The sequence below is a fragment of the Dermacentor variabilis genome, chromosome 10 (genome assembly GCF_050947875.1).
Source record: "Dermacentor variabilis isolate Ectoservices chromosome 10, ASM5094787v1, whole genome shotgun sequence".
Classification (NCBI taxonomy): domain Eukaryota; kingdom Metazoa; phylum Arthropoda; class Arachnida; order Ixodida; family Ixodidae; genus Dermacentor; species Dermacentor variabilis.
The window spans coordinates 50,718,165-50,851,765 of NC_134577.1; the positions used below are offsets into that span (position 1 = coordinate 50,718,165).

Below are 133,601 nucleotides of genomic sequence, written 5' to 3' on the forward strand. Positions count from 1 at the left end.
TGGAAGTGAGTGAAACATTTTAATTTAAAAGCATGCTTGTCTGCACACGCATCTACTGCCAAGGTAAGTCATTTTCATTCCTAGGTTTGTGCACTGGCTTATAACCGAGAATTTTTCATTAATATTTCAAAACAGCGAATGATTTTCGACGGTCCTGCGTGATCCAGATTTTACTGTATACGATTGTGGGGGTTGAAAGCAGCCAACAATGCAGCATGTATGGGAGCAGGGTGCAGCCAGAATGCACTGGTGGCATTGGCAATAGTTTCAACAGCCAGGAAATAAATACCTTGTGTGTTTCGAAAGCATGCGAGAACATGCATATATACAGCTTCACTGTCTTAGGTGAATCAGTTGCCCAGATCGGTATATTACGTCAGTGATGTTTTTCTTTCCAGCTTTATCACCTTTTTCTTTTGACACAACATACAAGAAGCTCCAGACAAGAGAGTGCAAACAAAGTATAACATGCTATCATGGATCAAAACTGCACATGAGAATGTAGATGACAAATCGTCTGACTAACTTTTGTAGTCTTGTCCTGCACAAAAAACCAAAAACTGCCAAAAATATAAAGAGATGTACAAGGCTCCACAACCTTAAGCCATTGGCACTGCAATTTCAGCAGGAAATACTACACCACTTCAAGGTGAAAAAAATAGTTTATGGCCAGCACTCCAGAAAAAGAAATACAAGAGAACAAATTGGTACATAGAAAGACAAGATAATTTTATTTTGATCACATGATTTAGGGTCCTTCCAATGGTAAGATCAGAACTTGATGAAGATGTGCGTCAGAATTTTGGCCGGCCACGGTTTTGATTACCTTCGTCGTGTGCCTCCGAAACCTGTGAATACAGAAATGCCGGTCATCAAGGCATAGTTACTGCAGCTAAAATAATGAAAAGGAATGTTGAAAGAGGTGAGCAGAAATTTAATAACTTGGCATCATGGGCCTCACTCATTATGTTCTTGCACAACAGCTCTGAATGAAGACCGAGTATTACCTCATATAAACGCATTGCCTATGGTAAAGACAGGACTAGGATATAGAATAGATGCGACATTGTTTGAAACCAAAAGAAGGGATTTCGTATTCTCTATTTAGAGTTCAAAACAAAGCATTCGCTTACCACTGGACGAATGTGTACCACTTGATGTCGAGGGCCCACCAAATGACGAAGGTGAGCCAAATGACGAAGATGAGCCAAATGTGCCTTCACTGGGGTAGCCATAAGCAGTCCTGTAGCCTGCGTTACTGCAAGAATTAAGGATTGTAGTTGGTTTAGTTGACAGAAGGAAATAAGAAAGTGCAAGAAGTGAAATACTGTGCAAGTGCACTTGTGGACACAAGCTTAGGCTATATTCTTTAGCAAGTGCATGTTTGGGCTAGCTGTTCCACAAGGGCCACTTGTTCCATGAGGGCCAGGCTGCTACCCTAGAATAAATGTGCTAGATGTGTGATGAGTGGGTGCTAAAGACAAGTTAACTGCCAAGACACAAAACATGAGAATGATCACGTCTGTGACAGCTAGGAGCTATATCCTCGAGTACCTTGCGCACCCAATAAAAGTAATGCTAATGGTACGTCCATCTACGTGTGATCCCGTTCTGTCGTGTCCACTTCTGTTGATCTAAACAACCAATGTGTGGTTACCGCAATGTTCTTTAAACTTGGTGATACATACATGCACAATACAGTCGAGCATTCGCTGCTGCATTCAATATTGGCAACTTTCAGTACAAGACTCTCACCACAAAGTGTGCATGTAGCATGTGACTTGCGGCACCACCATGTTTGACGGGATCTTTGACGTGCCGTGTTCTGTGAGCAATGGCGAAATAGCCATTTTAGAGCGCAGCTCGTAGGCGCCTCTTTTTCGGTTGAGCGTTGGCGTCCCTCGGTGTAACCGTGCGACCACGCTTGTGCCACTGCTCGTGCATTCATTGTCGCTTTCTTCCACGGCTGGCTCCGATGCCATTCTTCACGCCAGCATTCTCATACTGCCCCTCGCACTCATGCCACTGCTCATGCGTTCATTGTAGTCTTCTTCCACAGCTGGCTCTGATGCCACCCATCATGCCAGTGTTCCCATACTGCCCCCCCCTCTCCAAAGGTGCTGACGGCACTGGCCTATAGGCCCACTGCCAGTTGTGGTGATTTTGGTCTCAAATTCATTACCTCAATATATCATGAAATGAAAACATACATATAGCTGTGCTTGAATTTTGCATTAGGGAGTATCGTAATCGTTGGGACACTTTTTCCTGTCTAGTATGCTTGCAGCCAATAAATTACTTGAGCATCGATCTTGAGCTGGGGATAGAAACTCAGCATGACTGACAGCAGAATAAATGGATATTAATTACTCTTCAATAACAATGACCCACTAGAAAATGCACACCATTCCACCACATTGCTTCACTTTCAGAGTAGTCTCCAGAATAGAGTTTCATACAATTAGTAGAAGGAACTGTGCTGCTAGTGTCTATGCAAGCTGCAAGCACGGCAATTCAGCCACCACGGGAATGAATGTTAGTGCACGAATTTGCCTAAACTTCGTCTTTCTGGCTTTAATTGGCTTTGTGACTTTACGAACTGACCATTTTGAAGAAAGTACTGTTTATAAATAATTAACTAAACATTATTATAATTGCTCGATGGCAGGAGTTGAACAAAGGACCTTGAGCACAGAAGCCGAATATTGAAACCATTACGTCACGGATGCACAGACAAGTGGAACCGCTGCAATTGGCAGCGATTATGCATGTTTGCAGAGTCCTATTGACTTCGGCATTTAGAAAACTACACATTGCTCTGAAATTTTTGCTAATAAAGGCAGATAAAGTATAATAAAGAAAGCCACTAAAACGTCTGAAGCCATAAGCACGGTCATACAAATCCATGTGCTACTCATCATTCCCACGGTGGTTGTGCAACAGCAGCGCTAGAGTTCCCTACAGTAATTAGTGTAGGAAAATCTATGGTGTTCAGCAACTTGGCATAAAATTACGTAAATTTCACATTTATCAAGTCTATCATAATTCGTGACTGAAGGGGATACAGGCTCATTAAGTAAAAAGAAGCGCAAGCTTGTTTCTCAACTTACTTGCGGTTTCCCATGAGATAACCCAGCAGGCCACCTGCAGCAGCCCCAGTCCAGAAACCACCTCCCCCCAAGCCACCAGCAGGACCAAAGCCACGAGCCGAGCCACAGCCTGAAAAGTTTACATGTGTCACGCACAGCCAGCCTTCATTTGATACACTTTCATGAAGTGCAGAGCATTACAGTCTAAGCATAGGGCTACAACCATTGTTAAAAAGAATCCAAGCTTAAATTACAAGTTTTATGCCCTGAAGTGACAATCCACATATGAAAGGTGCTATAGTTAACTTTGACCAGCCTGCATTCTTTAACATGCACCCAGAGTTCAGCGTCAAAACCATTCTTGCATTCTGATTTTATTTATTTAGAAGATAGCGTGGACCTTTCAATTTTAACATGAATCGGAAGCAAGAGTGGCGTTAGTTATACACAAAAAAAGAAATACACAGTTTGCAGAGTACCTATTGAGCCAGTTAAATTATCGTGAAGGGGCCATTAAAAAGGGCGCTTAGTGCTTGTTTGAAGTTCTCACAAATAACAGCTTCTTACAAGTCACTCCCTCATTTATTGTTCCACTCCTTAATTTCTAGCCTTCCAGCGGAATGCAGATGTTAATGCCAGGCATCAAGCCTGCAACCTTTATGCCCTACCCCAGAATGCCATTGCTAATAAGCTGCCATAACAGGCAAAGGAGCCAAGTATCAGTTGCACTAGAGAAACAGGGAACGGAAGAAAGAGTGGGGAGTTCCAAGCATACACACGTCCCATTTGCCACTTTCACAGAAGAAAAAAGGAGAAAAAGAAAGACAGAAAAAAGCAGAGTGCTAAGACTAACTGCATGCATATCCAAAGCTTCACATCACGCCTATGGACGGGCACTGAATTCAGTCAACTCCAGGAATTGAGCAACACCTGTGCTGCCTTCTGAGCTAGTGATACATGCGGCCACCATTTGAGCACCACCTTAATCACTGAGAATGTTTTTGAGTCCAGGTGGTCTAACACAATCCGAAGTAGATCGTCTCCTGTAGCGACAGATGAGGGAGAAAGTCGGCATTATCCTCAAGTCAATGAATGTTGCATGCACCAGCATTAATGGTACACTATTATGTGTAGGACAGGCCTAGCGTGGAAGCTTGGGCTTATTGGCGATTCACTAGAAAAAGGACACAGTGCAAAGACTGACATGAGAGAGTGAACCGCGTACAGCGCTGACTTGCAACAGTTTATTCATGAAGCCATGAAGGAATAGATATATAGGGTGCTATCATGCGCAATATGTGAATGATCGGCAAAAATCCTGGAACATCATTTTCAATGCAGATTTTCTTCTAGAAAGCAAGCGCGATTGTTGCAGCTAAGACAGTGGAGTGGTATCCCGTCGACCTTGAGTCATCTGACATCGCAAAAATCTCAGAACGAACACATTAGAATCACACTAGTTCGCAATTAAACCACTACCTTTCACACTGTCGGTGGGAGAAAACGGAATCCGGACATACCAGTGCGAGGAGAAGAGTGGCGCGGCGCACTGGTTCGAGGCTACGTTCCTGCTTGCTGATGAAACGGTCTATACTTCGACACGCCATGCTCCCTCACGGGTTGCAGAATCAAGCATCATTCCTTTCTTTAGATCACTATCATCGCGCCATCGGCTGTTCTCTTCGGAGTGTGCGCAGAACGATCCCCAACCCGCACGCCGCTTTGGATGGCTGCTTGCAACCATCGGTGAAGCGGCGGGGGCACTTTTTTCCATGCCATGCATTGTGGGTCGGCGCATTCTGCACGCGTTCGGATGATGATGGATATTGTTTCTTGGCGCAAGGGCCAGAAATGGCCAAAGAGTGCCATGACACTTGGTGATGAATGGCAATGAGTATAGTTGAATATGGTGGAAACCGAGTGGCTGTATATTGGCCTAAAATATTCGCTGTAAATGGTGTAAAATATGTATCTATCAAAATAATGTCAATGAAAAGCGAGTCCTATGGTTTTAAAGTATGTTGTGAAGGATTCGTTCAGATGGAGTAAGAGCCATCTCAATGTCGGGCACGTCGGGCCGCGATGCCCACGTCTGGTTATGTTGGCATAGTCACTGAAAGCAGGCTTCACCCCAAGGCACCTATGGCTTCATTAGGAACTTTTACAGACAGCTCTCTTCATATGTAAAACATAGGTGTGTATTTCATTTGCTTTACATTATGTGTGTGATACCACTGCAGGCACAGATTGTGCATCGGTCTGTTTCATCTGACTGCGCTTCCAAAAGAAAGAGTTGCTTGCCAAATTTCTTCTTTGTCCTGTGTTTCTATTCTAATCCAGTAGAAGACTCTTGCTGCCTGACATTCGGAGTTGGCTGAAGACATTTAGCCAGGAACTCTGTACTAGATACCAAAACTCGGAAGACAAAAAGTTTTTACAGTGTGCTGCCTGTAGGCAGCACTCGTGCAACACACATCCATAAAGGCTTAACTCACCTGCACCTGTCTGATACTGGGGTCTGAAGCCTGGAGGTGGAGGTGTGCCACCACCCCCGCCACCACCGCCAAAAAAGCCTCCTCTAGGTGAGCCTGGATAGTCGGGTGGCGGATCGTCATCATATCCTGGAGGGCCATCATTCAGCTGCCCTGGAGCGAGGCAGTTCCGGTAGATGACAAAGATGATAAAGGCAGCAACGCCGAGGAAGAGGATTGTTTGGAAGGTTGAACCAGACTTGGAGTGGCTGGTGTAGGCTGAACTGGAAAGCAGAACAGCAATAATAAAGGCCAACTGCAAAAAAAATAATATATATAACTTAGCCCAAATTTGTTATAAATTTGTAGTATCCGAGTCCTTTGATACTTTTACTGGTCATGAAAGTTCTCCGCTATGCTATGGGTGAGCTTGATATGCTGCCAACAGTGACTGCATGGCACCACCACTGATTCAGAAGGGACACTCGGCAGGCCATGCAGCAGCTGGCTGGTGTGTGTGTTGTAGCAGATTTACGTGGTCTTTTTGCCTTTTAGCATGTGCAGAGAGGCTCAAAGGGTTCTCAGGAGCTTGAACAACGTCAAAGACCTGTTGTGTGCAGCAGTGTTGTTACAGCTACAGAGGGGTGGACGAAAAGAGCTTCCAACCTTCGTGGAATCAACCACTGAGAGAAAACATCGCACAGACAATGCGATTGCCACAGCATCTGTCCTGATACATATACCGAGTGTCCCAGCTAACGTTAGCCAAGCTGTTAAAAAAGTAACGAAGAAAAAAATTCAAGGCCGTTTCGCCCTGCTAAGGTGGATGACCAGTGGAGCTGTGAACTTTATGGTAAAAAAAAAACTTGTGGTAAAGACTTTATTGACAGCCACAGTGGCTTTGTGGTAGCATATATACTAATCGTCATACTCGCAACTGCAAGCACATTCTTTGATAATGTCAAATGCCACTGGGTGATCGGCTGGGCCGGAATGGTGTGGCATCACAAATGATATGTCTGCAACACTAAATGCATAAACCACTCCCTCTTCCATCCCGACACATCCACATTGAAATCACCGACAACAACCACAGGGGTGGTGTCATCGCAACCAAGCCACGCAAAGTGAATAGCCATGAACCTTATGGGGCTATGGGCCATGCATATTTTGCTTGGTTATGGAGGTATAAGCCATTGATGATGACAGTTTTCAATATGCTGTTTTCTATGTTGTATGTGTGATTAGAAATAATGTAAGCAATGTTCACTTCACTTTGCTGAGTGCTTGTAGCCTATGTCTTATGGAGCTATGAGTCATTGCATTCTTTGCTTGCTCAAGGGGGGGTATGCGCCATTGATGATGATAGTTTTTGTGTGTGGACACGGAACATTCTGTGGTACCCTAGCAATATACAGCTCCACCGTAAAAAGGAACAAGAAAACACTGTGCAAAATATTATGAGACCTATGATGTTTGATTGCAAGACAGTTGTTTTTTCTTTTGACAGCTTGGCTAACATTAGCTGCGACACCCTATATTTATTTGCACTTAAAGTGTGTTGAAAGGTGCTTCTAAGTTGAAATGCATGATTGTCAGGTCTTGCCAGCCATTCAAATAGAGTTTAAGGCTCTGTTGATCTCGTTCAGCAGACTAGTCGTGCACCCACTACAGACGGACCTGAACTAAAGGATAAGCAATTAGGATGAAGGAACTGCTTTTGTAGTTCAGTTCTGGTCGTAGCCATTTGAAGAGTTGTATGGTGCGCACATAAGAAGCAGGAAGTGGCGACATTGCATCAATATGTCATTTTTGCTGATCGAAGGCTATCGGTCACACTTTCCGGAGTTTCTATGATGGAAATGCGACTGCATATATTAGTAGCCATGGAACGAGATTGTGCAATTATGGTATTTGAACGAATCTAACGCTCCCCTTTATTTAATAGAAGGTGCATTAAATTTGCGTGCACTTTACAATCGTAACGAAGACTATGGTAGCGTAAGCCTTCAAGAAGTGTAGCATTTCTAATGCATTAAATAGAACTGAAGATGACTTTCTGTGGTCGGTAGACAGCATAAATTAGGCGCCGTCAGACTCAGATAGCGCTTAGCCACTGAGATGCAGCTGTGTGCTTGTCTGTGCACCTTTGTATGTTCCATAATATAGTTTCAACACGGTACTCGTCGACCCAGGTTCCGTAACTTGATGTGCTCGGTAGAATTGGCACCAGGTTATATTTTTTTACATTTGGGCGATAAGTGCGCATTACAGTTGGTGGCACGGTACAATCATGCAAATACGGTATCTCACATTCCAAACATTTGTTTACGCTCTCCTAATTCGTCAGCACTGCACATTCATTAGAGGTCATCAGCATGGTGAGGCACGAGCACCAATTGAACTATGCCTACTCTGTGACGTAGGAGGCAGAATGAATGTTCAGAAAGCGAGATACATGCATGATCTCGCTCCTGTATGTATTGTTCACAACCTATAATGTTCATATGCTGACACATTTGTTTGCCTCTTATGCCAAATGGGCAACAAGTGACAGCCCCCAAAATAGTGCAGTGCGTCTCGCTCTCGCTCAGTTATGCGAGTATACAGCAGGCATCAATATTTTCAAAAAAAGCTACATGCTCTCTAACTGAATGCTTATATGCCACATAGTTTCCTTTAACAATACTTCATTAAGCGCACTGCATGCACGATGAGCTCTAAAAAAGAAACACTGTCAACTGTCAATAACAGCCCTCCATCTCCCAGTTGCTGTTTTCAAAGAGATCCTTGAAGCCTCTGGTGACTAATATCATGCAGCTCATCTCGGCTAGTGTGATGTGACGACACTTATACTGGCAAATCAGCAGGTCTTGCAATATTTTGTCAATTTTTTGTGTCAGCGCTACACACTTTACACGGTGCTTCAAGTGAACAAATAACTGTGGCTGTGCGTGCCATTGTAAACAAATGCACCATTTGGATGAATAGGTATTCAAATGCGGAAAGTTGCACACACTAACTGTTCCTTGCCGCGAATATGCTAAATGTCCTGTTGAGACTGAGGTAATAAAAAAATTAGCACGTGTAGACATCAGTGGCAGAAATTTCATGACAGCCATATTGGTGCAGGGGGCTGTAGTGTGAATGCAGTGTGGCATCAAGGTTGTGTAACTTGTGTGCCGATGATTCCACTCTTGCCGACACAGCTGTCGGCACAACACAGCTGCTGCAGGAAGTTGGCAGACCAAAATCAGTGTCATGTCAGCCTAGTGCAATCGGAACTAAATCCATCTGCCTATTCCAAACCGCCAACATAAGCAGAAGACATCGGTGATCACAGCCTCCTCATATGCAATGGCAACCCTAGCAGCAGCTGCTGTTCCTATAGCAAATTTGGCCTGAAATTTCGTGACCAGCAGAAAAGTATTGAAGGACTCTGGTAGTATATATAACGGAAGCAATCTTGGCAAGACTGCAGGGCTAGGAATTGCATAGTTTCCTTAACAGCAACATTGAAACAGTACCCAAGCAGATGACATGTGCCCCTGGTGGTTGTCGCTATGATGCAAGTCACAGCACACATCCTCAGAGATTTTGTAGTGCGCCGGGTGCACCGCCGTATCTCCAAGGTCATGCCAAAGAGCCGTGTGTTCTAGGTCATGCGTCACATTTAGCAAGCGGTAATGGCAGCGTCTTTTTTTCCCCCATTTTTTTTTTCACTTTCAGAAACGGCTATTTTTGCTAGCTTTTCATGGCGCCTCCGCATGTACTTAAAATGTCAAATTTTGCATGTAGACTCCTATATATCTATGCTATCTTAAACTAGAACTTTTACGCAGTCCCAAAATTTAGTTGCAGTTCTAAAAAGTTTTGCAGCCACTTTCAAATACTGAGAAGTATTTCACCAAGATATTTTACTGAGAAGTATACTGAGATATACTTTCTGGTTCTGTTTGCTAGCATATTTTATACTTGCATGATTTATTTGCTGAAGCAAGAGGAGACATTCAATGTTTAGCAACAGGATGCATAGCTGCTGCCCGATCATCCACAAGCTTTGCCACTGTATTTACAGCCATCGGTTTATCCAACTTGACCAATGGCAGATGTCTAGTGGTGTTAACACATTAATGACAATTTTTCCATGCCGATTTGCTGCCTGCCAACATGCTGGCCTATGACAAGGAATCTTCATATTCCAGGCACACTAACAGTAACCGGTGAAAGTAAAAAACGCAGGAGAGGAACCTTAAAAAAAACGGAGGGGGGGGGGGGGGGGGGGGGCATGATGCACATACTTTTGGCAAATGCAAGCTCCAAAATACAGTCAACGACTGATTTTTTGGATGCCCAAATTTTCGGACATGCCTGATATGTCGGACGTCTTCGCAGCACTGCCACGAGCCCCATAGAATCAATGTACAAGGACATCTAAAGTTTCGGACGCTCGAACCCCCCCTGCCGTCCAATTTTCCGGACTTTTTGACGCGACGGAAGGTCCTTTGGCTCCTCGCGCAGCGCCCTTGTGAAGGAAATCGACTTGCAACCGAAGCATATCACCGCTTTGAACCACAACTAGCCAAATCTAGCCGTCATACACCGATTTGGTCTGGCCATGCTGGCTATGTTCATCGCCGCACTTCCGCCTCTGGTGGAGTTTCCGGAGCGGCACCATTTCGTTTGTTTGCACAGGCCACATTTTGGCTAGCATGGTGTGTGGTTGTTGACGCTGACAACGAGCTTGACTTCTGCGCAGAACTGACTGATGAGGAAATAGTCCGTCAGGTCGTGGGGGATTCAGAAGACTCCGATGTTGAAAATGAGGAGCCAATGCCTGCGCCGCCTACAAGCGCCGAGTTGACGCGAGCACTGTTGACTCTCATCGGTGTACAGTGCTGACATGACCCTTGCTTAGATGGAGGCGAATAGGATCGCGTGCAACCGGAACGCCGTCCAAACAACAATCAACACATTCTTGAAGCCACTGCAGCAATAACACTGGCTGCCCGACGATGCACATGTACAGTCGACCAAAAAAGCTTACGGACCAAGAGATCTGACAAAAAGCTGAATATCTCCTCACCCTCAGAATGCAGCCTGTTATTCCCATTTCCAGTCTTTAGTGGTAGGTGCGAACAACATTGTGATGCACGGTTTTACTGGCTGATTTTAAAGGCTGCTCGTATATTTAGCATTTTCTCAGATCCCGTGGTCCATAAGCTTGTTTGGTCGACTGTACGTAATACCAGGCTTATGTACACATGTACATAAGCCTGGTGCTTCGCCCTTTACCTCTAGATCCGAGAAAAAAAGAAAAAAGGCGCATTTTTTTGCATGCATTCATTTTTTCGGACTGCCTGAATTTTTGGACGTTTTTACGTTCCCTAGAGGGTCCGAAAAATCGGTTGTTGACTGTACTGTTTCCCTATGAACACAACAAAGGTACAAATAAGAAGTGCCTCGACAGTTCTTCAACAATAAGCACACTGTTTCATGCGCAATCTACACACATGGGCACCATGAGCAGGCATCAGTGCTAAGACAGATCACCAAATAAATCCTACTCCGAAATGTCAGGTAGTTCTTGTCTGTTGTGCAAGACTGAAGTACATTAAGATCAGGACCATGAGCAAATAGCAACCAGGCCAAAGAAAAGCCATGCAGTGAACAGTGCCAAATGAGATGGTAAATAAATATGGCAACTTACTGTTTCCATGATGAGCCAGGACCATATCCAGTCTTCTCCAAGCGGTACTCTAACTGTGATAAGAAGAAAAAAGAGAAGTACGTGAGTTTCATTTGATCCACTAAATCAACTACCCTACCCTCATATTGAAGGGACTTTGTGAACAACTTTCTCCCAATAACAAATACAAAGTGGTATGTCTGTGTACTTCACAATTCCTTAATACATACAAATTCACACACACAATACAGGCAAGCATGCTTCCCCTTTAAAGTAATCTTTCATTAACAGAACTAAAAAGATAGGACTCGGGCTGGTGGTGCTATTTACAAGCACAGTGTTTTCCCCACAAAGAGAAACCAGGAGACACAGATCTCCATTTTGACACCAGTATTTCGTCTGTGCATTCCTTTTTTTGGCGTTGTGGAAGAATAATTTACTAATACAGCTCGACTAACTTTTATCCTCGGAGCCCCTTTAAAGACCAGTTGGCTCCATCCCCAAACTTTTTTTTTTCCCCAGTTCACAAATGCAGACTTGGAGAAGTCGACATGCTGCACAAAATGGTTCATGACTTGGAGGCTCTAGAATCAAATTATCAAAATGGGGAAGACCTCTTACACCACATGATCCTGCCAGGATGTAGTCATCATCAGCATAATCGTAGCCTTCGCATGTCACTTCAACAGTTCCGAACTTTTGAGACTGGCTCATGTCAGCCTTGCACTCCCACTGAAAAAAGAAAGAAACAGTTGGAAAGAAAGAAACTGGTAAATATCTGGGTCACAGGCGCAGACTATGGAGTGGGGGGGGGGGAAGGGGGGGCTTTGGGGCCCGAGCCCCCTCCAGAGTTTTCTAGAGGGAGCAGAGCACCCCTCGGTGGTGCCGAAGCCCCTCCACACAGACTTAAAATGTCATTACCAGAGTTTTGTCACCCATATCATTTTAGGTTTCTTTTGACTTGCCTCGACCTTCTCACTTGCAATTTTATTGTGGCTAATAGCTTACTGCATCATTGCTGGCACGGATGTGCATGGCTCTTAATTCATACTTTCGCTTTGTTTCCGCAAATTCTGACATTGGGAGGACAAGCGCATTAGAAGCACTAGTGGCGGCTGCCTGATCAGTAATTCTCACTTCAACACTGTTTTAAATTTCCACTGTAAACACCATGCATGTACACAATATATTTAAATATACCCACAAGACAAAGTTTATTATATTTTTGAAAAAGAAAGAGGTGGCCGATTAAAAATTATTTCTAAAGGTATTGATATATGCCTAGAGAATGAATATGTTGCTGTATGTTCACTTTGTTTCAAACTGCTTTGCGTGCTTTTTTTAACCCCAAGGAAAACCTGCAGACTTCAGTGACCCCTTCCTTCAGCAAAGTCTTTTATCAATGGCGTGCAAAATGCAGGTGAATAATGTATGTCTCAGTACTGCTTCTTTTTCCAGTAAGCAATGCTAACGACCCGGGAAAAAAAGAAAATACGCTTCTAATAATTTACAATGTTTATTAGGGATGGAAACATCATCACTGGCACACAGAGGTCATAAATATATACAAGGTGTCCCAATAAACTATAATGCACCCAAATTAAAAAAAAAAGAGTGATTGTGTTACTCAAGGAAAACCTAGTGCATATTGTTTCCGGTACGGTGGAGTAGCTGCCAGTAATTTTTCAATACTGATATTTAATTTGGTAACTGTAATTAATTACTAACTCAAGACATGCTATCCTAATTGTCAAAGTGTCAATGACAACATTTGTAGGCACAGCTAAGGGACATTTGATTGTGGTACTAATTGCATACTAATTTTTCCAACTAACAAATAAACCCCACGAAATATGAAAAATACCATGTGATTGCGCTCCCACTTGCATCCTAAAGCAGCGCCCTCAAAAAAGCTTCCTCTGCGTTTGCCAGGATGAAATAAAGGAAATAAAGAAAAACATTCCGATCGAGCTAGTTCCTTATCTGCTGCACTTCGACTGAAGGTGATGCGCTGTCTCTTTGGGTCTGCGACAGGCAAAGCATTTCAGAATCAGAATTTATTATTAGAAGTTGGGTCACAATACAAGTATTTAGTATACAGTGGTGCAACAGCCATTTCACCTTCAGACGCAGGTCCTGGCGCAGCAGCAAGCACTTTCCGCGCAGGGTCCACCGCATGTATGCTTACCATACACCATGCAAATTTTAACTGATATAGTCTATATGTTGTGGAGATAGGTTTGCGCGAGGCTTACACTGCAAGTACAGTCGGGAAAAGATGGGACGCTCCTCCACATCGCGATGCACAAAGGGCGCTATGGCCAGGTTAGTCAACGGCACGGAGAAGGCACCACAGACAGATCGTCAACAAACGTGCGTTTATTAACCCAGGATGTAATACACTGCGAAAGTCGCGGCTTGTGGGCAAAGGCTCACCGCAACAGCGGTCGAGTATACATGTCAGCAATGAAGATGACACTGTGCAATATACTCATGTCATGTCATTAGGGAGTTTGGGAATAGGGACCACAAATGTATTGAGGACGCTAAAAGAATAGTGTCAGCGCCACTGTTCATGTGCGAGACGCAAAGAGTGTCTTTTGTTTGTGTTGGCGACGCTGTTTCACCGAATTAGCACTGCAACCCAAACTTGACGCAGAAGATTTGCGTTAACAAACATGGCGGCACCCATGTAAGTGGTGGCTCTCACCAGACACCACATTTGACCTGATTTGCTAATGCGCATTCTTACTATGCCCCATGTGCGATTCTGGTCACGGCTCTTTTGTGAAGCCCCGATATCACCCATAAACATCAAAAAATGCTTACATTTATTCATACATTGTGACATCCTCCTGCGGCAAACTTCTTAATACCAGGCGGGTTCCTTGAAAACTTAAAGCGCCAGCAAGACGGTACAGCGGCACTACATTGTACTAGAGTGTACTGGAATGAGGTTATTCTAGTATACTCCAATCGTATGACCATCAGAAAAAAAGTCGCAGTTCCTCCCGAAAGGCGAAGCATCCATTGTGATAACAAATTTGTAGGCAGCCATAATAATTAAGGTAACCGTTCATTTCATGGGCATGCCTCCATCCTCCACAGCTGGTATGTGAGATACGTGCGAGCCTCAAGGTTGGCACCACCAGGCGTTTGGCAGGCACTGTTTGAAGATTTGAGTAGAGGCATGGCCTCCAAGATTGCGTGCTATGGTAGGTTTTGCTCCGGCTGCCCCATTTGCATGGAAAGAGTGCAAGTTCACTGGTAGGCATGGCCGGCTTCTTCATCGCACCGCAGTGCTCGCAACTGAGGGCTCTCCATGCGTCGAGGAGGCTTTCGGGCACTATGGTTGGACAAGAAGTAAGGGGCTTGAAAAAAAATCAAAGCCCTTTTCTTAAAGAACAATGGTTGAATGCAAAGCTTTCCCCCAATGCAAACTGAATCAAAGTGAAAGTCCAAAGCCAACGACCACATAACGAACCCAAGAAGTGCTGAGCGACCCAGTGCTATGCATATGTGATTTGATTGCTTGTTTAGGATTGTATTTTTTGATCGTTGAAGCTGAATGAAGACATTTCGTTAAGTTGCATAGCCTTTATTTTAGAGCATGTAGCCGATTACCCGCACACACTCACATTTGTGGGGTCTCTCACACTCGTGCTCTTGGGACAAAGGAACGACAACACAGTAGCGCAAACAATCACAAGGGCATTTATTGCACCTTTCATAGATCAGTGCCTGCTAGCCGAGTTGCTATCCACAAAACATGCCGATGGGCGCGCGACAAATCTAGAAGTCTGACTCACCGCGACCGGAAGCGAGCGAATATGTTCGCCCCATGCTGGATCTCAACGCCTGGTCGTTCGCGTGTACGGTCACGCGAATCGTGGCGCGTTCGAAGGCGGCCACGCGAGGCAGTCTCGCAGAAGCATGGGTCGGCGCGCGGGACGTCCTCGCCGTTAGCCGACCCGCCGGGAAAGACACAGACCGTCCTCCCCTGCGCCCCCAAGTAACCCTGCCGTGAGGCGGCGTTAGCAACGCAACACTCGCGCCATCTCTCGCACTGCGCCCCAACCACATCGACCGCCGTGGGCATTACGCAGGCTACGCGGCGAAGCCGGATTACAGGAGACGTGCCATGCGGGAAAAACATATCAGGGGACGCGCGAGAGTCGCGCATCCCCACATCCCCCCAACCTTAAATCACTACATATTCCGGCAAGACATGTGACACGGTCTAACATCAAACGGTGCTTCGCGAACAAGGTAGAACATTAAACAGTGGCCGCGCCGAGGAAATGTCCACGCTGTCCATAGCATGCGAGCCGACATTGTCCTTGGCTGCACCGCTGGCGTCCGCCGGTCACAGCGGCAGCTTTGCAGACTCGACGGCACGATGCCAGGCCAGGACCCCGGAGACGACGACGCAGTAGTCGGTACGAACAAGCGTCGCTCGCGCCGACGCGCCCTGCTGGGAAGAGCCGCCGTAGCTGTCGGTGACCGCCGGCTCTTTTGTCCGCTGCCGAGGGTTGTGAGCTGGATGCAGGAGGCCGCCGAAGTCGCTGCGCCGAACTGGCCACAGCATCACCATCGCCCGGGGTGACTCGATCGTAGTCCGGGGCAGCAGCGCAGACGATGTGCAGGTGACAGCAAGCCAGGGGTGACTCTAATCACGCTGCGTACATTCAACACACTCGGCAAACACTAAAGTAGTGCAAGGGAGAGGAATTATGCATGCGCATCGCCCACGTGGCACGATGTTCAACTCGGCCAGCAAAAGATCGGGCAGCTACTCAGATGCTAAGTTCACGTGAACGAAGCTCGCTTTCTTGAGTCGAACGAGTAATTTCAATTCGTGCGAGGCTAACTAGAATGAGGGAAGCAACTTGCAACACCTCAACGCCACGGTCCACCAGGTTGTGTCCCTTCACGTGCGACAGACAGCTTCGTAAAGCCTTAGGCCTAAAGCGTCGCTACCCTGACAACAACCGGCATCCAAAAACAACACCCAAAATGGGCGCAAAACAGGCAGCCGCGAGGAGACGTCAGCTCTGTGAGGTGGCCCTACTCCGCTCGGTGCACCCAGCATCCGAGTTGACGGCGCCCACCGTCCCAGACGGTGTCGGAGCGCCCGGTGCCAGGCCGCAATACCAGTCAGCCCGTAGTGGCACCCGTGGCCCGCGGCCACCCGGCTCCCAGAGCCGCGACTTCATCCGAGTCAAAGAGATAGAAGAAGCTATTTACATAAGAAATTCGGACCACCCACGAGGCTTCCGTACTCACTCGCTTCAGGCTTGCCACTGCTCCGTGGGCGCTCAGCCTCGCTCTCCCAGGATGTAGACCACGTGGCTCTCGTACTGACGAATTTCATTAAAAAAAAAAACTTGCGGAAAGGCTTAGCATGTTGACATGTTCAAACACACTACAGCCACCATCACCTCGCTCAAGAAAGCACGCCGCCGACGCTAGCGATCAAAATTCACGCTAGGCCTACGCTCCGGTTCAAACAAAGGTCTCGAACGAAGCAAACTGTTAAATCTACCGTCCGATGTCCCAAGAGCCCCACGTTGGGCGCCAGATGTGGGGTCTCTCACACTCGTGCTCTTGGGACAAAGGAACGACAACACAGTAGTGCAAACAATCGCAAGGGCATTTATTGCACCTTTCATAGATCAGTGCCTGCTAGCCGAGTTGCTATCCACAAAACATGCCGATGGGCGCGCGACAAATCTAGAAGTCTGACTCACCGCGACCGGAAGCGAGCGAATATGTTTGCCCCATGCTGGATCCCAACGCCTGGTCCTTCGCATGTATGGTCACGCGAATCGTGGCGCGTTCGAAGGCGGCCACGCGAGGCGGTCTCGCAGAAGCATGGGTCGGCGCGCGGGACGTCCTCGCCGTTGGCCGACCCGCTGAGAAAGACACAGACAGTCCTCCCCTGCGCCCCCAAGTAACCCTGCCGTGAGGTGGCGTTAGCAACGCAACACTCGCGCCATCTCTCGCACTGCGCCCCAACCACATTGACTGCTGTGGGCATCACGCAGGCCACGCGGCGAAGCCGGATTACAGGAGACGCGCCATGCAGGAAAAACATATCAGGGGACGCGCGAGAGTCTCGCATCCCCACACATTTTCCCAGACGACTACACTTGCACAGTATTGCCTTGTAATCGCTGTCGTAGATGATCAGACGCTCTGCCATCAGAATGTGACACCTGCTTGCAAACATGAGATCAATGCAGGAACGGTGTTGTGTCGTGGGTCTCTATAGCGTTTTCAACTTCAACAAGTAGCAATCTAGAATGAAACTATCCATTTACCATGCTCTTTTGCCACATCGATGTTAAAGTCATTGCACACAAAATCGATGTACTATGTGGCTTTAAGGTCTTCGACTGTTTCTGCCAGGAAGATTACCGCGTCGCAACGAAACATGCTCAGTCTGATGTACATGCTGACGATCACAAGACTAGTAGGCATCTTGACTGCTCAAGTGTATCCCACATGGCTTCTGCATGCCGTTGCCGATACACGGGAATCGGCCTCACACTTACATTCGCTTACGGCAGCCTCTTCTTCTACCATGCACTGTACCCGCGGCCTATCCATGGTGACGGCCGGAAATGCATAGCGTGACGTGTGTATTGCAATGCAGATATATACAGTTTGTCTAGATAGTGTGGCGTTCAACCATGTTTCTTTCAGAAAAAGCCTTTGATTGTTTTTTTCCAGATCCTAAGACGACCCCATGTTCACGCACACTTGCCGTCTCCGCTAAGGAGGGAAGCTCAGTTAATTGCGACAGGGGTAGTTTCATGCCTAGCAGACACAACTTGCGCTTCCAGTGAACTTTGTGCGCATGCGCTACTCTTGCCGAGCTTGTCACTTCATGCTGTTATCAGACACTGACTGGACGGCCAACGATGCTGGCGTGGTACTGCAAATGTAAACTGTAGTGTTTCACACAGATGTGCAAGTTGGCTTTCCTGCAGTGCGTTTTCGGTACTCACAGAAAAATCAGCGAGAGATAGAAAGCTTTGTTTTAAGAAACAGACATAATTTTAGGAAAAGAACTGTTTTTTTCTTGTGTTTTCTAAGGGAATAAAAAGCGATTAAAAAGACAAAGCGGCCAATTTTATGCAAAAATGCTATCAGCAGTATAAACCTGTAAACACTCACTTACTAGCTAAATTAACAAGCATGGTGTCATTGCACACATGACACTTGACGAATGCTGACACTCGTCAAAATGCTGGCGTGAGGAAGCGCGGCAGAAGCAGTGAGCGAAGTGACCTTGGTGCTGTCTACCGCTGCAACACAAACTGAGCGCCGAGAACACAGCACATGCAACACTATGAGCTGACGGCCCACCTGGACTCTGCCCCCAAAGCAGATCGCTTTGCCTCTTACAGCGCATGTTACCACAAATAACTAATGCCACTCAGTCTTGCACATCTTACGAAAAAGCCTCATTTATTTTGTACATCCACGGCACGTCGCATCAACTGAAAAGGATTGGCCAGCAGGCCAATGTAGAAGTTTTTTTTTTTTTTTTTACGTTCCCGATAAACTGCAACCTTTGTGCAGATTGACCAGTGCGTGTGCCCTCAAAGAGCTTGCATGCAACAACAGACATCAGTCGAAGTTACTCGACTGTGCGGAAGGAATAGTTTACAATTTGCCCTTGAAATGTGGGTCCAACTATGTTGGTCAGAGTGGATGATGTCTTAATGACAGGCTTCGAGAGAATCGCTACAATGTGACAGAATTGGGGGGGGGGGGGGGTAGGTTGGATGCACACTGTATAAATTGCGTGCATAATCAGGCAAATGCTACAAAAACATTCAAGTATAAACTGGTATATAGTGCTTGCTCAATTGTCAGCAAAGGTCGTAATCAGTTAACCCATGAGATCATCGAAGTGGAATTGATTGACAGGTGTGGTGATACCTGTGCATCAAAACACTCTACCGCCCTTTCCAGCAAGGAACTATCTTTCTTGCGCAGAGATAGGAATTTTCTGCGGGCAGCGCACAGGTGATGCGTCACGGAATTTGCCATATATGTGGTCACTTTTTTTGAACTAAAACACTATTGTAAGTCTGCGCTCATGTGTCTTAGCCTCTTCTCTGTCCTCGTCTTGTGCCCAAAGAGCTGCATTCATGTCCTACCAACATACCCAAACAGTCACCTTAGTGAACTTCAAGATAAAGCCCGTATTACCATGCCATACACCGTTGCTGCCGAAGTACAATACCCCCCCTCCTACTTCCTCTCCTCCAGTTCGTTGCGTGCGACAGAAGATGGTGCACTTCCTTCCCGCTTTCCTTACTTGCGCACGCGAGATTGAGCCGCAATCATCTGCTCACCCTCGAATACTTTCAGTCACACATACCAGCACGCAGAGACAGTGTTATCGCCCTTAGACTTTATATAGAACATCACGGCCAACGCCACCAAAGCAACAATTATACTTGTAATCTAGGCATTAGAAATTAAGATGCTAATATGTAACAAGTAGACGTCGCAATGTACATTTAGTCTCAGGGAATGTTTTATGTCAAGATATCCCGGTGAAGATGAGCTCGGGTGGAGGCGTCAGCTGCCTCATTCCCCAGCAGGGACTTTTTTTATGTGGGATGTGCGTGTTGAGCTACTATAGCCTTTTGAAAGAAATTTGTGTGTTCCATTTTAAGCTGATTGAAAATGTGCATGCTGGTGGCTGCACAACAGCAGATACCCCCTCCCCTCCATTTTATTTTAGTTCTCCCCAAAGACATGACTCACACACAAGTATTGCACTGGGCTCATTCTGAAGGCCCTCATCATGAGCTAAAGACCTAAACCCAAATTGTTACAATGCAGCTCTATGATCTATGCAGGACAATATTAAACATCAATACAGGTTCACTGAACACGGCCTGTCAGTGCCCCTAAGAAATAAGGGATAAAACTGTTGTAATGGACTTCATGCATTTAGCTTTCATATTTCAAATTCGGGATGAATGTTACCCTTAAAAATGTGTGCTCTATTTCAAGCTAAAATTTCTCCCATTGAAGAATAATTGTACCATAACTGGGAAAATGCATCTTTGTGACAAAAATGAAACACATGTAACAATATTCAGGCTGAACGTGAAAGCATTTTTATCAGCCCACTTGCAGAACTTGTTCACTGCAAGCTGAGCCGTACTTCTATAGATAGCAAGGGCGTAAGACCTAAACTCTATCTGGATGTGATCAACATAAAGTAAAACATAATGAATGAAATTCTTGTCTGTAGACCACTAACTCTGACAATAATATGGGTGCAGCTAAGCACACCTTCCTTGGGAACACCACTTTTCTGAATAAAGCTTCTTGAAAGCACCTCACCAAATTACACAGAATGTGCAATGAATTTTTAAACTTTCAATTAGTCACAATATACAAATGTGGCTGCTTACATGAATGATGTTAACATTCTGTATAATGTTCCCCGACATTCTGGTTAATTTACAGAAGTGGGGATGATCAGCCGGCAGTAGCTTCCATTTAGAAGATCTTTGGCAAGGAGCTTTAGCGGTGAATTCTCCAAGATGATAGGAAAGTGGTCACTTCCAGATGAGGATTACCAATAAATGTTGCATTAAAGAAATACAAGTGTGATGAGAGCAGCTACATGGGCTTGTTGGTATGGCATCTGCATGTTTGTCTAAAGTGCCTTTCCATGTCCCTGTCATTCTGCCTAGGCCACAAGTAGAAAGAGCGTTGAGGAACACATGGCAAGGTCAACTGATTAAATTGATGCCAACAATGGTGTTTTAATGTCTGTTTCTACCAGGTCGCCTCTATACTTAAGTTATTAACTGGCAAGGGAAGGCTGTCCTACTGATGCCACAACAACACAGCTCCACAATCTACTCCATGAGCTCCATGAGCATAGCATGCCATTGTATGCCATGGTATGGTGCACGGACCTAGTCAAGCCTTTTCAGGCTTTTTGTCCGTGCTCCAAACAACTGGCAGATGTTGAATAAAGCTGAATCGAATTGAATCTAGTACCTTGGTGATTGGTGGGGTTTTATGTACTAGAAAACAGGATGCGAGAGCCACCGTAGTAGAGAGCTGTACATTAATGTCAACCACCAGATGTTCTTTAACATGCAGCCAGACTTCAATACATTATGTAAACCTTCCCACACTACTGCTAACAGTGCATTTGAAAATTTTGATCAGATACATGGAAACATTTCCACCAGGCTTGGATGTGACAAATTATGTCCAATTAACTGAATGTTTGGTAGTTCTATAATTTATCAATTGTTTTTTTTCTACTGGGTAACTCATAATTCAATTATTATTTTCAGTAACCAATTACAGAACTAGTTACTTTTGTTCATGGGACATGCTGTAACAGGCAACACAGTTTTGAGCACTTGAATTTTTGGTGAGAACCACAGTGGAATGGTTGTGGTCATGCCATGCAGCACCGTCATGGATGCACATGTTCAGTGAAGTAAAACCCCAAACTCGAGCACTTAGTATTGGTGTTTTTATCTTAAAACTCCACCATGCGACTATTTCGGATGTTAACGCCAGAATATCACCTATGGACCATTTTTTTATCTTTTCATTGGCCCTACCAGGAGTGCCTTCTCTGAGCCTTAGCACCAATAAAGCGCTGCGCTTTCACAGAGGACCCAGACGCAAGCATAGTGGGATTAAACAACCACAATCTTGTGTGCAAGGTTGCGGTATATTACAACAGCACCGTACCTTTTAGCACGCACATTTGACGAGTTTTCAGTGTCGCTACTAACGTCTTCACAAGAAGACGAGGTAAGATGAGAACACTTGGGCACAGTGCAGAAGACGATCAAAAAGTTTGCAGGGCAGCAGAGGTCACACACTAAAAGAGCCGGGCCAGTTCATTCTGGTTCCTGTATTTTTGTGCAATGTTAATAAAATTTTGAAGGCAAGCGAGATAAATGTAACTGTTTAGTTTACAGTAATTGTTTGATTACTTTCATGGGGTAGTAATTAGTCCCTGTTATCTATTAGGTATATTCTTGAATCAACTATTTGTAAACGGTTGATTTTTTTCCATAATGTTTGTACGAGTCTGATCTGTACCAGCTTAAGTTAGCCTTTCCACTCACTGCTAGAATTTCGAGATGTTCTTGAAATTGCTCACCAAGAAAGGCCATGTAAACGGCATTATAAATGCTATGGTATCGCATGAAGGAATGATAAAGGAGCAAGAGAAGACAAGTCACCTGAGTGCTGTAGCCATCACTCCCTCGGTTGTAGCACTGAACCACAGCAGGTGGGTCTTGGCAACCTGCACTGCCGCCGAGGCACTTCAGCTGAGGCACAGGGCTCGACCTGCGGCCTGTTGTGTACTGGCCATGCCGCAGTGTGAGCACTTCAACGTCCTTAAGTTTCACTTTCTTCCCTGTGAAGCGTGGGCAAAGAAAAGGAAGAGGCAGATGGCACAATGTCCAAATGAAGCAAGGTGTTTTAAGAACGTCTCAAACAGCACAGAAATGGCTGTCACACAAAAACAGTCAAAATATCTTTCTGCCAAAAGTGCAGGGCTCATCTCTCAATTGTGTCCAACGTACACGACAGTGCATTGTCTCAACACATTGGCAAGCTGTTTTTCAATTGTGAGCATGGCGTCCAGAAACCTATATGTGTCGGACAGCTTTGGAAGCATGGAGGAAGGAAAACGTTAGAAGCGAGCTTCGCACGACGCAATTGAAGCCATACCTGGTGGCTCAACATGTGATAGCATGTCGAAGTGCGCAGTTGGCTTTAGCGTTCCCGCTCTGCAGGCAGAGCCACAGCAGGGCAGCCAAACAAGCGGGCACCGAATAAAAACTACTGGCACAGCTACTGGGAACCGAACGCCTCAACAAATTTCAATTACTGCTTCGTGATGTCGACGCAATAGGTCACATGTTGGGCCACTAGTGAGCAAATGTACGGGCTTCACAGGGCATGCGCTTGCAAAGGCTGGCTGCGTGATGTAATGCTTTAACTTTATTTTTCCTCTACGTTTGGAAACCTATGATGAAAACATCGTAGCCTGAGATTGGCATCTGGCCAGCGCCTTTGAACTGAATAAGTCCCATTTGAGCGAAGATAGGTTGTTCTAATTTTTCAAGCAACAGCTGTAGCAGGAAACTGAAAAATGTGTGTCACACATCAGGTACACACGGGACGTGGATTGACTGTAGTTGCTCTAAATGGATGTAAAGCAGCATAGGTTAATACTGACTCAAAGAAACACAGAGCCGGATAACGCAATAGAACATAGTCCTTACGCAATGCAACAAATGTACCACAATGCACGCGTGATTAGGCAAAACAAATGGTGCATTCAACAAACGTAATAATTGTGGCATGGCTATGCTATTACTAAGGTACGCGCCTTGTGTGAAACTAATCCAGTGAACCAACATGTTACATTTTTTTTTATTGCTCATATGTCAGAGAACTATTTCAACAACTGAGGTGCGGTCCGTGCCCCGCGACTTGTAGTACGTGGTACAATTAACCAGCGACATATTAACTGTCTCCCTCTATTTTTCATTGACAACTGTGCGACTTCCAACGCTAGTACTTGCGTGCGTTATGTTACGAGGGACTTCTAGAAAGTTCTACTTCCCAAAGGCGCGTCAAGTGCCGTGCGTAACCAATATTCGCGTCTTTGTAGAGTAAACACACCATCCTAAACACTACGTTACAACTAAATCCTTGTTAAAAAAAAATAAAGCAAAAAAAAAAACGAAATCAGCCAGCAGGGCCGGTGACGGAATCTCAGAATAGGAACGCGGCGTTTTGCTTCTGCAAGGCCACGACTTTATCTTCCGTCGCAGCGGTGATGACGCATATTAGAAGCACACATTAGAGAATAATGTACTCGCGCTTGAACGTAATTTAACAGACTTCTAATGAGTGAAGCAAGCATCGGCGCGGTAACACTGAACTTAGTGTCACACATTACTTCCCCCCTCTCCTTTGGCTTCTGGATTGGATTGGCGCGGCTCGCTACGTGCTTGCGCGCGCTTTTCCGAGCGCAGATTGATGCGCGCCTGGTTTCTGCACTAGGTATTTACACCATCACTTTTCCGAGCGCAGATTGGTGTGAGTCTGGTTTTTACACTAGGCTTCTATACGATCGCTTGTCGCTGCTTTCCTTTTCTCTGGTTTGATTCGGCGCGGCTAGGTGCAGGCGCGCGTATTTGGTGTGCGCCTGCTTTCTTGCGCTTGTCTTTGAACACATCGCTCGCTGCTCGCGCTTATATATAAGAAAACGCTGCGCCGCTGGCGTACCGTGTACGTAAGCGCGCAGCAATGCCGGGAAACATTCATACAAAAGCAAAGGGTCAGAACACTGCGCTTTGCTTTTCATTACTTTGTCATGTACCTTCACACTGGGTAGCGCCGAGCGATCGCTTCTAGCAAACGCAGAAATGAGTCTTTGCAGCGCGTGTGGCCATTAATTGACTACCCAACACAGCCATGTGAGGTACGACTCCAGGCGGAGAGGAGGTGGCGCTTCACTTTCTGCATGCCAATAACTTTCCATTTTTTGCGTGTGAACGCCCGTGATCGGGTCCACAAATTTCATGCTGTCTGGTTTGGTTTCCCATTGCAGATTGAGGCTCACTCCGTTAATATCCACTAAGTTCGGGATGCAGTTGTATGCGGCCCATTCATCACTGTGGATGGTGGTCCGGGCCCGGTTCAACGTTGGCTGCAATAATGGGGCCTAGCGTCGCCGCTTCCCGTCTGTCGACCTTGAATAGTCGGAACTGCCCGGTGGTCACGCAGGTCATGCCGAATACCCATGGTCCAAGGTCTGCAATGCCGCCGTGATTTTGCCGGCTCGGCGGAACCTGGTCGCCCGTCATCAGGCGGCCTCGATTGTGTTTTCGCTTGCCGCGAAGGAGGCACATCAATTTGCACAATACTTCGGGGCCACCGAGTGGGTGTCGCGCCAGCAGCTCGTCCCGCACGACCTCACGAGCTATCACGGGCGTTCACACGCGAAAACTAGCAAGTTAATTAAACTAAAGCGCCACCTCCTCTCCGCCGGCTGCAGGGTAACTGCACCGCTGCTGGAGTCGCACCTCACATGGCTGTGGTGGGAGTCAATTAATTGCCACACGCGCTGCAAAGACTCATTTCTGCGTTTGTTAGAAGCGATCGCTCGGTGCTACCCAGTGGTAAGGTATGTACATGACAAAGTAATGGAAAACAAGGCGCAGTTTTCTGGCGCGCTTACATACACGGTACGCCCGCGGCGCAGCACTTCCTTATATATAAGCGCGAGCAGCGAGCGATGTGTTCGAAGACGAGCGCAAAAAAAAAGCAGGCGCACACCAAGTATGCGCGCCTGCACCAAGCCGCACCGAATCAAGCCAGAGAAAAGGAAAGCAGCGACAAGAGATCGTATAAAAGCGCAGTGCACAAACCAGACGCACACCAATCTGCGCTCGAAAAAGCCACTGTATAAAAGCCTAGTGCAGAAACCAGGCGCACATCAATCTGCGCTCAGAAAAGCGCGCGTAAGCACGTAGCGAGCCGCGCCAATCCAATCCAGAAGCCAAAGGAAGGGGGGAAGTAATGTGTGACACTAAGTTCAGTGTTACCCATCGGCGCTTTAAAAGCCGGCCGCTACTGCGGCTTTCCGTGAATAAGAATATTTAAAAACTCACCTCCCCAAGAGTTTGCAGGGTTGATAAGTAGTAAAATGACTATGAGGGATAAAGCTAGCGGCGTACACATGCTGGAAATCCGTGGTGACATAACTCCGACGATAGAACAGACGTTGCGAGACGAATTTCAGAGTAGACCGCGGCACATAACAAAGCACCGAAGCTCTTGGCTTCCAACGAGATTTACGAAAAATAAAGAGCCTGCATCGCAGATATGCAATCGCTACATTTAAAACCGCTAAACAACACAACGGCGCTGCCCGAGCGCTACCGACATGATCTGCATCAAACACCACCGGTCGACACTCCGAAACTGCCCGGAATGATAACGTGTCCTTTGTTTTGATTCGCCTGTATTACGTCAGAATGACGTAAATGAACACGCAATAATCAAGAGAAAAATTCCTGTTTCTACTGTATTTAAAGAAAAAGAGACTACAAAATTAGACTTAACATAGTTAAAGCATTTAAAACGATAATTTAAAAGCTCCCGTATTTAAAAAGTTCTCATTTTAAAGAATGAACTCGCTTTCGGGTTCAGAAATGTAAATGTAAAGAAAAATAATCTATTTATGGATTTATTTTGTGATAATAAGCTGTGTGGTCTTAATTAACACGTTTAGTAATAACTCCTTAAAAAAAAGGAAACTATAACCAGGTGACGCCACAGCCGTCATGTTACGGACATCGGCGAGAGAGATCCAACCATGCAACCATGCATCCAACAAAGGCAACTTTTTGTTTTATTTTTTTAACAAAAAAGGTTAGCGCTAAGTGTTGTTTTGAAAGATCTGGACCATACAATGCGATATTTCTGCGAAATTTGCGATACTAGGCGCAGCAGTAGCAGCAGAACCGAAACCGACTGAAACTGCGATGTTAATTTCGAATCCTGTGCGTTGTAAATCCAATCGAAGCCAAGGATAATAATAATAATAAAGACAAGTTTGCGCATGCGCACGGTGGTCTTCGATTGTTTCCGTCTTATTGCTGATAGTTCTATGCTGCTGTAGCCGTGTTAATTTTTGCATTTCTTGAGGGGCGCGGCGTAAAAGAATGACCTCTCAAGACGCCGAAAACAAAGGTAAGTACTTACGACCTGCTATAGTGGTCGTGACGCTGCATTCGGTGCTGTTTTTCCGGCTTCACGGCTTAAGGTGCAGTCGGCGCTCGCGAGTTCGGTCATAGGTTAGTCGTCAAATAATATTTATTAAACTATTACTTTCTTTACCCGTTATTTTTTTTAGCCTTCTTAACATGAATTGTTCCGGCTTGAACCTCCTCTTTCTACGTTTCATGGTGACTTGTTCTTAGCGCAGACTGGATTTAGGGTAAGGCTAATCGATTCTTTTGCTTGTTATGTGATCAGCTCGTTTCCCTTGCTTGTGTAGTTTAGCATAATGCAGTACTTTCGCTTGTCAAAGTGCAGCGAACTGTTACTTTTCGTAGCGCCGAACATTATTTGGACCGTGGTTTATAGGCCTTCGAATGCCATTCGTTTTGTCGGCATGCCTCAACGCTAGAACAACCGGAATGCCAGCCACTGGTGCGACGCCATTGGCACGAATCATTACTTCTATGTGTAGCTCCTGAATGCTTATGCAATGAAACATTCCGCAGACATGGAGGTCAACGTCTTGGACGAACTCCTGGAGAATGCCGATGACGACGATTTGGCAGCGGAGTTAAACAACGAAGAAAAAAAAGTTGGTAAGGGCAACTTCCTGAATGCTTTGAAGTCAGATGAACTCTTCGTTCCTTTGTTTTGTTCTCTTGGCGTTTCATACTTGCGAAGCACTTTTGAAAAGTAGTCCATGTCCAGAGCAGTGTTAATATTGCGCCAGTAAATGCGAAGAGGCGGTAATGCGATGCCGTGGTAGAACTCGTGTTGCATTGGGCTTTGCTACTGCTCGTGTTCAATTGCCATGAAGTTAGGATTTTTCTCTTGACTGTCACTTGCATATCATCAAGTTAGTGCGCAATAGCTATATTTTCGGTAAGTATTGGTTGGCACTACCTTTATTATGATACCACATTTGTTAAGTTGCTAAATCCACACGTCTTCTGCTGAAACATGCCCCATGTAATGATGTGACAGTATAGAGTAGCTTTCGATCAACCAATAAAATAACTTTTGTATCAGTAATGGATGCAAGCATATTGTAAAGGTGTTATGCAAGAACTGTACTATGTTCTTCCCTGTGCTGTAAACATCTCTATTCTCACGAGCATGAAGTAATGAGAGGAATACACGACATAAGCAAAGGTACATAATGGATCAAGAGCTGAGGGAAGTCTACATAACGTTACTTAGAAAAATTAACTCTAGTTTACAAAAAAAAAAAGAAACGAAGACTGGAGCTCAACATTACACTGTGAAGATAAGCTAAGATACTATAAAAGAAGCTTATTGGGGCAGATATTGTACCCAAATAATAGAGAACTTAATTTTGCACACCCAAGACTTCGGGATGCAAACCAGCTGGCTTACAAAAGGATCCGAAAAAAAAAAATGCTACAAAAGAATGCAATCGGGACGTGCCGCTTTGGGTGCGCAAAATCTAAAATGCTGTAGTAATTGTCATCTATCTCGTATCTCCTTTCTTGAAAACTCTTCAGTGCTCCTTTCGTGTCAAGAATGCTATGACGTGCTGGTAACATGCATGTCGATAGATCATGACAAGTATTCTGTCCAGCATGTGTTAAATAAAGGAAAGGCATGCAAGATAGATGAAGATATTGCTTCAGGCAAGGTATACTGCAAAAGGTGCAAACATTTCTTAAGAGGGCAGTGTAGCAGTTACAGCTCTCAATTTGCAGTGATTCCAGAATGACTACGTTTTGAATTACCTGGAAATGAATGGTGGCACTGGGTGAGGCAGTGAACTGGGAATGGAATGATGCAGTTGTGCTATCACCTCAACAGTTAGAGCAGAAAAAGGCTTGAACAAAACTAAATACAGACGGGTCTTTGGGACCTGCTGCTGACGCCTGCCCCCCACACTTTGGGAATGCTAACATGGCTCGTTTACCCCTCCTGGCACACGTTACGGAATACTTCTTTTCTGTTAGTCGCACATTGGCTGAAATATGGAGTGTACATTCAGATGCCCCCCTTTGCAAGAACGTGAAGACATATCTTCTCAGGTGCTCCTTTGAGCAACTGATGTAAAGTGAAACATAGCCGAAGCTCAAGTATATGATCATGGTTTATCTAAACTTCAGGATGAAATTTCTGAAAGTATTCCGACCAAAATAGATAAAGTACATTGCATTCTGTGCAGATGTCCTGCACACACCATTAGGCTGCTATAGATAACGTGAATACTAAGTTGCCGCAGACATATCTGTGGCAGCGGCGCTGGCATATTGAATTTTAATCTTCGTGATTATAGCAGACCTTTGCACTTGATTAGGCTTTCATTGTGGCATGCAGTGAGCACTAGCAATGTAGCTGAAGGAACACACTTGAGGTTTTGCACATTGTGCAGTGTTTGTGTAATTGCTACCCTAATAAGGAGAACTGAGTGCTATTACTGTAATTTTGCTGTAGTGCTTTTACTGCAATACTACTGTATTAAAGGGCTCTTCACCAGGTCTGGCCATTTTAAGCTGACAAGCGCAGTGCATACAATGCACACACACGATCGTGTCTGCCAAGTATTACATCCCTACGCACCACAGAAAGTGCTTAACTTTCAAACCAAATGCCGTTTGCCCTTCTCCTTGTGGGCGCTGCACTCGCACCCGGAGAGTCGACATCAATCGCGCAAGTGTGCCTGTGTACAGGCCCCGACAAAAGTGGTATACTCCACGCAGTGGGAGCTGGAGCAACAGCAAACTGCATCGCAACGCCATCTACAGACAGCATCTGGGATCGACACAGCCAATGGGTGCCCTTTATTATCTGCAGGCATGTCGCTTGACTCGTGTCAATGTAGACGGTGTCGCGATGCAGTGTGCCGCTGCTCCGGCTCCCGCTGCATGGAGTATACCACTTTTGTTGGCGCCTGTACATGGTAGTGCTGTGATCTCACTCATAGTGCCGTGCAACTTCGAGAATTATTCAAGGCAACATCAGTTATTTGTTTAATCTGTTGCTTCAGTTGATGAATTAAAATTTAGAGAAATAATGAAACATGTAAACTGAATGTCTGCATGTTTTTGCTTTACTTCATAGCAAGAGAGATGTAATTCTGTTTCGTCTGCTTGTTCCCACATTGTGCAGTCATGCGTACTGAGTAAAGCTAAGTCATTTTCTACCGTGTTCCAGCACCTGATCATGCTCTGTCTGTGTGTGCCACAGTGTATGTGTAGCACTGACTTATACCGCTAGTCAGGTCTTCTCATGCATATTGCGCAAAATTGTGCGCTGTGTGAAACAAGGTGACCTCGACAGCTCACGCGCGGAACTGTCGGAGGAAGTGTGCCGTGCAGCAAAGCAACACGAGGAGAAAAAAAAGGTGGGGCCAGTGGGCACAATCGTCGCGCGAACCTCTAGCTCTCGTATAGGAGAACTTAGGGATATTGTTTGTGGAGGCTAGACGGGGGCAAGTGTAGAGTGTGTCTATGTTGGCGGTGATGCTCGCATCCTGAAATCATGGGTTCGCAGCACTGGAATATTTCTGCTATTAATTAACCAATTTGAAAAATTATTGCGGTAGAACACTCCCTAAAGGGCATGTAACAGTTTCCAGCATATAACGAAAATTTGCTATGGGGCCTGTTGAGGGGCCCTTTAACATGCGCTGTAACTGTCGATGGCACATGTGGTGGAAGTTGAGCAGTTCTCTGCTTTGAGATAATGGAAGCAGTCTCCAAAAAATGGATGCCAAGCGGCAGTGGTGCTCGGGCTCAATGCTAGCTGTTCCATGAAAAGCAGGTAAGAGTGTTTCCTAGCATCAGTAAGGTCATGTTGGCAGAAACCATAGGTGAGTCAAGCAGCAATGAGAGGGGCATGTATCATTCCACTGTGAGGACAGTGTGTTCAAATGTGACATGCAGCACACCTCATAAGAAATGTACTTGAAAAATATAAGGATGAGCTTATGGTAGTTTTATGGTGTCCTATGATTCTATCATTATTCATTGTCGTCTACATGAACTTCCTACATGGGTTGCAGTGTCTGTGTGGTTGTGTTGTTCTCTTGCTCAGAATGTTGCTTAGGTGGAGGCGAAATACAAAGGCATTCCTTTACTTAAATTTAAGTGCACGCAATCTGTAGCACCCCGCTACATTATCTCTTGTAGCCAGTGTGTTGCTTTGGGGTGCTGAACCCTATAATTCGTTTTTATGAACCTTTTTTACATCCTGTAGCCTTTCGTGGACTGCTGCGACTTTAAAGCGTTGGTGCCCACCAACGCATTACAACCTTGACTGAATCTGTCTGCCTATGATGCATCATCTATATATTCCATCATCTATAGGTCCATGTGTCTACACCAGTAGCTATTAATGTGTCCATAGTCATCTAGTAACACAACAGTACAATGGCTGCAGTTTGCAGCCATTGCAGAGTGCTTCATTAACTCTCCCTACCATGGGGAAAATGGCTGTTTTTGTTTTGTAGGTTACACTAATTTCTTTTCTTCTGGAGAAATGGTTACACTCATCAAAATTTTATGCAAACATGAAAGCAAAACAGAATGAATCTGCTTTTCAAGCATGCAACCTTTATGAACAAGTTTAATGTCATAAAAAAATATGGATTGCCAAAAACAAGATTGTCGAATAAATTTGAACAAAAGTTTTTTCAAGATATGCTTGTAACAAAAAAGAAAAGAAATTCGAAATGTATCTGAAATATGCGGAATGTTTCACTATCTAATAGCCAATATCTTCAAAAAGATTAACTTTTCTTTGAGAGCTATTTGCTTTACAAAAAATTATGGCAGAAACTCCACTGGAGTTGTCTAAGTATACGTAAGCATTGTGCCACTTGCCCATCTCCATGCAGCTGGGTGTCATTATCAATCTTATCAGACTTGATCCGACCAGTATAAACTCTTTTCAACACTGGAAGATCTTGTCAATCCGTGGAGTGATCAGGAATCAATTGCTAATGCTTTCAATGAATATTTTACAGCAGTTTTCATTAGCAATGATAATCCGCTAGTAGTGCGTGAATTCCGACCGAAGATTCTAGAGGCAGAAAACATATTGCTCATTGAAGGGATTACAGCCTTGTTGCTTGAACTGGACACAACCAAATTGGTGGATCCGGATAACGTACCCAACTCATTTTTGAAAAGATATGCCAAATGGTTGGCAAAGTACCTACATTTGATGTTTGAAAAATCACTTTCATCTATGGTGGTGCCTGATGACTGGAGACTCGGTGAAAGAATACCAATATTTAAGAGTGGCAACGCAAAACGAGCCTGCAATTACCGACCCTTTGCCTGAACATCTACATGTTGCAAGATTTTAGAACACATCGTCCTTAGGCACATCCGTGAGTTTTTATGTACCAACTGTATTATTAGTGCAAACCAGCATGGCTTTCGCCAAGGCTTGTCTACCATATGCAGCTGGTAGAAACAGTGCATGATTCTTGTGATATGACTGATAATAAAGGACAGACTACTATATAATCTTCTTAGATTTCAAACATCCAAGAGAATAAGTCAAACTCTTGTAATGTAGGGGGTGCTACCAGGCTTTGTGCTGGGCCCCTTATTGTTCTTGATTTACATAAATGACCTTGTAATTGTCCCGTCAATCAGTCAAATTATTTGCTAACGATTGTGTAATTTACACCGACTTTAGATCGGTGGAAGATCAAATAAAGCTTAATGAATATTTGTCTAAAATTAACAAATAGTGCGATACATGGCAAATGTCGATAAAGCCGAGGAAATCTGTGTGTATCACTACATATCCCATAAACATCAGCCGTTAGTACTTATATACACATAACAACACAACATACTTACCCCCGTATTGAGAAATGCATCTTGACTTCATTTAAATGATGCCTGTCGGGAACACACCAAAAGAAACGCAGTGAGCGTCTTGGGTGCGTTTGCACCAAGTGTCAGTTATATTACGTCAAACAAGGGCTTCAAATTAAGATGCATTTCTGAATATGGGGGTTAGTCAAATAACCGAATGCAAGTACCTGGGTGTTATTATTTCTTCAGCATTGAGCTGGAAGTCACATTTCATAAATGTAATTGGTAACGCCATTAAAAGATTTGGCTTTATCAGACCCATTCTTAAGCTTGCTTCTGCTGAGACTAAGCTTATTGCTTACAAGGCGCTGGTGTGTCCGAAGTTAGCATGTGAACTGTGGGATCAGACCTGGAACAAGTGCAAAGACATGCGCTTCGATTCATATTTTTTCAGTCATGTCACTGTGTAACAAAACTAATCTGCCCATTCTAGAAGTGAGGTGGAAGCAGAAACGATTAAACCTTTTCTATTCCGTCATTAATAGTCTAGTTGCAGTTTTGCTACGTCTCCATCTTAGCTGGCTAGTGCTGAATTGCTTGTGTATGAGTATGAACTAGCAGTGCATCCTTAAGGTTAATTTCCACTGCAGAATAGACAAGTACAGTATGGTGGAGACATGGACTAGTGCTTTCTTTTATGGACTTTCTCCTAAGCATTATGAATCCACTAGACCAGCAACAAGTATCATGGAGGGTGTCTAGATGTCCTACTAGATTTACAGAACTGATGCTGCCGCATAAGCTTCCTTCACTGTCAAATGCATTTGCATGAGTTATTGATATTCCTGCTGTTTCTCTAATTGCCTTGCTGCATCCCTTTCTTTCTTGATATTGAAAATTTGTGCTCTTTTTCTCTAATGGTTACCATTTGCTTTTATTACTTTTTTTTTTGCTGTACACATTTTTATTGCAAGCAGTTAGACATCTGCATCTTTACAACTGTGTATTTTTACATTTATGTGTAGCATGTTTTGCTCAAACTCGTTTTTTTTTATTTTCAACCAGTGCTTGCTGCTAAGGTCTACTATACTGGTAACCAGAGATGTAAAGCTGGCCTCTAGCTTTTCACCTAATTTCTTTTGTACAACGCATGAGTATTGTGCAGTAACGCATTCAACATCAAACTACAGGAACTTCATGCTTAATGAAGAGCAATCTTGTATAGCCATGAAACGTGCCATATACCACGTGACAATATATTTATTAAAATTTTTTTTTTTTGTATTGGGGACCTTACTCAGAACCTTCTGTGCTTGGTTCATTGTATTTGAAATAGCCCTTCTGCAGGTGAAAACTAAATTAATCCCCCTTCTAATTAGCACCCTGAAATATGCTATTGCAGGTAAACGGATGCCTTTGACACCTACCGCACCACCGTCCACAAAGGCCTCTCTAGCTGCTGCTGCCAAAAAGAACTCTGCCACTGCTAAGCCTGTCAAGAGGGTGGCTTCAGCTGATAAGACTTCGTCTCAGAAGAAAATGTTGCCACCTTCTAAGGCCCCTCCTTCCAAGCCCACTTCGACGCCTAAGAAGAAACCTCCTGCCAACGTGCCCATCAGTTCGGCCTCAGTTGGGCCTTCCACTTCTGCGACTGTTTCTTCGACGAGTTCTACGTTGGCTCAATCCAAGAGTAGCTCCCAGCCGAAGCTGGTTAAAAAGATACCTGTGAGTGTTTTCCTTGGGCTAGTGCATCTTCAGACCGTTGGCTGTACGTGTGGCCACAGTCGAACCATTGAGGATGTATAGAATGGGAATTTAACCACCTCAATCAGGCATGGTGGCACTTCAGGTGTGGGTTTAGTTCTGGCATTTTTGCATCATTGAAAACAGGCGAAAGGGAGCTTCAGAGCATCCACAGTGCTGGCTCCACACATGAACTTGAGAAATTAACTTGGGTGTTTAACCTCAAAGAAACATCTTTGCAACAGTTACTGCATTGGTTAGCAATTATAGATAATGAAGAGAAAAACAAAATAGAACATTGATATGGCTGCGTTGCCATTTAATGTGCTGCTTCTTGAGCAGAACTTTTCACAACATTGCCTCTTCCAGTTCTGTTTATTCCGTGTTGTAAGTGATCCACAATTCATCTTGATGTGCTGCAGCAAACAAAGATTGCCGCCAAGTCTCCCACAACTGCCGAGAAACCTGTGGTGATGAAAGCCAAGCCAGTGGTGTCTGCAACGGGAGAGCCAAAGATGTCTGCTGAAGACCTCCTCACAGCTGAGCAAGCTGCTCAGAAAGGTATTGGCAGTAGTCCGAGTTTTTAGCCTTTAATTTTAGCCTTTTTGCATATTTCGTGCAAAAAACAATTGAGATTGTACCAGTATAGACAGTAATTGCGAGCAATCCGCCTTTTTCGTGTTCTTGTGCTCCCCTTGCCGCATGCCGCTGGAAACATTTTGGAAGGGTATCGGGGGGGCTTTTGCTGGTTGATTTGTGTACCTGCGCCCATGTTGAGCATGCATGGGTTGTGTGTTTTGCGGTTCGAGATGAATTAATAGTCGCATTTCCGGGGCAGCTTGTTTGTCATTCCTGGGTGAGCAGTCCTGAGTGCACCGTTGGGCTAACAGTATGGCCGATAAAGGGACGCTGAGTTCTGTCTGCCGCTGTGGCTGCCTTGGAGTTGGTTGTCGCTGATGTCTGCTCTTGCACCTCGATTTTTGTATTCATTTTGCACACTCATTAATCATTTTGCATATTCAAAAAGTCTTCGAGCGCAGCCTTCCATGTGCACCTTGGCTTTGCCAAAGCGGTGCATTTCTTTACGTCAACATCCGCAGCCACAGGTCGTTGTTAGCTTCGGTTATTTTGGAAACGGCTCATTGCTGATATGAAGTAATGTCAAAACGTAGCTAAACATATCTGCACGCATGAGCCGCGCTGTTCCATCCTGAAATGAGTCAATATGAGCGGCCGAGTTACTTAAGCAATGGAACCTGTGACCCAGACACTTATATAATGAGCTGTTATAAGTGATTCTCGATTTTTTTTTTTAACCTCGTCACACTTACAGTTTGCACGTGCCATAATGTATTAGCAGAGAAAACTATGCTTAACATAAGTGTTCATTTATAAGCCGTGTAGTTCTATTGCGAGGACGCAGATACCATCATGGTCAAAGCTTGTTACATTAATCCTTTCAACACAAGTCCACAGTGTGGCGTCTATCTCTTACCTGATGTGGAGAGCTGCCAACACACTCTCTCACGAGCAAACATAAAGGCAATGCTTTGTTTGACCCTTAGAAATTGTGTGATTGCCATAGAGATAAGGATGAAAGGAAGTGCGCTACTTGCCACTCGCCGTGAGAAAACAGCCACATTAGCTATTTAGTGCACTGTAGCACAGCAGAGAAATGAGACGCCGGGAACTCAATCGCGATATGAGGGATAGCCTCCAAGTTTGGCACGTCATAGGCATCCAAACTGGAAGTAGTGGCATCTACGCGAACATCCAAAATCAAAAGTGCACTGTGCGCCACAGTGACGTTCAGTAAGCGGAGTGTTGTGGGCATGCCCTGTTTCTGTAGCCTTCGCAGTGCAAGGCATTGAAGATGGAGTGGGAGCACCGTGAAGGGGATCAAAGGCAATCTTTGGTTGCCAAGAACTCTGCTTCTGCTGGACACATTGAAGTACTCTTTGCTGCAAAATATTTCTGGAGTAGTCTATATTAGAATTAAATGTATTTCTCAATTTGAATAAAATGTGTTAGGGCCCCTTCAAAGGGGATTCTTTAACATGACATATATATAAAAAATAGTGAGTGACCTTGTGTGTTACATACTTATTAAAAAAACTTGTTAAAAAAATAGATGTTAAAGGGACACTAAAGGTTACCAGAAAGTCAAGTTAAAGTGGTAGAGCAATGTTCTAGAACGTCTAAGGCGTCAATATAATCGCGAACAGAGCTTTAGTAACCGAGAAATTGAGGTAAATGCATGACACGATTTGAGACCCCCCAGCGACATTCCGGTACTAGCCTGATGACGAAAGCACTCCTCATAATTTGTGTTACTACTACTCAACTACTCGTATTAAAAATATCATTTCATTCGATTATAAGACGGAAGAAAATGCTACTTGTCTACGTCTATTCGATTCTAAGAAAAAATAACATTTTGACGTTACCCTTCAGTTTCGTTTCGTTTCGAAAGGTTTCGTTTTCGCTCGACTCTCCGCGATCGACTCTGCGCCGCACACGCTTTGGAGTTTCAGTAGTTTCGTTATCGCGTCGTGCTGTGCGGGTTCTGCTGACTCGCGAAACTTTCATTTCGAACAAGCAGTGAGAATGCCACGTTCTTGTGATGTCGTGGGAAGCCCTCGTTGCTTTCCCGCTCCGGAGAGCCGGTGTCGAGGCCGCCGTCGTAGTACGCAACGACGCCGGCAGCGTGAGCCCTCAGCAGCAGGTCGCGCTCGTCAATGCTCAAATCGCTGAAGTTGAGCCCAGCATCGCGAGCCAATCTGTCGTTGTCAGGGTCCATTGCGACAAGAGTCGAAGTTTGCGTCATAGAATAAAGTACCAGCTTATGGTCGCGCGTTTCTCCTTCCGCTAGCCACCATACTCCCGCTTTCCCTCTGCTGTCGGCTCTGCCTTGGCTCCGTTTCTGGCCGCGCGTTTGCGTTTTGCGCAGAAAAGCCGTAGCGCCGTCTGCGGACGCCGTTCTACTCGCCGATGGCGCAACGTCACTATGAGACCATGATGTCAGTACTCCTCGATCGGATGGCGGGCGATTTGAACTGCGCTAGAGGTACGCGGACGCTTCAGAACGCATATTCTCTTAAAGTAAGTCTCTCCTTGGCACGAAACAAGCGTTTAGAGGTTTCTGGGATGGTATTTCGACAGTCTACGTTCACTTAATAGTAACCTTTAGTGTCCCTTTAAAATGCAGAATAAGTGTTCCCTGTCATATTGGTACAGGACACACACTCATAATGTGAGTTGATGCTCTTGTGTTCTGGCACATCATCGTAGCGACTGTAAAATTAAAATTCTAGTTTACTACTGGTGGTTTGGTTTTAATGCAGTACTGCTTAAAGGGGCCCTGAACCACTTTTTATTGAAGTTGAGAAAGACATTTGAAGTGAAGATAGGCTATTTCAGAACCACTTTGCCGCAAAAAGTACTTCAATACGTTCAGCAGAAGCGGAGTTATCGGCAATCAAACACGGCCTCAGCTGTGCTCCCCTTCCTCCTCCAATGCCTTGCACTGCGAAGGCTACAGCGGAGATGTCACCGGGGCGCGCAGTTGAAATTTCCGATTTGGTGCCTATGCCGCGCTACACGTAAGTCAAACGCGGCTGTCCTCAGAGAGCCGCAGTGCGCTTAGCCACTGGACCTGTGGCGGCACCTCGCGGTGGCCGTGGTGTAGCCGAGCGCAGCGACCAATAGCAGCCGCGTATTGGAGTGTGCTTTATGACGAAATAGAGCACACAGAAAAGAGTTAGGATCATGGGGTTTTTGAAACGAGAGTGTTTGAGAAAAAGGTGACTTGGCGCTCCACTTGCGAGCTCCATGAACCGCATACGACAGCAGAAGTTGGCCGAGATGTTCACAACAGCGTATGCTACCTGCGGATTATGTTATTTCACCAAGCCCAAGGGGTGGTTCAGTGCCCCTTTAAAGTGCAGATTTTTGAAGCTCCTACAGTTTACATTGTAAGGAGTGTATGCGATACTTGCCCTAATGAGGTTAAAACAAGTTCTTCCTAAATGAGCAGTATGCATTTATTGTATCACAGTTGCTGTTAATCTCATACTGCGAACCGCAGTGTTATACTCGCTTGCAGATGAGATAGTACATAGGCAAGCTTTAATAAAAGTGTTATGTGAATAAATATGCACTAATAGCAGTTTAGTGAGTGCTGTTTCCTACTATAGGGGTTTAGGTTAGGATCACTTATGCCATCTTGTTATGCCTATGCTGTGTGTGCTTGCTGAAGAAAATGAGGGTGAAGTGCTGAAGTCTACAAATGCTTGCTAGCATTTGACTGTGCAGTGTGTTGGTGTAGAATAAAACTATGTACTCTATCGTCTGGCGCATGAAATCTTCGAGGCCAGCACTTTCAGGGCCCAGATATTGGGGTGTATCCATTCGTATGCTGTATTATAAGGTTGGATGAATATTGGTTCATTGTTCAGTGCAAATCTGTAATAATTCCAGGTGTATGTCCGGGCCATTTTCCACCTGTTATGTTGAGTGGCCAGTCCCACTAATAAGTGGCATGGGGTCACGCAAGCAATCGTAGTGCCAAAAGAATAAGGAAGTAGGTGGCTTTAGAATAATGTATATCTTATGTATGGTGAATGTAAGTGCTTAGGATGGTAGAGGGCATGCCTCTTAAAGACATTTAGTTTAGCCTACGGGAATGCAAACCTAAAGAAAACAGTGGACAGTTGCACCATCTCGGGCCTTGCGTAAAGCTTGTCCAAGCCAATACGGTTATTCCATTAGCATGCATCTTGCTGTTTTTATGCCAATGCTTTCCGATCACATCTGTGGACACCAAAATTACTGGATAATCTCACAAACTGGGCATGTCAGGCCTGCCTTTCTGAGGCACCTTATCGCTGTTTGTAACTTTTATATCACACCACTCATTATTTCCAATTCAAATGAGCTTACAAAAAGCAGAAGCATAGAACCATTTATTGGCACGGAACGATAGCAATAGCGCAGCCACCAAGACAATTCACACTGAAGCTGGAACCATCATTGCTGTCATATTTGACAGCACTTTTTCTTAGTGTATGCAAACATTGTGCATGTTCAACTTGCCAAGTAATGTATGGTAACATAGCATACATGAGTCATGGAAAGGCAATAGAGCACGCAGAGTGTGGATGAGCTATTTCTTTTTATATGTAAGGCATTGACATTTGCTTAAAGGAGTCTAATAATCATTACAAGAACTGGCTCATTATGTGTCAGTCCCAAGCATGCCAAACATGCGGGCGTTTTATAGACTTCCTTCCCCTCCCCTTTCCATAACTTTTTGCACCCTTTTTGCCTTGCCAAGCTTTCACTTGTGATAGGACTGGCCTATTGCGCTTCCAGAATGGTAATCTAGTGCAACTTCGCACTTCTCTTTAACGGTTCTGTTGAGGTAAACAGTAAATACTACTTTTTCTTCATTATTGTGTTTACCTGCACAAAATCTGACAGTCATGTTGGCCTTGACAGGAATGGTGATTAAGAAGACAGTGGCGAAAAAGATACCAACCACACATCAGACACAGAACAAGCCAATCAAAAAGGTTGTGGCCCCACCAAGAGCAGCTGCCGTGAAAGTCTCTGAGACTACGTCTGCAACAAAGGTGAAGCCCGAGAAGGTGGCTGTTACAGGTGGGTGTAGTGAATGTGACGAGGGCCATTTGTCACATGCTCTTTTTAAGAAACTAACACCTGTTGGTGTGCTGCCACATTGAGAATCAAGTTGGCAAATATTTTTTAAGAGTTCCTTACTGGTGACCCTGTAAAGTTGCTTGTAGAATGTGTTTTGTATGTGAGTCCGCAAAGTCTTAGGTTAGATTGAAACTGGATTACCTTGCTGAAGAAAGATAGTATGTGGTCTTCTCCATAGTAATCTTGGGGGAAGGAAAAACAATCTTGTTAAGGTAAATGCTCCGCTATATTAAGGCATCATTTGCAATGAAGCCTTACTGTTTATGCTCATTGCATCAATTTGCCTTCTTGACAGCCCCCAAGCCATCTGCGGTCTCCCCAAGTGTCGTCGTAGCCTCAAGCAAGATGCATGTGCCAGATGAAGACCCAGATCGACTTCATGTGACTCCCACCGCGGAAGAATTACAAGTTGCGGAAGAGCCTCTTCCCCCACCACCTATGGTCAGTGGAGGCTCATCGTCTAGTATGCACACGCGCACTTTGGACCCTGTTACGAGCTTTGTCATGGGAGGTGGCTCAAGTCACATGAGCTGTGTCTCCGAGGGCCGAGGTGGTGGAAATACTAAAGCCAATCCGGACTACGACACCAGAAGTGAGGCATCGTCTTCTGGCCATGAGAGCTGTTCATGCAGCCTCGGCTCTAGCACTTCGAGGTCACGGTCAGTGTCCAGGTCCAGGTCACGCTCCAGGTCACAGTCTTACAGTGGCTCATCTTCAGCGGCTTCAGAACCAGGTGAGCAGTCTGTGAGCAGGGTGTTGGGGGGGGGGGGGTGTTATTGAGCTGGGCTGTATCGGGTGGATACACTGAATACTTCTTGTGTAGCAGATGTCACTTCTACCAACAGTGCTTTGTGACTATAGTATAGATTATATATGATATGTGAGATGAGCAGACTTTTTCATCCATCCAATTTATCCTGAGAAACGTCATGGAGTTCCCCCTGTAGCGTACCATTAGAGCTTAGAGGCTCAAATTGAAAAATTGGGTGATGTGAGGAATGGAGGAGGGCTGCATAGTTAGAGGTACCATCCATGTGACGCATGTGAATGGTATTCTGGCCTGATATTTGCCATCTTGATTAGGTCAAATTATTCGGTGTAACATAATACAGTTGAATCTCATTAATTCGAACACTCTTAATTCTAACTCCCGGTTTATTCTGACGCCTTGGTCCCATTAAAAGCTATGTGTATTCCAATGGGCGAAAACGCCCGGTAATTCGAACGCGCAAGCATTTGCAGCGGTTAATTCAAACAGCGCTCTGACCGTGTCTCGGCAGTGCGCCAAATCGCGTGGCGGTGGTGCTTCTGACCAGCATTGCTCTGACTCCGCCATGGAGAAAAGGCTTACCTTGGAGGAAACGCCATGCTTGGGGTAGGGGGAGAAAAAGAACCGTGGTGAAAATTTTACTCTCTCCCACTGCGCTGCCGTTTCTGCGTCGTGCCGCAATTCTCCAGCCACACTAGCAGCAAAACGCGCACCGTGGTGGAAGGGATCGGTCCTGGGCTGATTTTTTGTGGCTCGCCATGGCAGCAAGCGAGCCGCGAGTGGAGACCAATAAGAGTGGCCGCTACAGTCGCATATGCTCTATTCGTACTTGTGTCTGTTTCAGCCCGACTGCTCGTTTTGCACTGTCGTCTGCTTGCGTCAGCTCTCGCTCGCGCTTTTGGTTATCTTGGTCTTGTTTGCGCTTGTTTTTTTACAATGACGTGTCTAAACTGAGCTGTCCTGATGGAAAGGTTGTTGGAGACGGCGCTCCATATCCGAATTCTGTACGACAAGACAGACCCTGAATACAAAGACGCGAAGGTGACACCCAGTACCTCATTCTCCTTGTCTTTTGATTGCGGCGAAACCGCAACAGAAAGGAGCACATCGACATGATTATGATCAGCGGCAGCAACTTCATCATCTTGATAAGACATGACTCGCGTTAAGAACGCAGGATGAAGAAGGTAAACACAGCGCCGATCTGTTAGCAGACGAAGGAAATCATGCGAGCACGCAGGGGCAAGCAGCAGCGGAGGCCCAGTCCTGGCCTCGGCAACTCCATTGCTTCAGTGGCTGTAGGTGGCAGAGATAATCAGTGCTATTCAGCAGGCTGGTGGGGAAAGCAAATCTGCTTCCCTCCTACCCTTCCTTGAAACTACGCGCTCGTAACTCCCTCATTTTTGACGGCCTCCGCGCTCGCGCCTCCGTGTAGGCGCTGGCGCCGCTAGCCCCGCCAGCCCAGTGCTTGCTTGGCCCGCTCCTTGAAGTTTCATTTTCTACCATTATCAGAAAGCGAGCATTGGCCGCCGTGGGCAGTTTCATGGTCCTCGCTCGCTGTGTGCTTGCATGCCGCAATATTTCACGACTCACACCGTTTGTGCATTGTGCCATGGTACATGAGGGCTTCAAAAAGCAAGTCCTTCTTTTAATTTGAACTTATCCTCGTGTCACTGCCACAGCTTAGTTGGGGTTAATTAAAAAGTTAAGCCAGCAATAAGTTCTTATCAGCTAATAAATTTGTTTGCTGAACAAACACCCATATGTTTTAAAGTGGTAATTTGAATGTGCCACTTTAATTAACCTGGTTTAGCTTGTGCCTTTACTGTTGTGCCGTTTACTTAATGTACATTGATGGATTTGCAGTTTTGTTAGGGACTGTAACAAATCCTTATCTTAAAGCAATTAGAGTAGCGGTGTTTCCAGGTTAGCAAAATGAGCATTGTATTCTTTTTCACTTGGTTGTTTTTGCCCAGTGAGTTGTCAGCGACTATCTGGATTCTGTTGTGGCTAAACTTAGAGTGGTGACAGGAACAAGCTGGTGCAGATGAATAAGGTTAAGGCTGTTCTACATCTCATCATGACCTTGCTGTCTGTGTGTCTGACTACATTGCGTTGACTGTGTACGGAACATTTATTCTTTTTTAGGCAATCGTTCACCAAGACACCATGTCTCTCGCAAGAGGCGTCATTCTCCAATCATCTATGACAGAAAGAACAGAAGTGTGGAGAGTGAGTGTTTCTGGCTTTCTAGACCAGTGGTCTCAAAGATGTCCTGTGTAGTTGTGTGGCCTACCAGGAAGTTTCTTTATGCACTATGAAGTGATGCTCAGGTGGTACTTTAAGATGATCCAGGAAGCATACTATTTTTTTCAGTAAGGAAATATATTAGGTTGAAGAGAAAATGGAGGGCTGGGGGGGGGGGGGGCTGATATATTTATCACATCAAAACACATGTTCAAATGTGCATCTAGAAGTAACCATGTTAACATTCAGCTTGAAAGAAGCTCTTTTGCAGCCAGTAATGGTGTTTTATTTAAGGAGGGCCTTCACATGGCTTAAAGGGATACTAAACAAGAACAGTGAGTTGAGCTGCATTCGTAAATTACAGTTCCTCTTTAGCAAATAGGCCACTTTTACCTCTAGAGTATTTTTGGTAAGCCAGGAAGAGTTGTAAAAATGGAAGACAGTTGGTGGCGCTGCCCTGAATTTCCCTGCATCAGATTGCCATGATGTCATTGAATCTGAATGTTCGATTGGTTCTTTCTTATTTCTTAAAAGAATTTACTACAAAAACTTTGTCATTTTCTTTTGCAAGATAGTGCGATCATTATGCGAGTAAATACGGTACAACTTATATCAAGGTTTGACTGCTCTTCAATGCCCTTACTACGCTTTCATGTGCTTTCATGACAGATTGTGAAAGACGAGCATCAACTTTGAAAATTGCAGTGCACTGAGTTCACGTGCAAACTATAAGAATACTTTGCATTTGTGGTGTCTGAGAAACGAGCATTAATCTGGTGATCTGCAGCACAAATTGATTTGGTTTGTTGGTAGCTGACAAGTGGCTTCTTGTTTTCAGGAACGCCAAAGCGGCCACGAGTTTCTTCATCTGTTGGAAGACGAGGTGAGTCATTGTCACCCGAGTCTGTTGATGATGGGTGGTAACCTTTATACTGACGAGATTAATTCGGTTAAAAGTTACGCACATGATTATTACAATTATTTGAAGTGGTTGCATTTGCCAAAGAGATTACACCGAGAATCCTTTGACTCCCCTTGCTGGCTCAGTCGTGGTGGCATTCTAATGTTCAGTAGAAGGGTTTGATTTCCGTTAAGGTAGCTGAATCCAAGGAAAAATGAAATGCAATATGCTTTTGTACTTAAATATGGGTGCACGGTAAAGTACCCGATGTGGTAAAACACTCTGTATTCATGCACTGCAATGTCGCCTATAGCCCACTGTGCCATCAGTGATTGAAATGTGCTTGCTTCAGAGTGTGTGGCATCTATCTGTGGCCTGTTGTTGGCTACATGGGCAGGCATAAAGTTTAGTTCATTGTGTGTTCAAAGAAACGAACATGCAATAGAATTTGTGCTCCGCTGGCAGTTGTTGGGCAGATGTAGCATTTTAACCATTTGCTTGAATGCCCACAGGAAATATGCTACATGCATGTCCTGGGAGAGGCATTTAGTAGATTGTTCCTCAGCGCTAGTTAATAGGCAGTGCTAAATGCTGTGGTGTTATGCACAAGACTGAGATCGAAGCATTCTACTTTCTTGCAACAACTGTGCCGCCTTTTGTTAAGCCTAACTGGGCTGAATTGGACTTTACGAAAATGCCGCGTAATGAAATACGTTGGTAGAGGTGAGGTGAGACAAGTGAAAGACAATTTTGCCATTCACCAAAGGCGGCAATACCTATTATAGAGATCAAAAATGTGCTCCTCACTTGATATGTCTGTCAGCTTGTCATCAAAAATGCCTCTGAGCAAAAGAATTATTCTTGTCTCTGAGTGAGATCGCTACTTTCTGTTTGCCTCCACTGCGCTGCAGTAGTTCCATTGAAGTGATGGAATAGTGGGAGCATGCTTTGCAGAGCAACTGAGCTGTTCATTTCCAAGTTAGCTTTTGACTTGAAAATGTACATCCATGGCATGGATGGATGGATGTCATCAGAATCCATTTTGAAATGGGTGGTGGTAAATGTCACAAAACTACATTTACTTTCCTTCTGCACTTATTGGCCCTTAGTACCTCAGTTTGTGTTAAAATACCATTGAACCTGATCAAAGTTTATTTCTATTTAAGGCTATTCTTTATCTTCCCTGGCTTCGTGCTACCAGTAGCTCAAATTTCTCTTACTGTTCTCCCTTGCAGATTCGTTTTGCTTACCTCTATTATCCTTAAAGCACGATACAGGGTTGCTAAGTCCTCGACCGCTGGCTGGATTCTGCGGCATGCTGAGGAAATGGGCCTTATAGGGTCTCTGTTATTTCTACACACTAGACACCATACAGCCTGCAGTATGTTCCTCAGACATCCTGAACCGACTTCGACCATCATTGCAGTACCCTTTGAATTATTTTAAATCGTTCCCATGACGAGTTGACTAATATGCCTGAACTTCAGTAACTCTTGGCGGACACTGGGAGCAGTGCCTGGTTACAAAATTTTAACTTGGTGCTTTCCTCTGTTTTGACTGGCAGAGTGCTGAGTAGAGAAATGCTTAACACGTTCACTACTGTGTGGGTGGCAGTTGGGTCACGGCAGTTATTCCCACTGTGCAGCTGTGCTGGGCTTCCCTGCAGTGCGCAAGCGACATCTTTGCTAGAAATCAACAGAGAGAAGAAATTCTTGTTGCTTCTGATCTGACGTGTCGTGGCACCATTTCGCTGCACCTTGAGGAAGTATCAAGGGTGCACAAACCCTTAGTAACTCACCGGTGGGTCATTACGCGCAGGAAAAGAAATTAAAAAAGAGCCGCTGCAGTGAACGTGACATACAGGAGCAAGTTTGACTTGATGTAGTGATCCGTGCAGTGATGGACCAGTGGTGACTGCAGTTATGGAAGCCACTTGGCACAGTGTGCTCACACACTGTAGTGTTATTTTTGATTTTCTTTTTTTTTTTCTTGTCTGCAGATATTTCTGAGCATGCTGATCAGCACCTCATGAAGTACTTCTTCCGGAACGCCAGATTCTTTTTAGTGAAAAGCAACAACCACGAGAATGTTGTGCTCTCTAAGGCCAAGGTGAGTTGGTCACTGCACCCGCTATTGTGGCATAGTGGCTTTGGTGTTGCACTGCTAAGCCTGAGGTTGAGGGATCAAATCTCGGCCGCGGTGGCCACATTTCGATGGGGACGAAGTGCACAAACACCCATGTACCATGCATTGAGTGCGCGTTAAAGAACTTCAGGTGGTCCCAATAACCCGGAGTCCCCTCACTACAGCGTGCCTCATAATCATATTGTGGTTTTGGCCCGTAAAACCCCAGAATTTAATTTGGTTGCTGACTATGATAGTCCTGGATTGTATGGCCATTTCTTTTATGTGCTCACAAACTTAAAAGTGTAAAAGGGAATATGTTGGAACCATGCGCTCTGATGAATGACAAAACATACTGACTATTGGTTTTAACAAGTTTCCAGCAGGTACAGGTTTCAACAGTGGGAGCATTTATTTTTTCTGAAAGGTTGTCCTCAATGGACTTTATGGCTTTGTGTTTCCCACTTAGGCGTGATGGAAGGTTTTTTTCGGCCTGTGTTCAGTGACAGAAATTGTCTTGTTCAGCTTTCTTTTTCACTGAAAATGAGAATTCACCGCATTTGCGACAGGACGCTCCGCGGTTATCCTGTCTGCTCTGTCCAGTTTTTGTCATGCATTGTTATGATGTTGGCCCTTTCAGCCACACCTGGCCCTTAGCACCGTGACAGACCGTGTGTTGTCATCATTCTATGTTGTACAGGTTTTCTGTCACCACTTGCACTCTGTGGCAAACCTATTTAGCTTGAACAACTAACAAAAATTAGCCCTCGAACCGTAGGTTGGCAAAATAAAGAAATTTCTCTAGTGTCCACTTCCAAAATATATTTGGACTCACCAAAATTTTGCTCAGCCAGGCTAAGACTAAGGCTCAACAAAATTCTGCTCAACCGGGCTTACTTTGACTCGCTACGTTCTAATGCAACGTCTCCTAATTAAAATTGCTGATCAAAATGAGGATGGCAGAAATTGTGCTCTGAAAGAGGGTACATAAATGTCTGGGTGTTTGTGTCCCTGCTATGTAGTGATTACTGGATTCTTTTTCTTTCTGCTTTTTGACAGTAATGATTTGCCTCATGCAAATTTCTTGAACAGCCTGATGTTTTCTAATTGCACTGCATGTGAAATGCTCTATTGTATTTCTATAGCTGAAATATTTTGTTAAAGCAGTGGTGTGCTATTTAAAAAAAAAGAAAGTATCTGCTCTGTGCTGTCCAGAACAAAACGTTAAACCTTGTGGCATGCACTTTTCTCTTTTTTAGGGGGTGTGGTCAACACCGCCTCAAAACGAAGCTAAACTGAACCAAGCCTTCAGGGTAAGTTGTGCTTAATGTTACCAGTGTTAAAAGAACCAGAAGAAAGGAGTTAACCAAGGGGCCCGATTTTTGTTAATCATATCATAAGAAGCCAACAAGCAAAGACACCAAGGACAACACAGGAGAAATTGCTTGTACTTGCAAATTGAATTAAGGAAATTAATTAATTAGTTAAGTTAAACAGAATGATACCACGTCTTCGCATTACATGTTTGTGTGTGCATTACGACGCACGCATAATGCGAAGACGAGTCATTCCCCACCTGTGGTAAGTTGTTCTTTCATCCATTTTCATTTGCATTAATTTATAATTTCTGTAGTTGAAGTAGTAAGTACAAGTAATTTCTCCTACGTTGTCCTTGGTGTCTTTGTTTGTTGGCTTCTTATAACACAGTGTTAAAAGGAACACTTAACCAGTAATAAAGCCCATATAACTTGGAACATTTCCTTGCCTTTATCGGGAAAATATGGCTATTGTAATCAGCTTTACTTGCGCTTATACTTAAAGTTGAAAAAATTAGTCTGTGGGTCTTTATGCCATTTGTCAGCAATAATCAGTGACAGAATACTAACTGAGCATTAGTTTTAATAGTTGGCTACTATGCTGTCCATCCTAGATGCCCGGTTAATCAGTGGTAAAAAATTAAATTTTCTCCTGTCGCATTGCAGGAGTGCAAAAATGTCATTCTGATCTACTCGGTTAAGGAAAGTGGCAAGTTCCAAGGTGAGTGCTTTTGTCGACTCTGTTTTGCTGGTGGTTGCTGTTTTTACAACAATATTCGGAGCTAAATTTCTAGAAAACTTGTGGCTTTGTACAGGGGTCATTCGAGGTCTGAGTAGTTGACTCGAGGTACTTACACTAACAAGGCATTCGAGGTGCAGAGGTTGTTTAGGCTGAAGTAGTAGTCTACGCAGCACTGAAGCATTTGGTGCATATTGATCTTCAAGTGCATTAGTCTGATGTTTGCGTGTTGCTATTTGAGGAATACTGAAACCTCGACATAACGAACTTCAGTGTAATCTTTGATGTAACAAGCCATTTTACTTTTCATCAAAGGCCATGCAATGTTAGCCTCAATATAAGCTAGTTTGTCTACCCAAGATTTTAATGTCACTAACTGTTACTACGACTGTGAAGGAATATGATATAGCGTCTGTTGAACTGAAAATACCATGTGTGCCAGTGTTAAAATGGTTTGTTTCATGGTTAGTGGATGCACCACACTTAGCAGAAAAATATGTCAGCAGAAATGTTGCAGTTAGCAACTTGGATCATACTCATAGGTGAGTAGCTTGAGTGTCACGTTACTATGAAGCCCGAGGTTGCGGGTTTATCGTATTTATTCGATTTTAACGCACCCGCGATTGTAACGCGCATTTGTTTGCCATGACCTAAATAAAGAAAAGTCCTTTACAGTACTGTGCACCTCATTCTTTCATACAGGAATACAACTTCATTCGGAAAAACAAAGGTTTACTCCCAATACACTAAAGTTGCGATAAATAAAAAAAGTTGTAGTTTCGCCCGAAAGTCAAAGCATAGATTGCGATAGCAAATTAGTAGACATCTATATGAAAAGTAAGGATAGTTGTTTTATAGGCAGTATAAACTTTTAAACATTCGCTTACTGACTAAATTAAGAAGCGTGGTGTCACACGCACACAAGTAAACATGAACACACCTCGCGCAATGACCGCAGAAACTCTTTATCTGTGGTAGCAGGAGCGAGCGAATTGTGAAGCAAATTGACCTTTGTGTGGCCTTGCGCTTCAATGCGAACTAAGCGACGAAAGCACAGCGCGGTGCGCCTAGATGCATAGACACTTCATTGCAGATCGCTTTCAATATAGGTGCCGCGTGGCCGTGCCGTACGTAGCAGCCGCCATAGTAGAATGTATCTCCTATTTGCGCAAGTCCCGCACACAAGCTTTGGGAACTCCGAACAGTCATGATGCGGCCCGATTTCCGTCCGTCTCCGCACACAATTCCTTTCCTTTCCAGGAAGTTGGCATGTCCTTGCAGTTAGCACTTCCATGCTGATAGCACAAATGCAGAAAACAAGAAGACTGATTGTGCAGCACACTACAGCACAAGGAGGAAGCTACGGCCGAAGTGTGTACGACGTGGCCATTGTGAAATGCTGATGGCGATAGGGTAATGCAGATTTAGGGTAGTACTCGATTCGAATGCACACGCAATTTTTTTACTTGTTTTATCGGGGGGGGGGAAAAAAAAACTGCACATTAGATTCGAGTAAGTAAGTACGGTAATGCTGGTCACAGCGGTTGCTTTTCAGTGCGGATGAAATGCAGAAACGCTTGTGTGCTTAGATTTAAGTGCACGGTTAAGGGGGTGAACACGGGTTTAAGAGACCAAAATATCGCGGAAAAAACTATGTTTTGACAACGCTATTTTCGGAATTTCCAACTATTATTCTACCACTTTGCCAAATTTTGCGCATTATAAATCAATATTTTAGCCATAATATAGATTTTTGGCACCAGTGTGGGCTAAATATGAGCCAAATTTTCTGTAAAAAAGCGCTTTTTCCACCACGCGTGATGGCCCCCACAGTCGTTCGGTCGCACCTACCCGTATATCGTTTGAAAGAGCAGTCTCTCGTCTTCATTTTCCCGCCGCCACCGGCTTCGTCCGCACATTGGCAGTGAAGAAATTCCTTCTCAAAAGGAAGACCCAATGCATGCTGCAATTGGTTGACAAAGGCACGTGACCCTCAGCTAGCCACGCTTTTTGCTAGACTGGCGTCGTCTGCATCACTCCGCGGCTGCTCCGCACACGCCGTGTCTACCAACGAGGTTTCCCATGCTGACAGCAATTCCGACCTCGACTCCAAAGTTCACTACGTAGTTCAAATTTAAAAAGAAAAGGCAGATAAAGCCGGCGTACAACGTTGAGAAACGACATCGCGCCGCGCCGCTTCCCGATGACATCGATAAGGCGCGGTTATAGTCCAGCATTAATTGGCGCATGGAAGTGCGTTGGAGTCTGTTGGCCACGACCAGTTACGCTGGCTGCAGCAGTGTGTCGAACCGATGGTCAAACGATAGACGCTGTTCTCGCCAACGTGACGTAATGTGTGTACACGCTCACGCTACGTCAGACTATATTTAGCCCGCCCGCTCCCATAGTTGAGCAACGCCTGTGATCCTGATGACGTGTTAGTCCTAATCCCCCGAAGTGCTCCTGAAATTGGCCGCGTTTCAGCTACGTTTCAGCTACGTTTCAGCACGACGCTACTATTCTGTAGCCGGAATTTTTGTGGCGTATTGACAGTGAAGCTCAAGGAAAACTTTAAGCCTTAGCACCAACTCCTGCTACTGACCGAAAATCGGAACTACTAGATCGCATTGACGGCACTGCTGCTGGGACAAACGAGATGCTGGCAACGTCTGCTGAGCATGTATCTGCTGAAAACTTGCAGCGGCTGCTCAGAAGCCATCACCGTAGTGACACTAGCCAGACAGACTACATTCCTGGAGGCTACTAATGCAATACCACTTGTACACCTTCAAATATTTTGTGGTGTTCTGTTATAAAAGTAAGCTCACTTTGTTTTTTCAAGTTTTCTCAGAGTCTCATTTTTGGTGTTCTTTAAACTTGCAGAAGCGGTACCTCTGTCTTCAGGGCACATAGAACCATAATTTTAACAGCAGCATGTAGCTACATGTGTGTACTACGCAATGCTAGGAGCAGATATATTAATTTTGCTTTTGTAAATTTTAATGTCTGGCTACTAATTGGACCACATGATTGCCATGTCTAGAGATCAAACTTCAAATTGCTGTAAAATTGGTAATGCCTGCAATATAAAAAAAGTTGTTCTACAGTTGTGTTGCTTACGCGTTGCAGTATCCAGCCGTATCTCTTTATAAACATTCTGGCTCATACTCTTCTTACAGTTCAGATAAATGATAGGTGATTAATTTTAATTATATCTGGAACCACTCAGTCAATTTGAAAAGTAATTATATTTTTGAAAACATCATGAAAAACTGTCTGTGTGACAAATTTCATTAAGTTTAGAAAAAAAAAAGTTTCTAAACCCCACTTTCTCTCCTTAAAGAGAGCCCCAGCTGGTCAAAATTATTCCCAAGTCTCCCACTATGGTGTGATCATCTCTAGACCATGCAACTTTGCTCCCTGTCTTCACTATTATCCAGGCTTTGCGCGTTTAGCGTCGGAGTCGAACCACGACTGCCCTACAATCCAGTGGGTGCTGCCGCCCGGTCTGAGTGCCAGGGCTCTGGGCGGCGTCTTCCAAGTGGACTGGATCTGCAGGTGAGGAACTGTAGTGATATGTTATCAAATATGATTATGGACTTGGCTTCGTCACATTTTCAACAAATTGTCCCACCTTAAGATCCAATTGGAAAATTGTTTCATTAGAAAAAAATGCAGAGAGGAAGAATAATAAAGCTTTAAGAACACACACAAAAAAAAATGTTTACATGTTTAAAGCATCATACAGTCGAAACCGACAGTAACGAATTCTCAGAACAATGAAATATTTTCGTATCCCCGGTGAACACCCATAGGATTCAATGCATTTCGTATTTCTCAAAAACGGAAAGTCACTGTACGACATTTACCGACTCGCGCAAAGTTAGCAGGCTCGAAAATGTGCTCAAATGCGATTGCTTTGCACTAAAATTGCGCAAAATACCACCACATTACCGCCACCACACATTCCGCTATTTTTCTTTACAAAAACAACCAAGCGCCAGAAATGATAGTGCTGTAAACACGTCATGGCCGCCATATTCTTTGTTTTTTGCCCATTTGAAGCAGCAGTATGTTGCTACCTACGTGTGGCAACGGTTTGTAAACTCCTAGTACAGTGCGTAATGTGCACCTCGGCAAAAAAAAGTAGCAAAAACAAGGAAATTCACATCTCACCAACGTGGAATTGTCTGTGGTGCCTGAGATGGTCGCAGCATGGAGTGCCACGCATCGGGCCATGATTGAGCGACCGTCCGGGATTCAAGAATACTGGATTTGGTGCCCCCTGACAGGCATTGCATGCCGATTCGGCGCCGGACTTAGATTTGCATGAAAGGGCCATAATCTCGATTGACTGCTTTCGGGTATACGAGATACAAGCATGTTTGCGCTCAGCACCGGAGGTGTTGGCGCCTACGGGCGACAGCGCGCGCTGAAGAAATGCTGCTGCATGCATGGAGTGCTGTTGCTCGAGTTACGCAAGAGTGATTGTATCTCCGAGCGCAATTGACCGAGGATCCTCACAAGCTTGCCTAAGTAGGCTAACGGAATTTTCACAGTAACGTTTCGTTCTGTAACGAATTGCCCATCTGTACTGTCCCATTTTGCAACAACGAAATTCTCGCGAAAGTGATTTTTTTTTTCGGGTTTCCCTCCGATTTCGTTATTGCGTGGCTCAACTGCAATGGCAGTACTATATGTATAAGGAGCATTCATTAAGGCTGGCATAGAACCAAGAACTCTACAAGAACAGTTTTATTTCGACCCAGCCTTCTCTTTGTTGACAGTCATCGACGGTCACTGTCAGTAGTCGTCCGATAAGTTCTACCGCAAGTTTTTTGTAATCGCAGAGAGGTTTCTGTGGCAATAAAGGGAAAGCTACAGGGGTGCAGCTTTTGCCCACGTGTTACTGCGCCAAGTAGTCTGTTAGTGTTTTGCAGCACTTGTGGTTTCTTGGAACAGATGCCTAATTGACGCTCCTTCCATGTATGACTGTTTTGCGCTTACTCAAATGCAGAAGAGAAAAAGAAAGCTGAAAGATAAGTCAAATATAGGGGTGGATGAATATTTGAAAAAATTCTCGATACACACCTTTGCGAGATAGAAACAACATTTTAATAACTTACAACAAACTTGCAAGACAACTGAACAACTCAATCTTGGTCGGCTATCCTCCTGAACTAACTATTAACTAGTTCAGGAAGTGCAGCCACATTGAATGAACCCATAGATATCTGCTGAGGCAACAAAAATTGCTCCAGTGAGGCATGACTGTGAGGCGTGTAGCAATGAGGCATGGTTCACCGCTGCACTTACAGTCGAACCCGGCTATATCTAACTCGCAAAAAAAACGCCTATCAGTTTGATATAGAGCATAATTCCATATAAGCCTGCTAAATAATTGGATGTCATAAAAGCACATACCATTTATAAAATCACTTTATTGGTGAAACTAGCTTAGTTTCGCACGAAGTAGTCCTGCATTTTCTTCTGCTTGGGCAATTTCGCTGCCTGCGACGCATGCACTTTTCCACATTGTCTAAAGCGTCGGAGTAGTTGAGGCCGCAACCTTCCGTATTCGCGCAGAAGCGCAGACTAGTGCGAGCGCACCAATCACTTCAGAGGATGTGGGCCAAGGACTGTCGTTGCTTTCCTCATTGTGCCCACTTTCACTTGTGCTCGGTACAATGTCGGCAATGTAGTCTTCGTTTTCGGGTTCTCCTGTCGTCGCGACACCATCATTTGCGCTAAAACTCGTCCACCGTTGATTCGTCAACAGCTTCCAGAAATTCTGACAGCTCGCTCCGAACTTCGGCGACATCGGCAACAGCTTCATCGCATTCATCGAAATTTAGTCATCCCCGAGCACGGGAAAGTGGGCACGGCTGAAGCAATTTCGGATGAACCACTCGCACACGGCCGTGCATACGCGTCGGGCGCTACGGGCACCGGGTCGTGAGTTTGGCCACTTTAGCCCTAATCTCCCCCTTCAAGATCGTTCTGAGAGTGCTCCCCAGAATCTTGTACGCTGCGGGGACATCCGATTTCTCACCGCGTTCGATCCCATTTATGATTTCGAGCTTCACGACGAAAGGCGAATTCTGCCGCTTCATCACGGCAACACTGCGGGAGAAGGTCTACAAGGCGCACACACAATGAACCAGAAAAGCAGCGAGACAACTCGCACTACCGCCATCTTGCATGACGAGAGCACAGGAGCCTCTGATTGGCTGTCTGAGCAAGCGCTGCGGGCGGGCCAGGATCAATTTTGGCAGGGGGGTGTCGACGGCTCGTCCGAGGCAGGGCGGTCACGGTAGGGAGAGCGGTTGGATGGAGCCGCGCCGCTGGGTTTTCCCGCCACCACGAGGGAAAGCCAACTTCCGGGGGCACTTTCTGCCGCTTGACGTTCAATATATCGGGAGTCGCTGCTTCTTTTTTTGTTCAATGTAAGCATAATTTTTGCTATATATACTCATTGTAACTATACCGTGTCCAGAAATTGTTTGATATATAGAATAATTCGATGTAAACGAATTCGATATAGTCGGGTTCGACTGTATTGCTTAGAGGGGCACATGAGCTGTTGACTGAACATCCGCAGTGCGCAATGCCCAGTAGGAGCACGAGGTCACTGCACTCTGGCAAGTGCAAAGGTTTGTTTGTGATGCCCAATAAGTCTGGCAGACAACACTTCTAGGTGAATTTTCCTGTGTGCCAGTTGGCAAACTGGCATTTGATGTGCTCATGTAGCTGTGGCTATAAAGGCAGCACAAGAATGTGCAGAGGCAGTTGCCAGAAATACATGGCAAGCACAAAAAGTTGGACCAGTTCCACCATGCTTGCCGTCTTTGTTGCTTGATGCGTGTGTACTCATTGTTGCCTCTGTTCCTTACAGACGTGAGCTCCCTTTCACCAAGACTGCCCACCTGTACAACCCTTGGAATGATGGAAAACAAGTCAAGATAGGTCGTGATGGACAGGTAATACAGGCAGAGAGGACTTTTTGTGGTTGCTGTGTGCAACAATATGTAATTGCAGAAAGGGTGTAGTGGAATGGGGCAGTGATGATCAGAAAACAAATATAAATAATATGTAATAAACCAACTAATAGAATATGTAATAAATAAATTATATAATAAACCAATGAGACAAAAAAGGGGAAAGATGCACACGTGCACAGATGTGTATTTATTTTATCAGGCAAAATAAATCTACAGTTGTAAGTTTGCGCACTCTTTCTAGACCTATTAGTGCTGTTTTCGTTCTAAATATACATGCCCAACTGCCAACTCTTTTAATTAGCTCGATTACACTGAATTCTTTCCTTGATGCCTCGCTGTTTTGTATTGCCCTCCATGGTAATCATCATTCAATTGCCTTAAAAAAATTGGTGCTTCTGTTGGTGGAAATACAAATTAGTCTGGCCATGTCTTCTACTTGCTGCTGGCAGTTTGCAGTTCACGAAGAACTAAACAGAACATAAAATTTTGTGTGTGACTGGATAAAACAGCTTTCTCGCTACTTGGCTATTCCTCATGCAAATTATTGCCTGTGCCATCTGGCTTTGTTATGTGTTCGAGCCACAGGGGTCTGAAGTTCTAAGCTTAGTGGTATGACATTCGTGATAGACAGTCTTTTTAAAAATATAAAAAGCTTCATTACACTCAAAGCACTACATTTAAAATGTCCATCGGATCGTTTCCATTGATTCATCTGCTAACTAGAACCTCCAGTGGAAGCAGCAACTAAGTGGCAGAGAATGAAAGGCACTAAGGAAGGTCGCAGTATGCATGCAAAATCTTCCCAAGTCTTGCAACTTCAATTAGGCACTTCCAGAACATTGTTGCAAGCTTGTGAAAAATTCTAAAATTTTAGTGTCAGGGGTCCCGTAAGCAATCGAGTGATAATTGTCCCATAAACCATAACACTTAACACATTCGTGCATTTTAAAAGGAAAAGAAAGGGTTAGTGGGGGAAGGGACAAAATTGCGGAAAAAGTTATGAGTGCTCATAACTCTTGTCCCAGTCTTTTCTGGCACTTTTTCTTTGTTTTGAAACGATTGCGATCCCACTTGCTTCGTTTGTGGTACCTGTGCGCATGCCTGCATGGCTTTTTATGGCATTAGACTGCTGTATACACACTGTACCAGTGTGAAAAGGATCACATTATTGATATTCTATCAGTGATCCTTGCAGAGGTGTACTTCAGAATGTCACTTGTTGTTGGTTGCGTGCAATTCCACTCGTGGAGCCTATTTTAGTTCAGTGTAAGAACTATAAAAATCATTCGCTTTGTAAGTAAATCTGGCGTTCCCTTAAACATTGGTGCATCATGTGATATGCTGTTGCCTTACGCACAGAGCCAACTCTTGTTCCTTCGTTGTCTGCTCATACTCGTAACAGGAAATCGAACCTCGCGTTGCTGAAGAGCTCTGCCAGCTGTTTCCCGTGGACGAAAACATCGACCTCCGCAGCATCCTGCGCCGCCGGGGCCGCTCGTCGCGTAGAAGCCCCACTCACCGCCGCCGCACCCCATCACGTCGTTCTGCGTCCCCCTGTGGCCGTGGCCACCGCCACCGCCACGCTCGCACCAGCGGAAGGGATGAAGCTCGTTTGCATCTGGCGAGGTTAGACCTGACGCCGGGACGCTTGTTGCTGTGGCAGTGCTGGACTGTGCACCACCCGTGCCGCTGCGGGACTCTGGAGGGCGGCTGAGCATATTTCAAGGCTGTTGTTTTGGATGAGGCAGCGTGTGCTGACAGAAGAGTTTGTGCGTTGATTGGCTGATGAATAGGCCATCTAAAGAAATTAAGAGTTCGCAAGCGACAACAGCCCTTTGACAGCAAGAGGCTGTTTGCAAAACCTGTCAAGTCTGGTCTGAACACCGATTTGATCTGCGCACCTAGCTATCAATGTATCGGGCGGGAGCCTTTGTGTTACGCCAGGATGATAAGGGTAGATTTAAAACATTCTTTGTAATGTTTGCAGGAATGAAGGCCCAAGAGAGGAAATTCAATTGGCAACCTGTAATTCAGGGACTTGGTTATCGTGCTGTAAAAGCTTGCGGAAAGGATGGAATTTGGTATGAAGAGTGAAAGGAGGTGTCTGTGACCTTGGTTGAGAACTAAAACTCTGGTATAATGTCATTTTAGCCATCGGAAACTGTGCGCCAGGCAAAGCGCATAGGAATTAGCAGAAGCTAAGCTTAGCGGTGGCCTTCTTTTGGCTTAGGATTCTGCCTTAAACATCTTAAATGCACATTATAGAATGAATGCAGCGCATAAGATAGAAGCTGCTTGCGCATATCTCACCATTTGCCCTGTTTTTCTTTTCCACCTGTTACCTGGAGAGTTGCCACCGCGGCTCCAATCCTGGACTGTGTGCGCGGTGTGAGGGAAGTGCTTCCATCGTGACACCGATTGTCACAAGGCCCTTGCCCAGCTGCTGGGACTTTTACCACGGCTTGTGCTGTCTTCTCTGGAGATGATGAAGTTTGTCGTTGTCGAGGAAAGTGGTGTGAGGCGGGAAGGAAGAGCGCACTAGGTCAAGGATGGGTGGTGGGCCGTTGCATGGACTACTTCTGCGTGTTCGCCCAGAGAGAGGTGGAAGGAGCTCAGTTCTCTGGACTTGCGGCATGGTGTGTTTCGCCGGCACCAGTGTGCAAGGATTCTGCCGGGGAGCTGCTTAGTGTGCACCCCTACCCCCCGTACCAGTGAACGCGTTTTGTAAGGAGGATGTTTGTGATGAGGAGGACTGTCGGGCGTGACGCGAGAGGTCATGGGACGGGGGTCGCTAGGAGAAGTCGACTATAGCTTGAGGAGTTGCCGCTAGCAAGCTTGAAGAAATTGTGTTGTGTGTACTGCGTGCGAAAGGGAAGGGAGGTGTGCGTGCTTGGACTTTTTCTATGAGAAGGTTGGGGTCTCACCGAGCCAACAGACCCCATTTGAAACCAGCAGCAGGCTGGGAAAAAAAAAGTATGTTGTGTTTCCCCGTGCTGGAACTGTTTATGCCTACACTGCCCATTATGGGACACTCAATCGAGATCTGTGCGCGAGTGAGACCTCAAACGTGTGGGACGTTGTACAGGTCGCTTTTGCGGTAGGTGCGTGCTTTCTACCTTGATCCATTATTGGCACATCTTTCCTTGTTTTTTATTTTTTGCTTCATCGTCTACATCCTGTCAGGTCTTATAGCTGTGAAAAGGGGGCACCTAATGGTTCTTGCATTTTTCCTACTTAGGTGTCTTATAACTTCTTACACACTTTTTCTTTTGCTTTCTTGGTGTACAGAAGTGACATGCAATTTTCTGAAGAATAGTTTAATCATTGCAGAATTTGTAATTATGCATAGTTTGTTATAAAGGATATCTGTAAAAGCTGGCTAGCTAAAATGTCACTTTCAGGTTGTACTGTAGGCATGAATAATCATTTGTTTGGAGCTTAAAGTTAGCATGTTTGTTATGGCACAGCAGAACATTGCCATAATATACAGATGGTATTGAGGCGTATGTAACTGTTGGTACAAGTGCACTTGGACATTCCTCTTTTTTTTCTCTAGTTTAGACTGCGTGGCTATGCACGTGGGTAGTAGATCAGATGCCCAGACTGTATTAATGCTAACTTTAGCATTAGAAAGACCCGCCGTGGTTGCTCAGTGGCTATGGTGTTAGGCTGCTGAGCACGAGGTCGCGGGATCGAATCCCGGCCACGGCGGCCGCATTTCGATGGGGGCGAAATGCGAAAACACCCGTGTACTTAGATTTAGGTGCACGTTAAAGAACCCCAGGTGGTCGAAATTTCCAGAGTCCTCCACTACGGCGTGCCTCATAATCAGAAAGTGCTTTTGGCACGTAAAGCCCCATAATTTAATTTTTTTTAGCGTTAGAAAGACGTGCCTAGGGCATCGAATGCACTTGTCACATTTTAGTTTGTTGTGCCCGCCTGGAAGGTAGTCAACTACAAAAACTGATGTAGCAGGCTTGCTTATTTCAACATCTTCTTTCCTTTTTCTGCCTCTTGGCTGTTGTGATCTTTGCCCTCTTTCGCAGGTGCAACGTCACGTGCGGCTGGTTCTAGCAGTGCGACGCATGTAGGACGCTTTTGTTGGTAGTGTTGGCAGCAGTTTTCAGCTCTGCTGTCACGCAATCTTGGCATACGTGTGACAGTCTTGGTGTTTGGTGCCTATGCTTGTGTGCATGTTTAACCTGCCTTCGCTTCTTGCGCCACTTGTTACTTTCCAGGGTGCATAGTCGCCGGTCCAGAAATAGCCATGGTTCACATTCTCCACGACCGAGGCACCGTAGGGAAAGTTCAGATGATGGTAATGTCTGTCTGTACATTGTCATAGCGTGAGCACGCTTGCTCGTGTAAGGTAGCGTCAGAGCTGCCCAGATTTGGCCAACCTGCTTGTAACTCGGTGCATTTCTTTGACAGCGGAAATTTTTGGCAAGACTTGAATTGGGTGTATATGAGGGTCATCAAATAAAGGACTGGAACAACAGAAAGAGACAGTGCTATATATATAGTCAGAGTGATCAATAAGTAATTTTTCCAGGTGTGAATGATCCTTTTGTAGAAGTTTGTCATGCTACTGCACTGTGATTTGTATGCTGTTGTCATGCTAATCTGCCATTAGTGACTGAAATCAGGATATTGCCTCTGCCTGAGCTGCAGCTCATTTGAGGTCTGCAGCAGGCTCCAGCTAATGTGCAAAAATTTGGAGGAAATTTGTGAAATTGTAAGTAAATTAAACAGAAAATTGGTTGCCATACACTTTTCATCATTGCCACTGTAACCAGTGATGACCAGTGGAAGAATGTTTATAAAAATAAAAATAGTGATTCATTGCTTTCTTTAGATTGTTTGCAGTACACTTCCTATCATGACCACTGTAACGAAGGATGGCTGGTCAAAGTAGTCTTCTTCATGCATATTGCATTGGCCTGCCCTCAACTGCCTGCACCATTGTGTGACTATACCATCGCTTATGACGTTTGTTCCATAGACATTGAACAACTGCCAGTGGATCTTTGCTGGTGTCAACTTCTTGGGATTCAGTAACGTGGTTTGCCACAAGCTTTTCACCAGACAGGAGAGTGTTGTGTTAAGGCAGCCGTTTCCCCTCTCCCATCGTGCATCAAGGGTGGCTGGTGAAAAAAATTTTCTGGTGGTAGTTTAGCATGACATCTGCATACAAAACTGCTGTGCTACAACAAATTCCTACGAAAGGCTTATGCATATCTTGAAAAAGTGCCTATGCATTACTTTTTCTGACAACGTAAGCACTTCTCTTTCTAATGTCCATGCCTCATTTGAAAATTATTGGAACTTAATTTTGGGATGCCCCTTGTATGTTGTACTTGTTGCTTGCGTTCACTAGTGAAGCTCTTTTTGCACCTGTTGTGAGGGCCTGTGCAAATCTTTGGCCGCGTTCATGCCAATGATTGACAGAGATCGTGTGGTCGACCATGACTGGCGACCAAGGAGTTATTGACGCCAACTGGTATTCACACTGGCTTGCGTGATCTGCATTTTGCCACACCAAAACGTGTCGCCTTTCACATCTGCTCACACCAGCATTGCCGCATTAAGCGTCATTTTGCTGCTGCACCGTTGTTTGCCTTGGCAGGTTTGCGAATGCAGTCGCGCAGCTGAAAAATTTAGCAATAAGCGACTGGCCGGAAACAATCGCTTTTCAACCACTGCGACCATTTGCAATCAGCTTGGTCACTTTAACTCTGCCAGTTGCCGTTGGGAATGAGCCCTTAGCATTAAGCAGAAGCGGCATACTGAGAGCATTTAGCCTGAGGCATGCTCTCAATTTAGCAACATGCTGAATGGGATTGCATCACTTTTCATCAATTCCTAACGTGTTTGTTAGTTTGCTGAAGTTTGTGCATTTTTTCTTGCATGTTTTTGTCATCAGAAATATGAAATTAAATGTATAATAATGCTTTTCGGAAACAAATATGGAGACTGCATGGTATCAGTTGGCCATTGCGGGAAAGAGGTGGGACAGAGGGGCTGTAAGCTAAAGTTATGTGTACTTACCTGCACGAGAGACCATCGCCTTGTGCTTCACTGAGAATAACCGCTTGAACCTACTGCTGTTGTCTTGCGTTCTTCTCCACTTGTTTAGGTTACCGCCTGGCTCGTCGTGGGAGGTACGGTCCTGATCATGAGTTAGTATCTGGCCTTACTATTGCATTAATCAGTTTGTGTGTGTGCGTGTGCGCAGGCTTTTAGTCTTCAAGCTCATGCGAGCAGGGCTAAGAGTAAGATATACGTCTTCAGGTGTGGACACTGCACAACATATGTATCTCGGGGGGGTGTTTCTGGTGCATCACCAAGAGGTCTGAAACTGCAAATACGATTAAGATACATGCATATCTTAGTTATATTGTCACATTGTTGTGACAGTGAAGAATAAGATTGCCAATTGCGATTAACTCTTTATTGGGGGAACTTGTGTCAAGCAAGGAAAACGACACAAAAAACAATGATAGCAGCGAGCAGAGTTGTCACTCGTCAAAAATGATTCACAGTTCAGCAGCGCCGGTTATTTATACATGACTCGTGTGTTCCAGCGTAATTGCTAGTGCTCACATAAGTTTAAGGATGTACACCACTATTTGTTTCATCCATGCAGTCTAATTATACGATTCTTTTGCTATAAAATTGGTGACAATATTAGAGAAACATGCAGTACAGGAAGGCATTATGCGACAAGTGATAACCTTGTGACGGCGGTTAGCCTGGAGAAAGCGGTCATCGAAAATGCAAACAATGTAAATGTGTCAATATGCTAGTATGAAATTGGGTATATCCATAAGGACGTGCCTGTTATCATTCTAGAGATTGTCTAGACAACCATGTGGCTCAGATATAACATTTGAGGCATCACATACCAGCTGTTCACTCAAATATCTTTTTTTTTGACAAAAACTTACTGTTGCACAATTATGTTGATTATTTTCCTGAAAAACCCTTTTCTCTTTCATTATGCAGAAACGGCAGTAAACGTATCCCTGATGTATTTTTGGCGTTGCTTTGCCTAAGCATCGATGTGGCCATTTCGCATTCACAGTGAACTGTACTTCCTATTGTTGCCAATTAAAAGATGTACCGTGTGGTTTGCAATTGCACCATGAAAAAGTCTAGCTATCATGTGGTGTGAAGTGATGCAAGTCAACGCTAACCTCAAAATATGCTGGAGATAGTCTCCACCCTTTTCTAGTTACCCTTTATTAATTAGGAGGAAGCTTTCCCTTCGGAGCAAAAGTACATACGAATAGAGAAATTAGAGAAATAGTTTTGCTTGGCATCTGCTGCACTGCTCTTGGTGAGGTTGTACTTAAAAGGAAAGTTAAAATCTACCGACTGATATGGGCAGATTTTTTTCTTTGCCATCAGTTACTTAACAACAATGGTAGAAAATTGCAAAACTTAAGAAAATGAAAGCATCAAGCTTGCAGCTCTGGCAGCAATATAAAAAGCAAAATGTAACACTTCTGTAAATCTTATTACAGGGCATATGCGAAATTCTGCAAGCGTGCTCCATGAGTTGTATGGCCCACACAAGATGTCTTCCATCGCACTAGATGCAGTTTATAATAAAGCAGAAGTGAATGAGCTGGTGCTGCTGTCCTCCCCACCGTCTTTTCTGTAGAAGTGTAACAGCACATACAAGCCTAGGAAGAATCAAGGGACAGGACAGAGGGCTGACGCAGAGAAAAGACAGGCGATAATTGAAGCCTGTGAACTAGAGAAGGCTGCTACCTGGTGTGTTGGTGCATCACTCATTGTATCTCCGAGGAAGGAGTGCGTGCACTTATCGCTAAACAGAGGATGGCCTTTGTGATTGCTAGCAGACAATGGCAAAGCAGTGGCATGCTAGTACCTACCTTCAGTAATCTTGATTTTATTGTTCTTATTTTAATCGGTCATCTCGTATTGATATCTTGGTACTGCCCTCAATAAAAGTTTTAGTTGAAAGTCGGCACTCCTTCCTGTCCTTTCATGGCTTTTATCTACATTTATATGGGCTGTAAAATGACTGAGAAATGTGTCACCAACTAGTCTGCCAGCAAAGACCCACCTTCTCCCCTATTACGTTCTTGCTGCGTGTTGGCTTACCCTCGGCTCAATGGTGCGGGAAGCGGGAGGTTTTCCATTTCGTGTAGGGCACCCAGATTGTATGGGAAAGCCTACTTCTGTATTTTGTACATACCATATTGAGACATCTAAAGCGGGCAGAATCGGTGTATTCTACAATATTCTTAACTATAGCATAATTTGTGAGTAGCACTTTTGCAAAACCCTTGTTTGCAACCTTTGCAACCTTTTTACATAAGTTGTAAACTTGTATATCACATTTGTCTGCTTGTTTGTCCCTTGTTTGCAACATTGCAACGTTTTTACATAAGTTGTAAACTTGTATATCACATTTGTCTGCTTGAGATACCTTAAAGGAACACTAAAGGCAAAGAATGAGTCAAATAAGTCAAGTGATAAATTAATACTTAAAAACATGTAAAGCTTAAAGCCTTGCATGTTATCCACAACAGAGATTTAGTAATCAAGAAATCGAGGTAAATGCAGGACAAGATTTGAGACACCAGCGGGAGATCCTAGTACTAGCTTGAGGATGTAGCAACTCCTCATTATAATTCTGTCATTTGTACTTAACCACTGATAATAAAAAAGGTAACTGCATTGCATTATAACACGAATGAAAATGCTTCTTGTTCAGTTCTTTTCGATTCTTGGAACATATCATTGAAGTTACCCTTGGCAAGGACGTGGCAGCTGGGCAAAAGGCTGCCCATGCTCTCTTGTATTGGTAGTTTCTGCATTCTGTAGTGCTGCGCTTGGTTTCCTGGCTCGCTAAGCTCGTAATAAAGAGGCAACCACATGCATGTGATATTTAAGCGATGCGATAGACGGACCCTGCTGTACCGTCGCATCTGGCGTTAGGACAACTATATATGTAGGCACGGCGTTAAGAAAACAGTGACAAACTTTCATTGCCTGAATCGGTACGATCATACAAAAGAATGTCAAACTTGATAAGAGGCCAACGTTTCAACCGCAGTTTTAATGTGCCAGCGTGGCTAGTCAAAATGCACTCTATGCCACCAGCGGTAAATAATGGGCCATCTGACAGCTAGGAATATAATACTTTTGTGACGCCATTGTCTACGAGATGGAGGCTAAAGCAATACGGACCCTTCAGGTGCAATTTTTTCTTAAGCTAAGTGTTTTTTGGCAGAAGACATGCAATGTGTGGTTTCTGGAATGATAGTTTGACAGTGCATGTTGGCATAATCTTTGAATATAGTATCCCTTTAATAGATGCATTTTATAAAACTGCAATATGAGCTTTTGGTGCTATGTTAGACTTGTGAACTTTATCGTTCGAGTTCTTTTGACTTGTGGATTTTTTCTAAATTTTGTAAAATCTAGGAGGCCCTAAATGAACATTCTAGTACCAGCCCATAGAATTAAGCTTTTTGACGTAGACAAATTTAATTCAAATTGGTTCAGTAGTTGTCTAATGGGAGCATTTATGTTTTGTGTGTATTTGAATAGGGAAACTAGGATTGGCCTCAAGCTAAATCCTTCACTTTACATTGAAATACATTTATTTTTTATCTTTCTTGTATCTTGGTACTTGCCTTGATAATGGCTGTAGCATTGCCTTTCTCAAGTGGCTTCCAAAGTGTGTACAGGGTGTTCCAACCACTATTAGCCATGCCTTAAAAAGAAAAAGAAAACTGGTACAATATACTATTTTAAGACCTACACGCTGTTCGGTCATCTGTCGTCTTTGATGACCAGCTTATGTGTAGTAATTATCTTTGTAGTTAGAAAAAATAATTTGAAAATTAGACAACTGCTTGGCTAACTTTAGCTGGGACCCCCTAAACTTGTGAATGCTGTCCCAAGCTGTCCATTTCGGTGGCAGCTGTATGTTGTCTCTTCAGTGACCCCGCTGCATTCAGTTACTGATTTGAGTTCTGCAAAAAATGTTTACAGGATGCCCATGGACAGATATCCCGTCAGGAGAGATCAACCTTCTATGAACGGGGTACGTGCACTGAAACAACTGCCTTTGAACAAATTTCATTGAGTGGGGTGCTCTAAGAATTTAAGTGAAGCCTAAGAGACCCTCCAGTGTCAGCACACATGCATTTCCCATTTGAGAAGATGCAAAGAAGATATGGTTCATGCACATTGAAATTATTGACGAACCCTTGAATTTGGAAAAAGATTCGAGGGCCCTTAAGACTCCTTGAAACTAAGTGTGCACCTTGAATACCTTGAAAACTGGTGTTTGGAGTGACCTTCAAATATCCAGCGTAATGAACTGCACATACTATGCCACGGAGTTTGTCTGTTGAGAAAGAGTCCTAGATAATTTCTTTTGAGAGAGTTGCTAAACGTTTTCAATGTGGCCTGTGCACAATGGTGGGTTTGTTTCAATTGTCATTGCCATCGTGAAGCTAGATGATGCCAAATCAAGTGAAAATGCATTGCCACCATTTTGTTGTTTTGCTAGTTTGTTCACATTGTAGTCATCATTGCTCCATTTTTGAGTCCTAGGCTCTAAATGTGCATGACAGAAACTAAGTTTCAGCCATTTGGGTTTAGCACAAGTATCTTTGACTGAAGCCGGACACTACTAACCATTGTGCCATCAGGCAGTTGACATCATTACAAAGGGCAAGTCAACTTCTAAAAGCCACCTGAAGAGCCTGAAGTGTTTGTCCAACTCAGCAGCTACTTAGCTGCAAGAAATTGCAGCTAGGAAGGAGATTTCGCTATTCTTCAGTGTATGGGTGTGAATGAGGTTTGTTTCCCCATCCTTGAATGCTAGCCTTTGGCATCCTTGAATTCTTGAATTGGTGTAGAATTTTGTGTTAAATTTTCTGTACAAACCCTGAGAAAGTACGCATCGTAAACCTGCAAAAGGAGAAGCAAGGTATTGCGGTCAAAATCCATGCCACCCTGGTGGGCGTTCTGCTGTAGCAGTGTTGTTGCTGGTATCAGGCTCCTGCAGAAAGTACACAAGACAGCTAGGAGCAGGTCTCCCTCAGCAGTGACATTAGAAAAACTATCATTTCCTGCAAAAATTACCAGCGGGAATTCTTGATGCTGCGATAGTTCAGCTATCGTGGGAAAGATATGCATTACACTAATTTGCCTAATGTCGCTGCACTCGAACGAAGGCCCCCAAAAGTTCAACTTAAAGGGAGTCAGCCCTATTACTGACCCAAGTGGGGGATGTATGGTGGGATTTTTTTTAGAGAAGCTATGCTATTTAATTTGAATGGTTACCTTGGAAATTCTGCATGGTGCAACATAAATGTCACTGCTATTTGAAAGAAGAGTCAGACTAACTTGAGTCCATGTGCTTGGTGCAAAATGTGTAATATTTATGACTGTTATACTTGTTTTATGTTTCTTGTAATTCTTTTCGTCTTTCTTTCTTCTTTTTCAATGTTTTTTCTTGCCTGATATCTCTGTGCGGGTAGAAGTCTTTCTGGGAGATGCACTTGCAAGTATGCTTGGCATGCTTTCTTATACATTTTTGTGTGACCATTGCCGAGTTTTTGCGCTTCATAAAGGCTTTGCTTGCAATATGAAGCAAACTTTTTGGTTCAACGGAAAGTGTGAATTAAAGGCTGCAGACTTGCCGAGTTTGGGTTTTCGACAGCATGCTCTTTGTTGACTAGTGGTAACACAACGCATGTAGATATACAAATGAAGTTTAAATTGTGCTGATGTAAAATAGGACACTTCAAATTTTCTAACAAGAAAAGAGTGTTTACTGAAAAGAACTGCATGGTGATGGATAAAGATTACAAGAAAAGATGTGGTTTCAGATTGGAAAAGGAGGAAAGAAGCACTGACTTCAAACAAAGGTTTATTCCTAAACAGTTAATGAATTTATGTCTTATCCCATTGATCTCACATAAGCAGATTGAAACAAAACAAAAGAAACTGCTAACATGAAGAACATGGACTGCCTTGCACTGGTATATAAGTGTTGGTTGTGCAAGATAGCATGCAAGAAGCAATTTCTCGCAACAGCTCAGTGGCCATGGTTCAGCATACTGTGACATTACACATGTTTACCCCAGTACTATTCGGTTTGGGACAATTGGTGGTGGGTGTAGAACTCCGGAATCAAACAACAATGCTCAATGATAGAAGCACAAATTATTTGTGGAATGGAGGTTGTAGTAATTGTAGGCTATTCATGAAAATTAAGTTGGTTATGGTAACATATGTTGAAGGATATGCTTGGTACCATATCTGCATCTGTAGTGCACACTTCTGTATGGACACCTGCTGACCCGAACGTTCGTGCCTGGCCTTGCTCTGGTGCTATGCCCAGAACAGCAGGCTCCACTGTGCCTTAGGCCTGAGGTTGCACTTGGGCCTAAGCAGACCAATGAGACTGGCAGGCCAGACATCAAATGATGCACAAAATTACCATGACTTGTGTTAAGTTGAACCTCAGTATGTGGTAAATCTAGAATGCTTTTTACCAATGTCAGTGTGTAATGAATATATTGTCGTAACAGGTGTCATATATAATGAAGGTGTTATCTTTTCATTATGAGGTTTGGTAAAACATTCTTCAAGGCTGCTGGCTTGTTCATGCTAAAACTTTACACACAGGTAGCATTTTGCCATGTATTTAATTTGCAACGTGTTTGGATGCAGTATTTAAACGTGTGTGCCAAGGTGCAGCAGTGCTATATTTAGATTGTCAATGCAATGGTAGTGCCATCTGTGGCTGCTGTGAGATGTGGCTTGTGCCATGTCTTACCCTAACAATGGCAGGCACTACTGTTTCCTGTACTCAGAAATTTTAGTTTTACCTTTTTGTTTAAGTCATTTGCTTGTCCACACCAAAACATGGCTTAAAAATTGACCTCAAAGTGCTATCCATGTGTGAAATTTGGGCTTGGAAAATACAGCAGTATAGCCACATAACCCTTTTGCGCCTGTTTTTTATTATTTGCACAACATTCTGCCTTAACCCATACTTCAGACAGGTAGCAGCAGTGATGCTCCAGTTCTCACTCTGCTGGGGATGTCGACTGCAGTTTTGATACTTTGTAAAGTGTCGTGTGTAATACGGACCTGTCGCTGTTCTTTCTTTGCACTTTAGGCGAAACTGATAGTTTTTGGTTGTAGCAATATCCCCCCTTCTTTCATTTTAAATCAATAGGCTTACCAAGACTACCTCAGGGAGTACCACCATCATCAAAGGCCACCCTTGCCGCCAATGCCATATGGGCCACCGGTAGGACTTCCTTTTTCTTTTTTACAGTATCACGTAAGGGCGTTTGCAATAATGATACTTCCATGCTACATTCTGGCACTGTTACAGACAAGTCACATGGCATAGTGAAGAAGTGAAGTAACTGCCATGCTGTTGTGTTCATGATCTTGTAGTTGCAATTGGAGAATTGCGACAAATTATGCTGGGCATACATTTTCCAAGATCAAGGCCCATACTCGCAAAACATATCTCTTTTGTAAATGCCATTGTCCATTACAATCATGCCAAAAGCATTGTTGTATCAACGACCAAAGCCATTTCGTAATAGCTGAGGTTCTGGTGCTGCATTACATGTCAGAAATGCAGTAACTTGGAGCAACTGCTGCTTTGATAATCTAATGGTGTTTCTTACTGATCGACCTGGAGTGAGTGCTCGGATTTCACTAATCTGAACCTGCCAGCAGAGAGCAAAAATGCTTTGTTTGGGTTCTTGCTACAATCTTGCTGAAAGTCTGTATGCACACGTCACAGAAACAGACTTCAGCTCTATATGTTCCCATAACGACCAAGGTTTCTGGCACACAGTGTGTGGAAGCGACATGCTTCTCGTCCTGTTTGTGCTTGAATCCGTTCTTGGCAGCGGAGCTAGTGAGTGATCCGATGTGGAGCGAGTTGATCCGAAGGGATCGGTGGAAAGTGCCAACCCGCTTTGGATTGACCAGTAAAAACGCCATAAATCCGTCTGTTAGCTACACATGTAGTAGATTATCTTGTGCTCTCAAAGTCTGATGTGCTCAGTTATTCAGAACTCTTGTCACCATCACCTACACAGTAAGTGCATTGTATGTATAATAACAAGTTCAGGTACCGTAAAAACCGGACTATAGGTCGGACCGGAATATAGGTCGATCCTCCCAACTAACGAATTCTAAAAATGAAAAAAATCTTTTTCAGTGGCAAAAGTATCGAAAGACACCCTTACCTTGAAACAAATGCGACTCATGCACAATAGTGGCAGTATTTATTTAAATGCTGTTCGCGTGTGCACCCGGCCAATTTTTAACAGTATCGCGCTACCATCGACCCACGTGCTTGTCAGCACTTTATAAACGGTGCTGAGCGGCGAAACAAACGAGGTACGTGCATGTGTACATGTGCGCTTACTTTCGCTATTTCGCCGCTCTGTGCCGTGATAAGGTTGCTGACAAACACGCGGGCTGACGGTCGCGCGATACTGTTAAAAATTGGCCGGGTGTACAGTACACAGAAGGGCACAAAGTGCTCAAGCGCTACTACGAATCAGAGCAACACCTTTGATCAGAGTCGTCCGAACTAGAGTCGGATGACGAGTGCTTCTCACTGCCCATTCCAGAGGCGTGTGCAATCTCTACCGCTTTCAAACATATGCATTCGGCAGTCACAGGCACCGATCCTACACGCAGCTCTCGGACGAACTCCGCAACCTTGTCTTCCAGTTCTGCAGACCGCCCACGGAATGACGTTTTCTGTTGGTTTGCTGCTTCTGCCTCCGCCAGTACCGAATGCTCTTTTCGGATACTCCAAATTCGTGCTGTGCCGCGAGGTTGCCATGGGCTTCCGCGCACTCAATCGCCTTTTTCTTGAAGGCAACGGTGAATTGCCGCCGGCTTCCGCTCATTTTGAAACAAAATGTGAAAAAGCAGCCTTTAATAACCAATATAACTTTGTGACAATGTAAACGCAAATTGGCGGTGCCACAATGTCGCCACGCCGCGCTACTGCTGATGGCGATTGCAAAGGCGGCTCTTTACTTCATCTGCCCATTGTTGCAAGACTTCCATAGTTTTTCCACCAATGTCCAGTATATAAGACGAGGGTTGACTTTTTGCAATGGTTTTTTTAAAAAAAGTTCGACTTATATTCCGGTTTTTACGGTACTTAGCATCATGCCATGAAAATTTTTTCGACATTATTCGCACAGTTTCAAGTGCACAGCCAGCATTAGCTTGGCCATCACAGTATTATCAGTAAGGTTTTTCATGGTGCAAATGCTTCCTCAACACATGGTATATTCTAGTACACTGCATCGAAAGGACACAATGCCTACTGTTGTATTGTTTATTCTGGTCTCGTCAGTCCAGTGGACATTGTCTGCAAGCCACAGTCAAACCATGAGAAAATCACTGTATTTACTCAAATCTAACATTAACTTTTTTCCCCCCAATAAAACGGGTAAAAAAATTGCGTGCGCGTTAGGATTGAGTATGACCCTAAATCTGTGTTACCATATCGCCATCGGCATTTCAAGATTGCCGCCTTGTATGCACTTCGAGCCTAGCTGCTGTAGCTTCCTCCATATGCTGTACCACGCGTGCTTACCCAATGCCTCCTTTATTGCCTAACTGTCGTGTGGTTCAGTAAACCTGGTTTCGTGCCCTCTCCCTTTTCATGTCTCCCCAAGAAGGCATCAAGCGTCGCATATAGCGAAACCTAGATCTGTGGCAACCTAGATCATGTGTTACGGCGTCCGAGGCTAGCATAGCATCTGTTACTGTCTCGGAGGCCTGCAAGAACGCTCGCTAGCAGACACCCATGCATATTGGCGCTATCAATGCACGATCAGAAGCATTCGGCCGCTGCTTCCACCGCCGCCAGAAATTGAAAATGCAACGGGTGCCGCCTCACGGAATTGATGCAGAACTAGGGGAACCGCAGCTACAATGGGAAAGCGAGCGCCGTGGCAAGCATCTAGTAAAGGAAGCATTGGCTTAGGTTAGTCCACCGTCCCTCTTCCCGTTTTCTGCGTTTGCTCTGTCAGCATGGAAGTGCCGACTGCGAAGGCACGCCAAATTCATCATGGCAATTAAAGGGAGAGTGATCACGTGTGCAGACATGGATGGGAATCAGGCCATATCACAGGTGTTCGGAGATCCTGAAACTTGCGTGCGGGACTAGTGCAAACAGGAGAGGTGTTCTACTTCGGCGGCAGCACAGCTGCTATCTTGAAAGTGATTTGCGATGGAGACAGTCTATGCATATATGCGCGCCATGCTGTGTTCTCGTTGCTTAGTTCGCGTTGAAGCAAGAGGTTGCACAAAGGTCAATTTGCTCGCTCCTGCTGCGGCACTTCATCACTACAGCATTTTGATAAAACGTTTCCGCAGTCATTGAGTGAGACGTGTTCATGTTTTGCCAGTGCGTGCATGATACATGCTTTTAACGCGATAGCGTTAAGGAGCTCGTGTCGCAGAAAAGCCGGTGTCGTCGGCGTCGGTGTCGGTGTCGGCGTCGGCGTCCGCGGCGTTGGCCGTGAGCGATAAATCACGGCAGGCACTTAATAAATAAAAAGCAACTTCCAAGATGGGCTGGGTGGGAATCGAACCAGGGTCCCCGGAGTGTGAGACGGAGACGTTACCACTGAGCCACGAGTTCGATGCTTCAAAGCGGTACAAAAGCGCCTCTAATGAACGCGGTGTTGCCTTAGAAACGAGCTGTTTCTAAGGCTCAGGCGTGCGTCGCTTGCTCAGGCGCACATTTCGTTGCCGCGCCGAACGCTGCGTTACTCGACGCTCACCGCGTCCGATGCGGGGCGCGTAGTCGCTGCGCCGTAGCCCATTGTCTTACACCCCTTGGCGGGTCGACGGGAACGCTGTCGCGTTCCACCCTTGAAGGCGAAGCTTAAGCGTCCTCCAATTTTTTTAATTTAGTTAGTAAGCAAATGTTTTAAAGTTTATGCGGCCAATAAAACTACTAACCTTACTTTTTGTATATAGCTGTCTGCTAATTTGCTATCCAAATTGATGCTTTGCCTTTCGGGCAAAACTGCTATTTTATTTATTGCAACTTTAGTATATTTAGTGTAAATCTTGGTTTTTTCAAATGAGAGAATGTTGTATTGACCAGAATACAGGTTGTATGCATGCAACCATAGGTGCATACAGAAAAGTGTTGATATACTTTTATGGCCGCTTTTGACCACTTCTTTTTTAGAGAGTCCATTTTTTGTACTCCTGATTGTATTCAGACTTAAAGGTGATCCATAGTAAGGCCGTGAAATAGCTTGAAAACTATGTACTTGTACCATTACTAATCTTAAGTTTGGTCAGTTGTGGGTAGCCGAGAGGATTTATTTTTCAAAACATGTCCTTTGCCTTGCCTACGCATTTGGTGACATGGGTTTCCAAACTTCTGCCATGGCAGTTAATTCGTCCCTGTTTTCACCATCATAACATTTTTGGTTAAGTGGTTGAGTGAAAAGACACTAAATCAGTTCACAGTGAGGAAGTAGTTTTTGATAAGTCTATTTTTGTTAGTATTGCAGCGGTAGGTAGATTATTAGAAGTGAAAATGAAGGCCCAAGTATCATTTTTTGAATTTCGCGTCAAATTCCCTAAGTATGTCAGTGTGATATCGTGAATTGCAAAGTTTCAAAATGTTCATATTTAGACTTTCTTGGATAAGTTAGTATTCTCAAAACTTGCTACTTTGAGTCTTTGGCTCTTTTAAAATACAATGTCGTCCATCTTCACAGGCAAAAAATTAATTACAGTATAATCTCATTAAGCAGAAATTACTTAAGTTGAATTATCACTTAAATGAAACATTCTTATGTTTAGTTGGTTTTGTATAAAAGAAAATGAGAAAAAAAAACTAAACGAAACATCTTGTATAACTCCGGTTAATCTGAACTAAAAATATTACCGAAAGCGAAACTGAGCGCCTAATTTCGGTGGCATTGCGACAGGAATCACTATTTTGCCTCTTCGTCTTGCCACTTCTCTGTGTTATCGCTAAGGTGGCTTTTGCTTTTTTTTGTTGGTGTCGTAGTTAGGGTGGCTCTGTCGTGATTGTGAATTGCTGTGGTTTTTTTGTGTTAACAGTGTCTGTGAGCTAAATGTTTGCTGAGTGTTTTCAATGATGGCACAGAATTCCAGCACAATTCATTCACAATTGATAATTAAGATTGAAGTCAACAATGACTTTGAGAGGGATTATATCACTAAAACGGCTATTTTCATTGCTTAAATAACTTTTTCTCTTTATGTAATTATGTTCTATGCTCCTAGTTCTAGTCAGCAAGTGTGTGCAAGTAGAGAATTTATAAGCAGCAGATTTGTAATCAAACTGCTACACCTATTATCTGCTGTTGGCGATAAAGTATCTGCCCCTTTTAAAAGAGCATCTTGTGTAGACATGAGCTCTATCTCTCAGTAAATAGAACTCCTTATAAACGGAACTTTTTCCCCTGGTCCCTTGAAGTTCCGATTAACGAGAGTCCACTGTAGAGCTGAGCAGACACCATCAAAATCCATGAAGTCTTGCCAAGCTGGTGTGAAAATTTCAAAACAGCATTGCCACTTGTCTTTCATTTTGCCTTTTGTGGATTATCGAGTCTCCTCTTACAGTAAGAATGACTCTTTTGGTATTGTAGAAATGTAGTTTACTAATGGAGCGAAACCTAGTTTGTCTTCAGTATCCCTTTAACCTTTCATTCAGTATTTTTTAATGGCTACATACTGACAACGTTCCCGTGTAGTCACTAAAGGGTGCACACTGCTTTACGATATGCACATATTCATGTTATCGCCTATTTCATTGTGAGAGGAATAATTCAAGCTTTCCTTCTTGTCCTTGCTGTAAATGTGATGTGGACTGTCGTGGCTTCCTGTTTACTAGCTGTTGATTTGACATAATGTTCCATGTTTCTGCAGCCACCTTTTCCCATGGATGCCATGCCGTACCACTATGACAGAAACATGCATCACATTGACTACAACCATGGTGCAGCATCACGAGCTTCAAGGCAACCAGAGAAGCGATCGGTATGCGAAGCAGATTAGTGTGGCTCTGGTTTGTCGCTGCTTCTAGTAATTGTTGCATTGTTATTTGATACGATCATTATAGAGCCATCAGTAAAGATAACTTGGTTGCACTTGTAGGCATACTTTGTTCGAATATTCTCAATGTCTAGTCACCAAAATGTTATTCATTAGCTGAGAAAATTATGGCCAAAATATTGTTTTTTTCGTGCCTCATCATGTGTTTTGTGATGTTACAGGTTGTTGTGGTCTGTTCAGTAATTTGTAACTGTATTGAGTGATACTAAAGCAGCTATGATAGCTTTGCGAAAATGCCTGTCACAAGTGCATGTTCATCAGCCATTTAAAACAACCATTGATACCTGCAAATGAGACTTGTGTCTGCTTGTGCACTAGAGCCAGTTATGCTCGCATATTTCAACAGTTGTTAGTTTTGAGCAGTTCGGCATGCATGTACGAGAAAGGTATTGCGAGTGAAAGGCTTTACAACCACAGCACCTATTCACTTTTCTTTTTTTCCTTCTCATTCACTTGCAGTATGAAATGACGGTCGATGACTTCATCAGGAGAACAGCGCGACCCCCACCAAGCCGTGTCGAGCGCCGATATCGCGAGCGACGGTGAATGGGCACCACCCCAGTTGATCTCACTGAAGAAGACCATTGTACATTCATCGTATCATAGTTTCCAACTCATCTTTATTTTACAGCCTCAGTGGCCTGTCTATGGTCCAGAGGTTATTGTTGTTGCTGTATGCAGCCTGAGAATTCTTACAGGGCTGCGTTCGGCGTGACCCCATCCTCCGTAATGCTTTGTACATAACGTCCGGTGTGCATCTGCTGCTGCATGTCAAAATGAGCAACATGCAGACTACATGGTGTGTCTGAGTGTAATATCTTTGTTATGTGTTGAAGACAACTAACATTGAAAACACTGACTTCCTTTTATTTTTGTATGTTCCTCAAAAAACCCTGTCCAGAACTTGTGCACACTTATGAACCCCAGAAGGAATGTGTGTTATGGAACAATAAATGGGCTGACGTGTATAATCTCTACTCCTCCTTGCAGTGGCTCCTCTTGTCCAGCTACATCTAGTTAAGCTTCACCTAGTGCAGCATCATGTCGGCAATCTGCTAAGCAAGCAGTGTGTGAATTTAGCATTGTTAGATAATAACATTGCTGCAAAGTTTTGCTTTAGCATGACGAGTTTCATAACAAACTACTCTTGGGGCAGGCACCCTCTGTTATAGAGATGCTCTGCAGCTTGGTGGTGGTGAACGATGACTGACCGCGAGTAGCTGTGCTCATCGGTGTTTATTTGGTGTAGTGACCAATGTTGCCCACAGAGCCTGGTGGGCTAATGAGGATTACACCTGAGGGGGCATCACATGCTCGTCACACCCCTTACCACCAGTTTGCGCAGCTTCTGCAGCATTGCTTGCAAAGTATGGATTGGAGTATAGTATTTCTACATTCTCTTTTTACTCCCCATATCCTTGCAGTGTTCTCTTTTTGTGGACATCCACTCGTTTGGGTGAACTGGACCTCTCTGCCTGTAATTCTCTCTTGGGTGTTGTGTGTTGACAAGAGAGAGGTGCAAGTCAAGTGCACATAATTGAATTCTTGTTGTTTTACTATGTGCCAAAACTACGATTTCATTATTATGAGGCATGTCATAGTGGGGGACGCCTGAGTAATTTTTACTTCCAAGGGATATTTAACATGCCTCCAATACACGGGACACTGGCGTTCTTCCATCTCGGCCCTCGTTGCAGTTCGGCTGCTGTCGCCGGGATTTGATCCCACGACCTTGCGCTTCGCAGCTTAACACCATAGTCGCTAAGCCACCACAGCAGGCCATGCCTAATAGCCACGTGAACAGAAAATCCGAGGACACCTAAGCGCCTCTTGCGAGTTGTGAATGTGAAAGCATTAATGAGCAATTGAACGCCCCTGAGCGGTCAAGGGTTTTGCGATTAAATTGGTGCAGCTTACTCTTTTAGATACAGTTTGCACGTTAGCATGTTGACTGTAGTCTGGAATCAACTGGACTATATTCCTGAGAATTCAAGGCAGTGTCTTAAGCAGGAGCAGGAGCCCACATTCCGGCAAGTTGAATTGTCTTTTTCAAAGCAACATAAGCTCTCCTCTATATATAGGTACAGTACCTATATATACTGTGCCGAGGAGAGCATATGTTGCCTTGAAAAAGACAAGTCCACTTGTCGAAATCTTGGCTCCTGCTCTCACCTTGTTCTCGTGTTGCTCATGGCGAGAGGAAGTAACGCTGACGACCCTGTACACACACAAACATTGGGTTGTCGTCACCATCATGAAGGAAATACTAAAGCTCCTCCATACACGGTTTCACCGACAGCGGTTCGATGGGGCTTTGGGAAAGACTTGCGTGCAAGCACACGCGTAAACAGTCCGTGGGTCGTGCGCATTAGTGGAGGTCTCTTAAAGTCGCCTGTGGCGTCCCGGCCTGTACATGGCGTGTTCGCCCTGTCAAGTCTTGCGTGATTCCGGATTCCACCAGAGCAAAATATACAAAAAAGAATGCAGCACAATCCAAGAAGGGTGTTATGCTGCGACATACGAGTGGTCCAGTGCGGTCATCTAGCGACGCCGAAATGTAACATCGCAAACCCTGCAGTGTTTGGGCATGTGATCTGGTCAGCTTGTCGCAGCCACAATAGCTTGGCGCCTCAACATTGGGTCAAGAAACAACTGCTGTTGTCTGGATGGCTTTGGGCGAGTGGTGCATCGATCATGACGATGCTGCAGCTCGTAAGTGCCAAAAACAGATTAGCCGTGTGTCCGTGTACAGATTCCGAGTGACTGGTGATGAGAGCTGTGGCACTTAACTGGTGTGCAAGTTGGTGAATTGAACGCCGTACTAAATTTTGCATACAGGGCCCGTCTACGCTCGAGCCGCCCATCGCCGCAAGCCGCACCGCACGCGTGCGGTCGCGCGAAAAATTGCACGTATCCAGCACTTGTGCGCAAATTACCTTTACACTGTGTGCACAGTGTATACCTTACACATTGTAAACCGAAATTTGTGCACAAGTGTTTGATACGTGCAATCTTTCGCGCGACCGCACGCGTGCGGTGCGGCTTGCGGCGATGGGCGGCTCGAGCGTAAATCGGCCCTAAACGGGCCTTTATCGCGCACCTTACGACCAGAAACTGTCCACATAGACGCATTGCTTGCATAGCGGCACGAAGCAGTATAGTCTGCGTGTCAAATTTCAGTGCACTACCTGACGGCGACGTGAGTGTCCAACTATCAACGCGCTGTGCTTTGCCTAGTGCGCGATCGATCTGAACTATCGCCTCGTTCACTCCTATATCCCGAACCCTATGTGTAGGGTAGCAAACCGGACAAAAGCCTAATTAGCCTCTCTGCCTTGCCGTTTAGTGAAGGAACGCTGGAAAAGCAGTACAAAACGTAAAGGCTTCGTGCAAGTTGCATAGCATCGACTGAAGTGGCGGTCACCAGTTTCAGAAGGCGCCCATGTAGATGCGCTCCGCGCACGGCACGCACCCCTACCTCGCCCCCCACCCCTTTAGAGCGCTATAATTAGCCACTCACGGGCACACATTAAGGTTCAATGACAACTTGCTGATGTACCGCAATGGCCCCGTGCATTATTTCGCAACAGCCCGTGCGCAGCCATCGCAGCCGCGGGTTACGCAGCCTCTGCAACGGCGAAGGCTCGACGTGCACGCAACGAACCCTGCATCGCTACCCTGGAGAGGACATCGCCTGCGTGCGAAGCTATGATACGCTTTCATGTATACGTGCCAGCTTGTTTGCCGTGCTCGCTGAAACACCGCAGTCGCATTGCGGGCATACCGGAAGAACAGTCCGTCACAAACGGTGCGCGGGGTGGCATGGTCGTTCAATGTTAATTCATGTGCATCTCGTTTGGCGCGAGCGCGCGCTGGGAGAAACGCTGCAGGCGCTACACATCCCTCGACGCTGATGATGCGGCGGTTCCCCCGACGTTCTGATACCGGCGACGAGCCGGATTAGGCAATGTAACGGGCCCGACTCCCTCCCACCGGACGTCGTTGTTCCGGACGACATTGAGTCGCGTCATGACAGGAGGGCGGCCATTGTTCCGCCAGCAGTGCCGCACGGGGATCGGGCCAGAGCGCTCCCAGTGAGCAGTCGATATACACCGGATCGGCCGACATACGCCGCCGCGTGGTGTGGCTCTGGCAGCGTACTCTGGAAGCGGGGCGAAGAGTCGGAGCGTAACCGTGCCGAGGACGTGCGCCGTGCCCGCCGTGCCGGGTGCGACCGCATAGGACTGGCTGCTCGCCGCCTTCATGGCGCGGGACACCGACGGCAGTGGATTTGGTCGATCTCACACGTTCAGACTGGATCGGACAGCTTCGACGGCCAGCACGAGCTGCTGGGAACGGCTCAGCATGCGTGAGTAGACATACACGAGTCGTCGGCACGTGGTCCGTGTAGTCGCTCTGGTAATAACAAGTCCTCAGGCCCAAAATCCGTTCCAGGAGTCTGACGATTGCGTTCTCGTATCGGAGTGGTTATATGCGGGGAAGCGGCCTTGATGTCGTGGCTCAAGCGCGCCGAGCGAGGCCGATATGACGTCGTTGCCATGTTGATTATAAGGGCTAGCGCAATGCTATGCCCAGTAGCGTAGCTAGGTCGTCTGGCACCCGGGGCCCATAGGTCTTCTGTCACCCCCCACCCCCCGCCCCGGGTGTAGCCGGCGGAAAGAGGGGTGTCTTCAGACGTATATGACACCCCCCCCCCTCCACAGGCCCCTTGCACCCGGGGCCCACGGCCCCCCGGCCCCCCCTATTGCTACGCCACTGGCTATGCCTAACTATGGGTCGACGTCGAGAGTGATAAAGATAACGGCACGCCCACGCATTTGAACATTTTGCCCAGATGTTCTTGTCGTAAATTTGCAGAATTTCATTTACGTCAAGCTTTTGTATGAAGGCGTCGAATAATTGCTTGTAGATGTTAGAGCTCTGGGTGTTCGTTGTATTGTGGGCAATTCCTCAACTACAATGACAATCCCATTTAACGGCATATCAAAGAAAAATAATGCGTAGATGATTCAGTGGAACAACTTGTCATAGGAGCAGAGTGTAGGAAAAGCTGTTGGGGAGGCCAAAGGTCCTCCGAACACGAATGCGAGAAAAGCAGATGGACAGACCAAATCTCGCAAACTTCTCGGTAAGCCGCGGTTGAGTCATTCCTGCGGAACATAGGCAGAAATCTGCTGTTGCAGCATTTTTGAACTATTTGCGTTTTATAGCCTTAAAAGGCTTATTACTAGGGATAGAAATGGAGGGCAAAATTCACATATTGGAATTTCGCGCTCAAATTACGGGCGCCGGTGACGTCATTGTTTCGTCGCAGGTTTCACTGTGCTTAATTCTGTGCATTTTGGGTGTTTTTGGCGCGGGAAATTTTTTCGACTTGGAGCATTTATTTTTAGTTGGACACAGTGTGATTGCTATTTTTCTGGTGAACAATTACCCACGCGAAAAGCAACGCTGCTGTAAACGTCACGGCTAGATATTTGCGGGAAAGATTCAAGGTGTCAACGCTTCCTTGCCTGCTTGATAGATTCATGATGTCTCATCCAACGGTAGTCTATCAACCACGAAGGAAACTCTGGGTAAACTTTCATGGAGTTACCCACCTGAGAAGAAAATACAACAAATGTCCTTGACTCGATGGCAGCGTCACCGTCGGCAGGTGCAGGCACGTTCGTTGTGTAGATGACTTTCTGAAGTGGTGGACAGAGTTCCTTAAATGAAGCTGTTTTGTCCTCACTGTGTAGACGTTAAGAGCATTCCACACTTTTGGAATGTCAAGCTAATTATAATATAGTGTGTGATTCGCGTGAACGCAAATTACAGTAAACGAGACATCTCAGTCCTCTCCGAGGTTTGTTTATGCCATGTCTACTCTGGACATGCTGTGTGCGCGCATTGTCGTGCTCTTCCTTAACGCGCCAACACTTGATTCCGCATTTTCCCGCGGATGTCCAGAACTGTGAGCTCGGAGTTTGAAGTTTGGAGCGTTTTCATGTATAGCCGCATTTCATGACCATGATCACGACGTGAAACCAGACGTCCTCATACGCTATAACGATGGCCAGGGTGACTCCTATGGGAGCCCAATTTACGACCATAGCTTCACAAAAGCTTCGCTTCATATAGATTCGAAGATGTGACTGAAGTAGTAACTTAGCGCGATAAAAACACGGAAACAAGAAAGGTGGACTAGGACAAGCGCTACTCGCAACTGTTTAATGGAAGGAAGGAAAGTACCTGGAAGGAAGAGGCCTTGCTGCTCCTGCCCAGAATAGTAGTCGTAGAAAATCGAGCGTCACAACCAAACAGCCTCGTGCGGCAGCCCCGCCTGCTCTCACAGCAAACTCGAGGGCACAGCTTCGAAAGCTTGGGCGCAGAAAAAATCAGAATACCATGACGGTTAGCAACCTCTTTAAGGATGTGTGACACCTTGTGCACGTAGGGTATAACCTCTGGTCTCACCTTCGGTCGTTTGACCTCTGCTCTCGCCCTTCGTGCTCCAAGCTTTACTGTGCGCTTGTCCTTGTCCACCTTTCTTGTTTCCGTGTTTTTATCGCGCCAAGTTACTACTTCCATTATGGACGACCAACTAGCCCAACAATCAACTCTTCTCGAAGATGTGCGTTGGATCTGCCGCATTCCCCCCCCCCCCCTCCCTAAAAGTTGCTCTCTTCAGAGATACTTGTAAAGCACTGTTTGTTTCATATTTACTGGCGAAAAATAGGTCTGCATGCCCAATTTCGATATTTACAGGAAGTCGTAGTGCATGTTATAGTTAAGCTGTGCGAGTGTCATTTCCTGCGTCATAGGCGCTTTCAGGTGGAGCATATATAACATGCTAGGCGAGCCGCCATGCAAAGAGATTTTCACTGAAAAGCTGGTCTCTCTTCCCGACAGCGAGCATATCGAAGACGCACTTGATCATCGGCTTCGTGGCGTTCTTCCTGGCCTGCATGATCATCATCTTGGTTGCACTGGCCGTGACGATAGCGACGCACCGATACTTCTACTACAATGTGGCTCCCGCGGGCTCGGCGGGAGGTACTGCGGGTGGCGGCGGCCCCGACGGTGGAGGTCCCGGGCCATCCGAACCGGACCTTGTCACAGACATCCCCTGTCCCGTACAGGTCGTCGAAGGTGAGCGTCCCGCACGTCAGGGAGAGTCCACCGCTTGAACGATGTCGGAGAGACCTAGCTATAGCAGCGCGATCGGCGTCGCTGATCGCAGCATGATCGAAATCGCGTGATACGAAATATCTCTTTATTCGAACTTATCCCGGGTTCCGGCCGCAGTGCATGCATTTTAGAGCGGATTATTGGAAGCGCAGTGACGCCCGCCTGTCGTACGAAGCGCGAAGTGATAAATTCGAACGGTGCAGCATACGTGCTGCTTGCAGCGTCAACCTGGAGGGGCGACGTGCGCTGCGAACATGGCTCCACGACGCGGCAGCAGAATTTTTTTCATTGAATTTTCTTTTATTTTAGACCGGAGTGTTACATATTGACCCCTTTCATGACGATGCCATGGACGCTGCCGTGTTTGATCACGTGGTGACGCGTCCATTACTTGCCTCAACTGCCTCCGTTGCCTCCGCGTTTACAGTGGGTGTGCATGACGCCGGTGCGGCTTAGCAAACCTCTGTTTCGGGAGATATCGTAGACAGTGACTGGGTGGACTACACGAAGCTTGGCCACAGCTTCACGAGAACGTGAAAAAACGCTTTGGAAGATGATTAAGTTATGTCCAAACGGTGCGAGCAGCGTATATGCCGCTTGTTCTAAACGTGGGGCTAAATATGTAGTCCAAGCGATCCAAACTTTCCACTCATAAAATGAATCAGGGTTAGTGGGTTTTGCTCTTCCTTCTTTTTTTGGCAAATACTTTGAAGCAGCGGCTTGTCACGTTTCTGACTCAGTAAATTTCTTTGGTGCGGTCACTATCTGATTATTTCTGCCTACTCGCTCGCGGGTGTGCTCAGTTCCGATAGATTTGTTCTTGCTACGCCGAAGGCTTGAAACGTAGCCGTTTTGTACATTGTAATACCTTGTAGAAGAGATGTATTATCGCTAGCGACTCGCTTACTGTTGTGGACTGTCACGAAACATTCAGCTTCGACCATTCATGCGCTAACAGTGTAGTCTTATTGCGCATATATGGTGCCTATCTATTTAATTGTGCGCACATTCACTTATTGACACGTTGTTGATAGAGTGTGCGTAAGATTTCGTGCGAATTGGGGTAGACGTGTGTATATACCGTGCGCAAAACCTGTCATGACAGCAAGCGGCGTTACTCCCTTTGTCATTGTTCAACGAGTGGTACTCACTCTTGCCGAAGTTCTGGGACTGAAGCACATTTAAGGTTAGCGTTACAACTCCGGCGGATGAGCAAATTTCTGTATACTCGAAGAAAGCCGCACATCTCGAAGTGCCGGTAACACGTACGGACAATTGCAGTAACGGTCCGTGAACTTGGCTACGCGGATTCTTTCCATTCTTTAACATGCCCGTCACTATTTTTGCAGCCAACTGTTGCACACGTCTTATATCCACAGGATTCAATCCCTCGTGATTGGAGCACAGTGCATCAGCGAAAACTCAGTTGCATTTCCGGCAGCTCATCGCACAGAAGCAAGGTGGAAGCGGTAATGGTTTCGTATTCGTGCGCTGTCGCTGAGGCGACGAGGTGCGTAGAGGTGCGCCGCCGAAAGCGCCATCTCGTTTCTCTAGAACAAGCTGCTCCGTGAAAAGGGTCAATAGAATGTGATCATGATGCACAGGTGATGCAACTTTTCATATGGGCGCCAGCAGGATTTCTCCAGTCCACTGTCATGACCCTACTATCGAGCGAGGATTTGTTCCAGGACGCGTTTAACGAGCTCCCGTGCTATTAGAGGGCACGTCTGAACTCGTTGTGGTTATTTGAAAGCATCTCCGCTTTTAACGAAATTCCGCTTATAACGAAGCTCGTTTCCTGTCCCGATGACTACGTTATAACGAGGCTTTACCGCATTTTTGTTCCTCCCGCAAATTTGGGTGGCAGACTGTGAGAAACACGGGTGCAAAGCAGTGTCGGATCCAGAGCACGGTGGCAGCACTCGCTGCTTTCTGCTGGACGACGCGTTCGGCTACCGGTACCGGCACACCACGTACGGAGACCGGGAGATCAACTACAGCCTCACCTACGACATGGCGTCGCAGGGCCCTTTCTCCGAAGACGTCATCAATAACGTCCGCGTCCAGGCAGTGTTCATCACCGAGGACACGCTCAGGTTGCGGGTGAGTGAGTACATGAGCGGGACCTCTTCGCTCTCTCTGCCGTGTAGCTGGCCACCGAATGCTCATTCCCATGCACGGTGTACTTACTTGCATGTAGAGCTTCTTATTCTTGCCTATAGAATGAGTCCCATGCACGGTGTACTTATTTACGCATCTTATTCTTGCCTATAGTGGGAGCAGTGGAGTGGCGCTGAATAAATCGCCGAAGGATTCGTTAGACATAAGCGAGGAGGGACTCGAAGTGCGCTTTTAACGCGACAGCGTTAAGGAGCTCGTGTCGCAGAAAAGCCGGTGTCGGCGGCGTTGGCCGTGAGCGAGAAATCCCGGAAGGCAATTCATAAATAAAAACAACTTGCAAGATGGGAATCGAACCAGGGTCTCCGGAGTGTGAGGCATGAAGGTCAATTCACTTGCTGCTGCCGCGATTCCTCACTCCAGAATTTCCTTTCTTTCTTTCTTTCTTTCTTTCTTTCTTTCTTTCTTTCTTTCTTTCTTTCTTTCTTTCTTTCTTTCTTTCTTATGTATGTTTTTGTCGTTGCACACGTAACGTGCGGGAGGGCAGATCCACGACGAGGACCGGCAACGTTACGAGGTTCCCGTGTTGGACGACTCGCCCCTGTTGCGCAAGCCTCCCGCCGTGGACAAGAACCGGTTGCGGTACCTGATCGAGACCAACGAGACGAGGAGAGGGCGCGCCAGGCTGAGGGTGCTGCGCTCGGACAACTACGTCGTCATGTGAGTCGTCGCTGTTTCACCGCTCGGCTCTTGGTATCCGCAGTATAGGGTACTCGTTAAGTCATGTCAATTCCATTCGATTGATTATAGTGACCTTTTAACCGCCTCAGGCGCTAATTACGGTAAGAAATTTGCCTTCGATCTTCAGTGCATCATTAAAGGTTTATAACAGCATGAGACGATGGGAATCTTAAATCATTTTATTTATTTTCTCGTTATGCGCACGGAATCGGTACATAAGCGTATGTGTATGGGGAGGGCCCGGGGCATCACTTCGAGTGACAAAATAACGTACTAGGACATAAGGAATAGAACAGAACGCATACTATAATAACAAAGGAACAAGGAAAACAAAAACAAAACAAATGCTCATTGTATAGCGCAGTGCTTAGTGCAGACAGAAGAAAGGCAAAATAATAAAACAAGTACATCAGTGCGTCGGGAAGATAATTTAGAAAGCCAGAAAAAAAAAAAAGAAAGGACGCGCCGTGGGCGAAGAGGACAAGGGTATGTTTCGTAACTTTAGGATGGCTGGTTATAGTTAACCTTTCCTGGAATGATTTAAGGTCGGTGCATATCTGTAGTCTATGGATGGCTTATTATAGAGCGCGTTATTGCGTCCTCCGGGCGCGACGTACCGTCAAACACGGTTTTTACAATTCACCAACTTGCCAAACTTTCTCGATTCCGCTGAAGTTCGCTGCTTTGCGTCGCGCCGACGTTCGTTGGACGCTGGTAAAAAAATCGAGTTCACGCCGCGCGCGCCCCTTGCCTCGTCTCGACCGATGCAGGCTGGATTCGTGGCACCTCGTGATGACCGAGCAGTTCCTGCAAGTGGTGCTACCTTACAGCGGTGACCAGCTGTACGGATTCGGAGAGAGCGGCCACGAGCACATCAATCTCGCGACTGGAAGCGGCACCATGTTTTCCAGGCGCGTCAGTAACTACAGCACGCTGGCCAACGCAAACACGGTATGCATCCCCATAACTCGCCGGATAGTTATGCTATTCACTGGGGACGGCGCACTTTCTCCATTCCTCCTCTGTTTGCTAACTGCGGTGTTGGTGCTGTGCCAGCCATATATAGTTTCAACTTCTTTTTTTATTCATACTGTCAGCACAAGCCAAGACAGGAGTTGCGGTTACATTGCTTTCATCAAACTAGACATAGTAGATGTTTAAACAATTCAACAGAAAGCAATCACAGGGTACATAGTACATGTTTAAACAATTCAGTAGAAAGCAATCAGGATAGGAAGGCACAGCATATAAACAAATATGAAGCAATAAACAACATGAGTTACAATTAACAAGTTATAGCACTCTATGGGTCTAACGAAAAAGTAATGTGCCAAAACAACAGCAACCAACAAACAGCTAACAATAAAACGTGTGTATTATTTATGTATTATTATACTAATGGCAAATCCCATTGTTGTATTTGAGAAAGCACTTTTCGGAGCGATATATTTCTTGCTTTTCTTTTTTTTTTTTTATTGGGGGGGGAGACTATTTCAAGGGTAGATCAAGAGCTCCGGTTGCATGTTCCAACGGCATATCTTCTACACCTGTGAAACTGGGCTGACTGAACGTCGCTGAATGTAGACTATAAGTGCATGCAACTCCAGTGGGGACCGCGAGAAGTCCCTCAAATGCGAGATAAGCCGCTACTTCATGATAGCAGAGTCTACAGAACTCTCGTTTACTTAAAGCGGTTCCCAAGCTGCGGAACTTACGAGCCCCTACATGCATTTTTTTTCTTCGAGAACTGGGAGAACTTCGCCGGCGTTCACCCGTTCTTCATGAACCCCAAAGGAGACGGAACAACATGGGGTGTTCTCATTCTCAACAGCAACGCGATGGGTGAGTTACGAACGTCGCTGCATGTCTTGCTTAGCGAAACTTCGTGCAAATTTTGTTCTTTTTTTTCGCGTGGTTATAATCTCTTGATGCCCGATTTCTTTGTGAGTGCTATAAAAAGAAAGAGAGAGAGAGAAGGGAGGAAGGGAGGGAGAGAAATCTTCGCTGTTCTTCAGTTTTTGGCCCATATAACATCGCTAAACTAGAAGACTACGTTGTACCGACTGTATTTATCGGTATCGGTGCGTCGCGAATTCGCGACGTTTGGCATTTGGTCCGTCTTCGGCTGAAAGTTTATGTATCTTCGACGCAAAATCAGGAATGTCTTTTTTGTTTCTTCCTCAAACGCTCTTTAGCAAAACTCATGAGTTTGGTCTTGCTAGTGGCAAGCTTGTCTGCACACTCAAGCCTCCTGCGATGAGTCGTCTGCGATGCAGAAAGGCACAACAAGAACGTTGCTGCATGTTATACAACACAATACAATCGGAGGGAAAAATAGCTCAGGAGCTTGACGGGTCCCGTTTCCTGCAGCGCAACCATTGGCGACAGGTAGCAATGAAACGATGGAGTAAAAGGCAAAAAGTGATACGCACACGTGTCTTGTGTCCCACGTAACTTGTTAAAAAAAGAGAGAGAGAAAAAAAAACGCGCGCGTCACTTTTGCTTGTTTCGTGAACTTTCTTTCAGGCTTGAAAAAAAAAAATCTATTATGTAGCACTTATTCAACAATAGAAAGCTGGATTGGGAATTTTTCGGGATGGTCTACAATTTTCTTGTTGACCCTTTCGCTCTGAATATAGGATTTCGGCCGGTGAATTATACATTGCAACTAATTATGTGATTAGGCGAAATACAAATGTGACTTGCTCCAGGCAACGGCAAACTGCATTACCTTGGTTCCGTCCCTCTACGTGGCATATTGTTAGACGTTGGCACAAGTTATTTGGAAACTCTTGATATACTGTGTCCCAGCTAACGTTAGCCAAACTGTTCAACGAAAAGAAAATTATAATAAAGAAAAACACATGGATAACATAGATAAAGATATCTATATCGCTGTTTTCAATTTTGTTTAATATGGCGAACAGTCTATACTTTAGCGTTTCTGTTCCCGAATTAGTGCGATCTATTTGTCCATTTTCCAGATTTCAGGGTGCCGAATAAATGGGCAAATTCTTTCTCTTTAGTAATCTGAATCTATAGAAGCAACATTTCTGAAAGTATTTGGTTCTTCACCGGGTAGTAAATGTGCGTGCATCCGTTGTGGAGTTGCTTAGCGGCTACGTGGCCTTGCGCGGCTGAGCTTGGGGTCACTGGATCAAATCCCTGTCGCAGCGAGCACATTTCGATGGGGGAGGAAAAAAAAAGAACTCCCACGTGTCGTTCAATGGGTGCACGTGAAAGATCCTCTGCTGGTCAAATAATGATCCGTAGTCGACCGCTGCGGCGTGCCTCATAATGACATCATGGTTCTCGCACATAAGAAAAAACCTCAGAATTGATAAAAAAAAATGTCAATGCAACGTATAGCAATACGACGCGAACTTCACGTGCTTCCGTGCGCGTATTAAACGTGCGCGCGTTATGTATTGAACAGATTACACGGTGACTCCGAGCGGAAACATCGCCATTGCGACCACGGGTGGAATCCTTGACCTCTACTTCTTCGTCGGCTCCACGCCCACCCAGGTGGTTCAACAGTACCAAAAGGTAGGAGGCACGCTGGCGTTGCACCTTCCCTCAAGTGCAGCTGAGATCTCTGTCGACTGCCTTTTTAATTCGACCCCCGCGGGTGATATCGAATTATCCGAAAGGTCGAATTAACCAGCGGTGGCGAAATAGACAAGTTCAAATCTTTTTTTCGAGATCAAGAAGGAGATACTGAAGATTTTATTCCTTGACTTCGCTGGACAGCGCTGAGTAATTGCCACGCGACGCCATGCTGAACGGACGGCGAAGAATATGTGGAGACGACACGACGGGGAACAAGCGGGACCGCATGGCTTTGCGGGGGAAGGAGCGTCAGTCACTGAAATATAACGATAATAAGAAAAAGACAGCGGCTTCACGCCTATAGCGAAGCAGTAGCGTCGTCTACTGAGCTTCTAGTGTTTTCAAGGTTTCAGGAACCGTTGCTCGCACAAAGGGGTCCAATAAACCGAAGCGGCATGCTTTCGCTTTCGGACTGTATACGAGTTTTCCTACCGACGCAATGTATTGTTGAAAAATCGCCGGGACTTTCTAGCTCTTTCGTATTAAGCGAAATGTCGGATTCATGGCAATCGATGTTATAGATAGGTCTAGCGACGTTCAGTCACTCGTGTGGCAGCGGCGTTTCTCTTAGAAGAGGCCCCCTTCCACTCCACCAGCTTGGTTTATGTATTAGCGTGGGCGAGCTATTGATGCTCTATCTTATCTATAGTTTCTTTCTCTTTAAATAAAATTAAGAAATCACCTGTGCAAATAGAATATTTGTATTCCTTCGGCTGGATACTGAAAGAGGCGGACATTATTTGCACAAGAAATTGAAACACATAATCGACTAATTAAGAAAAGCTTAATTAACGAGGAGTTTCCAATTATTTTGCGGCGTACATTGCAGCTCATGAATTGTAGCCGGTGAGATCGCGAGGCGAACTTGGAACGAACCTAGAGGATGGCACCAGCCTCGAGATATGCGTTCTCACGGTATGCGACGATATGCATTGGTGTTCCAGTTATTCTTTGTCCTGCTATGCATAAAAATGCGTTTTGATAAAGAAAATAAGGAGAACAACAACATAATTTACTGCAAATTTGATGGTGCTTATCTCGAAACTGGTGCTATACTCTCGAAATTATTTCCAAATGGACGGGCCTACTGGCTTCAATTCGTAAATTGGAATATGTCTCCTAATGTAGTTAATTCAGAAGTTGGTTAGCGAATTTTAGCTAATTAGTCAGATATGCGTCTCGAATTTTTTGTGCAAATAAGGTCCGCCTATTCGAGCGGTTCTATTATTAAGATTCCGCTATCTGTCGCAGATGATTTTGAGAACTTCTGTAATTTCTGCTAACTCTAAAAATATGAAGTATAAAACATCTAAAGTTATTTGCATTTGATCTTTTTTCTAACTCATTTGTTTCGTTCTTATTTCTAAGTAGGCGTTGGTGTTCGCGCCTTCTATGTGCTGGCTTTTCGTAGCCACGATCTTCTCTATTTTCTTCATAAGCCAAGTATAAAGTAGCTGGTAGAATATTGCTTTCAACATCTACATCTGGACTCTGGTTGGCCACCACGTTCTTCCTACCTGCGATTGCACATTACAGAGAAAAAAAAAGATGTTTGTGAGATTTATACCAACAGCATTCGTCAGATACTCACGACAGTTGCCTTGCAGCTCGTCGGACTTCCCTTCATGCCACCGATCTGGGCGCTGGGGTATCAAGTGTGGATGGCCAATTACACGTCGCTCAACGAAGTCAAGGGCGCTGTCACAGCTCTTGACCAGGCCGGCATGCCCAAGGTAAGATCGTAGGTCGGCAAATAAAACGGCACTCGCACTTATACTCACGCGCACGTACACATAAAATTAACATTAAAATAAAAAAAACAGTGGTTCTGCATCAGTAGCTGTGCCCAGAGTCGCGGGAGCCGTAGTTGCGCTGGACAGTTATATCGGTCAAAGGGTTGCCCGCTGAGATTACTAGAACGGAACTGTGTCGCAAGGAGTCTCAGGAGCATAGCAGTGCGCTTTCCTGCGCTGTTCTGGTAGCTGAGTAACATGCTCAGTGCACATACTGCAAAGAGCGCAAGTTGAACAAGACTTTAGAGAGCGTTCACTTGAGGTATTCTGTAGGACGTTCAATAAGATATTTGCCATTAGGCGCTTATCGTATTGCAACTTGGCCTGTTTCTAACGAACGGTGCGATGTACCGTTCGATGCAATGTGGAACAGCTACGACATCGCGCGTGGGACAACACCACGAGCACGTCGAAATGTAGGCGGCGCAAATGCAGTCAGTGTTTCGTCATCCTGCCCTAAACGCAACGTAGCTTTGAAGGAGTTCGCATGTTTGTTTTATGCTAAGCAACCGCAGAGGACGACAGCGACCGCCATCGAGGAAGCAAACATTCTTTCCGCGAAGGCGCCTGCGCTGTACGTAGCTCGAGTGTTTCGAGGATCACGTGGGTGTTTTACACATCACCGCTTCTCTTCCCATGCGACAACGATAGGCCGCGATAAGCTACTGGCCGCCTTTTCAAGCAGGAAATGCTTTTAGCACCCGTTGTCGGCGGCCTTCATGTGACCATGAGCCAAAAGCCAGAGCCGTTTTCCGGGCGCTCAGACGAGAACATCCGGGCAAGTTGCGAGAACCCAACGAAATCATCCGGTCAACCAAAAAATAGGGTCTCTGGCCCCCAACCCTTTGTATAGGGCCGCGTTATGTACGCTAGATACTGCCCACGCAAGTTACAAAAAAACACTGCTTCCGAATTCTTCGTAATGTTTGTTCACAATATCACTCAAGCTGTAACTTTAGTACGCTGAAGTTCTGTCATTTCCAATAGTCACGTTCAAAAGGCAGGTACAGGGTACTGTATACTTCATTCCCATCTTTTGGTGACAGAGTTGCCCGTGCTCTGTTGAACGCCAGCGGTCCGTGAGTTCCGCGGGGTGGGTTTTGCGTCGCCTCGAGAGATGGCGCCACGCGACATGGCGCCTTTTTCAGGCGCTTTTCTTCTAGCTGGGCAATGCACTCTGTCTCCCTGGTGTCTTTCGCTGCTTGTCGTGCCGTCTTCAGCCGGTTTTCTTCTTCTAGCATGGCAGCGTCCATATGGACCAGTGCACAGTATGGTGTGGTGCGGTGTGGTGTTGTGTGGTGCGGTGGGGTGTGTCGTAGCGAACATGCACTGCACCCATTTTAAGATTGTGGCTAGTATCATCCCTAAACAATCTGCATTGCCGGTTGCCATTTCATGCTTACATCTGCTCTCGATCACGGGAGAGCCAGCGTTTTTTTTTTCATATCTCAGTAGAACTCATCACTTCGTTATGTAGCTTCCCTTGACGACCCCTGCATGAAATGCGCAGCGTTTCACGTATTGTTATTTTTTGTATTTCTTGTGTTGCAGCGAGAGAAGGGCTCATTTTTTGCCAGCGAAATAACGCTCTCTGTTTTCTAGGATGTCATCTGGCTGGACGTCTTCCAAGGTTCAAAAGCGTTCACTTTGAACTCCGCTTTCGGCGGTCTTCAGGCGTACATCCGGCAGCTGGCAAGCGTGGGCATTCAAGTTGGCCTGGTCACAGTACGTCATCAGGCATTAATTTGTTTGCTACAGGTGAAACCGAATATTAGGAACCAGGATAAAACGAATTCTTCTCCGTATCGAATGCGCGAAACTTACTGGACGATGTTCATGTGAAATAACTCCCACATAACGAACTCAACATCGGATATAGCGAACTCGGAGCGTTCGTTGCCAGTGCCATAATGTTGCTTGCATGCCGCAGCGTTCACTTATTATTATTGTTCGTTTGCCGCGCTCAGGGCGTAGAAAACAATTATTTCTTACTAGACGTAGTTCAATAAATGTATTTATTTCTTCATTCTTTTCTTCACTGGAGGCAAGAGACACACGCATACAACGAACGTATCCCAAGAGTACATTTAGACTCGTTATAGGTTAGTTCGGGTATATCAAATGACCTAATATACCGAACTATATTTTTAGCACATGGATCTATGCATTATGACAAGGTTAAACTGTAAAAGCCTTTCTTTTCTCAGGGGAATGTCACAAACATTAGTCAAGAATGACAAAAATATATAATAGAGTGCATTACAGAACCACGATATTTCCTTTCACAAATGTTTCCTCTTGTGATATATCGTTATACTTATAGTGTCTGCGACAGTTATGTCATTTTGTCTGAAGCCACTTGCATGTCATATGTCTAATCACATAGAAAAAGAAAGGCGCATAAAAAAAAACTCATCGTATCGACAGGAAGTATAGGGACAAAAATCTAGGAGATGATTGGCATTATTCGCCAAGCCACCATGAGCTGCAGAAAAAGTACATCCAATGCAAATGAGTCACGTTCAACGTGACGCGTTAGCGTGGGGGAAGTTGAAACTTGAGTACGTCTGGATGCTGAGGAAGCTGGTTAAGATTCATGGCATTGAAAGGCAGGCGTGTTAACACAGACGCCAATAGGAAAGACAGGTACAACGCAAGAGCCGGGAATTAAATATGCACCAGAAAGCAATGAACTGCATTCTGTATCCGTGACTGGGAAGACGCGCGTTAAAGGGGCACTAAAGAGAAACACTAAAAGAGTTTAAATTAAGAATACATATTCAAAACTCCGTTTTCGTTAATTTCGTAATAATAGGCTATTTGAAAATAAAATAAAGGAGCACGGATACGTCAGTGCGACATCAAAAGGTGCAGTATATATTTCCGTATTTGAGTCATCTTGGCCGAGTAAAAGTTCTTGAAACTCGCTAGGCTCACCCTTTGGCTCCTTAAGAATAGAATGTAGGCTGCCTTTACCGGTAAATAGTTAAGTAGGCTTAATCCATGGAGGAAGGAAAGAATTAGGCGATAACATTTGCACAACACGACTGAAACCAAACGTGCAGGCCCAACACGTGATTGTCACGTTAGAGTGCGCTGTAAGTTTTAATGCTCCAGCTCTGGCAGGCAAAGCCACGGCAGAAAAGTCGAACACGTGCGCATCGATTAAACGCTGCCGGGAACCAAACATCCCCGGCCAATAGGCTGAATCTCGGAGGTCACGTGTTAGGCCGATACTGCGAGGGAAAAAGCGAAGGGAATGGCTTCACCAAGGACAGCTGCGGGACGTAATGTTATCACCTAGTTTATTTCCTGTCTTCATGGTTCAAGCAGGTGCTGTCAAAATTTGGGACGTCATGGCAAGCTGGTACCTTAAAAACTGGTGCGAGAAGGTAAATGTGTCGCCACTCGTTTTTTTTTTGTGTCTTTTCTAGCTTATTAAGCCTCTTCTTGCGGTAAGAGTGGTGTTTTTGGTATTGAATTATAATTTACTAATACAGCTCAGAATAAATTTCGTTTTTAGCGCCCCCCTTTAACTTCGAGCATTTCGGTATCTAGGAATGTGAACCGTACTTCTTGATCGCCCACTAAACATACAGCGCTGACAATACGTTTATGAAAAGTTCGAGTTAGAGTGAACTAAGCAATATACTAAAAACCATTGTAATCTTTTTTTCTCAGTGATGTCTTCGTTTTCCAGAATCCGGCTATTCCTGCCGACAACGTTACGCAGTACAGCCCGTACACAACGGGTCTCGAAGAAGACGTGTTCGTCAAGACGGGATCGGGCACCAGCGGTTCTGACCCTAACGCCGTGCTTTATGCGAAGGTATGACAGCGACTTGCTTGCAAAGTGCTTAACTGCTATGGTCTTGGTTATGTACGCACATTTGTAATTATGGTGTTCGTCTGGCATGGGTTCTCGTGATACTTAGCGTCTGCGTTGGTTCGTGTCATTTTTTTTTCTGAAGCCTCTTGTATGTCATATATCTAAGCAGACAAAAAAATAATAAGAAGAAAACGCCATTGAGCGCCGTCCATCTCGGACTCGACTTACAGTTACGTATAAGGCCGCTGGACTCCTGGACTGAGGAGACCGTCCACTGCAGGGTGGAGAGGCTTCACTCGCTCGCTTTGCTTATTTATTAGTAGTTTATCATTAGCTTATAATTTTATTATGTATTCGCTTATTAGATTATTTTCTCTCTGTCTCTCTTTCTGGCAGGGGCTTCCGACCGGACCTTCAGCCTTCCCAGATTTTCTGAAAAACTCTACTAGGCAGTGGTGGAGAAACGCCATCCTGGACTATCAGGAATCCACCGCCGACTTTGACGCGATGTTCCTCGTAAGTTTGCTGGGCGTCTATCGTTCCCTAATGACGGCTCTTTCCGCAGTGAGTGAAAGGCACTGGCTTATATATATATATATATATATATATATATATATATATATATATATATATATATATATATATATATATATATATATATATATATATATACCTTTATTCATAAAAACAAGTGGTACAAAGTGCCAAGGCATTAGGGAAAAAGTTGCTACAAAAGCAACTTGACTGGTCCTAATAACCAGAGGGTCCAAAAGGCAGCAGACAGCAAGGAGCGAGAAGAAAAAAAAAAGAAAAGAAGAAAATTAAAGGAAAAGAGGAACAACGAAAATGGAGAAAGGAAAGAGTAATGGCATGTAGTACATAGGTCTTACTTAAACAATTTGCTGCACACATGAAACAGCTCTGGAAAAACAAACAATATAGATATAAAGATACACAAAACTCTTAAAAAGAAAAACATTTGGTACATGGTTAAACCCAATTCTTAGGGCAATAGAAATTATACAGGTCTCGGGCAGAACAATTTGGTACATCGATGGACGCAGATCTGAGATTATTCAGCAGAGTGGGGAGAGTGTAACAAGTCATTTGGTTACCATAGGTTGAACGCACATGCGGCACATGCCAGTATTCTGGGGACCTGGTGTTATAACATGGGATGTTGTGTTTTAATGGAATGTGTTTTAAAACACCGAGCTGCGCATGTAACGAGTAAGGTTTAGCTCGGGCCCAACTCCGATGTCTCCTAATCAAATACATGTAAGATGAGAGAATGCTTTTACGAGACAGCCCTTGGACCGATTTTAATGACGTTTTTTGCGTTTGTGGGAGAAAGTTAGCTTCCTAACAGTACCCCTAAGGCTGTTATCAAAAGTTAATGAAACTTTTGCTAATTAGTTTTCTGAAGCTCACGTTGTTAGAGACAAGTGTCCGCTTCGCCTATAGAAATTTTTCTGCAAGAAAGCCACGCTCGCTAAGCTCTCTAAATCTTTATTGACCCTTTTCGCGGCGATTCCGTGGGCGCTGCCATGTTTGATCATGTAGTGACGCGTCCATTGCTTGTCTCAGCTGCCTCCATTGTCTCCGTGTTTACAGTGGGTGTGTATGACGCCGGTGCGGCTTAGCAAACCTCTCTTTCGGGAAATATCGTAGATAGGGACTGGGTGGACGACACGAAGCTTTGGCCACAGCTTTAGAGAACATGGAAAAGTGCTTTGGAAGCTGTTTAAGCTATGTCCGAACGGTGCGAGCAGCGTATATGGTGCTTGTTCTAAACGCGGGGCTAAATATGTATTCCAAGCTATCCAAACTTTCCGCTCATGAATTGAATCAGGATTCAATTCTGGATTCAAGCTCTTCGTTCTTTATTTGGCAAATACTTTGAAGCAGCGGCTTGTCACGTTTCTGACTCAGTAAATTTCTTTGGTGCGGTCACTATCTGATTATTTCTGCCTACTCGCTCGCGGATGTACTCAGTTCCGATAGATTTTTTCTTGCTGCGCGCACGGCTTGAAACGTAGCCGTTTGGTACATTGTAATACATTGTAGCGAAGATGTATTGTCGCTAGCAACTCGGCTTACTGTTGTGGACCGTCACGAAACATTCAGCTTCGACCATTCATGCGCTAACAGTGTATTCCGTCATTTATTGCGCATATATGGTGCCTATCTATTTAATTGTGCGCACATTCACTTATTGACACGTTGTTGATAGAGTGTGCGTAAGATTTCGTGCGAAATGGGGTAGACGTGTGTATATACCGTGCGCAAAGCCTGTCATGACAGCAAGCGGCGTTACTCCCTTTGTCATTGTTTAACGAGTGGTACTCACTCTTGCCGAAGTTCTGGGGCTGAAGCACATTTAAGGTTAGCGTTACAACTCCGGCGGATGAGCAAATTTCTGTACTCGAAGAAAGCCGCACATCTCGAAGTGCCGGTAACACGTACGGACAGTTGCAGTAACGGTCCGTGAACTTGGCTACGCAGATTCTTTCCATTCCTTAATATGCCCGTCACTATTTTTGCAGCCAACTGTTGCACACGTCTTATATCCACAGGATTCAATCCCTCGTGATTGGAGCACAGTGCGTCAGCGAAAACTCAGTTGCATTTCCGGCAGCTCATCGCACAGAAGCAAGGTGGAAGCGGTAATGGTTTCGTATTCGTGCGCTGTCGCTGAGGCGACGTGAGGCGCTCCGCCGGTAGCGCCATCTCGTTTCTCTGGAAGAAACTACCCCACGAAAAGGGTCGATAAGAAATCTGTATAGCCTAAAAAAAAATCAGTCAGAACACATCCTTTGGAGATGATTATCTACGTTAATGCGAGTAGCACCAAGTCGTGGTGCGTATATAATTTAGTGATGGGAAATTAATAGCTGACAGACGTTTTAATCATCATGTTTGTGTAATGTAAGTATGGACGGTAAGTTGTCTGTTCGGCCAAACAGCAACCAGCGGCAAGTTATATATATATATATATATATATATATATATATATATATATATATATATATATACGCATAGTTGCTTAACTATGCCAAGAATACTAATCGCGATTAAACACCATGCCTGCCGTCCGCCGTAGCCTAAGCGCTTCGCGTCCGTTGTTTAGGTCGTGGTTGGGAAATATCAATTTTCGTTAGAGGGTGTTACAAACCGAGTGCTTGTTTTCCTTGCCTGTCTCATTTAAGAGGCTGAATGAACCGGCCGAGTTCAGCGGATCTGCTTCCTGCGAGCAAAACGACGTGTCGTGCAAGATGTGTCCTCAGAATCGATGGGAATACCCGCCGTATGTACCAGGTGAGGGGACATCACTAATTAGGCAGCGTTTCTTAACTTCAGTATGCGGCAATGTCTTGTGCGCATCTTGTAATTTGATCTAGCCGTTTGAAATTGTCCCCACAGATGCCGTACTATGACTCCCGTGTCCCTGAAAAGTTTAGCTGGGATCTTAATATTCATGTTCATGCTTTCAATTGGTGAAGCGCCAATAGTGACGGCACACAAGAAGAAATACAGACAGGACAAGCTATGCACCAACTAGCCCCACATCATGTTCATGCGATTGTGGGTCTTACATTTCCATTATTTGTACGACGTGCTACCGATAATTTCTTGTGACTCACCAAATTATTCAACACAACGAGCTTTAATTTGATCTTACTCATACAGAGCAGAATAGACGAGACAAAAAAGAATGACGCATACACACAGCGTTGAGAGTACAGACTGAAAGATTTATTAGCGTTACACGTGTTACCTGCGCCAGATGTACTATAAAAAAAAAGATCCAAGAACACAAACGTTGTTGTGTTGCGCCAGCACATTGCGCGCGTGCCCGTCCTTTCTTTTCTTGCGTCTAGCTTTTTGTAAGTTGTACGTGGAAGATCATGTTCCATTAGCTCGCCCAATCCCCGCGACCCTAGCACGTTATAATTTGCCGGAATAAAATATATTCATAAATTTTGTGCACTTCTTTACGGAAGTACTTGGTGGTTAACAAGTCAAAAGGTCACCACCTTAAATTCATCTTAATACACCTTGCTCTTATTTGTACCAATATTAATACTGCTTGATCGACCTTAATCGACCTTAATCCAATTGAAGTGGGCCAAGTCATTTTTTCTAATGAGAGCTTGAATTGTTTCGCATGTGAGCAAGCAGTGACAAAGTTTTGTGCGTGCCTTCATGCACCCATCTTTTATACCATCGCTATGACCTCTCGATATGCTCACCATTTTTCATTTTCCCATGCACAGCATCATTTAGAATACGAAAAACGCATTCTTTCCTGTCTCCCTCGTACTGATTTTTTTTTCAATTGCTCGTGGCAAACGTCCCCAAATAAGCCATTTATTTTTAATTAAGTCGCCTACAGGAACGAAGAAGGCAACGCAACGCAGCTTCATAATGGCACCCTCTGCATGAACGCGGCGTTCGGCGAAAGGCTGCGGTACAAGCACTACGACGTCCACAGCATCTACGGTTGGAGTCACAGCATGGCGACGCAATGGTAATCATCATCATCATCATCATCATCATCATCATCATCATCCTGGTTACGCCCACTGCAGGGCAAAGGCCTCTCCCATACTTTTCCAACAACCCCGGTCATGTACTAATTGTGGCCATGTCGTCCCTGCAAACTTCTTAATCTCATCCGCCCACCTAACTTTCTGCCGCCCCCTGCTACGCTTCCCTTCCCTTGGAATCCAGTCCGTAACTCTTAATGGCCATCCATTATCTTACCTCCTCATTACATGTCTTGCCCATGCCAATGGTAATAAGATGCTGCAAGATAAGCTGCTGAGAAGTTAAGATGGTGATATGCTTTGAATGACTGCGAGTGGGATGAAATAGAGTCCTTAGAACCGCGCAAACATTTACGATGAACTGCAGATGGCACACAGCGCAGCATCCGCTTCCTTGAATTCTGCTATGTTGCCATGGTCTTTACCGAACCGCATATTTTTAAAACACTCGCACTAAAATACACCCCCTCCCCCGCATCTTCTTACCTGCCGAGCAAGGCACGAGGTCGCGGGTTCGATTTACTTTCCAGTATTGTGCATCTATACTTTCCAGTATTGTGCAGTTCTGACCACTTAGATGACAGTTTGCTTGCGATTTTACGCTGGTTTGTTAGTGCTGTCTCGGCTGACCTGACATATATGCTTGCAGGGCGCTGACCGATCTCATCGGCGACAGGACCCTCGTGATTTCTGAATCTACATACCCTTCAACTGGCCGGTATGCCGGACACCTCGTTCAACTGTCAGACTTCGGAGAATGGTCGGGCCTAAGGAGAGCCATTGTAGGTGGGTAACCGTTGGCTGTACTGTCGTCAACATAATGATGCCCCATCATTTATTCATTTTTCGTCTTGCAGCTGTCCTGGAGTTCAACATTTTCGGGATCCCCTATGTAAGTTGCGATTCTCCCTCCCGATTGCTTGTCTGCCTTTATGGATGAAGCTGCATGGTTTATTTGTTTGCTAGCGGAACTGTAACAGCACGAAAATACGCAGAAAAATAAAGCACAGGGACGCGCTGCGCTGTATGTGTGTCCCCTTGGTGTGCCCTGTGCTTTCCTGTTCCCGAAAACGTTGTTATATATCAACCAGCTCAAGCCGGAACTGTCCTCAGAAACTGATGCACTTGAACGTACTGACGCAGCCTCCCATTGATTTCATTCTAAATTATTCTAAAATAAATTCAATCGCCAGATATTTCGGCGGCCTTTGTTAATGTACTTCCTCATTTTTGTTATTACGAGCAACTGCGGATAACCGATAAAATCCTAGTTACATATTTGTGGTAAGATTCAGTGCGGTTGTAGTACGTATAAATTTTGTGAGCTCTTGGAAGTCCTCTTTGATGCACTTCTCGCAGTAGTGCGTTACTTTATTTGCAGTGCAAAGTTAGGGAGTCGCGAACTAGAAGTTTAATTTTTTTAACCTTTAGATTTTCTGGAACTCTTGTGAAAAAATCGTTAAATGTTTAAGAGGAAGCCTCAACTTAGGGCCAGCTCCGACTTTCCTATTCAAATGCACGCAAAGCTCGGAAATGCATTCTCATCAGACAAGATGGACCCATCTAAATAAAGTTTATTGCATTGAGAGACCAAGTTGGATTCTCGTAACTCTAGGAAGTAGACTTTTGATTTAGGACCCTCTACTTTTTACGAAAAATTGCCGAATTTAGGCAAAATAAACGAAGCACAACGTTTACAAATTCACAATTCTGCACCAGAAGCAGACCATCGCAATTCTGTAAAACTACATCCGTTAATACATCTTAAGCGGACAAATTTTATTAACGAATTTGCAGCTTACATGAATGTGTTACAATGTTTACGAGAGTTTTGCCAAAGTGCTACTGTCAAATTAGTGGTCTATTTGAGAGCAGCGTACCGGGCATAAATTATATCCGTTTTAGATCTCTTAATACCGTAAGCGCATTGTACAAAATTGTGATATCGTTATTTATTACTGAGTTACCAGGTTGAAAAATTGGTAGTTGCGTATTTTAATTGTGCAAATTTCGTCAATGTTTTTGTTTAAATTGACGGTTTAAGTAAAAAGAATCTGCTTCCACAGTCGTTAGATTTTAACGTTTTCTTTTAAACGCAACAAACTTAATACAATTTGGTACAGTTGATGCAGCGTAAATTGATTTCTCCGTTCCCATACACGTATTCAGTAGGAGCTTCCGAGGTTAAGCTACCTGTTAAATTATAAATCTGCTCCGAACAATTGTTACTTTAAACGTGATAAGCTGGTTGTTTTAAAGCCCAGCGAAGAAAATATATCTCTGTTCGCATGTACTTAAAAGCTCCCACGGGAACACGTAGCTTGCTCTTGAACTTCTGTGCAGGTTGGAGTCCCCCTATGTTCGGGGAATAACTCCACACTCTTGTGCCAGAGATGGATCGAACTTGGTGCCTTCTTTCCCCTTGGCCTGGACTTCAGGATGAAACGTTCAAGTGTAAGCACCGCACGGCTAAGAATCGGCAAAACTTCCTTTTAAAACGGAATCACCATTTAAGCCTTATAAAAGGCATAAAAAGTATTGCCTTTGAAACAGTTACCCATGTTCTACTACAGCCTGCACCATGAAAATTTTCCGCCTTTTGACAGAAATGTCAGTAGCTTGTGATAGCAAGACGAGAGAAAAAAAAAATAAAGAAAGCGCTTCAAAGAAAAACAAAATTAATGGTTGTTCGTGATATCTGAAGGTACGTATGATCCCAGTTTCAGTCATGCCTAATCAATTGTATATTGCTGTTCTGTCTGGCACAGGCAGACACACTTCCCATGACACCCGCGGCCCTTGATGCCGTCGCTATGAGGTACAGTCTACTGCCTGTTCTGTACGCACTGTTCTTCAGGGCCAGCTTCAGCGGCGGAACGGTCGTGAGACCACTGTTCTTCGAGTAAGTTTCAAACAACTGTTTTCTTCGTTCGCGAAGTGCGACATTGAATGTCACGCCTGAATAAAATAAAAAAAATGAACCTTTCTTACACTAGCGACGAAGGCTTAAAGGTGCGAACTTGTGACGTCTTAATAAGTCACAAGTTCGGACTATATGTCAAAATTGTGACATATAGAGCCGCTGTGTCCAATCGGACAACAAGGGCATCAAAAGTGCATAACATTCGTGGTCAAGAAGATTTTACGTTGTTCTCACTGGAGCTACATTTGCGCCAGCGATCACTCTACCACTAGTGTTTAAGTTGTGGTGCGAGACCTGGGCTCAAATCAAAGGTGCACACGACGGAGGATTACACACGACGGAAACGTGAACAAACATAGCTCGTCACGCGTCACTATTGCCCCGCGCCATTGCCACTGTTCTTGGGAAGTTTACAATGATTGCATTTTACCCGTCCTAACACATGAGACAGCAACTTGGAGGTTAAGAAGCTCGACGATACGTTAAGGGCCGCGCAACGTGCGATGGAACGAGAAATGATAGGCGCACCTTAACGAGACGGGAAGAACGCGACCTGCATTAGAACGAAAACGGGGGTAGGCGATGTCTACATCGTTGAGTTTAAGAACTGGGTTTGGGCTGGCCATACAAGGCGTTGGGTAGATCACCGTTGGTCGGTTATAGTTAAGGAGTGAGTGAAAAGTACGAAAGTCCAGATCGGCAGAGACCTAGGTCGCGCGATGAAACGAGTAAGTTCGCAGACAAACGATGGCGTCAGGTGGCGCAAAACGAGGGTAATCGCTGGACGATGCCTTCGTCCGGCAGTGGACATATCATACGCTGATGATAACGATGCGTAACGGTTCATTCACGTGTGCACATGTGGCCCTGATTACAGAGGATTAAGGCGGCTTATTAAAGCAACCTAAAATAGACGTCGCAAATGCTGCAGCATAATACGGTTGCAGCATTTGAAATCGGTACGTTCGTGCCGGAATATACGGTGCCACTTAAACATGGAATCTCTCTCAAGCCGCTTTTTCTTTATTTTTTTTCCGAAGGTTTCCGCTGGACAAAGCCACCTATGCCCTCGACGAACAATTCATGTGGGGTTCTTCCATCTTATTTTCTCCAATCTTAGACAAGGTAGGGTTACTGTATTGCTTTTCGGTTTCGTCATAAGCATGGCGTGTTGTAATACTGAATATCGCCCACACTGCATCACGCTATCGATCGATAGTGATTATCGATAGCTATTTAAAGATGAAAAGCAAACCAGTCATATTGTTGCTCGAATTTTCTAAACACAATGAAATTCTCATCTACAGACTGCTAAAAATCGTAGAAAAAGTTCACCAAGTTCACCAAGTTTAGTAGCACGAACGAGACGATCTGAGAATTTCCATATATAGTTTTCACAGAGCACGGCTTCAGATTGTAATGATAGCCCTGTTTGTAACTGAAATAATTCACTTAGGTTATGTTTCTTTTAAACGACTCCATGATATTTTTTAGTCTTGTAAGCCAACAGGTTATTTCAATGCTTCGATATTAATAAAAAGGAACTAAAACGCATAAATATTCCAAGAAAAAATTCGACCTAGTATCAAATCACGTCTTTAAGTTAGCACAGAATACGCCACCGGAGTATTGTACTTTTTCAGGATGCAACTACTCACTCTTACTACCTCCCGCCTGACGTCTGGTTTGACTTTACGTCGGTGAGTACCTCACAACATCAACACCCTCTGCTTTGCACTCATTACGACATGTCAAATTGATTTTGTTAGCACTTAATAGCGAAGAACAAAGGACAAGCTTGTAGCCAGAGGAAAGCAGGCAGAATTTTTTCCTAGCGAACAACTTTTGTCTTCACTGCATTCTCGACGATGCTGAGACATTTCTTTTTCTGGTTACTGGCTCTTCTGGCACTTCATCTGGTGACGATTTCATTAGACTTCCGCCCTCTTGAACTTGGGCTACGATGTTAGAGTCCTTTAACGTGTTTATTTCGTATTCTTCGCTACACATTTAGAACTCAGTGTTCCCACTATGTCAGTTTAAATTGAGTGGGTGTTCAAAGTTTGTACGAGGTTCTCGTTTCTTCCAGTACCGCTGGTCGCAACGCTCTCTCTCGTTTCACACTTTATCAGCTTTACTAGTATTTTGTTGCCGTACGGAATTGCTGAAACGTCCTTCCGCACCTAGGCAATCAGTAGTTACCATCTTTACAAAACTTGTCATTTAGTTTCTATTTACACATTGATGTGTTTCTGATGAGTCATAAAAAATTAACACAAATTCAACAGCTAGTTATTCTTTTTTTTTCAAGTTTGTAATGGTCACTCAGTAGAGAATAGTCATCAGAATTTACCCTGAGAAAATTACAAACATGTTTTGCTTAGTTACTGATGTATGAACACTTGGCTACTTTTAACGTCAAATTTACGTCAGTGACTGAGGTGACAACGCACATGAGGTTTATTTGTAGATAAAAGTGCTCAGGTTTTTGTTGTATTGTCCGAGACATATAAGCACAGTAATATTCTCTAATCACAAACAGTGTAACCTTATTAAAGAAGCGCCAAGCGATAATTTTTCAAGAGCTTCTAAAACTGAGCTTGCAATTTTTAACAGTTGGGGTAATCATTTTGCAGCAGAGAATATAATTTCCCTAAACTTGGCCTGCGCGTATACCTAGAAAATGCGTTTATTCATAACACCGTCGTATGTTCAATGTCATAGAGAGGAAAGAGAGAAATGTTCGATGACAGGCATAGTGCAACGTATGATGTGCGATACCCACAAGGCCTCCCTTGTTCGAAGTGCATTGTTTTTCAGCTGCGATACGACACGTAACAAAACGCATGCCCCGTCTATTTGCGCCGCTAAAGGGATTGCGTCAAGACGGATCCACGGAAATGAAGAGCCGCAGCGTAACGGAGAACTCGACACTACTCGTCCACGTGAGGGGAGGGCAGGTGCTCCCAGTTCAGCCCACACTGAAAAACACCATGGACAGGTGAGCTATCTCACCGCACTTTGCAAGTCCGATGGGTTGTATGTGAATACGAGTTTCTAGTGCATCTTAAGTGGCACATTCGAATGTTAACTGTAGTTGCGATAGTGTTCTCTTGTGCACAGTTTTCTTCACAGAGAAGCCACGACCACAAAGTTATGTGAGGTCTTATATAAATAATGAGCGCTCTATAGACCGTCACTTGATCTGGAGCGATACACCTTAGTAGAAAGCAGCATAACTTTTCTACAAACGTAGCAGCACTTCTAGTGGCATTTTTTCACGTGTTCCGATGTTGATCGTAAGAGTTACATGGTTAGACTGTAGTGATTTGCGTGAGAACGATCCTATGACATAATGAAAGTACAACACTGCGAACGCATCATAGCCCACTCAGCGTTTATATGTATGATAACACGAAATTGCCAGTACTTTCGTGATTTAAACGCTTCATATAGAGCTCCGCCTCCCAAGGATGCATTTGAATAGTCTTGTTCGCGTTTGGGTGCCCTTTTTTTTTTCAGGACAAAAGTTCCGTATGACCTTTATGTTTACCCCAAGGATGGATTCGCGACCGGTGAGCTCTTTGTCGACGACGGCATATCTCAAGGTAAGAATCCAAAATTTGTAACGATATGGCTCAAGCTTGCCACAGATAGAAATGAGAAAAATCTAAGCATTCTAATGCAAGTACGAATTGTGCTTGGTGCACAATTCGTACTTCAAACTGTCTAGTTACAGGCCAATATCTGTACTGAGTGTCGTCAATACCATTTTTGAAAAATTAATTGCTTTCCAACTGAAAACCTTTCTTGATGTTAATCATATTATTTGTCCTCAGCAACACGGATTTGTTTCTAGCAGGTCCACGTCCACGGCTGTAGTTACTCTATCACAGCTTATCCTATCTGCTCTTCATAACCATAATGTTGCTGTAAGCGTATTTATAGACATCAAAAAAGCTTTCGACACAGTTTCACACTCCATTCTTTTAATGAAACTGGAAGCATATGGTGTGCGTAGCGGGGCCCTTGAATTCTTTAAAAGTTATCTTTCTTCACGACAGCAGCAAGTTGTCCTCAAACAGTTCAAGTCTGCATACCAAACTGTTACGTGTGGTGTACCCCAGGGGTCAGTTCTGGGACCGCTTTTATTTTCGCTCTTTATTAATGACCTCCCCAATGCAATACAGTGTTCTCAAATTTTGATGTATGCGGATGACACTGCACTTATCTTTACTGGCAACTCACTTGAATCAATAGAAAATCCTATTAACAATGAACTCCAACGTATCTCGACCTGGTTTCGTAATAATCATCTAACTTTAAACACTGAAAAAACTAAATATGTTATTTTTCGTTCAAAACAAAAGTGTATTGAATTAAGTGATTTTTCTATATGTGTTGACAACAATGTTATTGATAGTGTGTCTTCTTTTAAATATTTAGGGGTCATGTTCGACTGCCACTTGTCTTGGAAGGAACAGGTGCACAGTGTGTGTAAAAAGGTTGCGTACGGTTGTTTTACCTTGTCTAAGGCACGGCGGCACTTTCCACCTGCTATTCTTAGATCACTGTATTTTTCATTATGTCACAGTCATCTCAGTTATTGCAGTGAATCATGGGGAATCACATACAAAACGTATTTAACACCATTGCTAAGACTACAAAAACGTGCCTTGAAAACCATGGGATTACCTTCTTCGAATAGTTCTAACAATAACATTTTTGACGCAATGCAAATCATGTCATTCACAACCTTACGCGATTACAAAATAGCTCTTATGGTTAATAATATTATAAATACCAACTACCCCTTACCTCTTGGTGCATTCAGTATTCCCGTCCGCAACACTAGACAAGCCAGCAATGGCAATTTTAACCTTCCTATTTGCCATAATGCGTACGGAGAAAGACGAATAGAATTTACAGGAGCGAAAATTTGGAACTCGTTGCCAATTGAAGTAAAGCAAGCTAGGAATTTCAAACTGACATGCAAGAAACATTTTTTGGGAATGGAAGCAAGGCTACAAAGTTAGTTTTTCTTCAATGTGTTTGTGATTGCTGTCCTATATGTTATTTTGTATTGGACCGCTTACTAGCCTCATTGGCTATCGGTCCAAATATCTGTGTATACATTTTGTTTGTGTTACTCAATAAAGACTTCTTGATTCTTGATTCTTGAAGTGCAGCGGCAAGCCTGACTGTTGCAACAAACTCTGCCTAAACGATTCGAAAGAGATAAAGTAATGAAAAGTAATAAAGCACCCACATGGCATCCTTCTAGTTACCGATCCGTCCTGTTGCATCTTACTAGAAGCATCTTACTGGAAGCGCGTTTTTGAAGTCACCAAAGCTAGCATATATCCTACTGCTCCGCTCGTAGCATATTGACATTACAAATTTTTTTGTTAACTTTCTAAGGCTGGCCTTTTATGTACGAAAAACATTTTTCTTATAGTAACATCTAGCTTCGCTATTAAGGTTTTTCAGGTGTGTTGTACATTTGACATTAGTGGTGTAGACCACCCTGTTGGCCGGCCCCGAGGGACACCACTGCGGATATATGCTTTACCTGTTTTATTTTACGGCATAGAAATACGACTGAAAGTCAGTGAACTCGGCTTCGATTTATCTTACATACTTAATGGGCAAAGTGTGCAACAGGGGGTGCCTTGGATAGTGTATACAGACGACATCATCACACTATAGGGACAAGGTCAGAGAGTTACAGAGACTTGCTAACACATATGGCAACGAAGCAACATATCTAGGCCTTGATTAGCACAAAGAAATCGAGAGCTATAATATTTAATGGAGGGGTGAGTAATGACGTGGTATTAATTCAACAGCAAGTCATACCCACAGTCAAGCAGCATAAATAGCTGGTTCGATACAAGATGGAAAAACCTACTCAAACATTCACCAAGAAGATCATGTGAGAATGAAGACGGAGCGGAATGCGACAACTAAACATAGAGCATTTCAAAACTACAATAAATATGAGGTGATGTAGCGAATACATAAAGAAGCAATGGTGCCAACGCTGACGCACAAGAACGACATTCTGTGATTAATATCTGAGAACTTGTCGAGATTTGCAGTTAACCAAGTCGGTGTGCCGATTAGAATTTTTGCCCACGGTAATACCACGAATTAGGCAGTGCAGGGCGGCATGGGTTTGTCTCAGTCAGAAAAGCGCAGAACAAACCTGGTTTTCGAGAAAGACTCAGGAACGTGGTTTAAGGGAAAAAGTGCACGTATATGTGTACCTCAAAAACGTAGACACAGAATGACAGAAGCGGTCAAGAAAGTTTTCAACCAAGTGCAGGATAATTGATAGCGTAAATAGACAACCATCAGTCATAAAAAAGAAAGTCACAGAAACAGAGACGGTAAATTGGATGCAAAGGATAGAAACAGAAAAGACCACGTAGATTTAAAAAAAAACCTGCAGCAAATAAATCTGGGGGGAGGGGGGGGGGAAGATATCTTTTATAATGAGCTGGCTGCCTGAGAGGATGAGGCATGTGTCTACATGTAACAAAAGTTCGGAGACGACTTAGCACATCATAATAGAATTTTTTAATAGAATAGACACCAAGACCTGTAGGAAACGTTCGTATTCCAGAATCGATGGGATTCAAAGCGAATGGAAGCATTAAGTGGTCAGCAGTTGAGATGAGCAAGAGACGTTTAGAGTATTGGTTGAAGAAAACGCAGGGACGACGTCGATAGAACCGGTGTTGTTATTGGCATAAGTAACTGTACAACATAGAAATAGAAGTTTGAGTGAAGAGACAAAAGATCAAGGTAGAAATAGGCGAAATGCTAGACTGCAATAGATGTATATAAAACCTAATTAGCTCAGGAAAGTTAGGCGACTGTCGCCGCCCTGTTTCGAAGGAGATGCCAAAACAAATAATCTATCATCGTAATCATAATCATAATCGTCATCAAAAACACCGCGTCCTGAGCAATAAATGTGTTTATGCAGATGTGACACTGTGTTTCAGGCTTTGATACCATTTGGTAAAAAAGTAGAAACAATAAATAAAGCCAGAGCTATCCACTCAATTACTCTGCCATGTGAATGCGGGTAGGTTGTTTTTAATTGGTTAATCTTGTTGCAATTTTTTGCATTTTCTTTGTTCATCCAGGAACCGTTGAATCGAACCAGTATGACCTCTTCAGTTTTATTCTAGCTCAGGTAACGTGACGCCGCTTTTTCTTCTTCTTTTTTTCTGTTTGGACGTGAGCTTCCGTATTTTTCTGAACAATCTGAGTTAATCAAGGAAGTAGTCGTATTAATGCGTAATGCTCACTTTCAGAACCTCCTACGCGTGTCGATCAGCCATTTCGGGAACGGGACGCGACAGAATGCGACGGTCAGGAACATTGTGTTCTTCGACGTCGACGCTGCACCATCGAGGGTGACGATGAACAAGAACAGCCTGTCTCAGAACTCGGTGCTCCACGATCCCACCAAGAAGGTCAGCAAGAGCGCTTTGTCCTGCAGCACCTTAGCGAACTGGTTCAGTTCGATCTTAATCTCTGTAAGAAATTATTCACGCACGCACGCACTCCCGCACGCAAGCACGCACGCACGCTCGTTTCAGCTAGGAGGGTGGCGAATCGGGCTAGTTCGTTTTTGACACTTAAAAGTGGTACAACGCATATATGAAACGCGTGTACATACTGCTGATCTCTCAATTTTTTTTTTCGTGTTTGTCATCATACAAACACCCGTTTCAAGCCACAAATTTCAGTTGGTAGTGAGCGGCCTGTCCGCATCCTTTCCTCCCTCCTCCTCCTCCTACCTCGTTTCTCGCTGAACCACATTCAAGATGTAGCTAGGAGCTCGATGTGAAGCTGTCTTCTGCATCCTATAAGCTTCAGCCTCAGCTTAAAGGTAAGGCATTGCAGCGAGAATTTTCTCGCTTCTTTTTTTTATTGACTGCGATCTACCATTTACAGAGCCTGACGGTCACGGTGAACCTGCAGCTACGCTCTCTCAACAGTATGGCTACAGAGGCCGTTCTGCAACTCTACTGACCTAGTCGACGGCTCCGAGAGTCCAATCAGTGCCATGCCCAAGAATGACCTTTAGCGGCTTGCGCTATTTGGGGAACGAAACAAAGAGTTCCTTACAATACTACATTGATAGAAATATGGCGCCGTCGCCTGTGTGATTTTTGTAACGGACGCTGTGACATTTGAATGCCGAGATATGAAAAAATTCGGTATGGGCTGCATGTGATTCGACGTGATTAGTTGTCATGACTGAGCCAGTGACATCTTTTTTTTCTTTATTTCTTTCTGCAAATAGATCTTCGTGGAAAATACGGTTCACCCACTTGTGCTAATGCTTTCCCGCGTGTAACTTAACAGATAAACAAGGAAGACGAAAACCTATTGTGATCGAAAGCTGAAGCCCGTGCACAACGTTCCCAGACCTCGTCTTTACTCCAGGGTTGACATTTGATGTGAATATGCACCATATCGCAAGCAGTCGTTCTTAAACAATTGCTTACAATACAAAACCAGCATCTCGCACACTGTTTTCGTGGAGACTAATATATCGGGGACAACGCGCACTGATCACTGTGCCGCGTCTGCAAAGCGTGTTGGCCCCTCTCCTTTGACAAGGAGGTCAACCCTACACCCCCTCTAGCCGGCATTCGCATGCATACAACAGCATCTCTACACCATCATCCTACCCGCGTAATTGCAAGAAATTCTTCTAGTCTCGCCTGAACATCTTGAGGTAGCAGTAGTTATCCATTACTTATTGGAGTGGCCAAGAGCCCCATGTGCGACACACATTTGATGAGACGCTCATACAAATTACCTGCGTCTGTCCGCGCTACAGTGCCGAGAGGCAAGTGATCAACAGTTAGTTGCTGGACCAACAGGATAATCGTCCACTGCCAGAACTAAATGTTCTACGTCAGTGCTCCCAGAGAAACTCGGCGCAGAAGACTTTATTCGCGCTGCTAAGAATCCTGCTGTATAGTGGACGCGGTTAGATTGTTTGTGCTCGTCTCTCTATTTTTCTGTATCTCTCTCGTGTTTCGTTCATTCCCTCTTTTTATCTCCCTACTCCTTCCCCCCGTGCAGGGCAGCCAACCGGAACTACCTCTGGTTAACCTCCCTGCCTTTATACGCATAATTTCTTTCTTGAGGTGGAAGAAAAGACTTTGCTTATAGCGCAGACGGAGTAACGTTTAAGCGAACAAATGAGGAGATTGTTACGTGTGTTGTCGTGAAACGATAAAATGAGGGTGGTGTGCGTGCAATGATACGCGGTGTATTTACTGCCTACCGCTGTTTTTCGCGTGATGAAATGTGTGCTTTTCTGGAATTTCATGGCGTTGAAGCGCACGAAATATTTCATTTGCTTGAATGTTTGCATGCGAATGGTGCCGATGCGTTATTTGTACAATGAGCCATGCATAATGTACGGTGGACTCTCGTCAAACAGAACCTCAAGAAATCGGGAAGTTCCGTTTATCAGGAGTTTCCTTTACAGAGAGGTCGAGCTCAAGTGGACACAAGACGCTCTTTTGAAAGGGGCAGTTACTTCATTGTCAACAGCAGATAATAGGTGTGGCGGATCTCATCGGAAGGATTCTTCTTCCGAAGTTTCTACTTGCTGACTAGAGCTAGCAGCACAAAGCATAAGTGAAAAAAAAAATAGTGATGTAGCAAAAGAAGAAAAAAAAAAGTTGCCGCTTCTCTTGAAGCAATCGCTCTCAAAGTCTGACAACGTTGAACTTCGTCTGCAGCGTGAGCGCATTGTGCGTTCATTTTTGTGCCGCCATCGGAAACTCTAAAGTCACAGCTCACTGATATTGCCAGCACACACACACACGCAAAAAAATCACCATTGCAAGCCAAAACCGTTATAGAGCTACACTGACAGCGGCTCCAACAAAAGCCAACAGAAGCCGCCCGGAGGTTGAAAAAGAAGTGGTTTTGTTTAAAAAGCTTATAGCATTGCCGTGTCGCAAAACCAACCAATCATAAAGCTGCCATTCCGTTTTAAGTGGTAATTTCGTTTAACCGATTTCCGTTTACCTAGAGTCTGCTGTATAGGTTTATTGTAACCTAGGGTGGGCGATTTCTGTCATCGCCCTGAATTACCATTTCGAATGCTTGAGCGATGTGAGTAACATAATGTATCCGTTAGATAAACAGAGGGATTTACCTCAATGGGTGCCCATTTTTCTGGAATACAATTTTCCTGCGCTGGTGATTACGATGTAAATAGTTTCAAAGTGCAAATACATCAGACAGTACAGTAAATGCTTGTTTTTGTGCGGAAACGAATGCGGAAACAAGTGCTTTATGTCAACGGCAGCTTCACTTCAAATTATGTTATGGATAGAATGGAACGGATATATAAGTTCGCATCATAATATGAGTGTGCATGTCTGTGCGTGAAAATGCATCATAAGCCACTTCTTGTTTTCAGCGTCATTTAAATATGGTCACCTGATATTCTTATTGTTGACTTGTACAGTACTACTGTGCACCTTCATATTTTCTTCTTAGTGGCTATCTGCGCACCCTCTTACGTGTGGTATCGGAAGCGAAACGCTTTGTTTTGTCTAGTGAACATACTTGTTTGCTTAGTGAACTCCTTGTCGGTTGTCTATTATCCTCGCCAATAAATGTCTGTGCAAAGTCTTTTTAGTGGCTTAGGAAGGTGGAAACAACAGGTGCGGCGTTCGAATCCCACTGCCAGCCACCAATGTTCCCTGAGACAGATTGGAGCTAACAATCACCACGAAGTGCCAGTCCGGCCGTTGTCGTGCTCAGCGAAGTTCGAGCCAGAAAAATAATATTCCCGTCATGTGGAAGAATGTTCTTTCGCTAAACGTGCCGTGTCAAGAACGAGTGAAAATAAATTTTATTGAAATTTTTGCTTCAATTGCAGGCCTTTTGGTAAAGCTGTGAGGTCACTCTATAGAATATATACTTTTTTAAATTCTTTTCAGTTATTGACCTTTTATGAATCGACAGGCATCCAGAAATTTTATTTAGAAATAATGATGTCTGTGTTGGGTCTTGTTTAAAACTTATAGTGAGCTTCTGTACTGCCGGCGAACGTTTTGGAAAGCGAGACAGAACTTTTAGCTCGAGCTCTCCCTGTTCAAACACTAGTGAAAACGCGTGGGTGCTTTCGTTCGGAAACCACTAAGGAAACTTCAATGAATTTGTTGTAGTTGCAGCACATACTACTGTTGCACCAAATACAAGTTACTTTCGTGAATATATTTTTTTTAATTCATATTCCTAACTTTTTTACACGTAATTTTCCTTTTTTCCATCAACGTCGTAGAGAACAGGACCGTTAAAAGAAATTGAAGCGTTCAGTATATAACCTTAGAACTCTGCAGCAAAAGCAGGCGCTATAATCGCGTAAGCGGTACATGTTATATTGTCTAAATGCGTAAAAATGGCACACGGTACATGACCAAAAATATGGCCATGTTGTGTCACTCTTGCGAAGTAGAATGGACTAGTGAGTAGCAAGAGAAGTAAAACGTTTCCGTAAGCTGCAAGTTTTCATTCTGGTTCTCACAGGTTTCGAGTATCAGGTGCAGTTTGCAGAACTAAGATATCTAATTTTGTCGCAGAGTTACAACGCAAACGCTTTACGAAAGTTTTTTTTTATCTTGTGATTCTCATCGATGACCATAAAACAATCAGCGTGAGATTTGTATTCCCAGAGTACCAGAAGGGGACTTTACTTTTTCTTCTTGGGTATGCAACAAACTTCATCAAAATCGGCGCAGTGGTCGTCTAACAAGTTCATTTCTGACTTTTCTATTTCAAATACATTTTAACAGATTGTGGTGCCGATGGCTTGAATTTGGGCACATCACTATGCCCGTTAGGGGAAGAAGCTGGCAGAGATAGCGGAAATTAATGTGACAATATTGATGGCACACCTTTGGTCGGAGTTATTCTCACGTCACGCAGTAGTGCCTGAGTGCGCTCACAGGATCCCTAACGGCTCTCTGGGTCATCGGGCTGGACTTAATGTCTCCCAAAACTATCCCCTAAAGTGACCGATCGAGAATGCGACGACCCCGAACGTTCAGGGCATGTTCAACAAGAACCCCAAGGACGCCCGGGGAGTAAGCCAGTCGTTAAGAAAGGTCAAATAGACTGTTGCGTGAATTGTCCTGAGTGAATCGGACGATGCCCTTACCAGGCATGCCCATCACCGAACGCTAAGAATGCGTATGTTATACCGGGTGTTTTTTTTTATACAACACAAAATTTTAAATATCGCCTTTTGCAGATAGCATAACTCTAGCAATTCAACCGTGTTACTGAAAGAGCCGGACGTAACTTTCACAAGAAACGGAAAGCACTGATTGCCTAAATAAAAAATAACGAATTAACTGTTTAAATTATTACTTTTCGGCACATACTACAATTTATCCGGTGTGTTCGCAAGGCGTATCCTCTTGGAACGTATTTTAAGGATCACACCTGCTTCGAGATATGTGTTCCCAAAATGCGCGACAAAATACATGGGTGTTCCATTTACTTTTGTGCTTTAATGTATAAGACAACCCTATGTTAAAAATGTAAGGGAAATACTGCACTTTTACCGCGAGTTTCACGGCGCATATCTAGAAACCTGTGCGATTCTTATAAATCATGCTAAATGAATGTGACTTGCAGAATCATCGGCTATAATTCGCAAATTGCAATATGTGGTCTAGAGTAGTTATTTAAAACGTTACTTATTTAGTTTTTAATAGATAGCCGATTATATGCATTTCGATTTCTGATGTGAGTGCTATCCGCCGCTTTGAGTAATCCAGCTCAATGATTACAATTGCGCTGCTTCCTAGAGGCCATTAAAAAAAATTCTGTGTGGTCTAAACACACATACACGCACATGCACGCACGCATGCCGTATATGGCCTCTTCGCAGAGCAGTTTGCTTTACAGGAACGAGATGGCACTTTCGGCGGCGCGCCGAAAGCGCCATCACACGGCAAATCTAATGTCATCTTACTCGAGCGCCCCACCAAGAGAATCTGAAAATAAAGGGGAAGCGGATTGCTGCAACAATGAAACACAGAACACTGTGGGTCCACAATAAGTACGAGGTGGTGCGGGGAATCTGGAAACGAGTAATGATGCCTGCACTAACGTTCGCAAATGTCATTCTATGCTTAGAACCGGATATCTTGTCGGAGTTGGAAGTTAACCAAACATCGGTAGGCTGGTTGGCTTTGGGAGCCCCATGGTAAAACTACAAGTGAGGCAGGGCAGGGTGACATGGATTGGGTCACTTTTGAAGTCGCAGAAGCGTAGAGCAAAATTAGTTTTGAAGGAAGAGTCAGGAACATGGATGCAAATAAATGGGCAGGTAAAGTGCACAAGTATTTGTACTTGAAAAACATGGACACAGAATGGAGGAGGAGGTCAAGATAGTTGGGAACCAAGTACAGGGTAATTGAAACTGTAAGCAGAAAACCAGGAGTCATCAGAAAGAAAGTGAGTGAAATAGAGACAGTTAATTGGATGCAAATAATAGAAACAAAGAGGACCATGGATATTTACGAGAATGAGAAGAAAGAAGTTAGAAAGGAAAATCTGCACGATAACACAAAGGGCAGCCGATTCGTGGCCTATCCCCCATAGTGGGTTTGTGCCATTGATTGAGGCTTCATCATCATCATCACAAAGGGCAGTGCCTTGCTACTTGATGCTCGAGCTGGTTTCCTAAGGACAAAAACATGCCGGAGCAAATATTCGGAACTAGATGAGGCATGTGTATGCTGCAGCGAAAATCCGGAGACCACTCAGCACGTCCTAATGGAATGCGAAGGCATTCACCCAATGGGAACCATACGTCACCGTACACCTTCCAGAAGCGCCTCGGTTTAAGTGGACGGAAACGTCAACCGGTCAGCAGTCGAGATAAGCAAGAGACGTTTACAGTATTGGTGGGAAAAACGCAGGAAAGAGATTGATACGACCGGATCTCTTACAGTCAGCTAGCGGTATAAGGCGGATCTTGAAGGAAAAGAAAAAGAGATGAAGGGATGTCTGCAAGAATGCTAGATAAAAAGCATGTCTAGCATACCTGATTAAATCAAGCAGGCTACGCGACTCTTTGTAACCATCCCTTTTCAAAGGGGATGCCATTAAATCATAATCGTAGTCATAATCATAATCATCACCGCACGTTGCGTCAGCGAGAGCTGACCAATATGACACTATTACCGCTTCTCTGCGACCCAGCTGTCGGAAATGCAACTGGGTGTTCGCTAGCGCACTGCAGGCTCCATTCGTGTTGCAAAATGTGGAACGGTAGAGAGATGACGTGTGCTGTAGTTGGTTGCAAAAATTGACTTTCATATTAAGAAATGGAACGAATCGGGGTTCAACTTCATGGATCGCTGTTACATAAGACTACCTGTGTTTCTGGCCCATAGCGATGCACGACTTTCCTTGAGGTAAAAAAATTTCACTCATCCGCCAGCGCTTTATCGCTAACCTCCGAAGAAAGGGCTTCAACCCCGGAACATCTCCAAAAAATGAGTGCCACTCGTTATACAGTGTAAGTTTCACGCATCTACCCCAACTCAACCGCAAAATTACGCCCACTCTATCACCAACGTATCAAGGATGAGTGAACGGGCGCACATATGAATCAATGCGCCGAAGCATTGGTGACGGTGACTACATCGACAGCACACGAATGTTCGAAGCTGTACGTTTCGTGACGGTCCACAGAGTAAGCGACTGACTAGCGATAATACGTCCTTGCTACAAGCTGTGACAAAGTCCAGAACACCTAAGTTCCAAGCTTTGTGCGCAGCAAAAACAAATCTGTCGGAACTACGCACACCTGCGAGCGATTAGGCAGCAAATTAAACATCAGATAGTGACCGCACCGAAGAACTTTACTGACTCAGAAACATGGCAAGCCGCTGCTTCAAAGTGTTTGCCAAATAAAGAATAGAAAAACACACTAATCCTGATTTATTTCATAAGCAGAAAGTTTGGACAGCTTGGAATACATATCTAACGCCCTTTTTAGTACAAGCACATATATACGCTGCTCGCGCCATTTGGAGAAGGCCTGATGAGCTCCGAAAGCGCTTACGTGTCCTCTGAAGCTGTGGCCAAAGCTTCATGTCGTTTACCCAGTCACCATCCACGATATCCATCGAAACAGCTCTGCTGTGCCACACCGGCGTCATGTACTCCACTGTAGACACGTAGACAACGGAGGCAGCTAAGGCAAGCAATGGACGCGTCACCACGTGATGAAATATGGCGGCGCCCACGCGCTCGCTGCGAAAAGGACCAATACAATCCGATCGGCGAACAACGCCCCAAAGCAACACTGGGAATATAAAATCTGCGGCAGAGTGAAGAGGTCCGAATCCGATTTGATCGCGTAGGGTTCATAAGCGGCAGTACACTTCTAAATAATGTGTATAGGAAACAACTAAACATACTTAATGTGAAAAAAAAAACACTTTGACAAAAGATAGAAAATAACTATAATTACTTAATGAAGAGCAGAATGGGTTTAGTCTGTCATATAACATGGAAATATCTGAAATACAGGATCGAAACAAATAAAAAGCTCTTAAATAAAAGAAAGCATATCGTAATATATGAGGTTGAAAAATCAGTGTCGCAACGAGCAGGTGAAATATAAACGTAAGAGGCAACGAAACAGTTTGCCATTTGCTCTCACATGTAAAATAAGATAACCTCAGAGTTCTGAAAGAATAAAAATAAAGAAAAAGCAAGATGAAAGACACAAAAAGAGAAAATTTTTCTGACGTATAGTAAAAAGTCAGTACCACCGAAATTAAACAGCGTTCGAGAAAAATAAGACAGCCATTGACAAATACAATGCGCTACAGATACAATTGACAGCGTTTTGCGACTTTTGCAATAAAATGATAAGTGATGTTGCGAAACTATGCAAGCAGCAGCCGGCAAACGACTTGATGGGTGAATAAGTCATATCGTGACCTGATAAGAACAACTAAAACGTGCGCATGAATACAGGCTCAGCGATTATGCCATGTTTGGTATACTTGTTTATGTGTGGGGCTAGTTGGAATGATAGAGACTGATTTCCGTAGCTTGTGCGGCATAATTTCTGGAGCCAAGGATCCTGAATACTTGTATTGTATAAGTGATGTAGTTTTGCTAAACGGAACGAACTGATAAAGCCACTGTGATTGGTTTTAATGGCGAGGCTGCTCCTACAGGAAGGATGTAATGCGTAGATAAATTCCGCTTTTGGTATATTAAATGCGTTAAAATAAGGAGATGCATGAGTAGCATATGTGACGTTAGCAATTGCACGAACTGCGCGATTTTAATAATAATAATATTTGGGGTTTTACGTGCCAAAACCACTTTCTGATTATGAGGCACGCCGTAGTGGAGGACTCCGGAAATTTTGACCACCTGGGGTTCTTTAACGTGCACCTAAATCTAAGCACACGGGTGTTTTCGCATTTCGCCCCCATCGAAATGCGGCCGCCGTGGCCGGGATTCGATCCCGCGACCTCGTGCTCAGCAGCCCAACACCATAGCCACTGAGCAACCACGGCGGGTTGCGCGATTTTGCATAGACTGAGTTTTTAAATGTTATCTAATGATGTATTGCACCATACAAGGTGGCAATAATTCAGTGTTGACCAATATAATCCATTGTAAATCAAGCGTTTAACTTTTACTGGTGATATTTGGCGGTTCTTATTAATCAGTCCAGTGGCGCAATTTAACTTGTTGCAGATATTTTCCGCTTGCTTGTTCCATGATTGTGTCCCTGAGAATAAAATAAATTGTTCTTGATAAAATCCCAGTAAAGGCGGTTTTTTAGTTTGATTTGGCTGTGAAGATGACTGGTTATCCATGGCTTTCGTGACTTCTTACTTCTACATCGTACAACGTGTGGGAAATGTTTTTTGTACACTGTTAATAGTTAAGTAATGAAAGTGTCGTAAATGGAATTTGAGTCATATCTTGCACGAACATGGCGCCACGCACTTTTGACATTACAAAAACCCTCCAAAGAAGCACTGTCTATATTTTGGAAGCGCCGCGATGGCTCGAATGTTTGCTTGGTTGGCACTTCATTTTCGATGAAAGCAAAAATGGGAAGGTCGTCACTCACCGTTTGCAATTGAACAACTACAGAGAACCTTTTTTTTTTAGTGTTTGTGATGAAACGATCAACAAGGGTACTTGATAAATGTGTAATGCAAGTAGAATTCACAATAGTGTTTACAAAGCCACTTGACTGCATTAACGATGACAAGTCATTCTGCACCGTTGAAATCTTCAGCATGTCAATGTTAAGGTCACCAGCAAGGAACAGGATGTATTTGTTGACTAGAAGAAAACTAAAAAAAACATGAATATCGGCATCGGAAGGCGGTAGACAACAGAAAAAAATATTGGACCGACTGCTCACACTCAAAACCTCGAAGTGAGCATTTGAAACAGAAAATTCTTCAACAATGCTCCCATCTAGTCCAGTCTTAGTCAACAACAGTACACCACCTCCCATTGCGTTTGGAACGCTTTAAAACAAAGCTTTTATAGCCTATTTGAGTTAATAGGTTTTTTTTAGCTCCCACAAAAATTTGGACCGATCCCGGAGGCAGCGCAAAGAAGCGGGCAGTGTACAGTGTGGTGCTTCCCCAAAAGGCATCACATGTTACGTCATAAGATGACAAGCTCACTTGACGAAGACGTCATCGCGTGATGTCACTTTTGGCGTGATGATGTCATCATGTTACGTAATCAGGCGATGTCGCTCTGTGATGATGCCGTAATCACGTAACGTAACGTTTGACGTGACGATGTCATCCCGCGACCCTATGGTGTGATGAACGTGGTACCCCGTTTTGGGGAAGTGCTTATCCTTACCACCATTCCAAAGTGGAATCAACATTTGCACCTGAAGTACGACCATTGCTTCTACTGTGTGTGACTGTCATTTTGCCCGCCATTCTCGCACTATCCATAATTGGTGATTTTTGATTAGGTTAAATGTTGCTTAACGTTGGGCTCATGATTGCGGGGTCCTGGGTTTGAATCGCGTCGTGGCATTCAAATTTTTCTAAAAAGTTGCTGCGTTATTATTTTTCTTGGTTCACTTGTACCGTACTTGTATTTTTCTCTCATGCCTCACCACCACGTTTGTCACGGTGTTCTCCTGCGAAGCGGTGCATGGCGGTCCGTTGCACAACCGCCGGGCGAGTTGGGTGGGGGCGTTATGTCGATGCCGCTTTAGCGGCCGCAGACCAATTAATAGTGGCACGTTGTTCATTTGTTACTGTGCGCCCCCAGTGAGACGAGCCAACCACTTACTAGCGAAACTCTGTGCACATAACACGCGATGGAATAAAAAGGGTCCCCTCACTTTAGCAACTACACGCGGAAGAGGCCCGAATAATAGATATACTATTATGACGGGCCCCCTCACCGTAGTAATTGCCTATTGGTTATGTGCCATAGTCTGAGGCCATCATTATCATCATGATGTAGTGAACGTGCTACGCGCTTTAAGGAGGAAGGAAGAAGAATAGACGGAGGGCCGCTGCAGTGCTCAGCGGTGCCTACTTTTCTATACGAGGTTCCACTCCGGCTGCAGCTTCCGGCTCCCTTTATTTTTCTTCCTCATTACCGGGTTTATTCACCATTGCACCGCTGGAACAATTCAGCCTGTCATGGGTAAGAGAAAGTCTATATTTTCGTTTCCGTGTCCTTGGCGTTACCTTAAATGAAGAGTTCATGAAGGCTTGGAGTGAGCTAACAGCTAGGAGTGAAGGTCACGGCATAAAATTGAAGCCAAGAAAAATACGGCAGAACTCACCTCACAATGGATGTCGACATTCATGCGCTTATACATTAAAGCAATGTGACAACCCACCGTATCGCCAACGCCGAAACGTATATGCAGCCGGGCCCTTGTCTCGCGCTTCCCATTTTACCAACTGCGCCATCTAACGGTGCCACCGCGAAATCCGCCCGCGACGCGTCTGCGATTTCGCCAAGTTCCGCAGAAATCTTAAAGGACGTTTCAGAGCGAAGCTGTTAGTCTCATGTAGTTCGTGTTTTTTTTTTCGTGTCCGTGTGCGAGACCTTTGCTCAAACAAGAATGTGAGCCGATCCCGGAGACAGTGCAAAGAAGTGGAAAGCGCACAATGTGTCGCTTCTCCAAGAGGCATCGCATAACGTCATCAGGTGACATCCTCACTTGTCGAAGACGTCATCGCGTGATTCCACGTTTTACGTGACGTCAACATATTACGTCATCAGGCGATATCGCCCCGTGACGATATCGTTACCACGTAACGTAACGTTTGACGTGATGATGTCATACACGAACTTTAGTGGATCACGTCATCACGTGACATTTGACGAGATTACGTAGTCACGTTACGTCATCGTGGGCCGATCCCGGACATAGTGCAAAGCGCACAGTATGCTGCTTCTCCAAGAGGCATCACACGACGTCATAAAGTGACATCACTTGACGAAGACGTCATAGCGTGAAGGCACGTTCGACGTGATGACGTCGTCACATTACGTCATTAGGCGATATCGTCACGAGGCGATGCCGTTATTAAGTAACGTTTCACGTGATGATGTCATCACGCGATGTTTCAGGTGATAATGAAATCACGTTTCCTCATCGTGTCAAACGTGACGTCACCACTTGGTCACATGGGTTTCTTCCTAACGCATTTTACTTTTAAACATTCATTTAGTTCAATAATGTACTTGCGCAACGGAAAGCCTAGAAAACTAAAGATGCATGCTGCTCTTCCGGACACTTGCTTGCGGGCGTGACGTACGTCGCCTGCGGTGGTGATGTGTGGCGTCGGCAACGTACAGCTTCGCTGTACATCCACGTTTACAAGGTGGAATAGAGGCGAATTTTCCTTTTCGTTATAGAGGGGCACATTCGCAGTGGCACCTGCACAATTACCCAAGTTGGCGCCAAGAGGTTCATTGAGCAGCGGAACATAACTAGGAGCACATACCCAATGACCCAGCTTGATGTCGACGAGGTTCATTGAAGAGCGGAACAGACCAAGTGGCACGCACCCAGTCTTCGAAGTTGCCATCAGATATATGTTCATTGAACAGCGGCACATACTGTGAGTGTCCGCGCCTGTACTCGACGTCGCCACCCGCCGTAATTACCGAGGGTCCACATTGATGGCGGAGCTATGGCCTGTGATTGCCGTTGTTTGCCTGTTTCCTTTCCCCGTGAGCGCAAGCGCCACGCGAGCGCGTACCCTCGCCCCATCTCGCCGCCGCGTTGGTTGCTTCTGGATCTCCGTGTTCGCCATGTCGCCTTGTGATTCCTGTTCGTAAAACTCCGCGTTTGTTCGGACCTGCGTCGCCTTTCTTCAAGCCTACCGTGCTCCAAGCACCATAATTCCCAGTGCCACATGTCTAGTGACACAAGTTGGTCCGATGGTTGGTTTCAAATCATCAGCACAACAGACCGATGAGCTAGCCATTGCCATGGATTACCCAATGACCCAAGTTGGCGAGAAAACGGTCAGGTACACCCGTGGATGGATACGTAGATGCATAGACAGCTACCGAAAACCACGTGAAGTACCCTAGAAATGGTAATTGAATTAAACGTCTAAAATGTCATGTCAGTATACTCTAAGAACTACGATAAGGGTGTTAGGAAATTGCTACATTGGTGGCGCTACAGTGTGGCACTAACCTTTTAGTTTGGCGGCAAATTGGCTGTGAAACGTTGACACGCTTGACTTAGTTATGGCTGTCACGTCTCTATGTCACGTGCTGGTTTATATTTCAGATTCGGACCTTCTGTTGGAAACGTCGGATCGTAAGTTGGACGCCGATCAACGGCAACCTTATGGCCTTTCCTATTTTCTTTTTCGCTCAAAGAGCACGTTTAAACATTCTTACGTTACGTTATTACATTCTGATGAGAGACTGTAGTCGCGCTAATTTAGGCAAAGTCAAACCTCTTCAAGGCAAAAACCTCTTCGAAGGTTTTTTATGGCTCGAAGCTTGCGTAAATGATTGCATGTCCTGATTTTCAGGTCTGCTAATACTGCTAATGAAATAAGGATCGCGCAGAATACCTACTGGGATGCTACTGTATAATTATTGCCCCAGAAATAACGAAACTCTTGAACTAGACCTACTTAACTATTGGCAAACTGCATTCTTATGTTTTGATTGCTTGGTTTGTTACATTGTTGTTTTATCATGTTGCTAGGTTCCGAGAAATTGAACAACAAATCAATACCTACTCATCGTACCGTATAGGTGAAGCATCGCACTGACCAGTACAAACCGAAGAGACATAAGAATACACGACACTTGCTGCACTCGCAACTCTCAACTGCACTGCACTGCACTCGTCTCTCCGTCTTGCACTGGTCAGTGCGCTGCTTCACCAACAGGGTATGATTATTAATCACCAACCTGACCAACTTTCCACATTAGTGAACTTCAATACCTACTCCTATGTAATTCCTTCGAGGAGTTAAGGTGAAGATAAATGAAATTTTAGGAAAAGCGAGCACTTCCTATGCTATTCTTGAAATTCCTAAACCGTCGAAGACAGCGGTGGCTCAATTATGGTATAAAGGACCCGCTTCAGTCTCAATAGCGCAATTCAGTCGTCGCTGTCTTTGATGGTTCTTGTTTTGAAGCTTTGATGGTGCTTCCTCTGATGGACTGATGGATCGGATGTGAGGTTACATGCTGTGCCACTGGCCATTGTGCGATTGAGTTGAGCTGCTGAAAGTTTTGTGAGATTCCAGTCATCAACATCTGGAAGAGTACATCGACGACTTCATTTTAAGTGCGGTCAGTGCCACTGAGAGGAATACGTAGTCTATCTTGAATGCTTTGTCGTCACGGCCTATATTATATATATATATATATATATATATATATATATATATATATACGAGATGCTTCTTTACCTGCTATCTTTTTCCCCGTGCCAGTGGATCTTGGCGGCGAAGACGAGTAGTCACTTAGGTCTAGAACGAGAGGACGAAATAGTGCAGGACGACGATCCCCTTTCCTATGCAAAAAAAAAAAAAAAAAGAGGTGAGGCGTGCAGACAGGACACAAGAGTAGAGAAGTGGACAACACGAACGCCGACTATAAACATGAATTGATAGTCGGCGTTCGTGTTGTCCACTTCTCTACTCTTGTGTCCTGTCTGCGGGCCTCACCTCTTTTTTTTTTGCATAATGAATCCTTACCAACTAGCTCCCCTTTCCTAAGATTATGTGAGGAGCTGTCCATGCGTCCTTGCCGTGAATGATGCATGGTGGAAGAAAGTGCATTCGGATAGCTACCTTCACCCGTCCTCACGTAGGAAACCTTTTCGTTCTCTTTATGCGCGCCTTCACCGACCCCGTCCCCTGCTTTTTTCCCTTCCAGTGGATACCGACGTGTCTGGTAAGTAGCCACTTATAGTAACTTGCTTGAAAGCCGTGCATGATGCATGGTGGAAGAAAGTGCATTCCGATAGCTCCCTTCACCTGTCCTCACGTAGGAAACCTTTTCGTTCTATTTATACGCGCTTTCTCCGGCCCGCCCCCTTGCTTTTTTCCCTTCCAGTGGATACCGACGGGTCCGGTAAGTAGCCGCTTATCATAGCTTGCTTGAAAGCCGTGGATGATGCATGGTGGAAGAAAGTGCATTCCGATAGCTGCATCCTTCACCTGTCCTCACGTAGGAAACCTTTTCGTTCTATTTATACGCGCTTTCTCCGGCCCGCCCCCGTGCTTTTTTCCCTTCCAGTGAATACCGACGGGTCCGGTAAGTAGCCACTTATCGTAACTCGCTTGAAAGCCATGAAACTCACACGTATTAACTACACCAACGCGGAGTAGTGTTACGGCTCACCGAAGCTATGGATACGGTTTGACTGTCTGTCATAGTGGGGCGAGTGAGTAGTAACAAGAGTAGTTAGATTACTTTAAAACGAAGCCCTGCAGACATTAAGTATAAAGAGGGACGGAGAGGCCCGATTCTGGCTCGTCTAAAAATAAAAAAAAATAACGCACAGGAGAAATTAACAGTGACGCGTAATTAAAACGCAGAAATAATAAGAAATAGATAAAAACAAAAGTCTACGAAAGCACGGCTTGGTACCAGGGGGTGCCGAAACCGCACCTTCCGCGTTACGTTTCGACGCTCTACCGGTTAAGCTGCGGCTGTCCTCACTTGCATTCAGCTTTCTTACAGCTCACTTGTGTGCATGTAGCACACCACGCCACTTGCAATAGAGTCGACTAAGCTCTTTAAGCAAAAAGAAAATCGTTACTTTAAGAGGAAGCTTTAGCTCAGGGCCGACTCCGACTCGGGCTATTCAAGTGCATGTAAAACGCAAAAATGCTTTTATGACGCAACCAACGGATTGAATTAAATGTGTTGCATTTGAGAGAGGAAGTTAGTAATTTAAGAACGCCACATATAAATACCCGAAATAAATATTCATTTTCCACCTATCTGTACGAAATGTACAGAGAAAAAGCACAATCGACGATCAAAAATATTTTGTGGGAACTTTTTTTTTAGCGATATGGGGGGCAGCACCAAGCAGACTACTTGAAGTGCGCTTCACCCTGATCCACCGGGGCCTTCGTTTGGAACTCGTACAGACAGCTTTCGTCGTGTGTAAAGCAAAAGTTCAAAATGGCGTTTGCTTTACATTAGGCGTGTGATACTGCTCCAGCCGGAGATCTTGCAACGACGGGCTAACTTGGGCTGTTTGATGCATGTCCGAAGAAAACGAGTAACAGCGCTGGAAGTTATCCAGCGCTGTCTCAGTCGCGCCCCGTTGTCCAGCGCTGTTCAGCGTTTTCTTCATCTTGCAGCGCTCTGTCTCCTGTGACCGTGCTCTCGAAAGAAATCGAATCACGTGTCAAACCTCTCCTTCCTCGTCCGGTGTTCCTGCTCTAATCCAACAAATGACGCTTGGTGCCTGTCATTCAGTGTTTGTCGAAGATACTTAGCTGTCACGGGTGTACGACATACACTGCTGTTTTGCCGCTGCTGCCGCTGCTTGTGGGGCCCCAGGCCGGGCCCGTCAAGCTGCCCAATGGGCAGCTTTTTGTCTGGGGTCCATTTTCGCTTGAGGAAAATAAAAACTGATCTCTGATTCTGACTCTGGACACTCCGAGCTCTATACCGAAACTGGGCAAGGAAAGCCTTTTTGTGTGTGTGTGTTTGTGTGAGTGTGTTGGCTGTAAGCAAGATTGATCCATAAAGGGTTAAATTCTAGTGACTTTCGAAAGCAAGGTTTGAATGCAGGGCCTAAAATAACATTTTTACAAGAATTGCGAAAAGCTGGTTTGCTTGAAAGAAGTAAAGCACGAATTAATATATATGTAGCTATGCATGGAAATCAGATATCGCAGTTCCGCAAACTGCATCCGTTACAGCATCTAACGCGGACACGTTTCATTAATGAAGTTACAGCTTAGGTGAATTCATTACAATGTTTACAAAGCTTTTACAATCGTCCTACTCACGAACTAGTGGTAAACTTTACGAGGGTGCGTAATGCATCGAAATGGTTCACTTTAGATGTATTATTGAGTAGGGTTCACAGAGGCGTGATAGCGTGTTTCATTGCTGATTTACAGCGTTGTAAAGTTGATGGCCTAGTTTTACGCCGCAGGGGCGTCTGCGTCAGCAGGCGTTTGGTGTGTTGCGACACCACGTACCCGAGCACACGAGGGTTGGACCCTCTCGCGTTTAACCGTGCTTGGCTAAGCCACGCATGGTTAAACGCACGCATGTATTTAGACAGTAGCTACCGAGCCAGAGCTTCCTCTTAACATGAATTCAAAAGATACACAGTGAAATATGCCACCCATTTTCTTCTGTAACCTGTCGTCTGGCGGAATGTTCGACTAGAGCCTACTTTATGACATCGCGGCAGGCTAGGCGCCACTCGCCTAAGTGTTCGGCCATGGCGCACTCTGGACTTCAGGATCAGTTAGAATAATTTATTTATGTCAGTAGTGAAGTTGGAGTTACAAGAGATGCATATTGGAGCTACAGGAGATGCATATACAAGAAGAGGTGCCCTAGTTAGAAACTCAATTGCAACCTATCCTGTGCATGATGACATAGCGCATAAGAGCAATGACAACACACGAAAATTGCAGCGATATAATTCTATGATCTGTTATAACGTACAACTGACCAAAATGCAACGTGTGGCTGTAAATAAATAAAAAAAAAATCAGAGATTAGAATTTTTTCTATTCGAAAAAATGTCAACGCGTAAACTCAGGTAAAAGGGGTAAAAAGACGACGAAATAAGTGAATCACGCAAAAAAAAGTACAGTAGTAAAGAAGGTAAAATTTGTCTGAAGTAAATAAAAGAAGACTTTCGAGTTCTTTTTGAAATGTATGAGTTTGAGTGGAAATGGTAGTTCGTAGCGAGTGCTCAGGCTAAAGAACGCACCGACTGTTTTCCATAGTTTGTATTGTTATCAAGGAGAAATACCTTTGGAATGATGGCTACTGGATTATTCTCGTTTGATACCTTGAACATAAAAATGCCAAGGTTGTATTTAACAAGAGCTGTTACGCTCAGAATATTCTTTGCTCGTAATAAGTCATTCGCGCTAGTGTCACTTGAGGAAAAGGTTATTACACAAAATGACTTGCAGTGACATTAGGCAACTGTTATAAATGTTGCCTCATGATACAATGTTGTAGTTAATATATTAGTGAACAACGGCGTTATAAAGCGAGATGAGAGTTGAGTCAAGACGCGTGAACGAACTTTAATATGAACACGTATTTCGCATTCCAGCTTCTGTTTTATGTTAGCAACGTCACGATAAAATTTAAGGTGACAATGCGAGCCCACAACTAAATATAATGATCAATTGCTGAGGTCGAGCGACGATTGATGGAAGTGAATTGAATGTGTTTGGGCGATTGTTGATGCAAAGCAAAAAATTATAAATTTGCTGTTATGATTAACTTGGCAGCAGATTTGGTTCACACCATGTCGACACTTTTACAATGTCTTCGTTCAGGTTATTCCTCCTTTCACGTGCATTCATCTTTAAGCAATATCCGCCATTAGGTGACGCCTAGTATTTCATTCGTAGTGCAGGCAAATGTATTCTTCGCTGTCGGAGGCACTTGTAATACACGTTGACGGCAGGAATACGATCATCGACATTAGAACGCTTCGTTACACCAGTCATTTCGTTGTAGAGAAGTTCGTTGCAGATGACTTTGACTCATGGTCGTATTTACTGGACGGGTAGGGGGGGGGGGAAGGAGGGGCACAGGCGGGCACTAGTTACCTCACTGTCTAAAGTGGAGGAACAAAGTAGGCCAAGTCACTCCCCCCTCCCCCCCCTCCCTAGCCATAATACCGAAAGCGGTCACTTTCGGCTGCAAAATGTGAAATACAAGAAAACAACAACTGAGCCAAGATTTTCTTTCTATTTAGACTTGACAAGTAAGTAAGCCTTTTCTTTATTACGTATTCACTGCTTGGGCACCGAGGATTGTCTTTCGTTTCTTGCGGCGACCCGCTGTGGCGGACAACGCTCGGGATGCGCCATAACACGCTCGCATTGCGAACAAGGCTGGCGCCGAGCAGTTCACGCCATAACAAATTTCAGCTTGTGCTGCTTGGATCATGCCCAGGTTTTTCTGACGGTCTAACCACATTTGAAAACACAAAATTAAGGGCGAGGGGTGGGTCAAGACAAAATATTATAATCAGCCACGCCCAATGACTGCGTGCCTTACGGCTTTGAAATCGTCGGATTATCAAATACCTGAACTTTCGGATCTCTGTCGTGAGATAGTCGACAGAGCGCTGAAGTCTCAGTCTCTTACAACCATCCAAAAAACGAATAAAGCCTCTTGCAGGTCTAACTATCGAATTTGGCTGTGTAACCTTGTCGAAAATGCGGAAGCCATTACAATACCATTACAACAGAGACTAGCATATTTTGCAACAGCATGTGTTCCTTGTGACGCTCTTTGTCTAGTTCGTTTTTAGGATGTTTGTGCATAAGAGTAACACTAGCACATTCCTTGGCAGGAGCTATTACGGCAGAGATTTCATATTTTGAACAAGCGAAGGCCATATTTTGAGTGATGCGTACCAAAAGTTACAATTGTGTTGGTTAATTTCGTGCTTAGAAAATTGCTGAAAGACTCGATTTTGCCCAATTTCTTGTGCGTTATGCAAGACATTTAGTTGCTTTTTCCTGATTTCCTCGTTAAGCTGTGTGAGGCACCATGTTTATATTTCGTTAACGTAGAAAACAGGTACCGAGTGACGAACTCTCAATGTTTTATCTGTGTACGGGCATTACTGTCTTTGTAGAAAGTTAATTATTTAATAATTTCAGGCTGTCATACTGTCGTTTTTCGAAATGTTTGCCAGACTCCTAAAACAACTGCACGTGACACGGGCTTCAAATTCCGTAAAAATAAGCATAATTTTAAGTGTAATGCGCTGCGAAACTTTCATGCTCCGGCCCTAAATAGAAACGTTGCAAATAAGTACTGATCCCTATGTTAACCCTATTTTCGTGTGTCATACGAAGTTTCCAGTTTGTTTTTCCGGCGCCCTCGGCGAACTAATCAAGACACTTTGTTTATAATTGGGGAAAATTCGGGGCCCGGTACAGGTAGAGTGTAGGCGTGTTTTATATTGATGCGTTAATGCGCCTATTACAATAAACTACGCATGCAAATGTTCCATAGCGCTGTTACTGTGTTTTACGAGCGATGTGAGACTGAGACCGCTGACCTGGCATAATTACAACTACGATCGAGGTTAAATTATGTATATATATATATATATATATATATATATATATATATAAAGCGAGAGAAAGAGGCTCAGATGGTTTTCGGTTCGTTTCCCCCTTCCCACTCCTCGATAAACAGTTGGTAAGCCACTGGCTTGACTGTACAATGTCTGAATCTAATCGCCACATTTTTATGTCTGGGAAAAAATTCTTCAAAGTACCTATATACTAGCGAAATTGATAGAAAATTTCCCTAGTAATGGTACATCTAGGTGCTAGCTTTCGTAAAATTCCTAGACATGCTTGGTTTCCTTGCTAAGTAGCGACGTCTTACTCATCCCCCTGTCCCGTGGCGCTCGTAGCTAATGTCGTCCGCCATGTTATGAATTCTCGTTACCAGTTTTATAACCTCTGCAACAAAAGATTTACTTCTCTTTCGCCGCTTAAAGCAGAAAAACCGCATTCACGTATTTTCTGACGCCCTAATCGTCTGACTGATGTTCTTATCTATTTCATAGCAAATGATGTAACTGGTAAGTATATTCCGACCCGTATGGTTGCTCGAAAACTGCCTCAAGACCACTTGAGCCCTCGGGTCCTGATCGAGAACATGAAAAAAAATATATAATTTCGGTGTCTAAATTGAGTGTGCATAAATTGGCGCTATCGTGTGTTTCTTGCACCGAGACTCACTTAGGCGATGGTAAGCGATCGACAACTTTTTCGCCACCCTCTATTTACCCAGAATTGTTACTTAACTTCCCACGGGTGAAACAAGCTCTCCGTCTATGTTTTGCAAACTGTATCACAGGACGCACTCGTTGATATCGTTCGAGAACTATAGATTAGTTTGGTTCGATGCGTATTCTCTTTCGTTACCCTATGGCTCATTTTCACTAGGAAGTGCTATCAACGCTACGTTCTCCACACTACGTGGTCATCTGTGATTACTTCATTTCTTCATTTTGTCAGTTTAATTGTAACACTGTCTCTCGCGTGTCACCACTTCGGCTGTTTCAACCCTATCTTACCTCCATTCGCCCTCCTATCACCTCTTATTCGGTAGCGTTTTGCAGTCTCGGGATTAAAAGCGATAATAGAGTGTCTTAGCTCACAGTAATACGTTAGATAATCTTATATATAGCATGTGCCGCCTCTCGCGGAAACTTGGTATACATCCAGAAACATCAAAGCTCAATAGCATACTGCCATTGTCTACCGTGCTAGAACAGCGAATGAAATCACGGATGCAGTGAAGAATTCAGCGCATCACCAACGCTAATGTTGTGGTGCCATCCGCTACGCGGTAATCAAAACACATATCCGGCTCGGTACCGTCGCCTCATACCTACTAGCGTCAGGAAAAGCAGCTAATCTGAATAACAAGGACAACACATTGCTGATACTTTGTCCTCAGCGTGAGATGAGACTAAGCGGTGGCTGATTTTAGCTTTTATTTCTTGCTGTCACGATGAAAAGCTTGTGGCAAGGACGAATTCGGATCTAAGGGGCCGGTCTGGGTACCGCCATATTGTTATGCAATCACGGTAACGACGATGGCCGCCGCTACTGCGTCTTGGGGACTTTCAACTTGTCCGCTATTCCGGCAAACAGGGGTGGTTTGGGCGGATTGCCGGATGGGAGGCAAACCGCCCATGCTTGCCGGAGTACCGGACACACTAAAATTCTCTATTCCGTCTCCTAAAAAGCTCAACAGCGGAACTACCGGTTATGGTGCGAACAGCTAACACACTAAAGATAATACGCGCATTTTGGACGTGGCACGTTGTCTGTGATGTGAATATTAAAAATAAATAAGTGCAGAGGTTCCAATTGATGTAAAACATTCTAAGAAATGCGATGTGCATCGCATACGCCGTGAGCACCAGTGCGCCTGCCAAAACCGAAACCGTTATACGGGGCGCGCAAGATCGGCGAAACCAGGGCTACGAGGCCTGTGGTGTATTGAAGAGCACCGTCGCGAGCCGTGTGTGTACTTCATGTGAAAGCTACGCTGCGGAGAGAGTTTCCCCCTAAGTGCGAGTTAGTTCGGACGGGACTATGCTTGTCCCATCCGAGGTCGAGATTGGCTTTAGGGACGTTTCCGAATCTACCAGCGACAGTGTCGTGTTGCGAACAAGCATTGCCAGCGAAGCTAGAAAACGCTTCCGAGTGGACGCTGCCTTAGCTGCTGCGCAGTTAAGTACAGAACAACTACGCCACCTTCACTTTATAAACAAAATTGCTGATGACACTGCCCTGTTCACCTTTCACCGCATATGTGCATCCAGGGTAAGGTCACAGAAAACCTATACAAACTTAGAGAAGGGAAACTGTACCTTCCACAGTGCTACGGAAATAAGCGTAGCGGTGGCGTCGTGAACTAAAGTATGCGACCACGGGTGGCGCTGTACAACAGGAAACGGAAAAGGGGTTTTGCACAGTTTACCAGGTGTTCTGTGGCTTTACTGGGTTTCTGGCTGCTGCGCCTTGATCGTGCTCCCGCGAGTTTAGTTGCTGTGTGGCAAACGTAACGCCTACATATGTATGTAGGCGCTACGTTTGCCACACAGCAACCAAACTGGCGGGAGCACGATCGAGGCGCAGCAGAATACATGTAGCACTGAGTCATATCGAGTTAAGGCACACCCTCAACTGACTTTTAAGGGCATCCCGAGCGGTTTTTCGTTTATTACGCCGCCGTTACCCCGAGTTGTGCCGCCGCGCTCCAGCTGTTGCATTTCGTGTAGGGCTACTGACAGAATGCGGTTTCCAGGTGGCACGATGGCCTCGACTGGAATAAACGCTCACGACACCAAAGATTGAGTAAGCCTGAAAAATATTTTATTTGCAGTTTACAAGTACAACAAAAAAGCACACGTCTAAGCATCCACACAAACGCGGTTACATAGTCAAGAACATAGTCAAGAAATGGCTCATTAATAAGGGTAGCACAAACGCACAAGAAAGAAGACCTAAGCTACAAAAACGTATGGTCGGCTGCTAAGTATAATAATTTCCCTGTCACCGCGTGTCACTTTTATACAGCATCTTTACAGCACTACCAGGCCGGGTAGTTTGGCGGAAAGAACGCAACAGCTTACGGCCGTCAGCTGCCTCTTCCTTACGGGTGTCATAATTATCCTAATCTCCGCATCAACGTCGTGCAAGTCCGCATACAGGTATCTGTATCTGAACCATATGTGCCAGCTTAATACATGTGAAGTGAAATTATGATAACCACTGCGTCTTATCAAAGGTATTGGTTTTGCAAATGCGCATTACAGCTGACGGAACGACAAACTGTAAGTGAAGCACAAGAGAACAAGGACAAAAGGAGAATACAACACTTGAAGAAGAAATGAAGAATTAGTAGGCGTACAGCAAACAAGCGATGACGGAGAACACACAATGATGCATCGAGTGTTCTGCGACATCGGTTTGCGTACTTACGGTGTTATGGAGATCAACGGCATAAAAACGTACCTTCAAGCGTACTCCCTCAACCTCCGCCGCATTCATTATGATAATCAACGCCTAAACAAAATGAGGTACTATTTTTAGCCAAGAGTAGACCTCTTTACAGCAAGTCTATGTAGTGACTCGCAGACGAAACCAGCATGCTTTCGAAAATGTTTTACCGCCGTAGTATTCGAACGCCAACGGCCAGGAAAACACATCGATACCAATAGGCTGTCGGTGGTTAATCAAGTACAAAAACCTTGACGCTATGACTAAAAAGCAGCTTCAACAATCAAATTTAAAAAAAATCAACTGCCTATTTGCCTGAGGTAAAAAAGCATCCTTAGACACCTCGATTGTTTATGTCAATGGTTTGTGTAAAGTAAAACATTCAGCATGTTCAGCGCCCCTAGCAGAGAAAGCACAAATTAAAGTATTCGACCAAATTACAGTAGCTCCACTTGCGCGCTTACGCTGAAACGCGCCTCGATTGATTTTTCGCCCTCTGTGGCCATTTGTTGAACTTGAGAGTGTGCGGGGCCTGGTAAGGTTTCCTGGCAAAGGTTTGAGATGGGTTGCATAATTTAGTTCCCTAAAGTCATCTCCGTATTACAGCAGTAATATGCGGTGAAGCATACGGAATGTATTGTGGTGAAACATAACAAAAGTGGAAGGGAGCCACTTCGCAATGTATTACGAGCTAAAAAATGTGCAGAAACAATAGACGGTGATTGTAAATGTAAGCGAATAGCTCGAACAAACGAATAAGCGAACGTTTTCCTTATTCAGTCCAACCACAAATTGTTGCCTTTGATATACAAAGCAGCTTCTCAATAGGAGCATTATCTCGTGGTTAATTAAGCAGCTCTACGCACTTTTTAGGGCTACAAAGCTTTTGATTTCATTCAATCATAATTCATGTACGATCACTATC

General features: G+C 44.6%; 3 protein-coding genes across 8 annotated transcripts; 2 read left to right on the forward strand and 1 right to left on the reverse strand.

Annotated features, from left to right (window-relative positions):
• Window positions 1-708: 708 nt before the first annotated feature.
• On the reverse strand, window positions 709-26,295 carry LOC142560526 (store-operated calcium entry-associated regulatory factor-like). Its single transcript, XM_075672694.1, has 8 exons — window positions 25,964-26,295; window positions 22,511-22,689; window positions 11,871-11,981; window positions 11,271-11,323; window positions 5,585-5,844; window positions 3,111-3,219; window positions 1,134-1,258; window positions 709-848 (listed from the first exon to the last, which is right to left on the reverse strand). Exons 1-8 carry the CDS (start codon window positions 26,052-26,054, stop codon window positions 823-825), a joined length of 954 nt encoding a protein of 317 aa, XP_075528809.1. The 5' UTR covers window positions 26,055-26,295; the 3' UTR covers window positions 709-822.
• A 604-nt stretch (window positions 26,296-26,899) lies between these two features.
• Window positions 26,900-75,568, forward strand: Ythdc1 (YTH domain containing 1). Of its 6 annotated transcripts, none has more exons than XM_075672695.1 (21): window positions 26,900-27,047; window positions 27,584-27,673; window positions 34,260-34,582; window positions 35,023-35,161; window positions 40,100-40,261; window positions 40,617-41,054; window positions 43,239-43,322; window positions 44,176-44,220; window positions 46,238-46,347; window positions 47,622-47,675; window positions 48,345-48,399; window positions 51,858-51,975; window positions 55,313-55,397; window positions 56,821-57,044; window positions 59,657-59,736; window positions 61,555-61,597; window positions 65,454-65,505; window positions 66,953-66,979; window positions 68,662-68,736; window positions 74,406-74,516; window positions 75,051-75,568. In XM_075672695.1, the coding sequence occupies exons 1-21, from the start codon at window positions 27,020-27,022 to the stop codon at window positions 75,135-75,137; spliced, it is 2,430 nt and encodes an 809-aa protein (XP_075528810.1). In that variant the 5' UTR covers window positions 26,900-27,019; the 3' UTR covers window positions 75,138-75,568. The 6 variants fall into 6 exon arrangements, 4 of the variants coding, with proteins under 4 accessions (XP_075528810.1, XP_075528811.1, XP_075528812.1 ...); XM_075672697.1 differs by lacking the exon at window positions 26,900-27,047 and adding an exon at window positions 27,061-27,151; XM_075672698.1 differs by lacking the exon at window positions 26,900-27,047 and adding an exon at window positions 27,274-27,294.
• Window positions 75,569-78,270: 2,702 nt separating this feature from the next.
• On the forward strand, window positions 78,271-112,276 carry LOC142560528 (lysosomal alpha-glucosidase-like). Its single transcript, XM_075672699.1, has 24 exons — window positions 78,271-78,960; window positions 81,507-81,746; window positions 83,653-83,888; window positions 84,451-84,623; window positions 85,415-85,595; window positions 86,390-86,486; window positions 88,081-88,193; window positions 89,864-89,989; window positions 91,652-91,774; window positions 93,750-93,878; window positions 94,275-94,394; window positions 97,088-97,196; window positions 98,265-98,409; window positions 99,078-99,214; window positions 99,286-99,320; window positions 100,772-100,882; window positions 101,197-101,330; window positions 102,392-102,476; window positions 102,995-103,051; window positions 104,225-104,352; window positions 104,874-104,959; window positions 108,509-108,558; window positions 108,680-108,841; window positions 109,326-112,276. The coding sequence occupies exons 1-24, from the start codon at window positions 78,855-78,857 to the stop codon at window positions 109,401-109,403; spliced, it is 2,961 nt and encodes a 986-aa protein (XP_075528814.1). The 5' UTR covers window positions 78,271-78,854; the 3' UTR covers window positions 109,404-112,276.
• The last annotated feature ends 21,325 nt before the right edge of the window (window positions 112,277-133,601 follow it).

Bases quoted from the DNA above. Each gene is read 5' to 3' on its own strand.
- Ythdc1 (XM_075672695.1), top strand. From the start codon at position 27,020: ATGACCTCTCAAGACGCCGAAAACAAAG. The intron at 41,055-43,238 runs GTGAGCAGTCTG...ATTCTTTTTTAG, and splicing joins TTCAGCGGCTTCAGAACCAG to GCAATCGTTCACCAAGACAC. The intron at 46,348-47,621 runs GTGAGTTGGTCA...TCTCTTTTTTAG, and splicing joins TTGTGCTCTCTAAGGCCAAG to GGGGTGTGGTCAACACCGCC.
- LOC142560528 (XM_075672699.1), top strand. From the start codon at position 78,855: ATGGCGCGGGACACCGACGGCAGTGGATTTGGTCGATCTCACACGTTC. The intron at 97,197-98,264 runs GTGAGGGGACAT...TTTTTAATTAAG, and splicing joins ATACCCGCCGTATGTACCAG to TCGCCTACAGGAACGAAGAA. The intron at 101,331-102,391 runs GTAAGTTTCAAA...TTTTTTCCGAAG, and splicing joins GTGAGACCACTGTTCTTCGA to GTTTCCGCTGGACAAAGCCA.
- LOC142560526 (XM_075672694.1), bottom strand. From the start codon at position 26,054: ATGTCACCACGGATTTCCAGCATGTGTACGCCGCTAGCTTTATCCCTC. The intron at 5,845-11,270 runs GTAAGTTGCCAT...TCTGCTTTCCAG, and splicing joins CCTGGCTCATCATGGAAACA to TTCAGCCTACACCAGCCACT. The intron at 1,259-3,110 runs GTAAGTTGAGAA...TAATTCTTGCAG, and splicing joins TATCTCATGGGAAACCGCAA to TAACGCAGGCTACAGGACTG.